This window comes from Spea bombifrons, chromosome 1, assembly GCF_027358695.1.
Source record: "Spea bombifrons isolate aSpeBom1 chromosome 1, aSpeBom1.2.pri, whole genome shotgun sequence".
Lineage (NCBI taxonomy): Eukaryota > Metazoa > Chordata > Amphibia > Anura > Pelobatidae > Spea > Spea bombifrons.
In genome coordinates this window covers 106,511,208-106,655,386 of record NC_071087.1, presented here as the reverse complement: position 1 = coordinate 106,655,386, position 144,179 = coordinate 106,511,208, and the positions used below count along the sequence as shown (strand labels likewise).

The following is a 144,179-nucleotide window of genomic DNA, read 5'->3' as shown; positions in this document are numbered from 1 at the left end:
CTCCAGACCCTAACAGAATACCAGAGTCCATCATGGAGTCTGTAGGTATGGCTGAGGCTATGACCAGGCAACTGTCCAAGACTTAAAAAGCAGGTCAAGCTGATCTACAATTGCAAGAAATGCAGGCTTGCCAAACTGTCCCTGAACCAAGCTAGCCGTTTCAACAACCAACCCCTTTCATATAGTGAAGCATGGCTCCTGAACTAGGATCCCCCTACCTGAAAAATTCTCTGGGGACAGGTCCCAATATCAAAATTTCTTCATGGCCTCCCAAGTAATGTTTGCCCTAAAACCAAGATTGTATGCAACTGGCCATATACAGTTTCATACATTAATCATCTTGCTTTCTGGAGAACAGAGCTCATCATTTGCTGCATATAAACAGGATTGTATTGTGGAGTCCTGTTCTTCGTCCCAACAAGAACACTGGCCCTCCACTGCACAAAATAAAGCAAAAGACCCGTGGAGGAATACGTGACAGGATTTCATCAATCAGCTATCAATATATCCTGGAACGAAGCTGCTCTTCTGGATCAGTTCTGTTTGGGTTTATCAGAGACTTGAAAAGATGAACTAGCTTGTGTAGGGGTTCCTTCCTCCCTAGAGGCATTAAGTAAACTTTCTATACAGATAGACAAACAGCTTATGAGAGCGCCAGCAAGTGAGTACTATAGGATACAGTCCACCACAAACCGCCCAGCTTTCTCTTCCTCTTTAACCTCTACAGGGAATACTCAGAATACAGAAGAATCCATGCAGATCGGTCTCTTTATGCTGAAGAACGTAGCAGGAGAGGCAACTCAACATCTATGACTCTATTGTGGCAAAGCCAGTCATTTGCATCAGAACTGCCCAGAGAAACCCTAGAAGTAAGCTATGCTTTGCACGCCCAGTAGGTTTACTTAGCACTTCCTGTACTACTCCTACCCTATCTCTCTTTTGCCACAGTGGAATGAACGTTCTTTCACTACCACCGCTTTGATAGAAGCCAGCGGTAATTTTATGAACTTCTCCTTAGCCACACATAATCTAATTCCATTCAAAAACAAAGAGACACCGCTACTTATCCACCTTGTGGATGGTAATCCTCTGGCATCTGGTCCCATCACACACAAAACCAATCCATTAAAAGTACATCTGGGAACAGGACATAAGGAACTGTTACAATTTGACTTGGTCTAGTCTCTCCGGCTTCCTGTTATTTTAGGCCTTCCGTGGCTGAACTGCATCAATTGGGAAACTGGTTCCTTGTCTTTTTCATCCTGTCATACTTACTGTCTTTACCATTCTGCTCAATTACTTACAATGAAGACCTCCACTGTTCTTGATACCACTCATCTTCCCCTGGTGTGCCGTTCCTACTCTGACGTACGTAAAGAAAGTAGCTGATAAACTCCCTCCACATCGCAAATACGAAGAAGGTTCCATTGATCTTCTTCCTGTGTCCCAATTGCATATGGATGCATTTCCAGAATTACTCTAATAAAAGGAATACATTGATGATGCGATACAGAAAGGCTTTATTCATCTTTCCCCGTCACCGGCTGGTGCTGGAATATTCTTTGTAAACAAAAAAGTCTGTGTCACGTGTTGACTATCAGGCTTTTGATACCATCACTATAAAAAACATATACCCACTGTTGTATACCAATGTTTTTAACATTTTTTGGACATGTTTTGAACTGGATGATTCTCTTAACGGTGTCATGGTGACATCACTGGGGCCTCTTATTTTTAAATGTTATTACATTTTTATTTATTTATATATTTATAAATTTTATTTCACTGATCACTTAGTTTAGTCAGCGCTGCAGGGGACCTGGATCCTCTTCTCCGGCAGCTGCTGGAGGTCTGTGCGATGCGTGCAGACAACCTCCGCTTCTGACGGCACGTCTGCTGGGGCTTCTATGATGTGACCTTCCAGTGCTCATTCATAGAAGCCCCAGAGGAAGTGCATAGAGCCTTTCATTATGGTGAATACGACCACTCCAAAGAGCGATCATATGAGGCCCCTACATTTATTTTGGTGTTGCTGGATGCCTTGATGTCAAGGCATTTCAACAACACCAGCTGAGTGAAGAAAGTAATCATTGATTGCTTTCTAGGCTCGCTTAACCCCAATTGTCGTTAAGGGAATGCATTTCCATGACGTTTCCACTTAACTTGATATATAATTCCTCATCAACAGAAATCAGTTGGATACTAGCTAAAAGGAGAGGTAAATATAATTCTATTATTTTAAATAGAGGTGACGTTTGGCTTCTTCAACATTTAAAAAAAATGTATCCCTTTTGGGAAAACAGTCTTTTGATTGCAAATAATGGTTTAACCCAGAAATATGGCAATAACGCATAATGCTTAAATCCTGTAATTGTAGGATATCCACTTGTTGGTACCGGCATTATTTCCATCTATTAAAAAGCTCACTGCTAATATGTAGAACTGCCAAATTACAGCTACAGAATTTTATGAGAAGCATACCATCTTAGCTGCTAGAACTTCCTTGTCATCGATACAACCACCACAATACCTCTCACCCATTCTCTATGCCTTATGTTTGTCACCCCATTTCCCTCTAGATTGTAAGCTTGCGAGCAGGGCTCTCTCCACCAAATGTATCGGTTTGTCTTAGTCTGTCAATTCTTGTCTTGTCATATCCCTTGAATTTATGAATTGTATTAAGCGCTGCGTAAACTGTTGGCGCTATATAAATAAAGGATAATAATAATAATAATAAATTATCTTAACCCCTTTCGCTACCATATGAATTTACCAGTACGCCCTAAAAAAAGCATCAAATAAAGCCCTTTAGGGTGTACCAGTACATCCTGACTTTCATTCAGTAGCAGTTACATCTCCCTGCCACTGAGTGGGAGATCAGGCTGTCTTTTGTCAGCCTGGACTCCCCGTTAGCAGATGTTACCTGGCTTTGTACTGACCGCTTGTTCATAATGGCAGTCACTGCTGACGTCAGCCAGAAGGTCATTGGAAGACAGAATATCTGCTGGCTGATTGCATTCATTGCAATCACCAGTGAGACTTGCTTGGTAATTACATTGTGGTCAGTGCAGGGGGATCTCCATATTGCACTTATGTGCAACAATAACAAACTGATAAAAAGTATAAATAAAATAATAAGAAGAAAAACTTACATCCCATTGCCCTAGCACTACATGTAAAAAGTATAATATTATATACAATGAGATTTTTCAGGACAAGAAGGGCTTTCTTTAGGTGTCATTTTGATTGTATCTGTCACGCTACCGGCAGGGAGATCCGCTGGGTCCCCCGGCCGGCAACGGCAACCGCCGCGAGGTAGGGGGAGACCCCCCGCTTCGGTCCGGCAGCCGCAGCTGCCGCGAAGAAGAGGGAAACCCCCCGCTTCTGAACGGCAGCAGCAGCCGCCGCGAGGTAGGGGAAGACCCCCTGCTCCCGCACGGCAACCTCAGTCCCCGCACAGAAGGGGGAGACCCCCCGCTTCTGCACAGCAGACACGGCCGCCGCGGAGAAGGGGGAGACCCCCCGCTTCTGCACGACAGACGCAGCCGCCGCGGAGAAGGGGGAGACCCCCCGCTTCTGCACAGCGGAGGCAGCCGCTGCAGCTTGAGGGAGGACTTACCTCATCCACGTCGCGTTCCCAGCAGCTTCAGTCGGAACACAGGTCCAGCTCTGGTGTCCGGACGCGTTCTTCTTCACGCCCCCTAGTGGCGCCCGCGGAAACTACATCAACTTATATGGGAAGACTACGTAATCGCCAACCACAAGATGGCCGCGCAGGAAGTGACGTAACGGCACTTTGAATTTTGGCGGGAAATCTCCAATTAGTGCCTAACTTCCTGTGCTTACTTAAGAGACTTCAGAACTCTGAGACCTTGCCTTCTGATGGTCGTGCCTTCCCAGTACGCGTATTTCCTGCTTGTTCCTGTTATTGACCTCGGCTAGTTACTTGACCATCCTGATCTCCGGTATCCTGACCTCGGTTTGTTCCTTCACTATCCTGATCTCCGGTATCCTGACCTCGGCTTGTTCCACGATTATCCTGCTCTCCGGTATCCTGACCTCGGCTCTCTGGACCATCCTTTGCCAGTCCTACCTGACTTCGGTGTCTCCTCTGTACGCTGTGTCGTGACAGAATCAGAAGGCCATCATGAGACCCGCTTCGGTAGGACAAGGGTCCACTGAGGCTCGACTTGACGAGATGGATCACCGTCTGGATCAATTTGCTCAAGCTCTTCAGACCTTGCTTCAGCGTACTGATCCTGCGCAGCAAGCACCTCAACCTGTGGCGGCTCCTACTCCACCACCGTTACCAGTAGCCACGGTTCCTGCTCACTTGCCTCCACCCCAACGCTACAATGGTGATCCTGCAACCTGTCGAGGTTTTTTGAATCAGTGTGAGATACACTTCGAACTGTCTCCTTATGCCTTTCCCACTGAGCGTGCCAAGGTGGGATACATCATTTCACTCCTTACGGATAAAGCCGTGGCATGGGCTTCACCGCTTTGGGAGAGGAACGTCTCTATGGTGCGCTCCTATGCTGAATTTGTTTCCAGTCTACGTGCCGCATTTGATACTCCGGGTAGAAGGGCCACTGCTTCTAATTCGCTCTTCACCATCCGTCAGGGTTCCCGTCCGCTTCTGGAGTACGCTATAGAGTTCCGGACCCTGATGGGAGAGGTGAACTGGACTAATGAGGCATTAGTGGCTGCCTTCCTGAATGGACTTTCTGAGACCCTCAAGGACGAGACTGCTGCCAGAGACTTGCCCACGGACCTAGACTCCGTGATTTCGTATATTTCCCAGATTGATCTGCGTCTCCGCCAGAGGCAAGCCCAACGTGAGAGTTTGAAGTTACATGACAAGGGTGGGAGACCTACTACACGCTTCTTGCCACAGTTTTCTTCTGCCGATCCCTCGAACGAACCATCTGAGGAACCCATGCAGTTGGGAGCCACTCGGGTCTTCGAACGTGAGAGGAACAGGCGGAGACGAGAGGGATTATGCTTTTACTGCGGACTCTCGGGTCACTTCATCGGACACTGTCCTAGTAGGCCGGGAAACGCCCGCACCTAGGTAGGCCAGGGGAACCTACCATAGGTGTGGTGAACTATTCCCCGAACACGTTCACTACCCGCATGACTGTTCCGGTCCGTCTGGTCTGGGATTCTGGATCCGTTGACACTGAGGCTTTCCTGGATTCCGGCGCTGCCGGTAACTTCATTGATTCAGTGTTTTGTGAGCAGCAACACATTCCCACCCTATCCCTGCCCATACCGTTAGCTGTTGAGGCTATTGATGGCAGACCGCTTCGTCCTGATCAAATTTCTCGCTCTACAGCACCACTCAACCTCGCCGTCGGGATTGTACACAATGAACGTTTACAACTACTCGTCATCCGCTCACCCTCCATTCCCGTTATATTGGGATTTCCTTGGTTACAGGTACATAATCCTGCTATTGATTGGACTACGACTCAGATCACGGCCTGGAGTGCATCCTGTAAGACACATTGCCTCACCCCTCTAAAGCATGCCGCTGTTACAGCTTCTTCAAGGGAGACCTCTTCTCTGCCTGAACAGTACCAGGACTTCGCGGACGTATTCAATAAGAAGGAGGCTGAGAAGCTACCACCACACAGGCCGTACGATTGCCCGATTGACTTGCTTCCTGGGACCATGCCACCCCGGGGGCGGGTTTACCCACTCTCCATCCCGGAGACCCAAGCTATGGAATCGTATATAGAGGAGAATCTTCGCCGAGGATTTATCTGCCGGTCTGTATCACCCGCTGGCGCAGGCTTCTTCTTCGTGAAAAAGAAGAACGGGGAGCTTCATCCTTGCATTGATTATCGTGGTCTGAACAAGATTACCAGGCGCAACACGTACCCCATTCCTCTAATCTCTGAACTTTTCGATAGGCTACGTGGGGCCACTATTTACACCAAGCTGGATCTCCGGGGTGCGTACAATCTCGTCCGGATCCGTGCGGACGACGAATGGTAGACTGCCTTCAATACTCGTTCGGGACATTACGAATATACCGTTATGCCGTTTGGGCTGTGCAACGCCCCGGCGTCTTTCAAGAATTCATTAATGATTGCCTTCGGGACTTTCTCCAACAGTTTGTAGTGGTGTACCTGGATGATATTCTGATATACTCTTCCGATTTGCAGTCACACCGCACCCATGTTACGCGCGTTTTGTCCCGATTACGGCTCCATGGACTATACGCAAAACTCGAGAAATGCGAATTTGAGATCCAGAGGGTGACATTTCTAGGATACGTTATTACGCCCTCAGGCTTTGAGATGGACCCATCCAAAGTACAGGCCATCAGAGACTGGCCTCAACCACTGGGCCTAAAACCCCTGCAGCGTTTTTGGGGGTTTGCTAATTATTATAGACGTTTCATCCGTGACTACTCCAAGGTCGCTGCTCCCCTGACGGCCCTTACTAAAAAAGGGGCCAATACCCTGGAGTGGTCTCCTGAAGCCATTTCCGCTTTTTCCCGACTCAAGACCAAGTTTACCACCGCTCCTGTGTTACGTCATCCTGATCCTCGGTTACCGTTTGTTCTGGAGGTCGATGCATCTGAGTCTGGAGTCGGGGCTGTTCTTTCACAGAGGGCTTCCTATAGTGGTCCTCTCCATCCTTGCGGGTACTTCTCCAGGAGATTCTCCCCGGCGGAGAGGAACTATGATGTTGGAAACAAGGAACTTCTGGCTGTCATCCTTGCGCTGGAGGAGTGGCGTCATCTTCTGGAGGGTGTTCCTATTCCCACGCTGATTCTGACAGATCATAAGAATCTACAGTATATAGAGACTGCCAAGTGTAACATAGTAACATAGTTCATAAGGTTGAAAAAAGACCAAAGTCCATCAAGTTCAACCTATATACATATTGTGTCCCTACCGTGTTGATCCAGAGGAAGGCAAAAAACCCTTATGAAGCAGATGCCAATTGCCCCATACCAGGGGGAAAATTCCTTCCCGACTCCAAATATGGCAATCAGAATAAATCCCTGGATCAACGTTCTGTCCCTATTAATCTACTATCCATAACTTGTGATATTATTGCTTTCAAGAAACACGTCCAGGCTCCTTTTAAACTCTTTTATTGAGTTTACCATTACCACTTCCTCTGGCAGAGAGTTCCATAGTCTCACCGCTCTTACTGTAAAGAACCCCCGTCTGTGCTGGTGTAGAAACCTTCTTTCCTCCAGCCGTAGAGGATGTCCCCTTGTTATAGATACAGTCCTGGGTATAAATAGGTCCTGGGAGTGATCTCTGTACTGCCCCCTTATATATTTATACATAGTTATTAAGTCCCCCCTAAGCCGTCTTTTCTCCAAACTAAATAACCCTAATTCTGATAATCTTTCTGGGTACTGCAGTCCTTCCATTCCCCTTATTACTCTGGTTGCCCGTCTTTGAACCCTCTCCAGTTCCACTATATCTTTCTTGTACACTGGTGCCCAGTACTGTACACAGTATTCCATGTGTGGTCTGACTAGTGACTTGTACAATGGTAGAATTATTTCCTTGTCATGGGCATCCATGCCCCTTTTGATGCACCCCATGATTTTATTTGCCTTAGCAGCAGCTGCCCGACACTGGTCGCTACAGGTAAATTTACTGTTAAGCAATCCAGAAATAGGCGCGCATGTACATATGTGGAACAAAAAAATAAAGAATAATAGTGCAATAATGTGGGATTTAAAGTACAATATATGTGTGTAATATATGCACTCACAAAATTACAGAAGGTCAAGGCTCTTCAGAATAAAATTCTTTCTTTATTTCTTCTTATAACTAAAAAATCATAAAAAAGAGAACGGCCAATAGTGCAATATATTCCTGTAGTTCTTATAGGAGAATAAAAATGCACTTACAAGATGGTCGGTATTTTCAAGCACTTCAACTATAAGTCCGAAGATCAAAGTAATGAAGTCCAAAAGCAATAGATAGTCCTCGTGGGTAGTCCTCTTTACTGTTAACCAAGACTCCTAAGTCCTTTTCCATGTCAGTCGTCCCCAGTGTTTTCCCATTTAATACATATTCCCAGCCTGGATTTTTCTTCCCCATGTGCATAACCTTACATTTATCCGTGTTGAACCTCATCTGCCACATCCCAGCCCAAGCCTCCAACCTATGCAGATCCATTTGTAATCGTGCACTGTCCTCTATTGTGTTAACCACGCTACAGAGCTTAGTATCGTCTGCAAAGATTGATACTTTACTATACAATCCCTCTACAAGGTCATTAATAAATATATTAAAAAGAATAGGACCCAAAACTGACCCCTGTGGTACCCCACTAGTAACAGTCACCCACTCAGAGTATGTACCATTAATAACCACCCTCTGTTTCCTATCACTGAGCCAGTTACTTACCCACATACACACATTCTCCCCCAGCCCAAGCATTCTCATTTTATGTACCAGCCTTTTATGTGGCACCGTATCAAATGCTTTGGAAAAATCAAGATATACGACATCCAGCGATTCTCCCCGATCCAGTCTTGAGCTCACCTCCTCATAAAAGCTGATCAGGTTAGTTTGACAGGACCGATCCCTTGTAAACCCATGCTGATATGGAGTCATACATTTATTTTCATTGAGATACTCCAAAATAGCATCTCTTAGGAAACCCTCAAACAGTTTACATACAACAGAAGTTAAACTAACAGGCCTATAATTCCCCGGGTCACTTTTTGTCCCCTTTTTGAATATTGGCACAACATTTGCAATGCGCCAGTCCTGGGGAACAGACCCGGTCACTATAGAGTCCTTGAATATTAGAAATAGGGGTCTGTCTATTACATTACTTAACTCCCTTAGAACGCGGGGGTGAATGCCATCTGGACCTGGTGATTTGTCTATTTTGATTTTTTTTAGGCGGCACTGCACTTCTTCCTGGGTTAGACAGGCGACATGTACTGGGGCATTTATCTCATCCTGCTGTATATTACCTGGCATTTCATTTTCCTCTGTGAATACAGCAGAGAAGAATATATTTAATAGATTCGCTTTTTCCTGATCCCCGTCTATAACGTCTCCCTCATTACTTTTTAAGGGGCCGACGCTTTCATTTTTAACCTTTTTACTATTTATATAGTTAAAGAACATTTTGGGGTTTGTTTTACTCTCTTTGGCAATGAGTCTGTCGCCACTTTTGCTGCTTTTATCTGATTTTTACATATTTTATTTTTTTCCCGATAGCTTCTTAGTGCTTCCTCACTGCCTTCCTGTTTTAGTAGCTTAAATGCCTTTTTTTTGCCATTTATTGCCACCTTTACATTTTTATTTATCCACATTGGTTTTCTCTTGCTCCTGACACTTTTATTCCCATACGGTATGTACTTTTCACAGTGAGAATTTAAGATATTTTGAAAAATCTCCCATTTAGTATCTGTGCTTTTGTTTTTGAGGACATTTTCCCAATTTACAGTGTTAAGGGCTTCTCTTAGTTGATCAAACTTTGCCTTCCTAAAGTTCATAGTTCTTGCGGCTCCTCTAAGAGTTCCCTTATTGAACGACAAGTTATAATGTATTATATTGTGATCACTATTTCCTAGGTGCCCTCTGACCTGCACATTAGTTACTCTGTCAGGTCTGTTGGTTAATATTAAGTCCAGTAGAGCGCCCCCTCTGGTTGGGTCCTGTACCATTTGGGACAGATAATTATCTTTACTTATAGTCAGAAAGCGGTTTCCTTTATGAGATTCACAGGTCTCGGTTTCCCAGTTTATGTCGGGATAGTTAAAGTCCCCCATAATAACCACCTCATTGTGATTTGCTGCCTTGTTTATTTGCTTTAATAATTGATCTTCTGCTGCTTCAATTATATTTGGTGGCTTATAGCAAACCCCGATCAGTATTTTATTATTTTTCTTTCCATATATTTCTACCCATAATGCCTCCACATCATCATTTCCCTCACATATATTCTCCCGCAGTGTGGCCTTTAGGCTGGACTTTACATAAAGGCAAACTCCTCCCCCTTTTCGTTTTTTTCGATCCTTCCTGAATAGACTATAACCCTGTATGTTAACCGCCCAGTCATAGCTATCATCCAACCATGTCTCTGTTATACCCACTATGTCATAATTTTCTGCAGACATTATTAACTCCAGTTCGCCAGTTTTATTGGTCAGACTTCTGGCATTAGTAAGCATACAATTTAGAGGTGTATGGTTTTTTCTCCTATCAAGCCTATCCCTATTAACTATTCTAACCCCTCCCTCCGCTCCACCCCCAGGTACATTTATATGCCCCAGCTCTCTATCTATACTATCTTCCCCTTCTATATTGTAGTTTCCCTCCCCCCCTTTCCCTAGTTTAAACACTCCTCCACCCTTCTGGCCATCTTCTCCCCGAGTACAGCTGCACCCTCCCCATTGAGGTGCAGCCCGTCCCTACCGTAGAGCCTGTATCCGACAGAGAAGTCGGCCCAGTTCTCCACGAACCCAAACCCCTCCTTCCTACACCAGCTTCTGAGCCACTTGTTTAGCTCCCTAATCTCCCGCTGCCTCTCTGGTGTGGCACGTGGTACAGGTAATATTTCAGAAAATACTACCTTGGAGGTCCTTGCCTTGAGCTTGCTACCTAAGTCCCTGAAATCATTTTTAAGGACACTCCGCCTACCTCTTACTTTGTCATTGGTGCCAATGTGCACCATGACAGCTGGGTCTTCTCCAGCCCCTCCCAGTAATCTGTCAACCCGATCCGCGATGTGCCGAACTCGAGCGCCAGGCAGACAACACACTGTTCGGCGATCCCGGTCTTTGTGACAGATTGCCCTGTCTGTCCCCCTAATAATAGAGTCCCCTACTACCAGCACCTGTCTGGCCTGCCCTGTGCTCGTCCTTCCCTCCTTACTGGAGCAGACACCGCTCTGGAGGTCAGAGGCAGTGACTTGCTGCAGTATTGCTAACTCTGAACTAACATCCCCCTCATCTGCCAACCGGGCAAACTTGTTGGGGTGTGCTAGATCAGGACTAGCCTCCCTGGCGCTTTTCCCCCTACCCCGCCTTCTAACTGTAACCCAGCTAGCTGCCTGACTGTCCTGTACCTCCATCCCGCTATCCTCCCCCACCTCTACCCGCGAGAGAGCTTGCTCAGTGAGCAGCAGACTCCTCTCCAAGTTGTCAATAGATCTCAGTGTTGCCAGTTGCTCCTCTAGACTCAGGATTTGTGCTTCCAAATGAGCAACCTGCACACATCTCGCACAGCAATATGCACCCTCGAAGCGCTGATCAAGGATTGCATACATTGAGCAAGATGTACACCTGACCGCATTGTCAAACATGGAGGACATCTTGGCAATGGGGATAGCTCAAATAACTGGCAAAAACAGACAGTAAGGTGCAAAATATATATAAATATATATGGAATAACAAGGATGTATACTTTCCCCTCCTTTTTTGCTTTTTAACTCCTTCTTTGCTTGTAACTCCTCACTTAGAGATGTCACTTAGGAGATTCGCCCCAGCTCAGGATTCGCTTGTGTGTCCAAGCTAAATGCAACTGCAAAAAGCCAAGCAGAACTCACAGAGAAGGTTACTTAATTAGCAACACACCTGAAATAGCCCTTAACCCCTTTTTTTTGTTTTTCTTTTTTCAACAAAACTTTACACTGAACACTCCACAAACAAACACAGTGCTCCCCTTGCAATAGTAATGAATATACTCTCCTTCTTTGCTTGTAACTCCTCACTTAGAGATGTCACTTAGGAGATTCGCCCCAGCTCAGGATTCGCTTGTGTGTCCAAGCTAAATGCAACTGCAAAAAGCCAAGCAGAACTCACAGAGTGCCTGAATCCCCGGCAGGCCAGATGGGCCTTGTTTCTTTCCCGCTTCTCGTTTGTACTGACTTATCGTCCAGGCTCCAAGAACGTCAAGGCGGACGCTCTCTCCCGTATGCATGTGCCCCCCGAGGAGGAGGGTCGTGCGCCCGAGCCCATCATACCTGCTACCAAGGTCCTGGCTGCTCTACATACTTGTTGCCGAACTCCCTTGCTTGACCGGATCGCTGGTTTTCAAGCCCGAGCTCCAGCCTCCTTGCCAGCTGGGAGACTGTTTGTTCCCGCGCACCTCCGTACCCGCGTGCTTCGCCTGTCCCATGGGTCCAGAACTGCCGGCCGCCCTGGGCTAGCACGTACCAAGGACCTTGTTTCGAGGACATTTTGGTGGTCAGAATGGACTAAGGATACTGCCCTGTTCGTCCGCTCCTGTCTCAAGTGCGCCGCCAATAAGTCCTCCAGGAGACAACCTGCCGGGTTGCTTCACCTATTGCTCCGTCCTTCAAGGCCCTGGACTCACCTTGCCATGGACTTTATAGTGGACTTGCCCAACTCTAAGGGGCATACCGTGATTCTGATGATCATTGATCGTTTTTCAAAGATGGCGCACATGATACCTTTGAGGAAACTTCCCACGGCATCAGTATTGGCGGACATACTCTTGCGGGAGATAGTCCGTCTTCATGGAGTACCCACCGAGATCGTCTCCGACCGCGGCACCCAATTTATTGCACGTTTTTGGCGCGAGTTCACGAGGGCATTGGGTGTTACACTAGCGTTTTCTTCGGCCTATCACCCACAGTCTAACGGCGCTGCAGAGAGGGCTAACCAAATATCTGCGCATTTTCATCAACCAACATCAGGATGATTGGGTTGACCTGCTTCCTTTGGCGGAGTTTGCTCGGAACAATGCGGTACAAGAGTCTACGGGAGAGTCCGCCTTCTATTGTGTTTACGGTCTTCATCCGCAACCCTTCCCTGGAGCCTTTCCGAATTCTACTGATCCTGCATTGGAGGAACTACTGACTAATATCCAGTCCACCTGGGCTTTGGTGCAGAGGGCTCTGGAACTGGCTGGTAGACGACAGGAACTCCAAGCCAACAAGAGACGTTCTGGTACTCCAGCGTATTCTCCTGGGGACCGCGTTTGGTTGTCTACGAGATACCTGCGACTCCGCGTGCCCAGCATGAAGCTGGCACCGCGTTTCATCGGCCCCTTTTCGATCGTCCGTCGGGTGAATCCTGTTGCCTATGAACTTTCTCTGCCTAGGACACTCCGTATCCCTCGAGTCTTTCATGTCTCCCTATTGAAGCCACTGGTCTGCAACCGTTTTTCTACTAGACCCCCTGTCACGGGGACTTCAGGGCGTATTCCTCAAGCCATCCTGGACTGTCGCAGACAACAAGGGAGTCTTCAGTATCTTGTTCATTGGAGAGGACTTGGCCCAGAGGATCGTTCCTGGGTTCCTGAAGCTCGTTTCCACGCCCCTCATCTCGTGCGTGCATTCCATGCTAAAAGGCAGCGTGGTTCGGGCAGGGGTCGCCTTGAGGTCGTTCCTTTGAGGAGGGGTACTGTCACGCTACCGGCAGGGAGATCCGCTGGGTCCCCCGGCCGGCAACGGCAACCGCCGCGAGGTAGGGGGAGACCCCCCGCTTCGGTCCGGCAGCCGCAGCTGCCGCGAAGAAGAGGGAGACCCCCCGCTTCTGAACGGCAGCAGCAGCCGCCGCGAGGTAGGGGAAGACCCCCTGCTCCCGCACGGCAACCTCAGTCCCCGCGCAGAAGGGGGAGACCCCCCGCTTCTGCACAGCAGACGCGGCCGCCGCGGAGAAGGCGGAGACCCCCCGCTTCTGCACGACAGACGCAGCCGCGGAGAAGGGGGAGACCCCCCGCTTCTGCACAGCGGAGGCAGCCGCTGCAGCTTGAGGGAGGACTAACCTCATCCACGTCGTGTTCCCAGCAGCTTCAGCCGGAGCACAGGTCCAGCTCTGGTGCCCGGACGCGTTCTTCTTCACGCCACCTAGTGGCGCCCGCGGAAACTACATCAACTTATATGGGAAGACTACGTAATCGCCAACCACAAGATGGCCGCGCAGGAAGTGACGTAACGGCACTTTGAATTTTGGCGGGAAATCTCCAATTAGTGCCTAACTTCCTGTGCCTACTTAAGAGACTTCAGAACTCTGAGACCTTGCCTTCTGATGGTCGTGCCTATCTCGGTAGTGCCTTCCCAACTACGCGTATTTCCTGCTTGTTCCTGTTATTGACCTCGGCTAGTTCCTTGACCATCCTGATCTCCGGTATCCTGACCTCGGTTTGTTCCTTCACTATCCTGATCTCCGGTATTCTGACCTCGGCTTGTTCCACGATTATCCTGCTCTCCGGTATCCTGACCTCGGCTCTCTGGACCATCCTTTGCCAGTCCTACCTGACTTCGGTGTCTCCTCTGTACGCTGTGTCGTGACAGTATCATATCATTTACTATACATAAAGTATAAAATATGTTAGTCTTTTTGTTTTTTGCGTTTTTTTCCACACACATTTTAATTCAGGTATGAATTTACAAGTCCTGGTATATGTCACTGTCACACAATATGTGTTTAGCAACATCTCCTGAGCAGAGTAATACCCCCATGCATGGGTTTGTTGGGTTGTTTGGGGGCTAAAAGGCCACATTTGGGACGTGTGCATTTTTCATTAATTGGGACATTGTTGAACCCAGCCAATTCAATTTACCCCATCTTACAATCATTTTTTTTAAAAGTAGACACACCATGGGCATTTAATATGCCAGTATTTTAACTTTTTCTATGCAACAATTGTTTGAAGATACAGTGCCATTTTTTATACTATATATATATATATACATATATATATATATATATATATATATACATACATATATATATATATATATATATATATATATATATACATACATATATATATATATATATATATATTATATTGGCCTTTTTTTGTTTAATTTTTTTGTACATTTTTTGAGGTTCCCCTGATGGTGACATCAGTGGAGAATTATTTTTACATGTTACCATTTTTTTTTTTTTTAATTTTTTTTTTACTATTTAATGTACTAATCAGATTGTGATTAGAAAGCTAGGCTCCATTGACTTACATGGTTGAATGTATTACCTGTATTCAACCTGCAGGGGGAGCCAGAGTTCTCAGGAGGGTCTGGAGAGATGATCTTGGAAACTTTTTTAGTCTTTTTTAAAATCTTGCAAAATCTCTTGCAGTGGTGATTGTGACCGCTATCCGGATTGGTCACAGCGCGTCCTGGAGTGGGTGTTTGGTGTCGCGGAATGCCTTGCTATGCCTTGTATGGCGTACGCTGATGCCCTTGATGCCGGTAACGGTGTTGCTGAATGCCTTGACATCTACACCAATTTAAAGTCATGACAGTCCTGGCACATCAATTGTCATTAACTGACTGTTTTTGCGTGACGTGCCTGGATCGCCAATTGTCGCCAAGGGCTTAAAGCAGCAAATGTGTATTTTGGCTATATGTGAAAACAGGAAGTTCTACTTACCGAGAGCTTCTTTTCCCTGCCAATCCCTGGTGACACTAAGGATAGACTCCTCCTCCGTACCTGAGATAGGGCAGGACTCAAAACTTTAAAAGCCCCTCCCCTCCTACTAACCCCAGTGAATACCAAAGACCACACAGGAAAAGCAATCTGAGACAACAAAATTTTATTGAAAGGAAGAGAGGGAACAAAAACGTGTCACCAGGGATTGGCAGGGAAAAGAAGCTCTCGGTAAGTAGAACTTCTTGTTTCCCTGCCATCCCAGATGAAACTAAAGATAGATGTACCAGAGCAGAAGGGTGGGTAAACTCAAGGAGACAAAACAGCCTCAAGGACCTTCCGAAAAGAGAGTCCTCCTAAACCATCTGGTCGAGACGGTAATGCTGTACAAAAGCATGGACAGTTTGCCAAGTAGCCGCCTTGCAGATCTGGTCAGGCGAAATACAACATCTTTTGGCTCAGGAAGTGGAGACTGCCCTAATAGAGTGGGCACAAATCCCCACAGGAGCAGGGTGGCCGGCTGCAGAATATGCCAAGTTGATAGGCGCAACAACCCACTTAGCGATGGAAGACTTGGAGATGCTGACACCCCTGTTGGGCCCGAAAAGGCCACAAACAAACGAGAGGACTTATGCAGGGGCAGAGTCCATTCCAAATAGAGGGTGAGGCATCTCTTCAGATCGAGAGTGCGAAGAGCTTCTTCTTCAGCTGAGCCAGGAGTAGGAAAAAAGGTAGGCAGCATGATCTCCTGGTTCTTGTGGCAAGCCGACTGAACCTTGAGTGCGAACTCCGCCGTTAGAGAGAGAACCACCTTATCCAGGAAAAAAACGGAGAAATGGTTCCTTCATAGACAAAGCCTCAAGTTCACAAATCTGACGAGCAGAAGTAATGGCTATTAAAAAGGCCGTCTTAAGTGATAATAAATACAGAGAAACCGACTGAAGAGGCTCAAAAGGAGGTAAAGTGAGTCTACGAAGAACGAGATTCAGGTCCCACGGAACCATCATGATGACAGAACGAGGACACATCCGGACAATGGCCTTGGCAAAACGTCTGACCACAGGCAGAGATATAAGCTCGAACCCCAGGAGAGCACTGATGGCAGAAATATGCACCCTTATAGTAGAAGGTTGAGGTCTACTGTCGAATCCCTCCTGGAAGAAGTCCAGAATTGAGGCAGAGGAACAGGAAGACGGCAAAATTCCCCTGGAACAACACCAACCATGAAATCTCTTCCAGATCTTAATGTATCGCAGAGAGGTAACCTTCTTTCTACTCTGCAGAAGAGTCTCAGGCACAGGAAAAGAAAAACCTTGTGCTCTCAGCAGTTCGCGTTCAATCTCCTGGCAGTTCCTGGTGGAACACTGCAGGGTTTGGATGCAGGAATGAACCCTGACACAGAACGTCTCTCCAAGCCGGGAGCTTCAGAGGGGGAGAGAGACCTAGAGTGATCAAGTCCGAATACCAGACGCGCTTAGGCCAGTCTGGTGCTATCAGGATCACGGAGGCATGGTCCTTCTTGATTTTCTGTAGTACCCTGGAGATCAGAGCAAACAGAGGAAAAACATAGGCGAGACGGAAATTCCACTCCTGGGCGAAGGCATCTATCGCCAAGGGATGATCCTGAGGCTTGAGGGAAAAGAAGACAGGATTCTGAGCATTGTGTCTGGATGCCATCAGGTCGATCTCGGGTAAGCCCCACTTGGACGATGAGGTAGAAGGCTGCCAGATGCAGAGCCCACTCGCCGCTCAGCACAGGAGTTCTGCTCAGGAAATCCGCTTGAGAATTCAAAGTCCCTCTGAGGTGGACAGTGGACAGAGTCATGAGACGGGACTCTGCCCAAAAGGAAATCCTGAGCGATATACGGAGAAGTCGAGGACTTCTTGTGACCCCCTGTCTGTTGACATAGGCTACCACTGCCTGATTGTCGGAGCGAAGTAAAATGTCCTTGCCGGCTAGCAGATGTTCCCAGTGATGCAGAGCTCTTTGTACTGCAAGCAACTCCAGACAGTTCGAGGGAAGAAGTTTCGTAGCTGGAGACCAGAGACCCTGCACAAACAGGTTCTGATACGTAGCTCCCCATCCCCTGATGCTGGCGTCAGTGGGGAGACGTACCTTGGAGACAAGAGACCATCTTCTCCACGCATCAAGGATGTTCTGTTGGAGCCACCAGGAGAGGGAAGCTCTGACATGCTGTGGAAGACAGACAAGCCTGTCTAGAGCCAATGGGTTGTCCTCTAGATGGTTGAGGACAAATCTTTGAAGAACTTTCATGTGGCCCAGAGCACCACTAATTTTGAGGAGACCATCTTGCCCAGCAGGTACATGCATAACCTCAAGGAGCTTCGGTGCGCAGAGCGAACCCTGCGCACTAGGAACTGAATCCCCTTGATCCTGACGGAAGGTAGAGAAGGTGGTCTGCATCTCCTCTTTAAGCCAGGTCAAAAACTCCCTACCCCCAGACAGCTCAGAATCCACTACGGATCTCAGGCAAGCGGAGCAGAGCTTCTTCCTTGAATCCTGCAAAGCCTTGTGACACCCGGAGCATTGGGCATGCTTGGACATAGCAACAGCTTTCTTAGGCTTGTCCTCAACAGAGGGCGGCTCATAGTTATCAGGGGCCGACATAACTAAAGGTGCAACAGCACCCAGCCAAAAGCAAACAGCAGGAACATACATAGCACCAAAATCACCTACCTTACATATATACTGAAAAAAAGGGGCTGAAATCAGGCAGTGATCTGCAACAGCGGAGGTTTGGCGCCAAAAATTCAAATCCTGAGCGAGGCTTGGACCGCACTACAGGAAGTGTGAAAACCCAAACCGGAAGTCGGCCGATGCCAATATGGCTGCCGTCAGTACGCCGCAACAGCGGCGTCTAGCTGCTGAATCACTAACCGGCAAGCATCCCTGGACGTAGGAGGTGCACAGGCGTCTACCCTGAACGACGGCGCCACAGCCGCGACCACCGTCAGGACGACGGCGCCGTGATCACCGTTGCTGCGGCCAAGGTAATGGTAGTAAGCTCTGGGCAGCGCAGCACCAGCCACCGGGCTTAAGGTGCAAGGTATCCCCCAGGAAGGGGGCTTAACCCAGGGAAACACGGCTCAACCTAGAGCCGGAGAAAACGATGACGAGTCCAGGAAGGGCAGGAAAAAACACTTGGGTTAGTAGGAGGGGAGGGGCTTTTAAAGTTTTGAGTCCTGTCCTATCTCAGCTACGGAGGAGGAGTCTATCCTTAGTGTCATCTGGGATGGCAGGGAAAATAGGTTTGCTATTTGTTGATGGACAGAAGTACAGGTAAGTTTTGTTGTAACCACCAAGCTATTATATACGTAAATTGCATGTTTATTTGCTATGCATTATGCTGTAAATTAACATTTAATTTAGAGGGAATATCTCTTGGAATCACAGCACCCACTGTTCTTTTACAACACAACCAGCAATTCATGTTATTTGGAGCTGATATAGTTGTAGTTACTCATACTTTATGCCTTTTAAACTTAAGGAACACATGCTGTTTATAGAATGTTGTATAATTTTGTGGAATCTGGAATATTAATTCTATGTGCTATGTTTCACTTGTTGCATCATTGTTGGTGTTAAATGCATAAGACAGTAACTAATCAGTAGTACACTGTATGTCAAGCTATATTATGTTTTTAAGTTAATTTTTCTGTTTTACGTTTTGTATTGGACATAGATCATTTAGATGTATTATAGAGTTCTGTCTTAGCAATGAATGTTATGTTGTATGTTATCTTGTTTTGAATTATTAATTCTAATCTGATGTGCAAGAATTTACAATTTAGGGCATCTCTTGCCTTGCCGGGAAGCCAAGTACCCCTCCCTGTTGTCTCTAGGTCACAAGTTTGGGGGCACACTTGACGTCACCGACAGGGGGTGTTGCTAGATGTCGTGAACATCCGATAATTAAGACCTCCAACATTTAGAATGTTGAGGAGAGAGATAATTTGCCCAGTCAAAGGAATTTTTTTTATAAACATTGCCTTTGACCAGTATGGATCTGCCTCTCTCCCTCCCTTGTGCGACAGCAGTTATAACTTATACATTTTAATATGTAATAATATTTAATATTTTTGGAGAGAAGTGGAGTTTAAATGATACCTTTATTGGCTAACTGAGTAAATATAAATTGCAAGCTTTCAAGACCTCTCAGGTCTCTTCATCAGGCATGTTATACAACAATGTGAAAGACCTCTCTTTAAGTATCAGTCAACTAACATGGTTAAGAGTGGGAAGCAGATAACATCAAAAAGTCTAAGGCAAGGTTCTTTGATCAGTCAATAGTGTTAAAATCCGATGTGTGCCTGTCTGGGTTGTTAATCCACGAAGTGATACAAATTCCCTATCCGGGTTGAGGCCAGCATTGAAAGAGTTAAATTTTAGTATTAATTTAATCTCCCATATTTTTCTCTCCCTCTGAGTTTTGACCACCAGAGGCTGGGTGTTTGTTGTACTAGTGGTTGCAGGGTGTTTTCTATCCAGCCGATATATTCTCTGTCAGTGTACCAATTCCTGGGATGATGGGTCTCCCTGTGTTACCGTCTTTGTGTATTTTGGAGAGCATGTAAAAAGAGCCCAATTTGGGATCTTCGGGTATTAGTGGTTTCAGCTGGTCTTTAATGGTGTATGGCAGTTTTTGTATTATCCTATTGAGTTGTTTTGTAAATTCTTCAGTACAAGTCCTTTAGGGATTAGATTTTCCTTTTTGTATGTAGTAAGGAACAATATGTCGCTGTCCAGGTGTGCAAGTTTTTTCAAGAGGTCTTTCACATTTCGTTTGGTGCGGAGTTATTTTTAAGGGAACAACAAATTTACACTGTTATACAGGCTGCACACTCACTACTTTACATTGTAGCAGAGTGTCATTTCTTCAGTGTTGTCACATGAAAAGATATAATAAAATATTTACAAAAATGTGAGGGGGTGTACTCACTTTTGTGAGATACTGTATGTATATATATCTATATATCTATATATCTATATATATATATACACACACACACACACACAGTATATAATAAATGTTTAGAGTTAGGTTACTTTGGTGGGTTGTTAGAGGGAATTAGGGATAGGGTAGAGGGGAAACTATATATTCTTGTGTATAGTGTTAGGGTAGTTTGGCGGGTAGCTAGAGGGAACTGTGTAGGCCGTGTAGGTTGGGGAGCTTCTACAACGCAGAAGCGTATAACTATTCTAGTGGATGTATCTGACGAAGAAACTCAGAAAGCATCAGATATTGAGCCAATATCTGATGTATCAGACGACACTGATGCCCAGGTTCCACCTCCTAAAATGAGCTGTATAGAACCTGTCAATGACCACTGTTGGCGTAAAGGATTTGAATTATGCGACTCCTGGGCTCGGCCACAACAGGGTTAATTAGTTAAGGATAGTTATATAACTTGTGACTTAGGCGTCAACACGTACAGATCACTGTGACGGATAGATAAGGAACTGTCCTAGCACATAAGAACGACATTGCTAAGTACCTCTGTTTAAAGCGCCTGGCCAGCACCATAAGATAGAGGGCCAGCCTATGTCACAGAGCAGAAGCCACCTACAGATAACACCATGACATAGAGACACTCGCCCCTGGGAAGTTTTGGAAAGTCCCTGAAACAGCTATAAGAACCTAAGTCAGGGACCAAGAACTTTGAAGCCTAACCCGCGGTGTCAGGGATCCGTGTGTCCGAGACAAGAGGCTCTTCAATAAGACTGTTCTGAAGAATTTCCCAGTAATTGCTGAGTTGCGAGTTGATCAGGTAGGAGAGGGATAAATACTTGGCTTGGTGATGTATTATTGTACTTTATAGAAATGCGTGCTGTCATATAGCTCTTTAGTTCACATTAGTCTTCTGTAGTAGGGATCTCATTAAAGTTTTGCTTGATCAAATTACTGTGTGTGTTGTACTGTCATTTCGTATCCTCATTGACCGGGCAAAACAGTTGGGTACCCACAAATACACTATATAGACAAAAGAACAGGAATTCTAATGACATTGCACTCTTCTGGGAGGGCTTTCGACAAAATTCTGAAGTTTCTGTGGAAAATTTTGCCTATTCCCCCAGTAGAGCATCCACTGATGTAAGACAAAAAGGCCTGGCTCATAATTTCCGTTCCAATTCATCCCAAAGCTGTTTAGCGGGTAGGGGTCCAGGCCCTGCATGAGCCAGTCAAGTTCTTACACACCAAACTCATCCAACCATGTCTTTATGGACCATGCTTTGTGCACTGGGGCACAGTAATGCTGGAATAGAAAAGGTCCTTCCCCAAACTGCTCCCACAAAGTTGGAAGTATATAACGGCCCAGAATTTTTTGTTGTTGTAAGAGTGATGTGCTGGTGCTTCTATGACAAAGCGAAGAAAATAGAACGTCAAAAAAAACATGCTCCAGCTAGAGGCACAATGGATCACTCCCTAAAGATACATGCAGCCACTTAATTCCCTCCATGGCCACAATCTACAGGAGGGCTGGATCTTCTTGGTCCACCGTAGTGAAGGACCGACCAGGGACCTCAGGTTGTCCCTCTCCGCCAAGAGCGACTTCTCCCTTCAGGACAATAATTCTCCGCAATCCGTAGGCAATATCCCCAAGCAAAGTAAAGGGATTTCACTATCCAGTACCCAAATAACCAAGCAAGATTAGTCTTTAGGTACAACAAGAGGAGAACTAATTTATTTTAGACACGGACGGCTGGATATATCCAGCAAAACACACATTAACATAAAACAAGATATTGGGATACAAACCGCCCTCTTAATCTGCCTCCCAGAGACAACAGGGGCAGTAAAGGGATTAACAATACAAAAGGATACAGAAACTACTAAAATAAGGAATACACCTTGTCTTGATTAGATTATCTCCCAGACCTTAGTGTGCTGTGTGTAAACAGTTAGGAAATAATAAAATATATTTTTATTAATAACACACAAAAGGATAACATTAACTGAGGGTTAAGGTGACTCTAGGAACCGTCACAGTCCCAAAATGCAGGAACCCCAAATCTGTTTCCAAGCTCCACAGTCTTCAGAGCCCCTTATGATTTGGATAACGTGGCACTCCTTCCCAGGGCCCATAGTCTGTAGTAAGGAGGCTGGCACTCAGTCCCTGTAACGTCCACCGTTTGTGCTGCTCGTTTCCCGTTTCCAACCTCTAGTGGCCGCTCTTGTCACTCTGAAGCACTCAGAGTGATTATCAAGTCCAGCTGCACTCAGACCTGATTGCCATAACCAGGAAACAAGGTGCACCTGGACATCACAGCCTTTATAAACCTGCCCAGCCCTTCAGTCTGGGTCTTGACATTGACGTTTTAGGACTGCCTGTTTGGTTCCTGATCTGCTCCTGTTTGGTTCCTGAGTTACGGCCAGCGACCCACAAGTGGACTCCAAAGCCGTGTGCCCTGCAAGTGGGTTTACCTGTCGTGTGCGCCCCATCCAGAGGGCTTCTAGTCGTGTGTGCCTCATCCAGAGGGCTTCCTGCCGTGTGTTCCCCATCCAGAGGGCTTCCTGTCAAGAGACTTTCCTTGTTTATATGTTGTTGTACCATCATCTGCAATACAACTATTATCAGCATCCTCTGTCTGTGATTTATTTCCTGCGCCTGTCTGTACCAACCCCAAGCCATCATGCATTGTGGGGTACAGACAGAGCCCCTCGTATCCCCTGCACCTGGGCTCCTTTCAGACCTGATAACCCGGTCCGTGACAGTCTCCTCCAGGAGCCCATGGCACGGAGGCTTCTGTGACAACCGTAGAGGGAAATGGCTGATAAAGGTTTAGTCAGTTTTCCAGTGACAGTATGGAATAAAAATACTTTGACAGGGGATAGTGGTAGAATTAGTGCATGTAAAGAGTAAAAATACTAGCATTTTAAATAATCTGAGGTGTCTAGTTTTCAAAAATATACTATACTATACTATATATAGTTTGATGGGGATAAATTGTATCGGCCATCTTCAAATATATCACAAATAGGACATGGGCACAGTATGACCATATTAGCAAAAAGAAAAAATGTTTTTGAAATTGCAATACGCTACTTGTACTTATTGCCCTATAACAAAAAAACATTGGGTATTTCTAAGCTCAGGACAAATATTAGAATCTACTTAGTAAGTTTTTTTGAATGAGATTTTCTTTCTTCAATTTTTTCATATTTTTTAATGGTAAATAAAATTATTTTGATATAATCAAAATAATGGTATCTAACAAAAGCCCTACATAACCTGTAAAAAACCAATATGTAATGTGTGTGAATACAGTAAATGAGAAATTACTGCTAAACACAAACACTGCAGAAACGCCAAAACTGTCATGAAAAGGTATAAAAACAAAATTATGCACCATACAGGACCAGCTCAGCCTTCCCTGATAGAGAAACTTGCCAATGTTGGCACGCCATAATAAATACTGAAGTGCAACACTCGCTGTTTAGTGAATAAACACCGAAGGTTGGAGCCATAGGGCACCAGTCCTTGTAACTCAGCAAGTGATGGGTGTATAGTAGCAGCCAATAATATTATTACCTTTTGTCACACCAACTTGTGTAAGGCATACATGGACCTGCTACCTGGTAGAGATGGTATGGCAACTTTCAGCATGAGAGGGGTTAATTCGATTGTATTGGCATGTGGTGCCAAAAGGTCTTATAAGATAAATGTCTTTTGAAGCTGGGACTCCAACCAGGGGCCTCTGCAAGGCGTGAAATGCTACAGCGGAGGTGCCTCTACGTCTACTTGCTGAATAATCCACCATATGCCTGTATCCCCTCATAGATACTGGATTCGTTTGATATGCTAAGTGACCACTAGCAGTCAGGAAAACAGGGTCATATCTAACACATACATCAAAAGTAGCCCACAGATTCATAATCATACCTCCTTTTGTGCATATCTAGAATGGGGAAAGCACACCCTAACAAAAAGAATACAAATATGGCTAGTGCAACTTAAGCTGTTTGGAAGATATTGTGACGTCCATGGTATTCAATCATAAGTGGCAAGTGTGACATATCTATGGACTTAATAATTTACAAGGAATTATTGCAGTGGTGAGCACAGGAGGAAGAATAAAATGAAAATGAGTTATTTGGACTGATATGGTTCCACCACACAACGGGGAGGTCACTTAATGGTTCCTATAGGTACACCTTCCCTCTACTTATACCACCTCTGGGCCGGCTTGGAAGCGCAAGATGAACGGAAAAAAGTATAAATTTAAAGAGAGGAAGTGTGCTTACCAGGGCCAAAGATCTAATTTTGAGTAAGTTGCCATCTTTTCTTGCCAGAGCCCTACGGACAGAAAAACTGTTACTTTTATTTAGATTTAAACAGTGAATTTTAACCACCAGAACCAAGTCACGCGCACGCTTGGAGTAAGGTGCGTTCGAGACACCTTTTATTTACTAACCCCTTCAGTCCCCTATGGACGTACCGGTACATCCCAAAAACGCATCCCAAGAACCCCCCCTATGGGTGTACCAGTACATCCTGCCCTTCTTGCAGCGGCAGGGACACTGCTAAACGTGAGATCAGGCTGACAGCAGAAGACAGCATCAGATGCTGCCCGATCTCATGTAACTGCTTCCGGCACGAATGCCAGAAAACTGTTATATTTTGACGTCACCTGGAAGGTCATCGGAGGACAGGATATCTCCTGCAGACCCTGCTGGGACATCTGATCGCTCCGATGAGGCCCAGACACTGCGATCTACACAGACTTGCATAGAGATCACAGTGTGATTGGTGCAGGGGGAAATTGCAGGGAAGAGAGTGAGAAACCATGTTTCTCACTCTCCTCCCTCGCTGAAAAACAAAACGAAGAAAAAAATAAAAATCACTAAAATACAATAAATTAGAAAAAAATAAAGTGAGCTAAGTGATATTGTGACATCACTGGCATTAATAACACGTTCAAGAGGTCCCTAAAAAGGACCTCTAACCATACTGCACGGATAAAAAATAAAAATAAAACGTGCTGCCCACGGGCCAAATGCGGCCTGCCGGACTTCGTGGTGCGGTCCGTGAGAGTGAGCAGGACCGGACTGGCCTGCCGCCCGGCTGCGAAGTTCAAAGCCGCCGTTCGAGGGGGCGGGCCCACAGAAGGTGTTCCTCGTGGCAAGGAGAGGATCATCACATCGGAGGACAGCAGGGAAAAAAAAAACAAAACAAAAAAAACTTAAGTATAAACAATGGACTAGGGCTGCAACAACTAATTGATAAAATCAATAATAATCCAACGATTATTGCCAACGAATTTCATTATCGATTAGTTGAATCGATTATTATCGATTATAAAATGAGGCTTTTTTTCAGAGCAAACGCTCTGAAAAATACCCCTCATCATATAATCCGTTTGAGTGACTCACAGCAGCAGCTTCTACTTACCAGTCCCTCCCTGTAATCACTGTGACAACTGGCCCCGCCCCCTTCCTTCTCCCAGAAGGCCAGAACCACATGGCTGTGACACTCATCTAACTGTAAGTATAAAATTAATATTTGGGCTACTGAAAGTTAGGGGAGGTGGGGGTTAATTTAGGGGCAGTTATGGTTAATGGGGTGTTTAGGGGCAGCTATGGTTAATGGGGTGTTTAGGGGCAGTTATGGTTAATAGGTTGGTTAGGGTTAATTTAGGGGCAGCTGTGGTTAATGGGATGTTTAGGGTTAATTTAGGAGCAGCTGTGGTTAATGGGGTGTTTGGGGTTAATTTGAGGCAGTTGTGGTTAATGGTGTGTTTAGGGTTAATTTAGGGGCTGTTGTGGTTGACAGGGTCTTTAGGGTTAATTTAGGGGATGCTGTGGTTAAAGGGGTGTTTAGGGTTAATTTAGGGTAGTTGTTTTGATGGGGTATTTAGAGTTAATTTAAGGGTAGTTATGGTTAATGGGGTGTTTAGGGTTAATTTAATGATGAGGACTGAGGGTTAGTTTAATAAAGTTAACTTAAGGTGCAGTTAGAGATAAAGGGGGGCAGACTAAAGGGAATCTAAATCCTGGGGGCAGTGAAGATTAACCCAGTACTTATTTATAAAAGTATGGTGTCAGTGTGCTGTGAACGGGTCTGTGACTCTATGAGGGGACTATGAGATATCTGGGGGTATAAGGCATATCTGGGGAGGACGGAGTGACATATCTGGGGGTATAAGGCATATACATTATATAAGGCATATGTGGGGAGGGCAGTGTGGCATGTCTGGGGAGGACGGAGTGGTGTATCAGGGTGTATAAGGCATATCTGGGGCCACAGTGGCATATCTGGGGGTAGAGTGGAGTGGCATATGTGGGGAGGGCAGCGTGGCATGTCTGGGAGGCATTGTGGCATGTCTGGGGAGGACAGAGTGGTGTATCAGGGGGTATAAGGCGTATCAGGCACAGTGGCATATGTGGGGGTGGAGTGGTATATGTGGGAGGCAGCGTGGAGTGGTATATGTGGGAGGCAGCGTGGAGTGGCATATGTGGGAGGCAGCGTGGAGTGGCATTTGTGGGAGGCAGCGTGGAGTGGCATTTGTGGGAGGCAGCGTGGAGTGGCATTTGTGGGAGGCAGCGTGGCATGTCTGGGAGGCAGCGTGGAGTGGCATATGTGGGAGGCAGCGTGGAGTGGCATATGTGGGAGGCAGCGTGGCATATGTGGGAGGCAGCGTGGCATATGTGGGAGGCAGCGTGGCATATGTGGGAGGCAGCGTGGCATGTCTGGGAGGCAGCGTGGCAAGCCTGGGCTCAAATGTGCATAAATTGGGGGCGCTGGTTGGGAAATAAAGACAAGAAATGCATTTTATCAAAGTTTTTTTTTATTCTGCTGTTTGTATTTAACATCATTTGTTTATTAAATTATTTTAAATAAATGAAATATTTACATTCATTTTTTGATCTGGTTAATCGACAAAACAATCGGCCAACTAATCGATTATGAAAATAATCGTTAGTTGCAGCCCTACAATGGACGTGATTTAAATGTCGTTTTTGCTACTGTGGCTGCTTGTGCATGATAGGAGAGTCATTGCTATATTAAATATATATGATTACTTACAGCAATCACACTGCTATCATGCCCAGGCTGCCAGTACATGCTGGAATCTGGGTATGCCTGGGCATGATAGGAGTTGCTTTTAGTAATCATATATATTTAACATAGCAGTGAGACTCCTATCATGCACAGGCAGCCAATACATGCACATAACCTACAGCCTCCCTGTGCCCTGCCCCCCCACTTACACATCCATGCTATCACATGTATATTAATTCATCACAAACATTCATTCACGTATACTCATTCATACACCCTCCCCACCCTCCCTGAACTGCAGATCTTCCGGTGCCGCTCGGAGACTTACGCAGGGGTGCAGTCTCCATCTGCGTTGCGCGCAGTCTGTTTGAACTTCTCTTGACCTGCCCAGGGTTCCTGCGTGCCCTCGACTGAGCAAGAAACGCTACTGTGTAACACAGAGGGAAGCGCCAGGGCCCTGCAGATGATTATTTTCGGTGGATTTTTGTTTGTTTGGGCATTTTGCCAAATTAACCCTGTATTAATATGCATTATAAAGCTAAAAGTCCATATTTTTTCTCAATGAAAAATGAGTGCGGCCCACGCACACATACATTTCTGATGAAGTGGCCGACTGCAGAAAAAACGTAGACACCCCTGCCCTAACACAACATCTAAAAAGTATAACCCTCCTGCTGTCCCTGTTCACAACCCCCAAACCTGTTAAGCAATAAGCATAAAAATTCTACGAATAATGTTCACCTTATAGTATGTTCCCTATAAGTATGAAAAATCTATATAAATTAGTTATTTCTGAAACCAGGACATCAGAATTGACAAACTTGAAGGGGATTTTCCATCACTTTACCTAATTTTGTGGGGATTCAGAGGGAAAAATATAAAAATAAAATTAGTTTTTTTTTTCTAATTTTCTCATCCAAAAATTTCAGCTTATTGTCTTTATCGAAAGAAAGCTCTATGTCCCCTTGAAAAAACAACGTATAGTTTACATGGGTACACTATTCACAGGAAAGGAGAACAATCGCTGAACCGACATACCGCAAAAGTGGCAAAATCGCTCCGGGCTTTGAGGTACCAAAAACCCCTGCAACTGAGGGGGTTAAGCGCCAACAAATAACACAACGCTGTTCAATGTAACCCCTTAACGACCTTTGGCCGTCATGCAAAACCGATCTGTTAACAACCTTGTACGGTCCTGAACCTAAGCACTCAGAGTGGTTCAGAGTGACAAGGGCGGCCACTAGTGGTTGGTAATTAAACTTTGTGCTGCTCATTTTCAACAAGTCCAGACAGCGAAGGGTGAAACGTTACAGACTGTCACGGTCAGGACTACTTGCTAAGCCGTGACTGTGTGGAGGGCGTGGGCATGAGGGGGTTAATAGCACCAGGCCTCTGGATTTACTAACTTCACCCCTTAACAAGGCATAAATTACACCAAATTAACGCCCAAATCCTGCCTGTATCCCCCCAGGTAGTCTGCCACCACTCACTCACCCACCCCCGGGCAACCAACATATATATATCCTGTAGAACTTAATAACAATATGGTAACATGTTTTCCTCTCTTAGGGTTTGTGGATATCAATACTAGAGCCCAAAGACAGACTTAGATTATGAATATTTTAATAACAAAAAGACAAAGATTACACAGTGCCACAATAACAAGAAACAAGACATACAAAATAAAAATAAAACAGCAAACAGTTCTTAAAAACAAAGGGACTTAACCCCTTCAGGACCGGGATTTTGATACTAACGTGTCGCTAAAGGACCGGAGCCGTTTTTGTGTTTTTGTCATGTCTTTCTTCAACTGTAATTTCTCTCTTCTCAATTGGTGCACCCACACAAATCATATATTGTTTTTTTCAGCACAAGTAGGGCTTTCATTTGAAACCATATTAAGCTGTGTAGTACATTGTTTTGTTTGAAATAAACTGGAAAAAGTGGGGGGAAAATGAAAAAAACGCATTTTTTTACTGTTTTGTATACATACAAATTGTACACACATTGAACCAATGGGAAAAAATTATCCCAAATATATTCATTAAGTTGTCCTGATTTGGAAACCACCCAACATGGCCAGGATTTTTATCTATTTTGACCAGTATAGGGCAAATATTGCAAGGCATGCATCACGTTTTTGAAATGTAATTTTTTTCGAATTTGGCATGGTAGTCTAATAACTGCAATAGTTGTCACAGATACTGATTATCCCCCCAAAATTATATGTTTATGAACAGTAGATAAGTCAAGGTGTACAACTAGGGTCATTTTGACACTTTTCAAACAGGGATTTTATCGCCAATTGCTGCCAAATTTTGAGGTATTTTTATATTTTTTGCATATGTTGCAATGTTGCTTTAGATTTTATATTATATTTTGTATAGAATATGTGCAACTGCAGAAAAAAACACCAAATTGTGTTCACCAACATCCCCCGGTTCCAACAAGGCCTCACATGCATGGTTCATGCATTTTTTGAGGAAGCTATGAGGGCAAAACTGGAACATGCGTATTTTAGTTTTCAAATTTGGAATTTTCAGAAATTGGTTTGCTGAGCCCATATCCCATTTGGGACATTTTGAAAGCCCCCCACTGTAAATTACCCCATAAAAGTATATATTTATGAACAGTAGACGAGTCAAGGTGTTCAACTAGGGTAGTTTTGACAGTTTTCAGCCAGCCATTTCTTCACTGATGTCTGCCAAACTTCACAGGGAAATTATTTTATTGCATTTTTAACGCATACATTTCAATGTTGCACTGAATTTCTTGCACAGCATAAGTGCAACAGTGGAAGAAAACACCACATTTTGTTCACCAACATCCCATGAGTCCAACAAGGCCTCACATGCATGGTTCATGCATTTTTTGAGGAAGTCATGAGGCCATAACTGGAACATGCGCAAGTTTTCAGGAATTGGTTTTACTGGGCCCATATCCCATATATTTATGAACAGTAGACAAGTCAAGGTGTTCAACTAGGGTAGTTTTGACAGTTTTCAGCCAGCCATTTCTTCACTGAAGTCTGCCAAACTTCACAGGGAAATTATTTTATTGCGTTTTTAACGCATAAATTTCAATCTTGCAATTTATTTCTTGCACAGGTTTAGGCCGCTGACATCAATCAGGGAGACCGATCAATAATCAGCGACTTAAAATGTCCCAGTGTAATAATGTATGTATGTAATAATTATGATTTTTTTATTTATTAATAATTTGTGTTTTTTCATAATTAACCTAGATGCCCCTCTCTCTTTGTAGAGCAGGGTCATCCGTGGGCTGCCATAATGATCCGATCACTCCTATTGGCCAGGAGCGATCTGATCAGCCCAGCCCAGCCCAGCATTTGACCTGGAAGCACCCTGGACTTTCAGGTCAGTGCTGTTATTTTTTTTTTATTATTATTATTTTATTAATTTTTTTTAATTTATTTATATTTTAATTTTTTTATTATTATTTTTTACATTTTTTTTAACTCTTTTAATGCTGATGCTCCATTGAAGCACAGCATTGACTGATATTTAGTCCCCACAAGCTTGTGTGGACTAATATTAACCCCTGCAATGCTGCGATGGGGGGGTCATACACAATCGCAATTGAAGGGGTTAATTGAGGAAGAGGGGGGTAGGGGTTAACTGAGCAAGGGAGGGGGTGGTCTCCACACTCATGTGGAGACCAAAGAACCCTGTCTCCCTGTCCCTGAAGCTGCCTCTGGCAGCTGGGACACAATCTCCCATAGACTGGAGATTGTAGGGGAGGAGTCTCTTTGATCAGTCCTACAGGACTGATGAAAGGACTTCTGGGGGTTCGTTTTTGCTGTTGCTGGTCTGCCTGGGCTTCCAGGCAGACCACCAGCAGCAGAGCCCCCTACAAAACGGGAATTAACCCCTTCAATGCCGCGATTGCGGCATTGAATGCCACGATCGCGGCATTGAAGGGGTTAACGCTGCACTGACGCTCTGATGGAGCGATCAGGCAGCAGGGGGGTGTTGGGTCAGGTCCCCACACTTGTGTGGGGAACCATTCAACACACCACCCGCTTCCCTGAAGCTGCCTGTGGTTTCTGCCTAGAGAATCACTCCGTGGGAGTGATCGTAGGCTTGGGGGCGGGTTTAGAGAGGCTGTGCTGTCTGCCCAGACTCCTGGGCAGACAGCAGCAGCGCCCCCACGATCGCGGCGATGTGGGGCGGTTTTTGGAGGAGACGTACCTGGTACGTCCCGGTCTACCGGTGACTGTTAACCAGGAAGTACCAGGTATGTCCCGGTCCTGAAGGGGTTAAACACAGGACCCTCACTCACAAGTTTCTGCAATAAGTAGGCCTGTGGGAACTCCTTAAGTCCAGATGGTTTCTTATGATGTTGTTCCGATCAGAGCATATCATGGAGTTCTGCTTTGAGGTCGCTGCATTGCCCCTAAATCAGATTCAGTTTCAAGAAAACACCCCTCTGACCACATGGCCAATTATATGACACTTTCCCCAAGAATTGGTTCCCATCTTTGATGTGCCAATAAGTTATGGTGGGGTAAAGGTAATGGAAACCCCTCCACTTAAGATAGGAATGGAATTCCTATAACTAAGGATCCTTATCAGTTAGGCCATGAATCACCACAGGGGTCCTTTGGGAAGATGACACCTCTTGCCAGAACAGATACAGAGGGCATGCGCAAAGAAACACATTTAAATCAACCTCAGATTAACTAATTGAATGCTTAAACCAATAAACTAACCACCTCTGCTAGGTTACCCTTCCGTGCATCCACTACATTATATGAGTTAATCATGACAGTGACGCATACCAGGAGCTGTGAATTCATTCCTGAAGTACAATTTGTGTGAAAAAAATACTACCACAAACTTTGGCAAAGGCAGGTGGTAGAATATCATGCATAAAAGGGTTAAAATACCAGCATTTGAAATACTTTGTGCTGTCTAGTTTTCAAAAATATATGGTTTGATGGGGTAAATTGAAGTAGCCGGCTTCAAAGATGTTCCAAAGAGGAGATTGAGGCAGAATAACCAAATGACCGCCTGAATTACGCATGTCCCAGCCAAACAATCTGACAAACCTATACATGTAGGGTATCACCATACTCAGGAGATGTTGCTGAACACATATGGGGGTGTTTGACAGTGACATATACCAGGACCTTTATAACTAAACTACAATTTGTGAGAAAAAAAATAACAAAAAATACTATTACAAAGTTTGACAAAGGTTGGTAGTAGAATTAGTGCATGAAATGGTTAAAATACCAGCACTTGAAATACCCTGGGGTGTCTAGTTTTCAAAAATATATGGGCTGATATGGATAAATCGAATTAACTGGCTTCAAAGATGTTCCAAAGAGGAGATGGAGGCAGACTGACCAGATTTGGGAAAAAATGGTTTCGAAATCATAAAATGCTACTTGTACTTATTGCCCTATAACTTACAAAAAAAACATAAAAACATTAGATATTTCTAAACTCAGGACAAATAGTAGAATCTATTAAGCTAGTTTTTTTTTTTTTTTTTTTTACTTCCTTTGGTAGGTAAGAGATTTTTCAAAGAAAAGTCATAAAAGGTGGTTTTGTTTCAAATTTTCACCATGTTTTTTTTTTTTATAGTAAATAAGATATCAAAATAATGGTATCTGAAGAAAACCCATCTTGCCCTGAAAAAAAACAATATATAACTTGTGTGGGTACACTAAATGGGTGAGGAGAAAATTACAGCTGAACACAAGCACCGCAAAAGTGTTAAAACAGCCTCGGTCCCAAAAAGAAAAAATAAGCCCAGTCCTTAAGGGGGTTAATTGGGGCAGTTCACACATACCTATACAAAAATACATACAAGCACACGATGAGCAGAGAACCCTGCCTGTGAGCGGCCATTAATATGGTACTTTATAAAAATATTCGTCAGGAATGGCTTCTGAGGTCCCCACTCGTGAGCTTACAATCTAAGGGAGCAGTAGTGATAAAACAAAAGGAGGGGGGAAAAGAGAGAGAGAGTATTAGCTCTTTCCCAGAGCATCTGGGTATGTGGTCAGGTAGGAGAATCTCAGACAGGCCGACAGTAATTAAAAGGCGGGTAACGCACCAAAGAAAACCTCCAAAAAAAAAAAAAAAAGTATCTCAAATAATCAGTCTAAAACCGATTCTGCTAAATCCCAATTGTAAGAATGTCAAGCTAACCGTTATTTTACCAATACCACAGACTAAGTTGCACGTTTCCAAAGAACCGCATGAGAACGAGAAACACGGCGTAAACTGGGGGAAATGCGTCAAAACAATTAAACGAAGTGCGATTAAGCGCAGCATTTCCAGACAGTCGGCTAATACGTCAGAGAATCTCGCCTACGATACAAATCATAAGCGAAAGTTGTTGCTCCGCATGCGCAGTTCGCTAGCACCGCGGCGGCGATAGACGACATTATACGCATGTGCAGCAGCTGAATTCTGCACCAGTGTTGGGAGGAGGACACAAATCCTGGAAAGGCTCACTATTTGGCAGGAAGGAGAGGCCTAGACCTGGCAGAAAAGCGGAGGCTCGCCGTGAACATAGCGAAGGGGGGTGAGCGCCAATTTTGGCCGCAAGGGGGAGGGGGGGAATGAAAGACGAGTCGGAAAACGAGAACTGGAGTAACGGTGTGGAGCGGCCGTGCTTTGGATGTTCAGGGGAGGGGGAGACACCAAGGCGGGAGCGGCTCTGGCGACACTCGCTGTGACGGAGCTGAGAAAGTGGGAGGGGGGGAAATTCGGGCACAAAACATAAGAAAACAGCAGGAGAATAACGCGACAAGCCCCCTGAACGAACATTGGATTTATAAATCGTATCCAGAAAAGGGTCTTAAAAAAAAAAACAAAACACTGCGTTATGCTGCAGGTCTCCCTCAGGTAAGGAGCTAGTTACATACAGATTGCTAACTTGTGGATAGGAGATGGGAAGAAGTATTTAGCTGCTCTTTGTTCTCGTTCAGTAACTGAATCGTTGCTAATGGGAGTGCAGCTGTGCAGGATCTGTTCCATCTCCATGCCGTCCTGATATCAGAGCAGCCAACACTCCGAGCTTCTTTACCCACTCGCAGCCAAGTCCTCCTGTTGCTTCTCATAACACAACAAACTCCCCTCCCCCGGCTCGCTCTTGCGCCCTCTTGTGTTTCCCCTTGAACCTCTGATGTCAGAGCTTTAGCACTCATGACGTAACAGCATTCCTTTATTGTTCAACAATGCCCAGGTCCTGGGAGCTGTTGGCAGTGTCTTTTCAATGCTTTTTGGTCGCTTGTTGATGTGTCAAACCCTGTCCTTGACGGGCAACATCTCCGATTGCAGACTTTTTGCTGTCAGCGTTCCTTTGAAGCGCTGCGATGGGGGCTCGTGGATAGTTACAAAGTGGGTGAGAAGAGCACCCAAAAGGTTGGGGGGGCTGCTGCGTGGCTTTTCTGTCCGAGATACCTAGTGAATAAAGCAGACATTTTTAGCTGTCTTGTCTGTCTTTAGCCTTGGGTTCCTTTGTCTGCAGCTTTCCGTCCCCTCCCCCTTCTCGTCTCTTTCTCTGAGACTCAATCGCTTACTGCTGCTGCAGGTTTGTAAATACTGGACCAACACACAACATGGCTGACACTCGCCCCGCTTGCTAGGTCTCCGGTATCATCAGGCGGCTTGGCTTTGCTACACAGCTCCTGCATGACCATCTCTGTGTGTTAACCCAGATCCCTTGTATCATCCAAGGGCGGTAAGCCCAGCGGACGCTGCGCCCCACTCTCATCATTGTAGGGTGGCACTCCAAGGGTAAGGAACCCCGCGGCACCGTGCACGTTCGCTTCTATTTCACACCGGAACGTTTGGCCATCCGCGATCAGTGTATGAAAAGACAAAAGTTTTTAGGGTGTGAGCTATGTCAGGCCTTGGTGCTGAGCCAAAGGTCTATAGATTCTTGCTCGCGGTAACGTTCTGCCATTCGGGGGGGAGGGGAGTGATGCACCAAAATTGTTGGCACAGCCTGTCTACTCCAGGTTTTTCAGCGATAAGGTGTGTTGATGCATATGAGAGGCCTTTCGTTTAACTTGTACTCAGTGAAATCGAGCATTTCAAATCTCAGGAAGCATGTAACTTCTATGATGTGTAATTTGCATGTTTTTTTCCTAATGTAAACCTTCCTTTGGATCGGTGATATGTCCAGGTGTTTTGGTCCTAGAGTGATTCCAACCACATAAGGCTGTTGGTGCTACTCTTTTGATCGCCCCCCTCCCCGAACACCTTTGAACTCTAATTGCTTTTGTTGGTCAATAGATGTCTGCTGGAGAAGGTCGAAGATCCCTGTGAATAGTATAGGTGGGATTGATGGCAGCTCTTTGTAACTTTGACCTTCTTACTGTCTGTTGTAAGCACATGTATCATCTTGGTATGAATGTTCTCAACACCATGGCAAAGTAAATGAACAAAAGCAAGGTTCATTTTTTTTAGCCTTTCGCTGGTTAAGTGCCATGTATCACGGTTTGTAAGCTCATTTTGCTACATACTGTTTGGCAATGGATGACCACTAGTGTCTTAAGGACACATTGGGATTGTAGTGACATATTGGGATTTATTGATTTCAATAGCGTTTGGTTTTGGAAATACATCTTTAGGTTTTTGGTTTGCTTAATGCATCGTTGCGTTATGTATTCTCATGACTCCTTTTGTGAGTAATTATTCTACCTCAATATTGTTTCAGGGCATAGTCTTATTTTGACAGAAGACACCTCGGTGTTAATTCAAGCCACGAGTATGTAAGCGATTTACAGTCACAATGCCTTCCTTTTTTACAGCCTGTGCCTACAGAAGTTTAAAACTGTTTTCTGCTTACCAGTACTCAATGAACTGGTGCTTTAAAAAATGAGGTTGAGCTTTTCATTACAAGTCTTTTTAATGATATGATGAATCTGTTAGTTGCTCTGTTCCTGTATCACTTTGTTAAATCACTTAAAAAAAATATAAATGTACCTCGGCTGTCTAGATCTATATATATGTATGTATATATATAATATGTCAATTGATTCTGTGGGAGAGTGGCATCGTAAAGTGTATATAACGCAAAAGTTGGAGCGTTATACTAGCTTATGAGAGGTTTGCGGGTTCGAGAAGTTCAATATAATTACTGTTATAGACTGTATTATCTGACCAAGAGATCAAATTTTCTTTACTGGGCTGTAAATAGTAAACAGGCATTATACAGGCCTCAAGTCAGCAAGTCTTTGGACGGGAACTTCACTGATGCCCGCCTTTAGTAATTAACACTTTACTGAATGAATCCCTAAATGTGGATTATTATATAGATATGTTTTGGTACACCCATTTCCATGATTACTACTTTCTGTCTCTGACTTTGAAGTTTGAGTATGCAACCTGAAAATGATTTGTTGTCCATTTTATATTCAAACAGTGTTATAGCTACACTTAGTCCTCCGCTTTGGTGATCAAGGACTGTAGTTTAGAGAGCGCGGTGGAGCGCGTTGAGCCGATTTCTTCTTCCATATGCTTTCATTAGTCTGTGTCAGGTATGGTGATTAAGACTGAGCTATTCCATTGTTTACAACTGGCAGAATGGAAGTGAGCCGGCTTTAGTAGATTGAGATAGCAGACCCTGAACACATACAGCTGCATAATACCCATTTGTATGAAAAATTATATTAAATTAACTGTTTTTTAGGGATAAATGTTAAAATATTTTTGAAAACTGTTAAGTGCAAGTTCTCCTTCTAAGGAGTCTCCACAGACGCTAGGGTGTGCTCTGGCAGGTGTGTCCTTCCAAGTATCTAAACTGCATGTGGTGTAGGTGCCTTGAGGACAGTAGTTGATGGGGAAAAAAACATGGCCTGCGTGAGATTTGTGTGCTGACATTGCTATGGACAGTTGCTGCTAGCACTGGAATGGGGCAATTTCAGCGCCTAACAGCACTTTGATTTTCTACAAACCGCTAAGTATTTGGGCTAAGCTTGTGTTAACCCATAGATAATGAAAAGTACAGATTTTTTTTTTAAAGGTAGTTCCCAGATTAGTTAAGACATTTTCTCATTTTCTGGATTGTAACACCTAGTGGTGATAACTGGTTTTTCATTTACAGTTTAACTGTAGTCACTGATGTGACTGCCCTACACTGAAAATATCACTTGTCATATTGATTATTGCTCTTGCTGGACTTGATTGAACGTACAAAAAGTATGAGTGCCGGTGTCTTTATTTTACTATAATTCCCAATTGCAACTTCAATTGTGAAGTCATTGGGGCGATGTCCAGCTGATTATTGAATACAGCTGTAACACGTACAAATAAATAAGACCCTGGGTATCTTAGAAAACACCTTTATTGTCTAGAATTGTCATTATAAAGTAGGCAACTAGTGGTAACTTCAAGTGATCCCTTCAATATATTTTTTTTATTTAAATTTTAACTAGCCCATCGTTAAAATCCAGATAGATTATTAGTATTTGTACAGGCAGTAAGTGAGACCAAAAGAGCCGAAGATCGTGGATTATAAAGTTACAGACACATTTACATAGCTTCTACATAATTGACAGAAGCTGGAGCGATCAGAAATAAAATAGCCCAACTCCTTTATGGAAGTTCACTCACTTGGTTTGAAGCAGTGGATATACTGTTCAATATATACATATACGATAATTAGGAATGGAGGCAAACATGGGATCATAAAATCTTCTCAGCTCTGATACGTCTCTCCACCTTTTCATTTGATTTAGATGCTTGCTTTTATATGTATATAAAAGCGAAGTGAAGAAGAACAAAAACGGCACACTGGTTTGCAAGTTTATTAACGTAAAGATTAAAGAGGCTTACAATTTCTGGTGGTGAGAACTCTGTTTTAACTCTCCCAAAATAGTGTGACATCACCAAGCGTTCTGCACCTCCTTGGTCTTCATCAAGTGATATCTACAGTACATCAGTACTCCATAGGTTGTATGTATATCGGGAAATATATTTTCAATGTCAGTTTTTTTATTTTTTATGTATATCCACATACATAATAAAACTATAACATTTTGCACTAGGCTCATATTTAAGACTTATTTTCTGATTTCCGAGTGGTTTTGAACGAAGCTTGACCAGGTTCCTATGGTTTCGAACCTGTTGTTTTTTGTTTTTTTAGGCTAGGTTTCCACTTGGTTTTTTGTCCGGCGTTTTTTTCTTGATGAAAAACGCCAGGAAAACTGCCAAGAAAACTGCCACTGCATTTACCTGCGTTTTGGCGTTTTTTCTGCAGTTTTTTCTGGCGTTTTAGCCTTTCTGTGGAAATTGCTTTTTTTGACCTTAGGCAGTTTTTCCAGCCTTTACAAGTTAGAAGTTTTACCCAGCTAAAAGGGATTAGGATAAATGGCAAGTATCTGCCCTCTCCTGATGTCATTTACTTGGTAGACCCTTTTGTCTCTTTTCTGTGTTTTGTAAGGCATGCTTTATTTCGAATGTCTGCTCCTCTAGGAAGATTGGCCCCAAATGATGGTGCAAATTGTTTGCTGTTGCTTTTGGCACACAGGATCCGGTTGCGTATGTTTGTTTGTAATGGCATGTTTGTTCCAAATGGTGTAAAATTCAATATGAACCAGTCCAGGACTTTGTTTTGTGTGAAACTGTTTGTTTTCAGCCTATTTCTCGTAGGACACACAGATACTGGGTCCATCCTCTGCATTGTAACTGTGGAAAAAACGCCATAAAAAACGCCAAGGCAATAAACCCACATGGCTTTTTCATGGCGTTTTTTCTCTCCCATAGACTTCTATTGGAGAAAAAAAGCCAAGATTTCTTGCAAAAAACGCCAGAGTGTCAACATGCTGCAGTTTTGAAAAACTGCCACAGAGCCCAAAAAAGCAGAAAAACGCCAAAGAGGACTGAAAAAACGCCAAACAGAAAAACGCCAAGTGGAAATGGCATTTTGCGATTTCCTATTGAATTACAGCTAACATCTGGCTGCAGCCGTTTTTCACAAAAAAACGCCAGGTGGCGCTATTGGCGTTTTTGTAGGCGTTTTTAGCAAAAAAAACCCAAATGGAAACCAAGCCTTATGGGATTTAATTTGGGTTTGCAACACTTCTATTTACGGATTTTTGTTTTTCCTATGTGATCTACAGGTGTAGCAATTTGTTGGTTTTTGTTTTTCCCAAGGGGAAATACATCCTCTCTGGGAGTGGATGTCCACATGGGAGCATCTCTGAATGAGGCACAGCGGTAACCAGGAGCCTCTATATGTGTAACGCTCCGAAAAAAGTGTGACAATACTACGTGTTTTGTCTGCCTTGGGCTTCATCTTGTGGCCTCTACATTCAGATTCTATAGGTTGTGCATATATGGGGAAACTTCTATGGATGTTCAGCCTGTATCAATTAAGTTCTTGTTACCTTCAAAGACATTGTTATACACCTCTTCATTATATACATACTATAATATAAAATGATTAAAAAAAAAAAGCTGACGCTAAAAAACTTGCTAAATGGACAGATTGATGTATTCCTACATAAGAAAAATGGTTTTTTTATGTTCCAAAAATCTGTCATATACCAAATTAATAGATATAAACTTTGATTCCACTCAATTGATAAAATACAGATAAACTGTAGATGTGCCTTCGATATACAGAATGGTTTTAAAACTGTTTAGTTAATATAATACATATGATATATGTATCCTTTTATAAACATAAAATAATAAATGGCTCATACATACACAGTTATTTGAATAAGGAATATATTCAGCCAGCGACTTAAAAACCATTGCAAACCTCCTTCTGCATTCAATATGTGGTTGGAATTAGAGCTGAAACAACGAATCGATAAAATCGATAATAATCGATAACGGAAATCATCGATAACGATTTCCGTTATCGATTAATCGAGTGATCAATTCGTTGTTGGAGCACTCGGCTCCTTTTACTTACCTCCGCGAGCGTTCCCCGCTTCTGCTACACGCTCTGCAGTCTCCGCCTTCTAGCTACGTGACGGATGTGACGCGTTCCGGAGGTAAGTATTCTTCATGTCTATGTGCACGGATCGCACAGAGCCACTCGCACAGAGCGAATCGCTCTGTGCGAATGGAGCCACTCGCACAGAGCGGTTCGCTCTGTGCGAGTGGCTCCACTCGCACAGAGCGGTTCGCTCTGTGCGAGTGGCTCCATTCGCACAGAGCGGTTCGCTCTGTGCGAGTGGCTCCATTCGCACAGAGCGGTTCGCTCTGTGCGAGTGGCTCCATTCGCACAGAGCGGTTCGCTCTGTGCGAGTGGCTCCATTCGCACAGAGCGGTTCGCTCTGTGCGAGTGGCTCCATTCGCACAGAGCGGTTCGCTCTGTGCGAGTGGCTCCATTCGCACAGAGCGGTTCGCTCTGTGCGAGTGGCTCCATTCGCACAGAGCGGTTCGCTCTGTGCGAGTGGCTCCATTCGCACAGAGCGGTTCGTGAGTGTGGGTGCAGGGCAGAGTGGGGGTGGGGGTGCAGGGCAGAGTGGGGGTGGGGGTGCAGGGCAGAGTGGGGGTGGGGGGTGCAGGGCAGGAGACTGGGTGCAGGGCAGAGTGGGGGTGGGGATGCAGGGTGTGAGTGTGGGTGCAGAGCAGAGTGGGAGACTGGGTGCAGGGCAGAGTGGGGGTGGGGATGCAGGGCAGGGTGTGAGTGTGGGTGCAGGGCAGAGTGGGTGCAGGGCAGAGTGTGAGTGTGGGGGCAGGGCAGAATGTGGGGGCAGGGCTGGGTGCAGGGCAGAGTTAGAGACTGGGTGCAGGGGCACAGTGCAAAGTGCTGGGTGCAAAGTGCCAGTGCTGGGTGCAAAGTGCCAGGGCTGGGTGCAAAGTGCTGGGTGCAAAGTGCCAGGGCTGGGTGCAAAGTGCAAAGTGCTGGTGCAAAGTGCTGAATGCTGGGTGCAAAGTGCTGGATGCAAAGTGCCAGTGCTGGGTGCAAAGTGCTGGGTGCAAAGTGCCAGGGCTGGGTGCAAAGTGCTGAATGCTGGGTGCAAAGTGCTGGATGCAAAGTGCCAGTGCTGGGTGCAAAGTGCTGGGTGCAAAGTGCCAGGGCTGGGTGCAAAGTGCTGGGTGCAAAGTGCTGGGTGCAAAGTGCTGGGTGCAAAGTGCTGGGTGCAAAGTGCAAAGTGCTGGGGCAAAGTTTCTTGAACAGTAATAGTCCACCTCTTTTCAGAATGTTTGGGGTTATTTTGTTTCATAAATATTGTGTTTGGGTTCTTGTACTTTGAAAATATTGTTTTTTATTACATCATAACAAAATAAGAATGTTAATGTAAATTTTAAGTTGTTTTTTAACATCCAGTTCATTAAATTCTTTTAAATAAACGAAAAATTTGCATATTGTTTTTTTTTATCCGATTAATCGATTAATCGAAAAAATAATCGGCCGATTAATCGATTATTAAAATAATCGTTAGTTGCAGCCCTAGTTGGAATGTAAAACTGCAGCAACGCAACAATTGAAAGAGGAATGATTAGCTTTGGCAATGTAAACATTGTATAGTGCTCATGTCGAATCTATCTCATCTTAAATCTTTTCTGACAGCTATGAATAGAATTTGTGCATATCATAATATTTACTGCCAGCTAAGAAGCTGAACGCATCTCTGGCACAAAAAATAGCTGAGAGTGAGCAAAGAGGCAAACGGATGTGGAGGATTCTGCCGGATCCCCCCCATGCCTTTGCAAGGGGAACATGACATACATTTAAAGGCACCTCTCAGCTATCGTTAATTAAAGTGCATGTCATGGCTGGTGTGTACTAAGATGCAAACCAACATTTTGGACTGGAACCTATTTAAACCACAATGCTATGAGAGTGTGCAGGTGCAAGGTCATTTGCTTGAGGCATCTTTCCAGTTATAGCTCTGTTATAGACTTTAGTTATATGGCATTGATAAATGTATTGTTGACCAATATTAGTCATATATTAAGTGTTGCCTTTTTTTTTTTTTTTTTTTTTTTTTTTTTTTTTTTACTGATTGGAGCCATCAACTTGCTTATGATGTATACATGCTTATCACTATTTTGGGGCAGTCTAGCCATTTGTATCTTTTCTACCCATGATCACTTTTAGGGATAGTTTATTTTCCCTGAAAGAGTTGTAAAAGGAGAATTCATATTTACGTACTGTGATATGCATTGTTGAAAAAGAAAAAATGTCCCCGCCTCCTCCATGGTCTGGCGATTTTCTCCTGTGACAGGAAAACATTCCCATTGAAATTCTAGGGAGCATGCATGGAAAGCCCAGGAAGCCATGTTTCTGAGATGGTAGAAAATCCATATCTGCCACCAATCACAATACCATACACAAAGGAACAGAGATCATGTGACATTCCATTCTAATGCTTGATCCAACAGCCCTAAAACATCTTGACCTTGTCGTTGTGCATCATACATTGAGTTGGAGCCACACAATTAGCTTCAGCAAGGATGCCCACGTAGGAGCCACCTCCACTACCTGCCAGCTCTCACAGTGATGTGAGGGGTACCTTGGGCGTGAAAGGGTTAACATAAAAACCAGGCTGCATGCTATTTTTGGCTACAAAATATGCATATGATATTTTAGCATATTAATCTTGCGCAGAAACAAAATTGAGGCAAAGCTAACTTGTTGTTCTTTGTTTTAAATCATATAAAGATTTTTTTTCTCTATACATTGAGAACAAAGAAATAGCTGTCTAAGTATGTATGTCCCTATTCGAATTTATAGTCAAAAGAAATTTATGGCTATGAGAAAAAGGGGGTATGGGTTGCTTATCAGTGGAATGTACCACAGAATGGTTCAAGTGCTAATATATCAAACTAATTAGTAACTAAGTTAGTATTATATGTTAAGCATGTTATAATGCTTGTTTCACATTATATTTGGTTTTATTAAGATTGGTATTTTATATAGGAGAATACTATATTGTGTCTTGTCTATACAAGAACCCTCAAACTCCCAGACCCAAGGTTGAGGAAGATATATAAATTAATTTATTTTATATATAAATGATTATTTGCCTAGCATGTAATCTGAGTTCAAATATAATGTTGTAAAGTATACCAGGTATTGGAGAACTAATTGTAATGGTACATTTTAACAAATATCATGTAACCTGAATGGAATGTTTACTAAGACTGTTGGACATTAAATCAGTTTAATTGATAAGAAAACCATTAATTGGTACATACGTGTAACAGACATTTGCTTTCTTTCTGTTAAATCATTTCTTTGACAAGAACACTCCTTATTTTTATGTAATGGTAGCAAACTTGTGAAAGTATGTTACATACATGATTAACGTACTGATTATCTTGCGTAGAACTTGGAAATCCGATTGGTGGGTTCTAATAAACAGGAGGGCTTTATGCTGATACACGTTGTCCAAGTTATATTAAGGATAAATTTTCAACCAAAGACCTCTCTCTCTTTGTCTCTCAATATTTTACATTGTCACCTGGCTAATTGGACATTCTATGAACCTGGAGTATCCCAACAAGGACCAGTTGGATACCAGCAACAAGAGGCGGTATATATAATGAGATTTTATATATATATATATATATATATTAGTGAATTTTGTCATCTTCAACATAGAGGAGCTTTATGCAGTTTTGGGATGTAGAGTATATTTCAGTGTTGCATGTTTGGCTTACGAGAATCCCTGCATGTAAGGAGGGATCAGACAATTGTTCCTGCATGCTGACAAGTCGAATCTGCAATAGAAATTGTAACCTGTTGCCGTAGTGACAGGCTGATTCAGCTAAGCTGCTGGCTCCATGTTGGAAATGACACTTTAATGTTTCTTTAGAGAGATGCTGGAGATCGATCACCAAGTGATTAACAGTAGCCTCTTTTCCTTGATTGGCGCTGTCACACTGACTTGTGGCATACATGGACTTGCTACCTCGTAGAGATGGTACGGCCAATTTCAGCATGAGGGGTTAATTCAGTTGTGTAGGCATGTAAGGTCTTATAAGATAAATTTGTCTTTTGAAGCTGGGACTCCAACAAGGGCCCTCTGCAAGGTGTGAAATCTTTGTCTACTTGATGTGTAATCCACCATAAATGCCTGAATCCTTCAGTGGATTCTTTTGATATGCTAAGTGACCACTAGCAGTCAGGAAAACCATTTCTTCCAAGGTCATATCCAACACATACATCCATAATAACCCATAGATTCATAATCATACCTCCTTCTGTACGCACCCTACAAAAAGAATACAAATATGGCTAGTGCAACTTAAGCTGTTTGGAAGAAATTGTGAGGTCCGTGGTATTCAGTCATAAGTAGCAAGTGTGACATATCTATGGACTTCATAATCTACAAGAAATTAATAAATGCAGGATGTGGAGACAAGTATTGTTGTCAATGTTTTTGCCAGTTGAACTCTTCCTGTATTACATGTCTTTTGATATGTTAACGAGGGCACACCTACAGTGATTCAGTATGCCTGTTGAATCCAAAATCTTAGTTCAGTCTCTCTTTGTCCACCAACCTGCATGGATGGTGCCGTCTGTGGTGTGCTGGGTTATGTTGGACCTTTAGGTTGCAGGTTAGTCTTGGAAAGTGTTGCATTGTATGTTGGGCTGTCACTCATTTATTGTATGTTACTGTGTTTTTTTTGTCTCTTATTAAATATCTGTTAAAGTAGACGAACCTTTGAGATATTTTTATATTTGGTTGAACACCACACAGGAATTATTGCTGCGGCGAGCACAGGAGGAAGAATAAAATGAAAACGAGTTATTTTGACTGATATGGTTCCACCACACAAGGGGGAGGTCACTTATGGTTCCTATAGGTACACCTTCCCTCCACTTATACCACCTCTGGGCCGGCTTCTAAATGCGAGATGAACAGAAAAAAGTATACATTTAATGAGAGGAAACTGGTCAGTGTGCTTACTAGGGGCCTTCTTTACTTGCCGGAGCCCTACGGACGGGAAAAAATGTTATTTATCATTCATGTGAGTAGTTAGGTTTTCTGTGATTTCTCCTTTTTATTTTTATCTGGTGTAAATAATCTCTTTATCATCTGTTTTTTTGTTTGCACTGTGACTATTTTTTGTTCATACTAGATATTCCATTATTAAGTTCTGCTTTTGCCTGGTAAAGACTCGCGTTACCTGGTTATACCATTTTATTGGTAATTTGAAATCACATAATCATTGTGTTAAAGTATAATGTGTGGGTTTTTAGTCTAATTGTTGGGGGGAGGCAAGGCACCCCATTTATAAATTGTCTTGGTGGTGGCAGCGTTATGATATTAGTTATATCATTATAGTTAATTGTGCGTGGTATTAAGGGTGGATATTTTTATCACAATTTTCGGTCTAGGGCAGACAGTGAATTTTAAAACTTTTACTACCAAGTCACACGCATGCTTGCGTGTTCGTGACAGGTGCATCCACATTTAAATTTAAAACTATAAGCCTTAACATAAGCCTTATGTGTACATTAAGTACACAAGAGTTGGTGCAAAGAAGAGGCATGCAGAAGCTGAGCTACAGTACCACTACATATGTTTTTCATGTCACTTTTAGCACTCAGTGAGAGGGTCTGCTAAGCGTGCCATCATTTGTGAAATCTGGGCTATTACCCTACCCGTAATTTTTTTTTTCTTTGTTTAATTGGCACAAGGCAATGGCCTTGTCTAACCATATGCCTGTCTTAATGATCTTGGTGTTGCCCGGATACCCCAGTCCAGCTTCAATGATGTAGGAAGCACAATCTGTAAAACCCCACTGATGTGATTGCTACATTTGTCGTGGCAGGAGAGTAAATAATGGAATGTAACTTTGTAAAGACATCACTGATCAGATGCTGTCTCTGCATTGTATGTATTGACGGAGGGTAAAAAATACAGTACTTTATTAAATGCTTATTCTGTACATTTTAGTATTGTATAAAGTGACACTGTGATTATATGTATGTTTTTAATATTATCTAAGGTGTCATTATTTTTGATACGCCCACCCCATCTTTACATTGTATTTTGCTGCGTAATATGTTAGCGCTTAATAAATAAGGGCTAATAAATCTGGTGATTCCACCCTTGTGCATGTGTGGGTCATTCTACAGTATGCAGTAATTGCTTCTCTGTAGGTGACCCATCCTGTTATCCTTGGGCGAAAGGAATGAGGGAAAAGGCTTGTATTTGCATTCCTGCGTTTTGCTTTGAGTGCATTTTGTTGTTTTTTTTTCTCTGCTTTGTGCATCTGGTCTATATTGATCATTTTTCTTTATGTGATAAATGCGCCGTTGATGGATACGGTCTCTTCGTTCAGCTCAGCTTCGTTCTTGTGCATCATTTATATGCTGGAAACGCTGAGCGGAGTCAGTGCTTCTGTGGATACAGGGTGGTTTTAAAAGCTTGAATAATCAGATATGGCTATTTCTTACAAAATGAGCAGGGGCCAGTAGCATGTCCCATATTCTACTATTACCCTTTAAAATATTATCCTGAGATAACACTGAGGACCATTCTGTTTCATAGGATTAATCGTGGATATGCCCTAGTTAATAGTGAAGTGTGTTTTATTTTGCAGACTATATATTGTGTAGGAGTTCCTCAGTCATCTTTAGTATTTGATCAAATAACAGATAACCATGCATTTTACAACAAATTGTTTTATGTTGGCTACAACACTTAATTGGAATCTAACTACGGAGCTTAAAAGTGGTATACCAGCCTGTTAATCCGCATGCTTGTGCCTGTTTAGAATACGTGCCAGATACTACTTGTTTTCTGATGAGTTTTTCACGTCTGTATTCTCTTTAGTGTACTGGACTGGCTTTATATAGGGTAGGCAAGGTGTTTGTTGAAATGCCAACATTTTCAGACCAACTCATTTACACATCTTGATACTCCCTGTGGACAAAGAATTCCAGCCCTTTGGTGCCACAGTTTATTTTTTTCATAATAACTGTGAAATTTGATGCCAAACACACTAGGTATTCCCTTTACACAAAGGTATTTTTATGTTTTTATTCTTCCTGTACTATGGTGTACCATCTATGAATTGACAATTGCTGTTGATAAGGAATACATTGGGTATGAATGCTCTTTTAAGTCGGATTATTTTGCTTGTAAGTGTTTTATTTCTAAATGTATTGCATGTACTTAGAATTATTTTGTCATGGTATCAATATTATATAGATTGTTATGATCATAATCATAGAATTTTGCTTTGCCCAAAATGGTGTTTCTAGTGAATGTTTGTGTGCACATTCAGCGATGTCTGATTTTACACTATATGGATAAAGCTGTTTTGAAGGTGGTTTGGTGATTGGGAACTACAAACTCTCAGAAAATGTTGGCTGCGTAGTACGTAGATGATGATCTTTTTAAAGGCACACTCCAGCCATCATACATACGTTAATGCATGAGATTACCGAGTGAACCCTTTAAATTACTGTTTTGGCCTTTTGCCAATGCATTGACTGATTCTGCAGAATCCTGCCCTTCATGCATTCGCTTGTTTCCAGCTCCTAAGTTTGCAGGCTGAGCACATATGCAGCTTGCCGTATTGCATGTGGACACTGGTCCGCTCCAACGCTTAGTATTTACAAAAGTTAATTATGTCATTTTGATTTTGCCCCAAAAGACACATTTAGCTGAAGGCATAAAATGTCTAGCTTAAAAATAAATGGTAATTTGCTATCTCTGAAAGCCGTGAATTTAAAAGTTAGAGCAATAAGACATGATTCATTTATATTTGACATGAGTAGAATGGTCACAGTGCTTAGAAAACATACAAAAAAAAACAAGGATAGAACACAGAAGGTTTACACTATACCAAAGTAAAATAACCTGTTGGACTCTCTAGCTGTTTGTCAAAAAGAAATTCAGGAAATTGTTTCCCTCAGATTCCCACTTTATGGGAATCCTATTTTTATCTCTAGGAGACCACCTATTTGGCGTCACATGAGAGGGGAGTGTGCATCCCAAGCACTTTATGACACTCATTGATCTGATATACATATTTGTATATATACAATGGTTGTAATCGTACATCCCCATGGTATTACAAACATAGAGGTACCAAATATCTACTTGTCAGCGAACCCCTCGTGCCATGATTATCATCATTCTGGTGTCTGCATCTATTGTATAACCTAACCGTATTTCTGATAGGCTATCTGGCATCATTTGAGGATACCTTGCTTGAATGCTGGATCTGTTTTTTGGACAACTTTATGATAAAATCTGACCTAGTTAGGTTTTCTGGTCTCCATGCTATATTGCCCTATACCCTGAATACATACATTTGCATGGTAGATGCCCTGGCCTTGCTCATGAATGATATCATAGTATGATGCCACCCTTCTAGACTGGAAAGATGGTATATGGTCCGTGTAATGTTTGTGCCAAACAATGCTTTGAATTTGGGCCAAAAAGCTAACATGAAAGTACCTTAGCTGCTTTTTCTCAATATCCAGATGTGCTGTTTGGTTCCTTTCAAGTAGTGGTTTCTTCTTTGCTACCCGTTCATATAGTTGATATGCGGAGCATTACTCTACTTCCAGCCACTGACTGTTGGCCTCCTTGTTTAATCACTGCGCTTTGAGGAATGTCCTTTTGTTCCCAGTGCCTAGGTGATGTGATATTAGAACGTGAACAAAGTGTGAAGACCAGTATAGGAAGAAATACATAAATTATAGAAAATTTATATGACTTTCCTTTAACGTGTACCGGAAACACTGCTGCAGCCCTTAGAAAACACTCTCCGGGTGATGTGATACAGCTTCTATTGGCTAATTGTTTATCAGACTGTATTTATTTATGTATCCAAACACTTGAATATCTTTGTACCTTTTTGTTTATCTGTGCTTTTGTATCATGTTAAATATCTATGTATTCTGTAGAATGCTCTTTGGTCTTCATTTTCCCTTAGGTCTACAGCCTGATCAATGATCTTTCAATTCTTTAGGGTTTTTATCCTGAGGTTTGAAAGTAACATGGGTGCAGTTATATATGGGGTTTGTATGCCCATTCTTCAGTTCAGGCATTCCCCTCTGACGTTGTCAATGCGAACCCCGCAGGAAGCATCAGTCTGAAGTTAACACTCCTCAGGGTCTGTAGAGAACATACTGGGCTCTTTGATGTCTCTGCAACTTATTACACATGCTATGTACAGCTCAAATTGAGGTCATGGCGAGAAGGAGGAACAGAGATTCCCCTTCTTGAAAAAAAGAGGAACATGTACTTCTAAAAATATAATTAAAAACATTTTGAAGAATGCACTGATGTTACCGTGCCATTGGGTGCTGTCTGGTTACAATAAACTTCCATGAGGTGTATAAAGACCCCAAAGGGATCTCTAGTCAAAGTGCTCTGCCCTCCTGATGAGAGCACTGCGAAAAATAAACATGGCATTTTGTTATGGTGTGATATAGTAAGGCATTCCAAGCAAGGAGAAATGGTGTGCTCTCTCTAGAATAAATTACATGTTATTATATGTTCTAGGGTGTAGAGTTCTCATTAGTATGAAATTTGAGACTGGATTTGTAATTGCATGATGAGGCTTGGGATTCAATAACGAGGCACATATGCTTGGGGTGATGCATAAGGGATCTTTGCAATTTGTTTGCTCTTGCATTTATAGGGAGGAAAGTGCAAATATCATTTATTTGGCTGTATATTCCTGTATATGTATGTACTTACAATTTCATATATACACTCGGCCCTTAGCAACATGTAGACTGTTCCTAGGTACAGCACATTTATCATATGCGTAATGTTGCAGAATGTTAATGGTAGTTTATTTTCCCTGCCAGTACTTGGAAAGTATAATTGTATAAACTGTAAGTATCGCACTAACATTCCACTTTTTGTTGTAATGATATCCATGGTTTCCAGAATTTTCCAGCGTGTTCCTTTTTAATATTTTACCGATAAACATGCCTTTCTAAAACATTGCATCTATATTGTCATGTGCAATAATTTATTCAGCTGCAAAAGAGTCCCCAACAGAGATAGAAGGTGCAGGTTGTCTTGCTCTCTGCAGTTAACAGGCATATGCTATTAGTTGATTGGTGAACGGACAAGATATGTTGAGTATTATTTAGCATTTTAATGATTTTTATTTTGCTTTTCAGATTAGAGTAACGCGATATTTGAGTGGAAAAGAGGCGAGTCTTTGGGGATCGTGTTTTGATGGTGGAAAAAAATTGGTCCATTTCTTTGTATAGATTGGAGCTACCCCAGCAACATTGGAGAGAATAGGATTTTCACCCTAGTCTGGCAGCTTTGCTGCCCGCATATACACAGATGAATGAAGACCCCATTTGGCAAGACCGCAGTTCATCGACCCAGAGCTGATGCAGGTACGATCTATAGATAGTTGGATATGTATCATTACTTTTAGTCACCCATTTAATTTTACATTAAATGCTGAACGTTAAATTCGCATAGATAATTTTACCATTTACCGTTTTGTTGACCAGTGCCTCCTACATCTTATATCAGTGCCCCAATGGAGCCCTTTTTATACAATGTGCCTACAAAGACATAGATGCTTTGTGGAAGTTTGAGATACTACTCTGGTTCTCAACACTTATAACAGACAGGAATACGTGTCTTTACTCTAGCAAAGCCTCAGGGAATTTGTAGGGATGCACCGAAATGAAAATTTTGGACTGAAAATTCAGGATTCACTTGGCCGAAACCCAAAATGACCCCCCCCCCCATAAAAAACACACTCTGATTAACCCATTAACATCCATGGATGGGTCAGGCACGTCACGTAAAAACAGTCACTTAACGACCAATGACATGCCTTGCACATCATTTCATTAAACAAGCTTAGAAAGTGATCTATGATCACTTTCTTCTCTTAAACTGTGTTGCTGTAATGCCTCGATATCGAGGTATTCAGCAACACCGAGATCGGCATTAGGGGCCAAAAAGAGTTTAGGAGGCGATCAACGATCGCTTCCTAAACTTCAATGGCGTCGCTGAAATGCCTCGATCACCAGGCTTTCTTCAACAACGAACACTCACCCCAGGACACGCTGTGACCGCGTGTCACAACAGCCACTACGAGTGATTTTGCCACTCGCAAGATGATGATGATGATGATAATAATAATAATAATAATAATAATAGACCCTCTAGAGAACTCTGGCTCCACTAGCAGGTTGAATACAGGTACTGCATTCAACCATGCAAGTCAATGGAGCCCAGCTTTCCAATCACAATGTGATTAGTAAAATATTTAATAAAATAATTTAAAAATAAAGCTTAAAAAAAAAGTGGTAACATTTAAAAAAAATTATGCATCAGGAACCATCCAGTTCCAGCAAAAAGAATAAAATAAATAAAATAAAGTTTATTATTATGAGCAAGTGCTAAAATAAGCGCTGTATCTTCCCAAAAATCTTGCCATGGAAAGAGTTAAAGTAAAAGCATTTCAAATACCGAAGGGCTGTCTAATGTAAAAAAAAAAAAAATGGTTTGATGGGGTAAATTGGAGTGGCCAGGCTCAAAGATAGGGCATAGGCACAGACTGACCAAAATGGTGGCGGTGGGGGGAGCGCACTTCCCAAATGTGGCCTTTTAACCCCAAACACCAGACAAACTCATGCATGGGGGAGATGTTGCTATACACACAATGGGGTGTTGTTTGATAGTGACGTATACCTGGAGCTATAGATTTATACCCGAAAAAATACAAAAAAAATTACTACCACAAACTTTGGCAAAGACTGGTGGTAGAATTAGCATGGAAAGGGTTAAAATACCAGCATTTGAAATACCTAGTTTTCAAAATATACGGTTTGATGGAGTAAATCCACAGTGTTGGATTCTGAATTACATGTTTTGTTTTGCCTAGTAATTTAGCTGTTGGAATTGGTACAGATACACAGATATGTGATTTGCATACATGTCCTTGATGACTTTTATTGTTTTACGCTTGTTAACCACAATTCCTCTCTATTTTTTTTCCTTTTTCTAAAACTTCACACTTATGACAGATAGGGCTTTCTTGTAATATGTGCAGTGCAACAAACTGTGTTTATACCATCACATGATGTGATGCACACATAAGCGAAAAAATGTTTCGCTGTATATACCATATGCTATAAAAATAACGGTAAGGGATGCAGTTGGTATGGCACAATGTCTGATCCCTTCGTGTTAGTGGAATGAGATAACTTTTCCTGTATACTGGTTCTAACATCAGATCGAAAAAGGTTTAAAGTCGACCAGTCTCATGACAGCGTTATATTCTTTTAAAAGCTTTTTGAGGATTAAACATGCATTTTCTTTATTATATATCAGATTTTCTGGGTTAGAATAGAAGAGATACTTACCATCTTCATGTAAGGAGTAATTGCAGAGTAACATGCTTGGCAGCAAAGCTCCTAAAAGGATATACCGGTATCTACTTACAGTGTATGTTTCCAAAAATTTTTAAGAGCTGCAGTAAAATGTTGATTGCTCTGGTTCTCTGGAATTTGTCCACCGTTGGCCCTGAGTAAAGTGGAAGCTATAAAATAGTATGAGTTGCTGAGTTTCTTGAAAAAGTCTGCCACCCAGCAGTCTCCAGCACCCCCATTTAATAAATGTTTCCTGTATTATTATTCTACTATTCACGTACATACAGTATAAGGGTACACTGCCAGTAAAATGAGTTAAACCTGTGAACAATACAAAATGAGTTACCGTACTATAAAAAGTAGTTACATTAATACTTTAAAGTTCTATCTTTAGGATTCTAATATTCTGTGTATATTAAGAAAGAGGCTTGCTTGTTTTATGTAGGAAGTATTGTAAAACATGCTTTAAAAAAAAAGTTTATTTGAAACCTTTACTAATGTTCGTTGTGTGTTCTTTCATTTACTTAGCACATGCAGGTGTATCAGCAAACATGATGAAGAAAAGGACCTCTCACAAGTAAGACTACCTGCATTAATTTAGATAAAATTATTTATGTATCGACTCTATATGAGGTTGATGGAAATTTAGTCTTGAAAATAACTTACTGCTTTCAAATATTGAACGTTTGTTTTGCAAGTATGAATTTGCTATTTCTTAATGCAGAAAATACACCGTATTTCCCCATGTATGAGACGCACCTTTTTAAAGAAAATTTTGGGGTCTAAAAACTGGGTGCGTCTTATACAGTGGTGGTAGATTTATTTTTTTATTTTACCGGAAAGGGGACCTGCTGCTTACCTCTGTGTTGCTCAGCAGCGTCTCTTGATCCGTTGAGGCGACACAGGAACCCAGTGGAGTCACGTGACTGTACATCATATCACATGACTCCGTTCCTGTTCCTGTTCGAGCAGCGCAGAGGGAAACGGCGGCCCCCACGGAAGTCTGCAAGCGGGAACAGAAGATCTGCAGTTCAGTAATGAATGAATATTTGTGTGTGTGTGAGATAGCATGGATACGTGTGTAGGGGGCGCAGGGAGGCTGAAAGTGATGTGCATGTACTGTGGCTGCCTGAGCATGATATGAGTGTGATTGCTAACAATTGCTAGCAGCTAACTTCAATCACACTCATATCATACCCAGGCAACCAGTTCAATAACTTTATGAAATATATATTTTTTGGGCCCCAAAATTAAGATTCGTCTCATACATGGGAGCATCTTATACATGGGGAAATACGGCATTTGTTCTTTTGAATTATTAACCATCATTTAGTTAATAAAAAGTTAGTATTGCATGTCAGAATGTAAATTGATTAAAGTGTGAGTTAAAAAAACCAAAAAACAAGATTATGCATTTAGCCTGATAGTTTTTTTATTTTTTTATATGGTTGTTAGAAAACATCGGAGCAATATGGGACCAAGTAAACCTATTTCACAGCCGCGAAGAAATATAGTTGGCTGTAGAATACAACATGGTTGGAAAGAAGGCAGTGGGCCCATAACTCAGTGGAAAGGAACTGTTTTGGATCAAGTGCCAGTGAACCCCTCACTATATCTTATAAAATATGATGGCTTTGATTGCGTCTATGGACTAGAACTTCATAAGGATGAAAGAGTGTCAGCTCTTGAAGTTCTTCCAGACAGAGTTGGTAGGTAGAAAGAAGAACATGTCCTAAATACTGTAATCTTCAATGTGTTTATGATATGAATGTTGTATGTATATATATACACTATATCAGTAGTCGACAAATTTGGTTTGGTTCTAGGGGCCAGCCAACAAATTAGACAGCTTTTTTTTCTCCGATTGTGTTTTTGCACACTCTAACACCATACAGTAACAGACACATGCTAACATCTTATGCTCATAAACTGTAACATCTTGCAGTAACACTCACGCTAACATTCTATGCTCATGTACACATATGCTCACACCATACACTAATACATACACTATATGCTGACATACACATACTCATGCTAATGACATACTGTAAGATAAACACCACCATACACATGTGCACACACTGACTAACATATGAAAGCATAGGTGTGCTGGATTCATGATGGAAGCCCTGCAAAACCCTGGTCTCCATGAAGTGGTTTCTAATCGCAATGGCGACCTGGCGCCAGGAGTTTGTCGAGCCCTACACTATATGATCAAAAATATGTGGGCACTGACTATCACGACTATATGAGCTTGTTGGACATCCCTTTCCAAGACCATGGGCTTTCATTTGGAGTTGAAACCAACCCACTTCTTTGCTGCTATAAGACCCTCCACTCTTCTGGCTTTCCACAAGATTTTGGAGTGTGTCTGGGAATTCGTGCTTATTCAGCCAAAAGAACGTTTGTGAGATCCCCTAGGTGCTCAGTAGGGTTAAGGTCAGAGCTCCTTGTAGGACACTCAAACCAAACATGTCAAGCCATGTCTTTATGGACCTTGCGTTGTGCTCTGGGGACATAGTCAAACTGATGTTGCAAAGTTAAGAGTATATACTTGTCAAATGGAGATTGCATGCCTATAATCTTGATTTTATAGACCTGGTAGTAATTAGAAATGTGTGGGCAAAACACCTAAACACAATAATTAGGTGTATGTAATATATATAAATATAACATTCCGTATTTGCCCGAATATAGGCCACACTTCTTTCCCCCACTTTTGTCATATGGAGATTGCATGCCTATAATCTTGATTTTATAGACGTGGTAGTAATTAGTAATTTGTGGTCAAAACACCTAAACACAATAATTAGGTGTTTTTTTTTTCTCATTTAGCTGCGGGCAAGCAGCATGGTTATGTCAGATATTTTATCATCGAAAACATGTATTTCTATATTCTGTATTTTACACAAAATGGAGTCAGAGCCATTTTATTTTACTTAATCATATAGTGATTATTTCCTTTTTGTCCTTGTTCCCTCTATAATTGAGAACAAAGGAGTATTCATGTATATAGATGTTTCAGTATATATATGATAACATTAATTGGATCTTCCATGAGAAAGCTAAGGAGTAGACACTGCATATCCTTAGGAATGTAAATTGGAATGGGGGATACATGGGAAGACTACCAAGACCTGAGTTGCTATCTAGGAAGTAACATTTGGCGATTAGGGTGACCAAGGATAAATTCCAAACACATATGTAATGGTTTTAAGTTAATTCTTAGACCAGAGCGTCTCTCACAGGTAAATTAAGAAATTACAACGGTGTAAATATGAGTAGAAATCCTAATTATAATGGGTAAAACCCACCGTTATGATTGGAGAATTCCAATTAAAAGGTGGAGGCTATGATAATAAGCCCTGTCTTTAAAAGCTTATGTCTTTAATAAATAATAATAAAGAAAAACGCACCCTGAAATAGACAGACCCTGACGGACTTATTCACCAAATTTACCCCAGAGAATTGGAATCTTCAGATCCTGGCACCATATTTCACTCTTAGAGTTACTTTGCGTTCTAACCTATATAACTTGTAGAAAGTTATATTTTTTCCCACTTAATTTCTTGCCACTGAACCTGGATTAACTTCTACAAGGACCAGTTGGACAACAGCAACAAGTGGTGGTAATTATAATTGTTTTATTATTCTGAATAGAAATGAATTTTCTCTTCCCTGTTTCTGGGAAATAGTATATTGCATTATTGTATATGACGGCTCGTGAGACTGCAGCTTATAACCCGTGATAATAACAATAATGAAAAGGTATTTTTACCTATAGATGAAGTTTGACATTATTTGCATCTATTAGGAACTTCACTAATACTCACTAATACTCTTATACATTAGTATACAATATTAGTTGAACTAATATTAGAGAGATAGTGATATCTTTATTACTGCCCTGATTTATTATAAATTTTTGGTTGCTGAGTGGACTGGAAATTAATTGTGTGTTAGACTCATAAAATACCAATTCATATTGATAACTATCGATAATATACTGTATTTGAATTGATTCATTTATTTTTGACATGTTTTAAGAATTTTGTGTTTTATATTATGCACTGTGTGACTCGTAAATTGTATTCACAATAAATAATATTTTTGATTGACTATCGTGACGATATATATCTAATTTGAATTATAATTTTCGGCGATCTGAAAGAATTTAGGATCGGAGATAAAATATAGGGTATCTCCTTAAATTAATATTGTGGATGTGGTACTACAACATTTGGTAGCGTCGTTATTTTGTGTGTGTGATAAAATATTGGTTTTGTCTATTTTGTCTCATTAATATCCCTAACAGTTAGCATCCAGATCCCCCGCAGCACTGCTTCTGTGACGGAGAGGCCACAGCCGGTGGACGTCTGCACAGTGTGCGTAGACAACCTCCGCTGTTGGCACTTCCGCTGGGGCGTATGGAAAACCTCTGCTGCCGGGGCTTCTCCGTCACAGAAGCGCTGGCGGAAGTGCTGGCAGCGGAGGTTGTCTGTGCGCATCACAGATTGGCATTTCTACATATTGTGTATATTTGTATATATATTACACATTACTGTTCAGACATATTTCTGATTCATTTAATGCTATTTTAATATTTTATGATGGGAGGTTCAGGGAAAATGTATTTAAGTACATTATCCTCTGCTAGTATCGGCTGCAGATCCTTGATAATTTTGCAAATTTCTTTCAAGGGCAGGGTTGTACTTTGTGTATTGCAGCAGGTGTTCACATGATGTTTGTAGAGTTTATTTTCTTCCTGATGGGCCATGATTTGTATCCCTTTTGTCTGAATGCTTCAGACTGTTTTGAAATGCATGTCTCTGTCCCCAGTGATGGAGCAGATGCAATGGCCCACCAGGAAGAAAAAAACCCTATGCTCCTTGTGAACACCTGCTGCAATAAACAGAGAAACAAACTCCCACGCATACCATTGGTGGCCATGTACAAGTCTGCCCTTGGAAAAAATACCTAAATTATCAAGGATCTACAGCCAATACTAGCAGTGGATTAAGTACTAAAGGAAATTTCCCTAAACCTCCCATCTTGACCTTGAGGCAATGACCTAAACGAAACAAAAGCTGGTTGATAGGAAATTAACTACTGTAATAACACACAAAGATGACCGGACCAAACCATGCAACCAACCTGGCTGCAAACTTTGCCAACACATTTGTTTTAAATAATACAACCATTCACAACATTAAATGATTATACTCTAGCACATCGCAAAATGTTTTATACATGATACAATGCACCCTGCAAAGTAGGGTGTTTCATTTATTTTCTGGAAAGTTTTACCAATGTAAGGCTAAACCTGCACAGATATTCCATCAACCACCATAAAGAAAATAACTATTGCAAACCGATCACTCCGTACATGAACTCAAATTCAAAATACTGAAAAGAAAAATGTCAAAGGCCAACCAAGAAAGAAAGACATTTGAAGCCAAAGTGATACATTTTTTATGACTGCAAAAATAGAGGGCTTTATGTAAATTTAAGTTTCATTATTATTTATTATCTTTTATTTATATAGCGCCAATAATTTATGCAGCGCTTAATACAATACATATATTCAAGGGGTATAACAAGACGAGAATTGACAGACTAAGACAAACCGATACATTAGGTGGAGAGAGCCCTGCTCGCAAGCTTACAATCTTGGCACATTATCAAAGCTTTCCATAACCTGCCCCGAATCATGACTGTCAAATTGACATGCTCACCCTTACTCTCTCACCCTTCTCGCTCTCCCCTATCTTTGCAGTCTATATGACTGAAGCCTGCCCATTTATCACTCTTAAGTGTTTGGTCTCTCTATTATCTGCCCTGTTGTTTTAACTCCTGTTTTCAACACCCCCAGTATTCAGACATGTACTTGCAACATTTGAAGAAATCCCAAGTCACACATTAGTGGCAATGGATGGGTCAGATAAGACTGATGAGGTACAGATCACAATAATCAAAGGGAGCCATAAATGATTTAGGTCAGTGGAGGGGAAAGGAGAGAAGAAAGAAATAATCAAAATATTGAATTTGATAAACTGGGCTTCTTTAGCACTGTATTGGAAAAAATAAAAATAAGTTTTGTCAATGCATGTGTACAGCACTGTATTTTATTGCTTGTGGGGGAAACCCTAGGACTTTCCATTTAAATGACAAGATGTTTAAACCTTAACCCCTTCAGTCCCAGGTGTTTTTGGTACCTCAAAGCTTGTAGCAATTTGCGTCTATATCCATGTCCCAAATGTGGCCTTTTCCCTCCCAAAAACCTGACAAATCCATGCCTGTGGGGTATCGCTGTACTCAGGAGATGTTGCTATTGGGGTGTTTTATGACAGTGGCATATATCAGGAGCTGTTAATTCATACCTAAAGTACGTGTGGCGAAAATTACACACCACAAAATTAAACTGTAAACTGTAAAAAATGCTGGTGGTAAAATGTATGCAAAGAGTTAAAATACCTGGGGTGTCTAGTTTTCAAAAATATATGGTTTTATAGGGCACACTGAAATGGCCAAGCTCAAGCATGTACCAAATACAGCATGGGCAGTGGATCACCAAATGAGTTCTTTTGTCAGGGAAGCTATAAATAATAGTTAATGTGTTTTTTTTTGTTTGTTTGTTTAATGTGACCTACTACTATTATAGATTTATTACATAGCCTACTAATCTATTGTAAGGCCTGCTCAATTCTAAACAAACACAACTAGTTTTTGAAACTCTTCATATTAACATAATTTCACTGTACTTGTACACATTCTTATGTGTAAAGAATAACATATACATTTGTAAAATGTAATGCAATTTTTAAACAAACCAAAAATACCCACAAAAGTATATATTTCTATAAAGCAGACAATCCAGACTATCGTATCAGGGGTATTTGGGCATTCTTCATGCAACTATTTGGCCACCAATCACTGTCAAAGGTGGCCGCAGAAATTATATCATGCACTTTTTTCACTAACGCTTCTGTGTTGCTTAGATTGTTTTGCACAGGGTATGTGTTACGGCGGAGGAATCCGGCCACAATGACATCACTTAGCTTACTTTTTTGTTTTGTTTTTTTAACTTTTTGTATTATTTTAGTGATTTTTTTTTGGCTGATTTTGTGTTTCAGCATGGGAGAAGAGTGTCTGTGATCAGTGCCCTCACTTTTTTTTTTTTTTTTTTTTTTTTTTTACTTTATAAAACACAGCATCATGTTTAAATATTGTGTGCGTGAAAGCGTAATTATTTGCGAATAATAAGAATGGGGAGTGGTCTTCTTACGTAAAAACTTTTATAGAAGTAGACTTTAACTTATCTTTTTCTTCTGATTTTAGCCTCCACTCGAATCAGTGATGCCCACTTGGCAGATACAATGATTGGTAAAGCAGTGGAGCATATGTTTGAAACAGAGGACGGCTCCAAGGATGAGTGGCGAGGAATGGTTTTAGCACGAGCTCCCATTATGAATACATGGTTTTATATAACCTATGAAAAGGACCCCGTCTTATACATGTACCAACTTTTAGACGACTACAAAGAGGGAGATCTCCGCATCATGCCAGACTCTAGTAAGCCATTGCAGATTCTTAACATGGTTAAGCGTTTTGTTTAGACTGGTATATTTGATTCGTATATGCTTCTTCAGCATAGGGGAGCCTATTTTTTTTTTTTTTGTGCTCCATCAGTCTTGCATACAGGTAATCAGAAGTTGAACGTTTTCACTCTAATTCTAGTAAAATCCAAAACAAAAAAACACATGAATACATTGGCATTTAAATACAGTAAAAAAAAGCTGAATGTTAATTACATCAGAATTCTTTCGTGCATTCATTTGTTTCTGGGTATTCCTTGATGCTATGTATCTGATGTATCTATACATCCGATGCCAATTGTTTGTGTGTGAATGTATGTGATTATAGATGCCAGTGCTTTATGAATAAATGTAATTTAAATGTACATACAAAAAGCTTCAATCTGTTACACACACACAGTTTTTGCAGCTAATGGAAAAATGGTCAGTTGAAATCGCCAAATACATTGATTTGGCCCCTAGACCGGTTGTACCTTTGGCTAAATCTCTAAAGCAATCATAAAACCAAATATGTGTTAAATGCCTACATATCATACAGCGAATCACGAGCACAGAATTTAAATATTTTTTAAAAAAACTGCGATCTTCAAGGGAAGACACAGTTTGCCAACGCCGGTCCTAAAGGGGTTAATAGAGATCTCATTGGTGTGATTGTTGATCTCTCTTGTAAATAGTGGACACTTTTTTTTATTATTATTATATAGTAGATCATATAGAGAACATATTGAATATTAAATGACTTTATCATTAGCCCTCTGTAAGCAGAACAAAACACATTAATTGGCCCTTAAATTTAGAAATTCTATAAAGCTCTAGATTCAGTTTGTTATACACAATAAACAGTGTACATAATAATTTGGATTTCTCTTTTGTGTACCTAGTAAGCTGTGTGTAGTTCTGAAACATTCATGTAATTTTTTCTTCTTGAAAATAGATGATTCTCCTCCAGCTGAAAGGGAGCCTGGAGAAGTTGTGGACAGCCTTGTAGGAAAGCAAGTGGAATATGCCAAAGAAGATGGCTCGAAAAGGACTGGAATGGTTATTCATCAAGTGGAAGCCAAGCCTTCCGTTTATTTCATAAAATTTGATGACGATTTCCATATTTATGTCTACGATTTGGTGAAGACATCCTAGATAAGGTCATGGACCCATTGCCAAACTTAAGGATCTAATAAATGTAAAAATTTGTACACTAATAATTTCACTGCTTTCTGATTATATGAAAGTTCTAATATTCCTGCGATCCTGCAAATCCCTTCCTGGAAAAACAGGTGGTATGGTGAAAAAACAAAGAGCTCTCCCATTTTGTCCTGATCTCGATCTCTTGCTTGCTATCTCGCTTTCTCATGCCTTCAATATTTAGCACTGTCTCTCCTACAAAAGGGACAAACCACTTTTCTCTAAATGATGCATTTTCCTAAAGGGGACATTACCTTAAAAGGAATCTGGATGGTAGGGGCGACGGCAAGCAATGGAGAGGCTCTGAAAGACCAGCTTTGTAAAGTTTCACACCTAAAATTAAAAACTCAGCGTTCATCCCTTATGTCTACCTGCCCTGGCACATCTATTGGTAAATTATTTTATATTCCAGCATCTTTGTTGAAGGCACTTAAAGTGCATGATCCTTTTGGTCTTAGAGGCCCAACTGGACTCTGCTGTGGGACATTTGAATGTGCAAACTTTGCCCAGTGAGTTTTCTGCCTTTTGTAAATCATCAAGCACAATTAATTTGAATCTGTGTGTTTGGACCATCGCTTGGTACATTGCTCTTAATGACCATAACTTTCGAGTTTGTCTGGGCAAAAACCTAGGCTGAATGATACAGGTAATGATGTATGGTATGTGGGTTATTTGGGATTACTTGGCTTGATGTCTTAGTTTGCAGGGCAATTGTGCACCAAACCAGACTGTCTTTGAAAGTATTTTTTCCAGTGTTACTTCTGTCTTATAATGTTGCCACTGGTGTTTATCAAGCTGCCCATCAGCGTAGGGTCAGTTTAATTTTTGTTTTTCCTCCCATGACAGCTGCCCAAGTTGTACCTTTTTTTTTAACTTTGCATATCTGTCAGTTTGTTAAAAAAAGAAAAAAAAAAGAAAAAAAGTAAAACTAGTGTTGCAAGAACTATGATGGAAAACTGGTTACTTATTTTTTACAATTCAGTATACTGAAATGATTGTTTAACTAAAATGTGAGTGGTTGAGTGTAGCCATGTATTTGTTGTCATGTTGGGGGTGCAGCTATAGTGTGGAGACTACGCCGATATTGATTAATTTTTTTTTCTCATAAGATTTGTTCTAATTCTAGATTTTACTCTGACTTAAATGAGTGCCAAAGGACTGTTCTAAACCAGTACTCTTTTTGACTATCTGGCACTCAAATGGTTAAAAGATTTCCCCTCAAGTGGAAATGTAAAAAAAAGTTATCACTAAATCAATGTATGTTTTCCTGCTACTACTGGTTTCATTTTCATTCCTACATTGTTCTTTAAAATTCTGTTAATTCTGCTTGAAAAAACGATCATTCATGCATTTTCAATCTTCAGATGATGTGGTAGTAAACTAAACACATTCTCCACTTATGCTGTCAGTGTGGGTATAATACATAAGTTTTTCATATGTATTATATGTATAATGTAAAATACCTATCAAGTCAGATTGTGGCTGTGCTTTGTGGCAAAATAAAACAAATCTTCAAAAGATGTTTAAAAAAGGGATTTATGCAACCATCAAGTTTTGTTTTTTGTCCCCCCCCTTTAAAAAAAATAAATCTCCAAACACCACAATACGCTGTAATGAAAATGCTTATTTGCATCATTTATGAGGTGCTGTTCATTTGCTGTGTGTATATCGTTATTTATTATTCAATCCTGAGATCTGCATGAATTAAAACACAAATGGCAGGTTGTATTTTGACTTTTTCCCCTATAATCTGGCTAATTTGACAGGACGGAGTACTTAATCAGTAGCTGTAATTTCCAGAGTCAAGACTGTATTAAATGGCCACGTGTATATTTGTCGATTTAATAAAGCAGAATTCTAAATGTTGGCTATCTGCTGTACATAAAACTTTTGATGCAAATTTGCACTGGATTCAAAGGAGAAGCATGTTGCCTAGTTTACTTATACATGTACAGATATGTGAACGGTCCAAACCCTAGGAAAGGTTTCTAATTCTTATTTTTTTATTTTATTTAGGCACATCGCATCTCATTTTTAACAGTGCTAAACATTGGCCTTTTCAAATACCCCATTTCCATGACATTTCAGGTTTTAAGCCTTGTGGCTTGTGCCTCGTTGAATAGTGCTCAAAATAAATGCATCGCTGTAATTGTCCTTTGCTGCTATTGCAGTATGTGTGATATGGACTACCAAAGGCTTTAGTAAATTGCTACTGGAGACATGTCTTATGGTTTCATTATTATTATATTTCTAAAGCGTATTTTTTGTTTGTTTTCTTCTTTTCCACAATCTGACTCTTCTCTATCTAACCAAGAATCCTGCAAAATCTCAAAACAGAGCCTGTCTCAGACACTTAATTTTATATGTATGTTCTAGTGGGCTGCAGTATAGTTTCATTTCATTCACTTTATATCTGATGTTGATGCTGCTTAATTTGTTGTGCAGACCCAATTCTATCATATATATATATATATATATATATATATATATATATATATATATATATATATATGTGTTTTATATCACCCATTGTGTCTAATTTGGGTGTCAGTGAAGGCTCCTGTTTTAGATCTTCGTTCAGTGCGTTATGTTTGTCTTAACTTATATGTTGGTTCCTTTTATAATTTTCTGTCCAGAAATTTCACAGGGCTTACCTGCTGTAGAATTGTGTTGTGTGCGTGATGTCAGGCTGCCATGTATTTCCTTTTGAGAGAAGAATAATAGCAAAAGGCAAAAAAATGCAGACCACTCTTTATGCATGCGTAGATAGTATGTTAAATGTAACAAATAAAGTTGCATGTTAAACAATTTGTTATATCTTTTTTTACCCCCCATCCTGTCAATGTTTTTTTTCTTTTCATGCTTATTATTACTCACCAGTTGTTGGGTATTACCAGTGTTGCTTACCAGTTAGGCATTTTATCCAGTACGAGTACGAGTAAAATAAACCTAGTGTTAATAGGTGACAATGCTACATTATCTTATGGCATTTAAAGGAACCACACATTCTGATACTAAATGTTTCTAAATAAATTTAGTCTGTTCTGTATGTTCAGTTTCTAGTGTCAAAATAATTTTTAAAACTGAGTATAGATGTTAATATCCAAGACTAACTGAAAGTACTGATTCTATACGCTAACGGATTATGAAGTCAGCTTCTTGAACTTCATGATACTTAAGTAGCATAATAGTGCCCTTTATTGTGGGGCTGTTAAAGCATTTGTCACATCTGATGTATTGTGATGGAATGTGATTAAAATAGATATTATTGGATATAAATTCAAAAAATCATAAAACTAAAAGGCGTCCTTTTCCTCCAATGTGCAGTTATAATCATGTGAAAAAGAAATGTGAATTCGATGGTTTTATCAGGGCATAAAGACAATCGTGTTCCTTAGCAGGTCTTAAAATTTGGTTACTACAGATGAACAACATATGACATATTACACTGTGATTTATTCAATAAAAATAAAGGCAACCTGGAGAAGCTATGTGTGAAAAAGTGCACCTTATGATTCAATAGCTTGTAGCAGCAATAACTTCAAGTAACAGTTTTATGTATGACTTTATCAGTCTCTTACATCGTTGTGGAGGAATTTAGGCCCACTTTTGCTATGTTGCTTCAGTTAATTGAGATTTCCGGGCATTTGTTTATGCGCAGCTCTCTTGAGCCATACTGCTGTAAATTTGCTGGTGTCCTTGGGATAATTGTCCTGTTGCATGACATAATTTTGGTCAAGCTTTAGCTGCTGGACAGATGACATCACGTTTGACTATAGAATACATTGGTATACAGAGGAGTTAATGGTCAATCCATGACTGTGAGGTTCCGAGGTCTTTGATAAGCATCTTATTTCCTATGGAAGCAGTAAGTGTGTACTTAGTTTTTCACACATGGCTTCTCCATTTTGGCATTGTTTTTGTTGAATAAAAATAATTGCAATATGTAATATCTAAAGTGTTGTCATTCATCTGAGGTTGTATTTACCTAATCTTTAGACCTGCTAAGGAACAGATGATTGTTAATGTCCTAATGTGTAAAACCATAGAATTCAAAGAGGGTGAATGCTTTTTCACAAGACTGTATAAATTCCAAAACCAAGAGTTGAGAGGCTACCTGTTTCAAACAAAACGCAAACAGCTTCTGTTATATCAGCACTTCATAATGTGTCAGAATAGTTTTCATCTAGACACTGGTTGCTAGAGCTTTGGATAAAGCAAAGCACAGATGATTTTTAATAAGATGATGTAGCAGTGACTTCAACACCTTGCCTTATTATATTGCCTTAATCGCGTTATATTGTTCTTCTTTCTTAATTTTTATGTTCATCGATGCTGTATTATTGCTATACTTAGGGTCAAAACCATTATCTGCAATCGGAAAGTCACCAGGTTAATTTCTGTGGATTTTGCTCCCTTTTGTTCCCTAAAATGGCCAAATAGATTGAAATATTAGTACTATGTTACTAAAATGATTGATCCTCGTCAAGACAAAAAAAAAATTCTAGAGTCTAGAACATTTTGAATACATTCCTCGTTCTGTAAGCTGCCATCGACATGTGAGACTTGATTTATTGTTCTAGTTCAGCAATCTGTGTGAAGACAAAGAAAGGTACGAAGCTTTGGGGAAATACCTGATTCTTGGCTTGATGAAGACTGTTTTATAGTGTTGACACAGCGTTTTTGACCATATTCAATACATTAAGCAATCTCTTACACGATCAATTTTGACAATTCTACCCATTTGTTATCCAATTACTTGGAAAGCAGTAGCTAATTTGAATGAAACTGACTTGACATTGTTAGGGTTTTTGATAGTGGGCCACCAAACATTGAGGTATGGTCACTAAAGGTGAGAGATGTCAGTTGTAGTTAGTTGAAACCATCCCTGACAAGAAAGATGAAAGAAGAAAGTTGAAATCTACTGGGACTTTAGGTTAAAATGTCAGCTGCAACACAGAATCCATAATCCCAACCAATTGATTTTTAGTTCTTTTGGCCTTGTTTAAGATATGGTTTTATTTAAATAGGAGGGAGTCCTGTTAAACAAAAAAAAAAAAAGTGGTTCCATTTTGAATGCTGTTTTGATTTTTTGTGTTTGCATTAGTGAATACATACTGGTATGTGTACAGTCTTTTTGTGTATGCTAATGTTCATCCTTTTTTGGCCCATTCAACAGTGTCAACACTTGGTTCTCTGCCTTTAAAAGTACAAATAATCTTAATATGCTAATGCTGTAAGTATTTTTTATAAGTATCATGTATCTTTCTTTCCTTAACATTAAAAAATAAACCCTTTATGTGGAGTCTGTTTGCTTGACAACTTTCTTTAACCGCAACCGGCCATAGTATTGAAATCTATATATGAACAGTAAAATACTACAAACAACTAGCTACTGACTACAGACTAAAGTAACATTTTCCATTTCAGTGGTTGTCAGAAAAGGATTTATTTAATGGTAAATGTATTTTGCATATTGAATAACAAAAAGTTTATTCCTTTCACTTGAAGATAAGCAAGGTTCAACAAATGTATTCAATTTCAAATAAAGAAGCTTATGTATAATATAAAATCTAGTAACATTCCTTTCAATGTAAGACTAATTAATGTTTACCAGGTCTTATTTTCTACAATTTTAGATATCCTTTATAATCTTAATGTATGTAGATTATAGCCTTATTTGCTTTGGTAGTCTAGGTGATTTACCCTTTTTTGTGGAAATGTGTTTATCAAATATACTCAATGGGACTTGTAACAAAGGTAAAAATTACCATTACAAAGTTGTTTCCTTTCAGTAGTAACTTAAATATGCAGTTGTATTTTCTTTATGTTGGTGATAATGTTCTACATATTTTTTTTTTTTTTATATATACAGTTGTGATCAAAGGGTTGCATACCGTTAGAGAAGTGATAATATATGTGTACCATTTTTAAAGAAAAGAGTGAGCAGTTAAAAACATTTATTTCTTATGGGATTCATATTCAACTGTAGGTTGTAACAGAATGGCACAATCATAAAACAAAACATGGCAACAAAGAAAACAATGAAATGACCCCTGTTCAAAAGTCTGCATACCCTTAGTTCTTAATATTGTGTATTGGTACCTTTGGCATCAATGACGGTGCGCAGTCTTTTGTAATAGTTATTTATGAGGCTCCAAATTCATGCCAATGGTATACCTGCCAATTTGTCGTGGTAAAATGCCTCCAGGTCATGTAAAGTCTTTGGTCGTCTTGCATGAACCACATGTTTGAGATCTCCCCAGACTCCAAGAGCTTGCGACCATAAAGCTGTATTTTGGTCTCGTCACTGCAAATTGCAGCTGTGAGGCTGTCGGGCATATTGTAACTGGGCTTTTTGGTGGCATTTGCGCAGTTAAGGCTTCTTTCTTGCAACTGGCCAGTAGTGTACCTAAAGGGGGCGGTCCGCACTGGGTGCCACTCAACAGGGGGGTGCCGTGATGGCCTCCTAACTCAGGCCTGCAGTTCACTGCAGTGGCGCCACTCACTGTAAGGAAACTGCCTGCCCAGGGGGAAAAGGAATCTGGGCAGGGAAAGCGTTTCCTCACACAGTGCCCAGGCGCCACAGCAGTGAGCTGCAGGCTCGCATTTGGCGGCTGTCGGGCTGTATAGACATCCGCCTGGCCCCAGTGATGATCGGCCGGCCCGGACCAGTGATCTGCAAGAGAGGTAAGAGGGTGCAGGAGATGGAATGGATGAGTGAGTGAATGAAGTGATTAGCTGTTTGGGGGGGGCAGAAATGGGACAGGCAGGCTGTTTCAGGGCCAGAGTTGGGTGCCAAATACTCTAGGTACGTTCCTGCATGTAGCTCCCCCCCCCCCCAAGTATCATTGTATTGAGCTCCTTGAAACAACCACACTGTCTTTTTCCAGAGCAGCCTGTATTTCTCCTTAGGTTACCTGTGGGTTTTTCTTTGTGTCCTTTTTGGAAGTTGTGGTTGAAATCTTTCTTGGTCTACCTGACCTTGGATTGGTATCAAGAGATCCCCCACTTCTTAATAAGTGATTGAAAAATACTTACTGACAATTTCAAGGCTTTGGATATCTGTTTATATCCTTTTCCATCTTTACAAAGTTCCATTACCTTGTCATACAGGACTTTTGACAGTTCTTTTCTGCTCCACGTGGTTCAGTATCTAGCCTCCTCAGTGCATCCACACGAGGGCTAACAAACTCATTGACTATTTATACACAGGGTATGGAAACATTTGAGCACAACTGTGTATATATAGCATAATAGTAATTACACAAAAATATTATTACCTGGACACACGCACAATGTAAAGGATGACCTTATCAAGTGTATAGAAAATGATGGTAGAATACAAAACGCAAGTGGCGTTGTGTTTGTAATCTTCCATGCTTTTGTTTCTAGTGTTAGATTAAAATAAGTTTTAAAAAAAAGTTTTCTTTTATAAAAATGCATATATTAGCCATGTGCATGTGTTCTAGATTTTATCTTAGTCCAATCTGCCATGCAAAGCCCAAAATTCCTAATCATACTGCCTATGGGTGGATACAATGATTTAAGCATAATAACCTAGTCAAGACTCCCTGACTAATAAAAGTCTGTTAATGTACAGGCTGCAATAGCATTGCTATCAAGAATTGGCTCAGTGTGGTGTTTGGGGAAAAAATGGCAAACTGGTACATAAGGAGAATAGGGTCTTGCTTGTGGCCGGTTACAATCTAGTCGGTAGTTGAAGGGAGGTGAAACGGTAGGAGAGCAATGTTTGGATGCGGACGAGGTTGGAGCTATAGAGGGGTGCGGAGTTGTTAAGGGCTCTGTAGGTCAGGTTCAGAAGTTTGAATTTGATTCCGGAGGGTATGGGGAGCCAATATAGTGAATGGCATAGAGGAGCAGCAGATGAGGAACAGTTACAGAGAAAGATCTAGTTGCAGTGTTGAGGATGGATTGGAGTGGTGAAAGGCAGAAGAGAGGGAGGCCAGTTAGTAGCAGTTGCTCTCTCACAAGGGAGTGGATTAGTAGTTTTGGTAGTTTCTTGTGTGAGGAATGGTTGAGCTCGGGAGATGTTTTTCAGGTGAAGGGGGCAGGTTTTGGGAAGGATGAAGGAGAGAGCAAAGTCAAGTGTGATACCAAGGCAGTTACGTGGATGGTGAAGTTGTCAACAGTGATAGAGATGTCAAGAGTTGTCGATGGAGAGGATGGGCAGAATAACTTAAGTCTTCAGAAATAAGTTTATTGAAACAAAAGGTGTTGACAACTCCTATGCTGAAGGAGAAAAAACAAAAGACGGAAATTTTTTTACTTACCGTAAATTAATTTTTCCTTAATACAGTGGCAGTACGAGTGGGTAGTGTCCTTTTCTTAGGGACAAGTAGAATCTAAAGAAACAGAAATGGTTAACTGCCCCGGAGCCCCTCCTCCTTACCCATAAAACCAGAGCCGACTGTAGGAAATCAGTAAGTAACAAGAACACAGAAATGCTTGCCAAAAAATAAATTTATTCCACCAAAACTGGGGAGGGAAACCTGTACTGCCACTGTATTAAGGAAAAAGGAATTTACGGTAAGTAAAAAAAATTCTGTTTTTCCTGGCATACAGTGGCAGTACGAGTGGGATGTAACAAGATCCAGGTAATTTAGGAGGGAAAAAAACACATCAGGAGACCCACCGCCTAGAGCACCTTACGCCCAAAATCCGCCGCAGAGGAGGAGAAGACGACGTCTAGCCGATAATGTTGAATGAAGGTGGAGAATGAGGACCAGGTAGCAGCCTTACAAATGTCTTCAGGTGAAGCCGCAGCCTTTTCTGCACAGGAGGCTGCTATGGCCCTTGTGGAATGGGCCTTGATTGGCCATTGCAGAGTGAGGTCATTGGACTGGTAAGCCATACGGATGGTGTCCACAAGCCATCTGGAAATGGAAGCCGATTTCCCGGCTGAACGCCCGAAAAAATTTACAAACAGATGGTCCGAGGTACGAGGTACGTGCAATATAAATCTCCAAAGCCCTTTTGACGTCCAACGTGTGCCATGCGGATTCCTCTGGAGAGGAAGGACACGGAAAAAAGGATGGAAGAACTAAGGGCTGATTGATACTCGACTTGGAGATGACCTTAGGGAGAAACGAGGGTTTGACATGCAGAACAAACTTATCACTATGAAAAAATGGTGAAATCCGGAGAGGAGCAAAGAGCTTGGATTTCTCCTACTCTCCTGCCTGAGGTAATAGCCACCAGAAAAACCGTCTTGAGTGATAGAAGTTTCATGGATACTTCCTCCAAAGGTTCGAAGGGTGCCGAACATAGAGCCTACAGAACAATGGTAAGATCCCATGATGGAAAATGAGACCTCCTAGGAGGACGTCGGGTAGTGGTGGCTTTAAAGAAACGCCTTAGTAGAAGGTGAGAGGCCAAATCAGAAAAAAATGACTAAGGACCGAAATCTGCCCTTTAAGGGTTGAGACACTAAGGCCCAAAGCCAGACCCTCCTGTAAAAACTGAAGGATTGAAGTGATGGACGGAGGAAAAATCGTTAGATTCCTGGCGGAGCACCACAGGAGGAACTTGGTCCAAACTCGGAAATAAATTCTGGATGTCGAACTCCTCACTGATGTTAACAGAAAATCAGAGATATCTTTGTCAAGACCCTGGTTATGCAAAATCCGGGCGAAGGTCGGTGTTCTCCAATAACTGTGCTGAAATCGGCAGTTCCCAACAGGTCACGGTCAACTGTTTGAGGAGGACAAACCAACTCCTGTTGGGCCAGTAAGGCAGAATGGCCAAGACCATGGCCTCGTCGTAGCGGATTTTCTGCAGGACGCACGGAATCAAAGCCACCGGAGGGAAGATGTAGGCCAACCGGAAATTCCACACCATGGAAAGACCGTCTAGAAAATGAGGTGAGTCCCACCTGTTGAGTGACGCAAATACCGGAACCTTACGGTTTCATCGAGTCGCCATCAAATCCACTTCCGGGAGACCGAATCATGCCACCAAGATGTAGAAGGTTGGTGAGGTCAAAGACCATTCTGTCTGAGACCACTTTGCCCTGCTTAGATCGTCCGCAATTAGATTGTAGTGGCCTCTGATATAAGTTGCCGAAATATCTTCCAAACGATGTTGGGCCCACGTCATAATTACCGCACAAAGGACCTGAAGACCCCGTATCCGCGTCCCACCTTGTTTGTTGAGATAGGCGACAGTCGTGGCGTTGTTCGATTGGATCTTTACCGCCTGACCCTCTATGTAGGCCCCGAAAACCAGGAGGGCCTGAAGAACTGCCTTCAGCTCCCGGAAATTTGAAGAGCGGACAACATCTTCCGGAGCCCAATTTCCCCTTCGAAAAAGGGAACCCATATGGGCACCCCAGCCCAGACCGGATACCGCAACCTTGCACTGTGAACCTGCAGCCTGAAAAATACGCCTACACGATGTCTCTGCTCTTCTGTCCATGGGGTCTTTAAGCCCGGACACCTCACCAATAGGAAGAGTAGTCTTTTTGGAGAGTTGGGCGACCAGTACATCCACTTTGGGGGGCTCGTCCCAAGAGTATTCCCCCTGAAGCCTGAACAACTGTTTGAATTGCTTGGAAATGAAGGCTTGTTTCCCCGGGTGCTTCCACTCCCTGGCAATAAGGTCATTAACCTTAGGCAAAACAGGGAAACCTTTGATTCTTCCCACATCATCCTCCAGAAGCAGACGCGTCACCTCCATGGTGAACTTACGGAGGTCGTGGGGAGGAAAAAACATCTCGTCCTCCGAACTGTCACTTGATGAAGAAACTGAGGAACGGGAGATCTCACCAGAGGAAAAGTCTGACTGAGAAAGTCTGACTTTTCCTCACCAGAGGAAAAGTCTGACTGAGAAACAGACCTGGACCTCTTGCGCTTCCATGTAGAACCAACCTTGACTTTCTCCTTGGTTTGAGCTGCCGAGAATTGAAAAGCCTCAAACGTCTGGGCCAAATTTTCCTGGAACCAACCAAGGAATGATTGCAGGTCTTTACGCTTCTCAGAAGCCAGTTGCTCTGCAGATCAGGAGTTACACAATTTTTTCCTGCAGCCAAAAGGAAGTGGAGTAGCACACTCAGAACAAGTTAAATGTTTGGCTTTAGAAGTGGACTTTTTGGGAGCTGGAACAGGTCTTTTATCCTTATCTGGATTCTCTGTATGTACCGGACTAGACATCTGATAAGAAAGAAAAAAGCGTAAATTTATTTGTAAAACAAATTTTTTTTTTTTTTTTTTTGGAGGGAAGAGGAGCAGAAAGAGCCAAGATAAAAAAAATATCTTACCCTAACCTCCTCTGAATCGTGTGTGGGGGCTGGTGACACGGTTGTCCTGTACTGACGAATGCTCCAGCAGTCAGACAGGCAAAGCGCATTTATAAGCAATTTTAAAATTGCCGCCCTCCAGAAGATCCGAATCCTGCATGCTCAGTAGCGCGATCGGATCTTCGGTGGAACGCAACAACACCCGGGCGTGCGCTCCACCAAACCGCGCATGCTCCCACTTCCTTGGCAACAAAAAGGAAGAAATGCAGACCTCCTCCGTAACGCGAACCGTTACGGAGGGAAGACCTCTCTCTGCTCACCACCGGGGGAGCAATCAGAAGCTGCCAGACCCCCAGGCAGCAACCCGTGCGCCTCACCAGCTGAAGAAAAAAAACAGACTCCCTGTCCGGACTGAAGATTCCACTGTCCGTCCCTGAAAGGCACAAGAAAAAAACTTATTTCCTACGGTCGGCTCTGGTTTTATGGGTAAGGAGGAGGGGCTCCGGGGCAGTTTACAATTTCTGTTTCTTTAGATTCTACTTGTCCCTGAGAAAAGGACACTACCCGCTCGTACTGCCACTGTATGCCAGGAAAAAAAAATCTGTAGGACTTCACTTATGTAGTTTGAGAATGTCTTATGTAGTGATCCTTGCGAATTAGACAAAACCTAAAGTGTCTGACTTCAATAGGATCTACAAGCAAGGATTTCCCAGAAAGAGGTGATTCTCTCTCCTATCATGTTTCTCATTTTACTGGCTTTTACATCTGCATATACACAGGTTGTCAGTTTTTTTTTTTGTTCTAGACTGTAACAGTGCTTAAGTTTTGTAATTTCCCCAGCAGCAAATTATTTACAGAATAATAACCAGCAAGTATTCTAACCAAACAGTATGTCTGCATCCTTGAATCTGATATGTATTTTGTGTTTTTACTTTAAGTATTGTTTGGAAATTTTGCATGGTCCCTTATCCCTGAGGGTCTTCAAAACATTGTTCAGTTTTGGCTTATTGAAAAATATATCTGGAAATATGGACAGCTACTACAGTTTTTGCCACCAATACTTTTTGTGGTTGTGTTTTCAATGTGTATTTAATTTCAACTTTAACAAACACAAATTATAACTTTTCTGTAATTCTACAACTGAGGGTAACTTGGTTTTTATACATGTAAAAAATGTTTTTTTTAGCAAATTCTTATGAACCCCAATATTGCATTTTAACAGATAACTAGTGTTTGCTATGTTTGCATTGTGGTAAATAGTTTTAAAAAGGACAATCTCATTCCTGAAATAGGGTCTATTTTAGATGAGTGCCAATGCATTTTACTGATCAATTCAATCAACATTGTAAATACAAAAAAGTTTTAACAGTACAATAAATCTAACAGCAGAAAACAAACTATAATATGTTTTCCAGGTTATAATTCTACCATAACCCTGAGGCTTGCCTTTATTAATAAATAGCACCAGCAATTAACACTTGTACAAGTCAGTGCATTAGTTCTTTTGTTATTGGAGTTGGAGAAAATTATATTTCTGCCTCTACTGTAAAGTCACCCATTGTAGCACTCTTGTTGATATCAACTTGCGCGGTGTATATATTTTAGTTGAACGCCGCTAATGGCTGCTGCTTTTAGGGGAAGCTCTCCTTGACTTAAGTAAAATGCTATAGTGCATGTCTGAGATGTGTACGTATGCTTGCTTTCTGATTTACAGTAAAGGCAGCTAGGGGAGTGGTAAATAAAGAATTAATGCCCAGATTCACATGCATAATGTATAATATATTGCACTCAAAAATGCACTTTGTGAAAGTAGGTCGTGTAGCCCTTTAATTAGTGTAGCCTCTCAACATTCACATAGATCAGGGGCGTCCAACATGCGGCCCTCAAGGTGCGGCCCGCGTGAGATCGGCAGCCAGGATCACAAGAGCCCTGCTGCTTACTTGTGGGAGGGTCTATTCTCTGCTCCAGTCCTGCTTCCTCTGTGGGTAGAACGAGGGAGGCCGCGCTCCCTGCTGAAGTCTGTGATCGGCATCGAGAGCTGTAGAGCAGGTAAGGGGGTGGGGGAGTGTGTGTGAATGAGTATGTCAGATTGAGGGAATGAATCTGTGAATGAATGAATTTGTGTGTGTGTGTAAGTGCTGGAACCTAGGCATAATGGGACTGTGATTGCTGTTAGCAATCACACTCCTATCATGCCAAGTTAGCCAGTACATGCTGAAACCTGGCTAGCTGCCCCCGTTGTGAATTGATGCTGCCAGCAGTATGGGGTCTGCACTTACAGCCACCCTGTACCAGCATGTATTGGCTGACTTGGGATGATAGGAGCGTGATTGGTAACGGCAATCTGCTAAAAGCAATCACAATCCCATCATGCCTAGGTTCCAGCATTCACTGGTTGCCTTGGTATAAAAAGAGTGTGTTTGCTGTTAGCAATCACACTCCCATCATGCCAAGTCAGCCAGTACATGCTGAAACCTGGCTAGTTGCCCCCCTTGTGTATTGATGCTGCCAGCAGTAAGGGGTCTGCACTAACAGCCACCCTGTACCAGCATGTACTGGCTGACTTGGGATGATAGGAGTGTGATTGCTAACAGCTAACAGCAATCTGCTAACAGCAATCACAGTCCCATCATGCCTAGGTTCCAGCATTCACTGGTTGCCTGGGTATAAAAAGAGTGTGTTTGCTGTTAGCAATCACACTCCTATCATGCCAAGTCATATTGTTGATTTTTTTTGTTTTTGTTTTTACTAAGTGTGTGTGGGGGGTCACTTTCAGTTTCGGCTAAGTGAACCCTGAATTTTCAGTTTTGGTCCAGAATTTTCATTTTAGTGCATCCCTAAAATAAATAGAACTATTTTATTTTTACTTATCCAGAATTCTGAATTTGAAGGCCCTGAAATCAGTGAGAGGAAAAGTAAAGGTTTTGTGTCATTTACTTTATTTTAATCTGCATATCTTATTAAAGGCCATATCTTCTCTCAGTGAAAAATGAGTGCGGCCCTCGCACGTATACAATTCTGATGAAGTGGCCCACTGCAGAAAAAACTTGGACACCCCTGACATAGATAATTACGAGCGCAAGTGTCCACAAAACACTAGTTTAGATTTCGAGTTCACTCTGTAGGTGGCCCCTTTTCAAAATAACACAAACCTTTCTCTAGGGCTGAAAAACTGAAATGGTCAGTGCAACCCCACAAAAGATGACAACTAGTCCCGGTTTCATAAGAATAAGTGGTTCTTTTAAAATAAACTTATTGGCCCAAGTCAGTTTTTGCTAGGCTGATATACTGCAGATAGATAGTGAATCTGGAAACCTATTGGTATAAAGTTTGTATTTGCAAGTAAATTGGGTTCTTTGCTGCACATTATATATAAATAAATACATTGTTTAACTCTTCACACTATCCTGAAATTCTGCATCTTTTATGTTTTATAAGGGAATTTGCAAATCTAGCCTGACACAAGTGGTGGCTATGACAGGTTCACTCAATGTTACTATACTAGTAACACCAAATATACTAGGAACAGATATGCTTACTACTAAAGAGTGTATTATCACGAGAGAAAGGGCCTATTGAGAGAGCTGCGATGGACTAATAACAAATTACATTTTGGGAAACATGGCTGGTGTTTTGGGGTTATAATTCTACCATAGCCCTTAGCATTTGTGTTTATTAACAAAGAGCACCATTAATTAACAAATGTGCAAGTACATGATCTAGCCTTTTACCATGTGTTTTCAGAATTTTTTAGTGTTGGTAAACAAGTAGTAATATATGAATATAAAAGTATAAGAATATTTTTTTTGTGGCTTAAAGTTTAATTTTCCTATTTGCTCAATTAATTATAAGATGACCCCCCCCCCAAATTTGAATATTAATTTAGGGAAAAAGCCTGAATATAAGACTACCCTATAGGAAAAGTTTTAACTGTAAATATTCACATGTAAACTATTTTTTCATATTTAATAAAAACTATGATTGAGAAAAATGTTTTGTTTTTATTTTTATTTGCCAATCTGCCCCAGTTATACACGGAGTGCCAGCATCACATGACTTTCCGGCGCTCCACCATTGAAGCCCCGATAGAAGGTGCCGGCAGCAGCAGAGGCTGCCAGAGAGGAGGATGCAGATCCTCTGCAGTGCTGCGGGGGATCTGGATCTTAATCTTTTAATCAGACCTTGCTCTGGAAAAAAAAAAAAAGACTTGTCTTATAATTGAGCAAATATGGTAATGCTTCGCTAACTGCTTGGAGCAATAGGTGGGCAACACACTCAATTTCAAGATTCTGTTAGAATGAATCACGCTAACTTACAAGTACTTTTTTCTCCCCATGCTTTATTAATATTTCTTGATTTATATAGCCTTATCATATTCCACAGTGCGTGATTTAAACTTTTTCAAAGGTTTTATTGTTTTAACTTTGTACAGAATACATAACACAAATATGTTGACTAAAGATCCAGGTGTCCTTAGAAAAGCCTTTAAAATTTTATTTGCACCATTTGCAGTCCATCACTAGGTGGAGACCTTGTCTCCACAAGTCACTACACTAGGCTTATGCTATTGCAAGCATTTTGATTTGCCCCCTCTTATGGCCGTTATGTGGAAAGGCAAGTTAGCATTAAAAATGGCAATCCTAAAAGGATTTCAGTTCATTATGACTTTTAGTGTATGTACTAGAAAAGGCTTGATCATAAAGCAGCGTACTTAATGTATTAGTGCATAGTACAATGAAATTGGAATTATTTAATTAAAATAATGGTAATTAGTTTGAAACCTGATTGTCAGTAGCTTAGCATCGATTCCAAATCCTAAATTTGATTATCAGTCTTCTTATGTGTTTACATTTTTATATTGCAAATATAATTAAACCAGTAATATAACTTTTTCAAATGCTGACTCATCTTACATGTTGGAAAGTATTTCATATTGTCTGTAATTGATACTTGTGGCCTCCCAGGTGAAAATCTTTCTTCTACATGTATTTACATTACTATATTGTGGGTCACATTTTATTGAGAACCCTACCTGGTCTTGCATTATTTACAGGAATAATAATAAAAAAAAATGTTTTAAACATGCAATAATAAGTAACAAGAGCTGCCACCAGATGTACATGACAAACATAAACATTGTCTGGGACCCCGATTTTAGAAATGCGTAGTAGTGATGTCCGGATCATGAACGAATCGTTCATTTGATCCGGTTCTTTTTAGTGATCCGGATGAGTCGGTTCACTAGACTGAACGATTCGTTTGTAGCGGTTCAGTCTGTGAATCATCATGCAGCTGTAACCTGATCCTAGAGCTGTGAGTCATCTGCAGAGCACTCTGGGGTCAGGTTACAGCTCATTAATTCTCATAGGAACGATGACTCATAGAGTCAGAGAGTCGTTCAAAGAGTCGAATGAACCGAAGAGTCGAATGAACCGAAGAGTCGAATGAACCGAAGAGTCGAATGATTCGAATCTTACAGGGATCCGGATCTTACAAGGATCCGAATCTTACAGAGATTCGAATCATTCAGAGAATATTACTGATACCATACTTTTATAAATAAATACATTAATAATGTTCACACTGCCCCCAGGATTTAGATTCCCCTGAGTTTGCCCCCCTTTACCTATAACTGCACCTACAGTTAACTTTATTAAATTAATTAAATTAACCCTCAGTCATCAGCATAAAATTAACCCTTATACCCCATCAACCATAACTGCCCCTGAAATTAACCGTAAAGATCCCATTAACCATAACGGCCCCTGAAATTAACCCTAAAGACCCCATTAACCATAACGGCCCCTGAAATTAACCCTAAATACTCCATTAACCATAACTACCCCTAAATTAATTGCATGTACTCCAGATAAATTACCTAATAAATTGGTATGGTTGATGGGATCTTTAGTGTTAATTTGGGGGCAGTTATGCTTAATGGGGTGTTCAGGGTTAATTTGGGGCAGTTATGCTTAATGGGGTGTTAAGGGTTAATTTTAGGGGCAGTCATGGTTGATGGTGTGTTAAGGGTTAATTTTAGGGCAGTCATGGTTGATGGGGTGTTTAGGGTTAATTTAATGGTGAGGGTTAATTTAATTAATTTAATAAAGTTAGCTTAAGGTGCAGTTGCAGGTAAAGGGGAATGTAAATCCTGGGGGCAGTGATTATTAATGTATTATTTATAACAGTATGGTAATATTCTCTTAATGATTAGAATGCCAATGAAGGCAGAGAGTCGTTCAAAGATCCGGATCTTACAATGATCCGGATCTTACAATGATCCGGATCTTACAATGATCCGGATCTTACAGTGATCCGGATCTTACAGTGATCCGGATCACTGTAAGATTCGGATCCCTGTAAGATCCGAATCTTTGAACGACTCTCTGCCTTCATTGACATCACTGGAGGCAGGGGGGAGGATTCATAATAAAAGGGGCGGGGCCAATCGTTAGTGTGCCTGCACGGAGTTACTAGAAAACAGTAACTCCGTGCAGACACACTGAGTGATCCGAAGATCCGGATCATGAATCGGATCATTTCAGTGAACGAATCGAAATGATCCGATTCACTTTAATGATCCGAACTTCCCATCACTAATGCGTAGGGAAAGAGTGAGTGTTATCTCTGGCTACATTGTGTTCTGTACCCAGAAAACCTAGTTTAAACTGCACATATTCCAACAGTGTTTTATACAGGCTTGGTGGAATGTTTGTTATATAAAAAAAAGTGTTCCAATACAGCATGTTTTCAATTATGTAAAAAAAAAAAAAAAAGTCTGAGACAAAAGACCCAAACATTTATTATGGTAGAAGCCAGAGGAAATCAATAGGCTTTACTCTGAACAAACAGAAAATATATTTGAATACCTGAGCTTTTTTTTTATTTATAATTTCTTTAAAAAAAAATCACTTGATCTTTTGCTGCACTCTCATTCTAGTAAATGAATCACTGCATGGTTCAAGTTTATTTTTCTATGCTTATTGATTTAAAATTCTCCATCACAAAGCATATATGTATGGACTGCTTGGGAGACATATTATATAAGCCAGAAATGTAGAATTAAAGCAAGCATAATCCACACCATTATTTAAACTGATGCTGTACAGTTTTAAGAAAGAATATTAATATTTGCTTTGCTAGTTCCTGTACAGAAGAAAAGCGGCGAAGCAATCACATTCCTTTGAACTGCTGCATGATAGAAATCAGCTGCTGATTGCGCTTTTCAATTATTTGTTGTTCTTCTTTCAACTTTTTCTGTTCTAAGAAGATTTCCTCCTGAAATATAATTGAAGGAACGTTATTGGACATGACATATAATGACTAAAATCCAGCCTACAAATGAAAGCATTTACATTTTGTTTTATCTACTCCACATAAACCTTCACCTAAACTTCCTACAGTATACCTGAACTTTCTTTGTATGGAGTCCTGTTACCTACAGTAAATATAATAGTTTAGAACTGAATTTTTTTTAAGCAAGGAGCACTATTGAAGTAAAAGATTGAATGCTACTTTCTTTTTCTGGGCACAACTTTTTTATTTCAGCAAAATCAAAGGGCCATGATTATCATCTATTGTTAATCTCACATTTAAACATATCCATCACTTTCCTTAACCTCTGAATGGGAACTTGATTATAATGCTAGTTGTGTGACCTTCTGACACAGACCTCGGCTTCCCTAAAACAAAATAATCCCTCATTTGTACACCAACAACCGTTTTACATACACAGACTGAAAAACAAAAGAAACAATCATAACCAGCTTTGAAAAATATATTGAATCATGCTAAAACATGTTATTTGTCAAGCAGATCGTAAATAACTTAACCCTATCCAACTGGACTGGTAGTGCAATCCTGGGACCTAAGTCTTCGGAAGCACGCTGGCGTTCAAAAATTTGGGGTCATTTAAAGATGTCTGTTTTTGAAAGAAACGCAAATTATGTTCATTAAAATAACAGCAAATGTATTAGAGAGGAGATTTTAATGTTGTAACTGACTTGTAGCTGGAAATGACTGATTTCTAATGGAATATCTTCATAGGAGTACAGAGGCCCTTTATCAATAACATAATTCCTGTGTTCAAGTGGCACGTTGTGTTCACTAATTCAAGTTTATGTTTAAAAGGCTACTTAATCGTTATAAAACCCATTTTTATGTTAGCACAGCAACAAATGTCCTTGTTTTCCACAAAAACAGCTAAGTGACCCCAGACTATGGTATTGTACAGTATATTCAACTGTATAGATTCTTTAAAAGGGTGTATAGTCATTATCCCGTTTTAAAACTAGTTTCCAAGACATTTGAAAAAGCTCCTGATAATTAAACCTCCTGGTTCTTTTCTAGAATTTATTTAATTCAAGGCAACTACACTGATTTACTTTGATGTATGTAGAAAATGTTGTTACCCTTAGTTTGCAAATTTCTTTTCTTTCTTTGTCATTTTCCTCTGCTCTTGCTTTCAGCCATGCTTCGTTTTGCAACCTATGTTTTTCCAACATTTCTTGAATCTCCTAACACATAAACAATACATTATGATATCGACTATTGAGAAAAAATATTTTTGTTTTGCAATGAATTAAGATATATCTCAGTGTGCTATATTTTGGAATGTTCGGTTATTCAAGGCTCTTACTATACCACATTAAAAGTATGAACTACATGTATCATGTTAAAGTAGAAATAGCAGAGTTATTGTTGTGATATTGTATTGTTGTACCGTCAGTATTTCGTAAGAGAATAGGCAAAATCATACCTGTTTCTGGGCTTTGTAGTGCCTGTGAAATGCTTCTTTCTCCTGCTGAAATGCAGATTTTGCCTCGGCAAACCTTGCTCTTTCACTGAATACAATAACCAGATAAAGTTTACCTTTATTACATTTTTTTCTTAAGTAGACTATATTGTTTTAAACAGTTTTCTAATTTTGCTTAGTTATGAAACAAATATCATTATGAAACATGCCTATACTATATGATCAAACAAAACAAAGGGCCATTGTCAGGGGGCTGAAGTGTTTTGGTGGCCAGCCCTGAACGGGGTCACCCATGCTTAAGTATACTCTGGTATACTGAGTCTCTGGAGCTGTCCAGCTGGTTCTTCCTTCAGCTCACATCTGAGCAGGTCGAAATACTCACTCAAGGCTACAGTATGCTTCAGCCTAAGAGTCCCAAAAATATCCCTGAGTAGCATGAGGGAGAACTGAGAGGTGGGTTTAAGTGCATGTATGTGTTTGTTAAGGTGAGTGTGTATGGTGTTAGAGTGTGTATGTGTGTTAGTTTGCATGAGAGTGTATGCTGTTAGCGTGTGTGTGTGTGTGCGCGCTAAACGAGTACCAGACCAGAAGCAGAGCCCCAGAACCAGAAAACCATGCCATCATGAAGCAGAAGCAGAGAGGACAAGCCAGGTCAAAGCCAATCAGGAATGTCCAAGCCAAATTGAAGAGCAAAAACATAGAAGAAAGCCATGTCAGGTCAAACCAAACTGGATGAGCAACCATGAAAAGTCAAAGGAAACGCTGGTTCAAAATACCAAAAATCACTGGAGCAAGAACACAGGAGTGCAATTCCAGCTTCATCTGAGGTCAGACTGTATAAAATTGGGTCCGTGACGACACACACACACGCACACACACACGTCCACTATGTGTGCGCTTAAGGATTAAGAGGTAGATTACATGTTTTGAAGTCTAGCAAAGCACCTGCTCTTAACTCATATTATATATGTATATAATAATATATATTGTTCTTAAAAGTGTGATAGCTATAACTGAGGAACACTCAAAAAAAAAAAAAAGTATTTTCCAAACCTAGAACATAAACGAAGAGATGGAACACTTCATCAAACAGCCTCAATTGCTAGAGCTGGAAGTCATCTTGATCATCAGGTTACTTCTAGAAATACCACTGCAATAGCTCTGACCTCAGAGGGTCCTTTTCCAGACTTCTGTTTTTACTGGTTATTTATTTATGTACCTATTTGCATGGCTAAGCAGTGACAAAGGTAAAAGTTGTGACTTACTCAGTAATCTTGAATTAAATCAGTCAGACCAGTTAAACATAGATACATAGAATTTGGCAGAACCATTTGGGTTTTCTAGGCTTCCCATGTTTTCCTGTTGTAAAAAAAACCCCTTAAACCATAAGGCTGTAGTGGGCTGAATAAATGTTAATAAATTCCTTAACATGATGATGAAGCTAGCACTTGTTTTAATGAAGTTAATTATATGAACCCCCTGACATTTTTACTGTCTTTGGTAGCTTATGTAAGTTCTAAACTGTAAAATCACATTATTATAAAATACCACTTTAATTAAACCAATACTCACAGGTCAAATTGTTCAAATTCTGTGTCCAGCAAGAGAAAGGCAGCTGTGATTTTTTCCATTGCTTGCTTACGTACAGAAATAAAACTGTGGTCTTGTACATCCTGTATGAATAAATAATTTTACTATTTAATACAGAGAAAAAAGGAATTAACGATTTTAGTTTTCTGTATTTTTCCTCTCCAGTGTGCACCAGTGGTCACTGTGCTAATAATTTATAGCATTATTATTAATTGTATATCAACAGCTGACATTAAGTTTATTTATGTAGCGCGTCTCCAATAGGGGACAGTGATATACAACAAAGACAATTTAAAATGACAACTACATTATCGCATGTTAAAACATACTAGTTCAGAAGGAGAAGAGGGCCCTGCTCTTGTAAAATTTACAGATATAGCTTTGTGTAGGTTACGACAGACTTAAATCAATACACTATATGACCAAAATCAATACACTATGTGACCAAACGTATGTGGACACCTGACCATAAAACCTATATGAGCTCGTTGGACGTAACATTCCAAAGCCATGTATGTATTATTTTGTATATTGAAAAAAGATTGATTGCAATACCTGGGATCTCATGGTGGAAGGGCAAAATGTCAGGTTCATAAAGTCTGCAGGTGGCTCATTCATACACTATATGGACAAAAGTATTGGAACACCTGAACATTACACCAACAGGGACTTTTATGACATTGCATTCTAAGTAAAAAGACACATAGTAGCACATACCAAGACATTTTGGGCAATTCTATGCAGTTTCAGGAACGGCCTTTTCTATTCCAGCATTACTGTGCCCCCGTGCAAAATGCAAGTTTGATAAAGACGTGGTTCGATGAGTTTGGTGTGGAAGGACTGGACTGGCCTGCACGGAGCCCTGAGCTCAACCCAATTGAACACTTTTGAGATGAACTTGAACAGAGATTGCCTTACCTCACAAATGCTCTACTGTATGAATGGGCAAAAATTCCCACAGAAACACTCCAAAATCTTGTCGAAAGCCTTCCCAGAAGAGTGGGGAACCAATTACATATTAATGTCAATGTATTTAGAATGTGATGGTCAGTTTTCCCAATACTTTTGTCCATATAGTGTGCTTTGCTCTGATTGTAATGTCCACTAGTATGTCATGGTTCTTATCCCTGTTTCAATGTCACTCAATTAAGTGTACCTTTAAATAATGACAAGGTTTTCATGAGAACTGGTATTAAAGTCATTTGGTTAGCACATTTGACGAATCGCTCTAAAGAACGATGGGCCAATAAATATTAAGTTATATTAAGTCATGATGAGCATTTAGGAATTTCCTAGGTATGTGAAAAGCATTAAAAATGCAAATTCTGATATCATATTTTAGCCCTTATTGTACCTATATAATTGTTCTCCTGTATGTGACTATAAAAAAGTGAAATCAAGTAGAGACTTACAGGAAGTGGAGAACCAATCCTAGGAAGCTGTAGAGCAGGAAGCTGATATTTCACTTTTGGGATTTTTGTTGGAGTGAATCTAAACAAGTGAAAAGCATTTTTATATTTAAAAAAAAATCTGTAATGAAAAATTAACGTATTTTATTATCTTTTTATATAGCACCAACAATTTACACAGTGCTTCTTACAATACATATATTCAAGTGGTATGACAGGACTAGAATTGACAGACTAAGACAAACCAATACATTAGGTGCAGAGAGCGCTTGAGGGAATGTGGTGAGATGGTTTCGAAATGTTTCTTGAATGTTGGGAGGGTGAAAGCTGAAGGTTCGGTATGGGGTTTGGCAGCACAAATGAAGTCTTGTAGATGGGAAAAGGAAGAGATTAGTGAGAAGAGCCTTAGCCCATGGAAAGAAGATTGAGTAGGAGAGTATTTTTTGTATGAGGGCAGAAATATATATACCTGAGCAGTTTTATGGAGGGCCTTATATGTTAGTACAAGGATTTAAAATTTAATACTTAAGGTAATAGGGATCCAGTGGAGGATTTTAAAGAAAACATAAGCCTAGCAGCAGCACTTATGATAGACTGCAGAGGAGAGAGTGGAGACAATTGTCAAGGCTGGAAATTGATTTTTGGGTGAGGAATGAGCGGATGCAAGAGATGTTTTTTAGGTGCAAGCTGCAGGATCTGGCGAGGGACTGAATGTGGGGAATGAGGGAGAGGTTTGAGTCAAGGATGACCCCAAGTCATCAGGCCTGGCTAGTGGGAATTGTGTTGTTCATGGTGATACAGAATTCAGGTACAGGGGTGGAGATGGAAGAAGGGAAGATAATGAGTTCAGACAATGACAGAGTTGGTATCGTCTGTAACATATCTCAAACGCCTTGGTCTCATCAGAGTGGGGTACTTCTGTGATATACTAGAGCAGGAACATGCCAGTATATATATATATATATATAGAATTTAATATTGATATGATATTGAGTAAAATAATACTTATGTAATTCATATAACTCTGCCAATACTTTAAAAATAAAAGCATACCCATTGCTTACACCTTGAATTCCGCATTCTAACAAAATGTCCTTCATAACTGCAAACAAGGGGAAAAAAGGGATGTCTTCCATCAATATGGAATCACATACTAATGGAAACACATTCATAATCAACATAAAATGTATTGTTACAGACAGATGTAAATACAACAAGTATTTATTTCTGCACAGTGCAAGACTCAGTAGACTGAACTATCACAATGAGCAGTATTAACTATTAGAAAATGAAACATTTATCTGGATATGTGTCAAAATGTACTTATAAATTACATAATAGAAAGAAGGTCATGTAAAAAAAATGTATATCCCGTGCAAGGTTGACAACACAAATGGGGTATAAACTGATCATAATGCTGTAATGCTTACATGTATACTCTGTGAGTATATTGCATCCCTGGTTTATTAGCCATCATCCATGTTCTCAAAGCAGGGAAAACCCCAGATTGGCATATGAACTATACCTGTATAATTGCCATTTGATTGGCAATTGGTTTGGTTGTGAATCAAGTCAGGAAATGCATACCCTAAACTAACAGCTTGTCTGTAACAGGACTTGGTCTTGTTACTTCTTTGATCTTCGTTTTAGTGTTCTACACTAAGCCTATGACCAGCAGTCACATTGAAAATGTAGGTTCTTTCACAATTGGTCGCTCCCCCAGTATCTTCCCTCAACTATCTATTTATTATTTTGCTTAAATGTCTCTGCCCCCCTCTGCTTGGTTATTGTTCTCAAATTGTTTGTTCAATCTTATTGTTTACGATGCCCTAGGTACTCAACAGATTTTTGCTAAAGGAACTGGCAGGCAAATAAATGTACTTTCTGTGATCCTTCCACAAAGTCAAATACTTGCTTGGACTAACAAGCAACTTGGACTACCTGATTCTTTTTATTTTTTTCTTCATTGCTAACTTCTAGTTTAATCTCCAAATCCTCAATATTTGTAAAGTTTGTAAAGATGCTCTATTACATGTAAAATAAATAACAAGCTTTTTTTTTTTATTGGTGTAAAACAAATGTTGCTAATGTACAAATTTTTAACAAGCCTTGTTTTTATGTGTGAGAAACTAGGGAAATGTAGAATAAAATGGAGCACACTTCCCAAATGGAGAAAGTATTAAATTGGTAGTTTCACTCACTTGGCTGTCTTTCTGAAGGGTTTATCAGTTTCATCCTCATAAGGTCATTTAAGTCATTTTCTTCATTCTTTCCCCCAAAAACATATAACTGATAAAAGATTAAATATATTAATGACAAGAAGGGATCTGTTGAATGTTCTGATACTGAAAGAGAATGTTGAAGAAATTAATGATGTTATCTGAGGCTAGTGCATTTGTAAAGGCATGAGAAGTTCGATTTATGATGAACTAAACTCCATTTCATTGCATTGTTTCCCTTTACATTAGTTGTCCATCTCAACAATCACATCTTCATAGATAGTATACTCATTTCTAACCCATGCAATACATGTGTTTTCTATTGGCTTGTCTGAAAATAATAACTGAGCTTTTAGACTTCTGATATGCATGCAATAATGTCCATGCGAAATAGGTTCTGATATGCATTTAAAAAGAAATTAGGGCCAAAATGTTCATTTAATATGGGTGGGAAAGGGAAGGCTGAGCAGGAGTATTCAGGCATAGTTAATGAATATTACCATAATGTTATATGTACTTGTAATTTTTTCCCAAAAACCTACAGTTTATTATTATATACACTATATAATCAAAATAAATAAATAAAACAATAAAACCCCATCTTATGTTTACACAATGGACATAGTATGTTTGCCTCCTGTTGTCTGTAATAATTAGACCTACCTTCTCCGCGGGATGCACCTTGGCTCCACCTTTTTGAAGAAGTACTCTGAGGGGCCAGTATAATGCAGCTTTGTGGAGAAAGAGAGGTGCAGAAACGGTTATCTTTCTGTCCTCTTGGGAGTACTTCTGCAAAACAGTGGAGCCACCACGCATCCCATGGGGACAGCCTGTACCCCATCCTCCAATCGTGGCAAGGCTGTGTATGGAGGCTCGGCCCCTTTATGGAACCTCTCCGAGAAAAGATTACCAGAGCATATAGAGGAGAGAAGAGGACCAAGAAAGAAGACAGAAAATAGAGGAACAAGAAGAGGCAAGACAAGAAACAGAGCTGCGGAAAGGAGACTGGGACACTCAAGGGCTTGGTGGAGGAAGTTGGGAGTCGGTGTAAGAGAGAGCAAATGAGGATGAGCGTCAACGTCTTTCATTTCCAAATGGAAAAAGGCCTCCATATTTTGTTCAAACAGAAAGGGCAAGAAACAAAATTTGTTTCCGAAAACGAATGGACTAAAAACGAAATTAAATATTTCTCTGAACCGTTTTTAGTCCATTTGCACAAGTCTAGTAATGATTATTGCTCTTCTTAAGGTTCTGAATGCTCTTTCAATTTACATATCTTCAAAACAATTACACCAATTGACACAAAAAGCACACGCCCAGGCAGTTTCAATAAATTCATTAGCTTATGTTACAGCATCAATTTTCCTTTAAGGGGCTAAAACTGCATGCTCAACAAATACTCACTTGGCTGTGGAGTATAAAGGTTGTATGTTTATATCTGCATTCTGGAGGTATGCCAAAATACAGTGGCACTTTCCATTTCATCTTTGCTGTAAAGTCAACAAGGTTTGTTTTAAAATAGAGGATCAAATTCAGTTCAAAATCTTTCAAAACCAAGAATGTTTATCTTAAATATATAATATAAGACACATATAGGAAGCATATTTACTGTACTCTTGTAGCACCACTATAAAATTATTAATGTATTCCATACAGGGACACCATCCAAAATCTTGGGGCCCAGTACATGCTGAACCCTTGGGCCACTAAGCCCCTCCATGCCCATCCCATTGGTTCTCCCATCACTAAGCCTTAACGGGGCAAGACTAGGGCCATCTGGGTGTAGTATTTATTTAAGGTCCTCGAAAACACGCATACATACTAACACGTAAACTTGCTTTCACACGCGCTCACTCTACCACCTTATAATTACTTACACACACATTCTTTCTTCTGCTTCTCTTCTCCCCTTCCCAGACAGCACTAACCCTCACCCCTGACACTCCAATATGCTAACACACAAACGATCATCATACCCTGATGCCCACAACAAATACTAATATACATACAATCACACTAACACCATTCACTGTCTAACACCATAACATGACAGACACACACACTCGCTTTGCAAGGGGTTACAAATTTAGACACTTGACTCTCCTCATCTCTCTCCTTGACCAAGAGGACAAATCACACCATAAAACAATACCTTCACTGTTACATAACCCATCTGTAAGACAAGTAAACTTACAACAACCAGTTAAATAGATTTATAGGAATGCCACACATCCATGCCAATTCCTGGTTCCATCTTTCTGCTATTCCTCAAACTGGCTATATTCCCCAAGCTACAGACTACAGCTTCTCAAGCAAGGATTTACCATTCTCCAAGCTACATTAAAGAAAGCACAAGAAGCCTAATAAGAACAAGGTGACTGCCATAATGCTTTTTCTGGAATCTTTTTCCCATCTCCGCAATCATAAACCCCATGGCCATTCACCTTCAGTTAGCAGATTTGTGGTGCATTTACCCAGTATTAATTGTTTCCTTTCTCTGATTCAATCACCCCAGCTCCTGTCCTGGTTCATGACACTGAGGAGTGTGTGTCTGGTAACAACCGCATCTGTGTTTTCACCATAGTCATTGTAATTAACTCCCACAGCACCAATAAGTTACATTTCCCTGAACATAGTATGGCTGTAACTCAAACTGACAGAGGTAAAAACATACAGTGAGTAATAAAGGCTTCTCTCATTATCATAATACCACTAAAAAGTAGGGGGTAAAGTCAAAACATTTTTATAAACATAAACCTCAACTAATTTATCCTTTATATGGTTTCATTACATTTTACAAGAAATACTTATTTTTCTATTCAGTATTTTTTGCTCACCGAGGCTTAATTTCATGACATCTGCATTCAAGATTTTTGCTTCATATCCTGATTCTTGAACTCCTCCAAACAGATAGATGTCCTTTTATTGTAGAAATATGCATGAATTAAATGGCATAACATGATGATTAATTTATGGCTTCTCAAATAGAAATCCAACATCCATACCATTACATTACCATACATTTGTGTCCAGACTTGCACAATAATATTAACATAACTAACAATAGTTTGTACTTGTAGTAGATTTAGAACCTTCAATTTACATGGCTATATACTAAAACTAAATTCCATTTAAAAAGACCCAAACGATAACTTCATGACTTATAACTGATTACAGCTACCCATTGCATTACGTATAATGTCAAGTATTGATGAACAGAGGGGATCCATCCAGATAGTTCTAGGAAACAGAAACTAATTAGGGATTGAAATTTCCCCAGGTGTTTTAAGGCCAGTGGCCAACAAATAATGTGCATGTGGCTGTCTGCTGTATACACATGGCTGCAAAATTTTGCAGTGTGCAGTCGTGTGTATCCAGCGTCTGGCAACACACTAAAGCATGGGATTGGCTACAAGAGTAAAGGTAAGTGGGAGGCTCTATTGGGCACTGGCCCACTAGACTTTTACCCCGGTTTGCCCATGGCCCATCTTGGCCTGATAAGAACCGATTAATCTGCCATTTAAAATTCAGAGCCTATTGCAAAAAGTCTGCATTCTGATACCAAGAAGCCAATGATGAAGCAAATTAGATCACAGAAAATTTGAACTTGAGAAAAAAATAATAGTGGTCTGAAACCTCAAACATTAATATAAATATGGATACCTGGGAACTCATTGGATTTTCCCTGCTCCCCACACAGTCCTGCCCCAACCCACTATGACACTATGACATTGTTAGATTAGCTCTAAGACATATATTACCTTATCATGGTGTGCTGTAAATGAATGATGTTTGCGTCCACTTGGCTTCTCCCCCTTTACCTCACAGCATTTCCATTCCAATGAAGCTAAAAGGGGGCAGAACAATGTAAGACTAGATGGTTTGTTTGTCAACACAAATAATACAGTTCTTAATTCTCAAACATAAAATGCCTGTGTAAGATGACTAAATGGAGAAAATACCAAATATGGGAGCCATACAAATGAATGCTGACTTTTCGGAATGATGGAGGAAACAGTATTACAAACTGTACAAGACAAACGTGAAAAATAAAGGTTCTGAGTTTAAAGCCATTAAAGAGGCAATGTATAGTATAGTGCAGATTGTCAGTTGTGAGTTTACTTCCAACATTTAAAGCACACATACAATTTATTAAAAAAAAGAAGGAAAGCATTGATTTTAAAGCCGTAGAATGCACTAGATTCCATGGAAAATGGAAAGGTGTGCCAATTCCACATAAAATAAAATGTGTCTCATTGCAGTATGCTATATCTGATCATATTATTGATATCAGCTACACATGTGCCTGCTCAAAATGTTTTTGTTTTTTTTAACTCTTGAATTTACCTGTGTCCAGCACATACACATCAGTGTAGTAAACAGATTTTGCAGAGCAGCCCCCAAACATGTATATTTGCTCTCCAACTGCAGCAAACACATGACCTGTCCTAGTGTAATCAAGACAATAGAAGATAAGTTACAAAATAAGGAATACTTTAGGGGTACATACTTAGACAACCACTAAATATCTTATATTTAACTTCTATGCCCTAAATCTCCAAAAAATGGCTCTGGGATTGCATTCATCAGTTTTAACTTCAATCCAGGTTTTGGCAACACGTTTTGTCCTTTTGGACCTCAAAAAGTTGAGAAGGCTGAAATACGTTGAAACCTGGAATTAAATTATTATTATTATTTTTACATGTGCTTTATTTAAATTTTATTGTAGCTGGCTGTCTTTTATTAAAAGTTGTTTGGGCACAAAGATGACACTGTTTAGCCGTTGGGGACAAAGTCGGCACTGTTATGCAGTTTGAGGACAAAGATGGCAATGTTAAGCTGTTTGTGCACAGAAATAAAACTTTTAAGCTGTTTGGGGACTAAGTTGGTACCGTTAAGCTGTTTGGAGGCAAAAGATGGCACTGTTAAGCTGTTTGGTGGACAAACATGACTGAAACAAAATGCTTGGTGACTACATATTGCACTGTTAAGTTTTTTTGGGGACAATGGTGGCAGAGACAAACTGGTTGGGCACAAAGATGACACTGTTTAGTTTTTAAGGCACAATGATAGCACTTTTAAGTTGTTTGGAGACATAAAATGGCGCGGTTAAGCCGTTTGGGGACAAAGATAGCAGAGACGACCTGTTTGGTCACAAAGATGGCACCGTTAAGCTGTTTGGGGACAAACATGGCAGAGACAAGCACTTTGTTACAAAGCTGGTACTGTTAAGGAGGCTGAAGCTCAATCCTTAAGTGCTAAAAGGGGGAACTGAATATCAATTGAGTCCCCTGCTGCCCTTAATGGCTCCACCTCAGTGGACTGCTCATGACCCGCAACTATCGCCAATATTTTTTTTAAGAAAAGGTGACTGACAGAATGACCTGTCATACAGGGCCCCAAGGTAGTTAGAGATGGCTCCAGCCCGGCTGCCAAAAAAAGGTAGAACAGGCAGGAACTCCATTGTGTAAACAAATCCCATTAACAGCCTTGATCCGTCGAGGCATGTAAGTTACAATACATCCTAGTGACGTGTGTTCTCCAGTTGAGCGAGGCCACCCTTTTCCATTGCTCTGTGGTCAAGTTCTTATGTTCACGTGAACATTAAAGGTGCTTTTGGCAGTGGACAGAGGCCAGCATGGGCACTCTGACTGGTTTGCGGCTACGCAGCCCCATATGCAACAGACCACCATGCACTGTGTTTTGTCACCTTTCTAGAACCAGCATTAATTTTTTCAGATATTTAATGTGCAACAATGAGCCTTGGGTGCCCACTGACCACTGCAGACCAGGAACACCCCACAAGAGCTGCAGTTTTGACACTCTGGCCCAGTCATCTAGCCATCACAATCTGGCCCTTGTCATTTGTCAGTGGTCATAATGTTATGGCTGATCGGTGTATACAGTTGGCTGCTTTTGCTTAAGCTGTTTTTATTTGCTTTTGTAAACATTAAGATTGTTAGTTGTTTTTTTTATACTATGTTATCATTTATTTTATTCTGTACATTGCATTTGTTATGTATCAGTATTGTTAGCGCTGCTGAGGGAATTCTACTAATTAACTATTACTGATTAAGGCAGATTTAGGAAACATTTGTACAAAAAGTCAAAATAGCTAACATAACAGGACATTATTAGAGAGGAGCAGCTCTGGGACAAATTTCTAAATGTGGAGGAATTCCCATGGAAGCCAGTGGAATCTCCAAATTTAGTATTCCTTATGAGCATGTGCCATTTTCCGTATCTTTAGAAGGAGTTATTGGTCTCTTTTTGATAAAGACCTCAGAGAATTTACTATCCTATAATCTGTTTTCAGTAATCTACAAAACACACATTTGTGGACAGATTTATTGTAAAAATGATTGTCAGGTCTTAATATTGTGAAAAAATTAGCATAGTTACTAGCAACGGGAGATCCATTGACAGTTTGAAATATGTTGATGAGCCAAGAGAAACATTTATTGTATGCATAATAAAATTATTAAAAATGTTTCAAACGTACAGACATACCTTGCATCAGGCAGAGAGCCAGAGGCTTTAACTGGCACCCAGCTCTCAGACACTAAAATGAATCAGAAAATATACAGAATATTGCGTGCCACAATACATCATATTATATTTTATTGAAACTCATAAAGCACTTGAGCTAATATTTGTTTCATGTAAAAGTGCAATGTATTTCTGAGAGTACATAATGTCACATTTGGTCAATATTAGATAATTAGTATTTTCCCCCTTCTTTACCTTCTGAATACATAAACATGTGCTTTTATTTATAATATGTCCAAATATTGAATGTTGATAATGAACATACCTGAAAATATATATGTACACATCCAACCATTATTCTACACTGAATTCTATTTAAAACGATAGCAAGGTCACCTTGGCGACTCTGCATTGGCTCCTCTGACCATGCATGTTATAAAAGGTTAAAAATGGTCATGATATTTTTTAATAAGAAGAAACTGTACGATAATTATAAAGTTAATGCATACCTGTGTTGAACATGAACAAGTCATCCACAACTTTTCCATGACAATGTCCACCGAACACAAATATATTTTCTCCTACAACTGCAACACTGTGATCCAAGGTTTGAGGGGCTGTTCCATTTGTTTTTAATTTTTCCCATGTTAAAGTACCTAAAATACAGTATACAGCTTTACAGGTAATTATACAAGTATGATATGATATTAAACAGGTCAGTGCTGATTTTTGCATGGTTTTAGCCAGGGTAACAAGTTACACCTATCCATGTGTCTACTCATAGGTTTTAATCACAGTTTAAGGGATTTACAGTAAGCATGCCTCCTTAACTGTGCTTGCTGTTGCCCGGACAGGCTGCTCTACTCTGCCATCTCTGACAAGCTAGGTAGTTTGCCTTGTGGGGTAATGCAATGCAATGTGGTTAAAGTCGATACTTGTAAGGCAACAAGAACATTGTCTGTGGAATTATTGTAACGTTTCATTAACTAAATTGTCTAATGATTATTATACTTCTAGTGGATACGACATGTGACCTTTCTTATTTGTTCCATCTTCTACTCAAAGGGTTTCATGACCCTGGATTGTGTTCTTTATCATTTCCTTTTTGTAGAATACTTGATGTTATTGTATTTTTTGAGCATAGTAGTAGACTAGAACTAGCAATAGTTTAAAACATTCTATAATAAACCTTCTTTTACAAGGTCTAGTAATTGTTACAAGCATGTATTTTGTCATAAATAGGTTTGTTGGATAATTGCTTTTTGCACAGTGTTTTATTAGACTTATACCACTTGGTAAACAAGTTTGTCCAAATAATATAAATATGTGTCTGTATATGTAGTATTTAATTGTGAATCAATTTATGTACAGCTACTTTCATACCTTGTAATGACAAAATAAGATACAGTAAAACTAGAAATATACTAATATGGTAATAGCTTTGAGAAGAAAATAATATTGATCATTTTGAAAAAATTACCAAATGTATATATAGCTCTTTTGAGGACTTACCTGTTTCTGTTGTTGAGACATACTACATTTTATGTCCTGTTTACTCATTGTACAGCGCTGCTGCAAATGATGTCACTATAAAAAACAATAACGACAACAAAAAGTTTCTCCTTACCTACATCAAATGAATATATTCCTGGGAGACATTCATCTGCATTTTCATCAGAACGGCCTCCAAATAAGTAGATTTTTCTTTTCACAAGACTGATAATATACAGGACGAAACAATCTCAGTGGATGTATGCTTTTAACATGATTTTCACTCCAGAGACAAAAGCCATAACTAAAGACAAGTTGTCCAGGAAGAAAACTACTTTGAAAATTACAACTGTTTAACACCAGACAGCTGCCCAACATTATCTATGACCTACCTTCCTGGTATGGAAAATGATTCAAAGTTTTCTCTGTTGAAATCATTGAGCTGGACACAATTACCAGGGGCAGAATAGCAATAGGGCGAACTGGGTACAAATTTATACAAATTTTAAAAATATTAATACAAAATGTCTCTGTTTTTCCATTTCCATTCACTGAAACCTACATAAAGCAAATTGCCACAGTGTATTTTACAGGAATTTGTGGAAACAGAAATACAAAGCACTTAAAAATTTGTAGTATCATATATTTTATAAAACACAGTCAGATTTGGAAGGGAGACAATGAGCTTAAATGTAAAGGGAAAGCATGGACAAAAGCAGGAGCAATGAAGATACAGTGAAAAAAAAGTTAATCGATACATAAAGCCTAAAATGATTTATCGTTACTACTTACCAAATGCAATGTCCTTCTCTAGGACTTGGTATATGGCCAGTTTGTGGGATTACTTCCCATGTTGAATCTTCTATGTTTACTATTCAAAAACATACCATTAAGAACACACACTTACAAACTATGCATATTGAACAAAAGATCAGAACAGACACAGTGGAAATCAGCTAAACACCATTATGAGAAAAGAATAAAAATGTCGGTGCGCTAAGCTAGTCTCAGGCTCAAATAATACAAATGTGTAATACGAGGCCTACCAAACAGGTGTAAGCATGCTGCAAATACAGTGTATTGGCTGTACAATGTATACAAAAAACAAAAACTGTCTGCGCTTCTTACCCTAATAAAGTTGGCAACAAATATATAAACATAATATAAATGAGAGGTTTTGGTTATATGAATTGGCCAAAGCATAATTAAGCTCACCCGCCACGTCAAGGCACACTCTCAATAGGGTGAGAACCTACTCTCACCTCCTACATAGTGGGCACACAAAGCAGTTTATACTGCTACCAAAACCTCATCAATGTGTTGGGGAGGTGCAATTAAACCTCCTCCCCATTAACCCCTGGACAGCAAGCTGCAACCAGACTGATGAGGAGCCAACAACCTCAAATATGTGCAAACAGGGAAAAGAAAAAATGCCGGTGCGCTAAGCTAGTCTCAGGCTCAAATAATACAAATGTATAATATGAGGCCTACCAAACATGCTTACACCTGTTTGGTAGGCCTTGTATTTGAGGTTGTTGGCTCCTCATCAGTCTGGTTGCAGCTTGCTGTAGACATGGCTAAAAAAATATGACCCTCCATTAGTTTATTTGTAACACGATAATTGTTTCCTTAAAACATTTATAGATGTGGATAATTTGCATCCTAAGCTGGTCTTAGAGTACATGTTTAACACATTTAACATCAAAACTAAACAACTAATTCCTACTTGTGCAAGCTATTTAAATGGCAAATGCACATTCTAGTCTAATGGTATATAAGCAGCAAAACCGTTGGACCCTGTTTTTGGAATTTTCACAAGATGCATTGCAGAAATCAGGGGTGGATGATGGATAGAGAAAACTGGGGGAAGGGGATACACAATCCTACATAGAGCAGTTAAGGCCTCAGGTTTTCATGGCAGCCCAACAGTCTGACCCTATGTCAGCACATCATGTTGCGGAGGAGGGAAATGATGACAGGTTCCCACATGTTGGGATATTTTACCAGGAAGAATACATTGATATTTCTCTTATTTTCAGGGAATGTCCTGGAGTGCACTTATAATATGCAGCAATAGAGTTATAAAGCTTACACGTGAAAGCAAATATTTACAATGTAATAAAGTAGAATTAAACATTAAAAGTAGAATGTGTCATGCATGGTATATTTGATAATATGTTTCACGCTAGGATATGATGTAGCATTACTGGAGTAGCTGTATCGGCATGTGGATAAGCGGGGTTGGTTTGGCTCCCTGTCCAAGTAATATATATGTTGTGTATTGATGTGCAATACTTGGGGGTATTGAGGGAACTAGTTGTGATGCTGTCTATATACTTTTTTTTGTATGTTTCTTTTGCAAATTTCATTTGTTCCATATGCTTTTGTTTCATGTTTTAGTTGGCTACATCTTCAAAATTGGAGATAGGTCTAAACTAATTTTATTCACCATAGAAAATCTAAAGCAAAGACCCAGCACAGAGTAGTCCAAATACAGTTTACAAAGGGCAATTTAACCACTTCATTTGTTTGATTATTCTTAGACTCTTAATCGACTTTAGGGATTTCTGACAGAAAAGCATCAATTGAACTAGCCACTTCAACAGATATTTTATTGCCCAGCCTGCTACACTGTATCAATATTAAATGAAAAGGATTTTCACCAATGAAGACTGACAGATTTCTGGCATGAAGCCAAGACATGTGAATTTTTCATAAGAGAAAATATATGGTACGCCTGATGGTTCTGCTTTTTTGTTTAATTTTGTGTTATTGTTGCTGTTGATTAAGATCAAGAGGATAGCTGCAGATTTGTATGGCTTGTTTAACTTAATTAAACATATTTTTTTTATGTACTTTGATCTTAAATGGCTTCCCAGAAGATTGCTTTGATCTGCTTAGATGTGATGCTTGCTAAATGTGTATGTGGATTCGAGCAGTTAGGGCTCACGATTCTGGTATGTGTGGTCCTAGGACATTATTGTGTGATTTTTTTGTTAATCAAAACTCTAGTTGAAACAAGGTTATAGGATTGACATTATATATGTATTTATCTTTCTGTTATGACTCGTAAATAAGAGTAAAGACTTGGAAATAATGGGACCAAACTGGAAACAATTATAGGCCTTTGAGAAAATATAAATTTAAGTTAAGAACATAACCTTACTTGTAAGCATGTAAAAGTCATTCAAATATATTGGTTTCACATCCTGTAAAAAAGAAAAAGAATTTATTTAAAGTGTAATAATGCTATTACATTAGCAGTTGTTATTTCAAATGGAAATAATGTGTTAAACATAGGGCACCCGGTGCAACCCCTGCGACCCCGTCTTCCTGTCTCCTCCTAGACTCCCTGTAGGGAGATAAGAATGTATCGGGCCATGTGACGTCACTTGACCCCGTGGTGAAACTGAGGCTAGTCACGTGACTGAGCAGCCAGAGGGAAAGCTGCAGGAACGGTGAGAGGTAAGCAGGGATGGGAGGTGGCATATATGTATATTTCTTAGGAAGTGTACTTCTGTGTGTGTGTGAGCATGGATGTGTGCTTGTGTGTGTGAGCATGGATGTGTACTTGTGTGTGAGCATGGATGTGTACTTGTGTGTGAGCATGAATGTGTAAGTGGGGTAAGATGGAGTGTGTTAGTGAGTATAAGTAAGTGTGTGCAATTTGTATTTTGTGTATTTTGCGTATGTTGTATGTTGGAAGGGGGGCAAGGGGCAAAGAGGGCACAGACCAGTTGTGTGGGGGCAATGATGGCACAGACCAGCTGTTGAAGTGCAATTTTTCGCACTAGGGCCATGTGGTTTCTAGGTACACCCCTGTATAGCACATCCTTTAACCTTCCTTTCCTGAAGTGGTTAAAGGGTTTATTGTATGATGAGTGCATGTTGGTGTGAGGGTTCATTGTTAAAGAAAGGGTTAATATTATGGTTTGTGGTTTTACAGATAGCTTTTTGCAAAAAATAACATCTCTCCACACATTCTTATACTTGGTGCAAGGACAAGTTTCTAGATAAAAGCACATGGTGGTGAAAGCAACCTTTTGCTTTTGGAAACAATTATTCATAGACTTTCATGTATTACTAAAAATGTAAAAGTAGGCCCCTTCCAGAAACTCTGTCATGGATCAGTGTACTCCATGCACACCATCCTCTAGAAATAAAAACCCATAGCTGCCCTCAACCCAAATTTGTTTTCTTTTTATTAGTGGCACCTTATCTGCAAACTCATAAGTATAATCCTAAGTATAAGTACTTAGCCAATAAACAAACAATAAGTAACATGGGTGGGTACACTAAACACGAAAAAGGAAACTGTGGCCAAACACACGTATTGCTGAAATAACAAAACTCTGTTACTAGGGAAGCTGATACCATTTCCATGAAGAGGTTAAGGCCAGAAGGGTGACAAATATGTTTTGGTTGGAATGTTGGCAGTTCTCATGCTATGGTTAAAGGATCCCTGAATTCCTGGCACAAGTGAATTCATTTTATTATACAGAGTGAAAACGTATTATGCGGCACATACCATGCAATGTGTTAATTTTCTAACAATACCCACTTACCACATAGGAATGGCTGGTACTTACTCTGGAACTGCTTCTGGTACATCCTCCAAAAATGAATGCAATATTTCCTGCAACTGCTAATGCATGTCCATGCCTATAATAATGTAAACAGAAGTAAACAATATCTAAATACTTAAATTACTAACGAAACACATAAAAAATTCCATGCTGATAGCTTTAAATACCATTAAATGTATATTTTATCCTGAATTGCAATATAAATGCTATGCTTATTAAATGCTATGCTTAACCCTTTGAGCACCTGGTCCAAGACTAAATTTTCCCTTGTGAAGCTGAGCCCCTTTGCATATTTCCGAGGTTAAAGCAAAGCATGCATCCTATCATATGATATAATGGAAAAAATATGTCCCATTATTTCCCCATATATGCCTAACTTGAAATGAAAACTTTGTCTCTCCCCTTTCTTTCTCAGCCAAATCGCCCATGAGTAAAACAACAGTTGTTTATTATAAACAAATTGAAATATATAATAAACAGTCACTAGAATGCAAACTATACGTAGCTTGTTGTGCAAGCTTCGATGGCTATAAGAATTTTAATCTGTTTGTTCCACATAAGTCTACTCATCTTAAGTAGCTATATTTACATATGAGTTCTTGTAAACTTCTGTGTTCTCTTCCCCTGAATAGTGCTCTACACTCTACCACACACTGTAAAAACAGAGGAATCATAAGACACCTGTTCACAAGAAACTATACCATGCATGGAGCTATGCCCATGGTATGCAGCATCTCACCTGATTGTTGTAAAATTTGGCTATTAGATAACATAAACAGTAAATGTCTAAACATCATAGCTATTTTGTCAGATTAGGGTAAATTCAATTGTTATTTTAGTCTCAAACAAGTATTTATCCAACATAAAATATTATGTAATTTACGACCAAAAAAAAGACATACCTAGGTCTTGGTGGGTCCCCAAGAGCATTGATTTCCAGCCAGTGTCCGCTTGCTAGAGCCATTTCTTTTCAATAAAAATATAGAAATAACAAACTAAGTCATAATGGATTAAGAAATCCAATAGATGAAGGTAGTACTAACACTTAAACCAGTCTGAAAAGAAAAATATTAAGCGGTATTCTTTATATACAGAACTACATAACCATATAGTGATGTTATTCATGAAGTTATACAGTGTGTACTGAATTCCAGTGTTGGCAAGGAAAGTCAATATCAATTTTGCGTGTATGTAGGAAGTTTCTTACCTAAAAAAGTACTCTGCTTACCTGAGCAGAAAAGATGATCCACCCAATCCACTACCTTTTTCTTCCTCGGATTAAAGAAATACACACAACAAACAGAGGAGTTATTAATAATTGAAGCAAGAAACACAGAGCTCTGACGGATGTTTTATTTTACTTGACAGCTGTTACCATGGATTAGTGTACACAGACACCAAGCAAAGGATGAAATTTGCATGAATCGTTTTCCGGTGCAGAAGGGGAATACATGGCAGGTTATACTGATACGTTATACTCTTTGTTTCTGTGTGTTTAGGAGATCAGATCACCTCCATGCAATGTGCTAGCTGAAGATGGCTATAAAAAACTGCTCTGACACTCTTATAATTCTGTGAGTGCTGGGTAGCTCTTCTAAGTGAGAATTATCAAATGTTCATATATTAAGGAAATATTCTAGAAGAATAAAACAAATGCACAGCCCATACTGAAAGGTACATTGTTTGAAATCTATTACTAAACAGCTTCAAGTTGAATTTTATGACTGTATATAGTCTGTGACATTTTATGTACTCACTGATGAAGACAAACATTTAACAATATGAACTTAATGGATATGATAGCTGAGTGGTCAATTTAAAGTACTGTACCCGTTCCAAATGCAACAAAAAGAATCCTGCAGAATCCTCCCCATATGCATTTGCCCCTTTCCTCATCCCTCAGCTATTTAGCTGGCAGGTAAAGTGTTAACTTTAACACATGCCCTGCTGTCAGGGGACTGTTTTCCTCTGACTGACTACTTCCAGCAGCCAACAAGTGAAAGTGGTAGAAATGGGTCCATGGGGGAGATTAGTCTCACCACCAGGGCAAACAGTAAGGACTAATCTACTCTGCATATTGTCAATCCCCCTCAGTGTTGCCAGATGCCTCCTTAGATCCAGAATTTTAGATTGCAGGCAGGTAACTTGCTCACATTTGCCATAATAATACATCCCTAGGCACCTTCTCCTGGAGTGCATACATGTGGCAAGATGTGCACAGAATTACATTTCCCAATGTGCTACAACTGGTGCTAAAGGGCAAATCTAGCAAAAGTTAAAATGTACAATATATTCTTACCCTCCTTCCTGTTTTTCCAAGTCCTTTACCACCTGGGTGTGGTATCAAATGCTACATGTTGAGAATCATGCCAATGAAGGGAGGATAGGGAGAGGGAATTATTCCCAAGTTGCCAATATGCTGGCCTTCACATTGCATGCTAGCAGTTGTATAGCTGGCCTTGAGTGCTGTTACTGGTAACTCAATTTATACTGTATCTTCCCAAAAATCCTAGCATGAAAAGAGTTAAAACACCAGTATTTTAATTACCCATGGGGTGTGTACTTTTCAAAAATATATGTTTTGATGGGGTAAATTAAATTGGCTGGTTTCAAAGATGTCACAAATTGGACATAGGCTCAAACAGGCCAGATATCACAATTAAATTAAAAATGTGCCCCCCAAGTGTGATCTTCTAGCCCCCATACAACTAAACAAGCCTATGAACCAATGCATGGTTATATCACTGTACTCAGCTTCAAAGATTTCCCAAATAAGGCATGTGGGCCGAATGACCACATTTCAAAATTCCATGTAGCAATGTGCTACTAATTATTGCCCTATTACTTGTAAAACTTGTATTACTTGTAAAAAACATCAGCTATTTCTCAGGACAAATAGTAGAAGCTATTTAGCAGGTTTTTTCATGAGCTTTTGTAGATAACTAAAATATTTTTCAAATAAAAGTAGGAGAAAAAAAAGTATTGCTTTTCTTCAATTTGTCACCATATTTTACATATTGTTTTTAAAATACTGTAATAAATTAGATCATATGCTCAAAGTAATAGTATCTAAAGAAAAAGCAATTCTTGTCCTGAATATATACCTTGTTTGGGTACAGCAAATGAGAAAGAAGAAAATGAAAGCACTGCAGAAATACAGCCAGTATCGAGAAAGGTACAAAAAATAAAAACCTGGTGTCACCTCTGCATAGTCATTACAGAGCGGATGCACTGTAGTGATCCACTAAGCTACGGACAGTTATCACATTGCGGCGCTCACTATGTTTGCCATATGGGGAGCTCCGCCTGCTGGCTATTTCTTGAACTACACCAAGAAGAAGCTGGCCGGCGGTGACGCGGTTGTCGGTGCTGGTGACGCGCATCCGCTCTGTGTGTGCAAGGGGGCAGTGCGCAGAAAGGGAGAAGAAGGCCGGAGCTGCCGGTGTAGTGTGCGAGTGTACGTGGGTTTGGTCCGTCCGGACCCGGTTTGGATTCTGGATCCGTCAAAGGACGAGAGGAGGCCGGTAGAAGGCACCGGAGCTCAGCAGCCCGAGCCTTCCTCCGGTATAACGGATCAGCCTACGTTTGAGGCATCAAGACAAACCGAGGAGGTAACAGCGCCGAGACCTGTGCACAGTGTAGAGTCGCATCGTGGACCCGAGTACTCCCACAACCACTCTGCACCCGCTAACTCCCTGACTGTGTGCACACCCTCTGAACATCTGGCACCTCCGGGTCCTGCCTCCACATCTGGAGCAGCGGCGCGTACATGCGCCCCCAGTGCACCCGGTTATAACTTATCTGCACCCATTTACCCAGTGCTGCTGGAGCCCGCGTCACTGTTGGCAGCAGAGCTTGCAGTCACCCATAGGGAAGCTAATTGCACTCACCTATACCCAGTGTACACTGTGCCTGAGCACATAGGTGCAGAGGGTGCACCCGCCACACTCCTGCCTTCCTTAATCCTCTATCCTACCCAGCTCAGCCAGGCTGACCCTCCCCCAACAGACCCACACTGGGAGCCAGCCCTGGAATCCCCGGAGGGAGCACCTGGAGGTCCCCTGATTGTGACCCGAGCATCAGTGGTGACAGCATCCAGTGGGCAGGATGACGACAGCAAGATGAGCCAGGACAAGAAAAAGAAGGCCAACTATATTATGTTCGTTAAGAGGATCCTCATGAAAGATGGCAATACGGTGAGTGAGTATAAATAATAAGGGTGATTACTAGCACATTAATGGAAATCAGCAAGATCTAAGACTAGGTGCATTGCCCCCCCCCAAACAAAAGAAATGGCCAATAACATGATTGAAATACAGAATATGGCCTTGCATAACATATATAACATACTATCATTATTGAAATAATCAAACGACTGATCTTCTAGACAGATTCAACTACAGTAGTAGATTCTGTTAGTGTGCAATGCTTAAATATGAACCACGTACAGCAAAAATAAATGGGGACTGGAGTGAAATCTGCTCCAATGGGGTCTATTCACTAAGAGAGTTGCGTTTCAGCTCATTGATGTCACAGGGCCGACCCCACTGAGCTTCTTTTACGTCAAGAGCTTTGTTGGCCCTGTGTAATAGACAGTATGGGTGGATCAATGGGATTTCCCCAGTCTCCACACAATTTGAACTATGCATATGCAGGGCCAGCCGTTGCTGGTGAAACCTGCCAGTGTTGGTCCTTCATAGTGAATAGTAATGTTAAAACTGCAACTCACCTGCACACTCTCCCTTTGGTGAATAGGCCCTAAGGTTTCTTCGTGTAGATCATTTTCCAAAGGAAGTGGAACTCTTCTACTAATGGGGGAAAAAGGGGTTTTAGCTAATTCTTCTGTAAGCACTCTTTACTACTTATTTGGGAAATTTGAGGATTAAAAAATAATCAGCTTGAAGAAACTTAATTTTTGTTTTGGTACAGAAGCGTTTTTTCAGGTTTAGTGGGCATCCTAACAGAAACATGTTTCAGCCCCTCTGTGGGCTTTCATCAAGAGAGAATAAGTTCCCTGAACCAAAAGCTAAAATCCTCGTGCTCTTTTACTTTTGTGTGTGTGTGTGTGTGTGTGTGTATATATATATATATATATATATATTATTGAGCTTCTCGATTAAAAAAGAGGAACTATATGAGCTCTACATCTTTGGATGCAAAGTCCACTTTTTTGCGTTTGGGAATCTTTGAAGCTCTGATCATTTACTAAAGACACAGTGCCTCAATTTGTATACTCTTTAACAGGGATCCTGCATTTTTGAAGGACAGAACATAATCATTAATGAGTTTTTTGCATGTCTCACATTTGCTGCGGTCTAAAGGTTTGGCAGCCAGGAAAAGGAAGTCAAACGCTCAGTCCTAGTTCTGCTAAAATGAAAAGACGTTAAACTTATAGCGGTTATTTCCGATCCTCCCTTAGTGTTCTGATGTACTTACAGGAGCAGAGCCTTATATTTAAGTGAGGGTGATTTTGATCTATATAGTTAAACCAGCCATACAAAGCGTTTAAACGAAGCACAGGATATCACACAATGCTCATAAAACTCATTGAACTGCTTCAATTTCTGGAAGTTCCACCCTGGGGCTAAATCCTAATGTTCTAAATTTATCACTGGCTCCGTCTTCTCTATATAACTCCAATTTACCATACTGACGAACTTCTAAAGACAACATTAAAATGTATCAATTCTATAATCTTTAGCCACAGCCATTGTTTTAGTCTACAGATCATCTTCGCCTTACGTATCAAAAAGTGGCTATATGTTTAGTTTCTTTATGATTATTCATGTAATTGGGAGTGAAGCGCCTTCACAACAGATCCACTACAATTGAGGAGTGGTCTAATATCCATTTGGCTTCAGTGTGTCTTTAAACAGTCTGTTGCAGACTATTTACACAAAATGATTTTTCCCTTGATCAGCTTTTCTAATTTAGATATCGAGCAAAGAAAAATAATTAACTGTTTTTAGAATTTTTTTTTTCAAGCCAAATAATAAAAATACAATAATCTTTTTTAGTGGATTTGGCCTTCGTGCCGCGTCCCTATTAAACGGAGAGCAGGTTTTGGTATCATGTTAAGAGAATTTCATAGTTGGGAGAAAAAAAAAACCTGTCATCTCTTATTTTCCAAAGAAAACGCTTATAAACATTCTGTCTGGGTAGTACGAGCCTGTAGGTGGTCCTCGGAAAGTAGGGATTTGCACCCCCATCTCAACACAGCTTTGAGAAATTACACTTTTCCTTTGGGTGTTTTGCTCAACTGCTATAGTTTTTGCATTTTGCAGATCTTCAGTAAACGGATAAACTCCATTTACGCAAAAGGGTATGTTGTTGATAATTTAGGTAGACGCCATTTGCCAGCAGAAAATTCTTACAATTCTTTCCTTGCAAAGTCTGGCCAAGCACTGACATTTTAGCACTGCCTAAATATTAACACTACCGTGGCACATTTCTAACATGCTTCTCATTTAATGTCTGATTTGGCCATATTACTTGCAAAAAACCCCCCAAAACAAAAAAAAAACAACTAATGTATGTTAATGTGGGAGACTGGAGAAATCCTCAGTGCTTTCCTTTTTTTGTCACTAATTTCAGCAGATCTTCTATCCTAGAAAACCAGTTCTAATCTGGAGCCTGTTGGTATTGATGCTTAATCCCCAATTAAAAATAGAACTGGAAGAGATTTCGTTGGAACAAATTAAGCCTAGGCAATCCCAGCTAATACCTCTTTCTTTAGAAGTGATGAGATTAAATTGCTAACAAAATATGTTTTCCTGCACTGCGTTGTCTATGGTTCAGATAAAGGTTTTTTTTCTTTATTTTTGCAAGATTAAACTGCTTTATTTGTGAATAAAATTAACTTTTTGTAATTTATACCGCTACAGTGTTCGCTTTTTTAAAGTATCAAAAAAGTCGCCAGTTATAAGAATGTTTTTGATTTTAAGGTAAAAGTAATTTTTAAGTGTTATAGTTTAACTGCTTGCATTTAATACTTTTCCCTGAGAAAGAGTAGGAATCATTGCCACAAAGTTCCAATATGCTTGTGAAGAACAAACCTATAGCTATTTTTATTTTGATTTATTATTTTTTTTCTTAAATAATGAGCTTTTAAAATAATAAACATGCAGATTTTTCCTATTAACGTACCCTACTGATGTTTAGGGGCCAAAGGGAGGGCTCCTTAATTTTCTAACGCATATACTACTACAGTCTTAATGCATTGTAATGCCTCTGACGTTGCAGGTTGCGATTTAGGATTTAACAGAAAAAAGTTATGGATGACATTTCAAAAATATCAGCCTAATCCCGCAAAATCTAGAAATACTGGTTAGAAGAGTTGTGCTCACGTCAGTTACTCAGATATTCTAGTTTCCCAGGGACTTTTATCAGAATTGACTGTATATATAAATATACAGTATACACATCTTTATTAATAATATAATAATTATTATAATTATAATATAATAATGAGATATACATAAAATCTGTAATATAATTTGGGTAGCAAAAATATATGTTTAACAGTGTCAGCCCCTCACCTGCTCTTAAACCATTGGACAACTTCATTTGCACTGCCTGTGTGATAAGCAAAAAGTATCTCAAATCGCAGGAAAAAAAAAAAGTGGCGCTGATATTTAGCACACAGGCTATCATTATTACAGTGTAGATTTTTGAATGGGACATGGAAACCAGAAAACGCTTGGGCCCTTTTTGATTTTGTCCTGGCTTTCTGATTTGTTTCCATACACAGCATATGCTTCTTGGTGCAATACGGGGTATAGTACATGAGATGCATAAAGTCATCCGTAGGCAGCCATTTCGCTAGTTTTTAGATGAGCTACAAAATATTATTCTTAAATGTTTTTTTTTTTCCTCTTTAATCACTGCATTTTGAGTGTCCTTCCATACTCCCTTGAAGCAGAACTACGGGTATGGAGTTTTGTTGAGAAATTGTTTTCCGTGCCATTTCCTCTCATGTCTTCATTTGTTTATAATGATTGCCTGAACCGTTGCTGTGCTTTTTTTAATCTATAGAAGCTAAAAAGGTAGACACCCTCCAAAATTTGGAAACACGTGGTCTCAAGTGAGTGTCAGTGAATGTGAGCAATTAAAGTGCAGGAAGTGGTTGTACCCCTTTCTATAAGACAGAGGTGGGGTGCACCGAGACAAAAGGGAAGACAGACTTCTGTTATTAAAATGTGTCTGTAGCTTTAAGAAATATAAAACATTAAGAATAGCCCTATTGTGCTCAGAATTGCCAGATTTGCTGGGGGATTTGCGTTTTCTTCCATATAACTTATGTTCTTGCTACTTTTTAATACTAGTTCAGTGGTAGCATTTTATTAAAACCATAAAATTTGATAGCACATAAGGATCATTCTGCCCATCGAGTCTATATTTCTTGCTGTAAAGACACAAACCTTAACCGGTTCTTGGTCTTGTTTTAAATTCGGCCGTATACCGATCCCATGCATGTTTTAATGCCTTCACTGTATTCACTTCTAATAGTGTGGTAATACCGATATTATTTTAAGCATTTTGATTAGACTAAAATAATATAAAAATATTTCCACTCATCAGCCATTTACACGTTTAACAGCATGTACAGGGCTGAATTATATATTTAATAAATATTAAATATAATAATACCAAATTAAAAATAATAATAATAAAAAAAAAAAAATAAAATAAGATCCTTAGCATGCTTGAAATATATAAGTAGTAGGGTAAGTCCTCTCCAGTTACGAGATATCAGGGATTTTAAAAAATGTGAAGACTTGGACTGCTGAAGCTGCCAATGTACATGTGCCATGTCCATTGCCATCTGTTTTTCAAGATGTTCAATGTTGTCTGCATTATAATGCCACTGCCTTCTTTATTAAGCATCTATTGCATTGTTTAATTGTCAAGGTAAAAACGCCCGCAGGAATAATGAAGCACTATGCAGGAACGCTGATGCACCTCGGCAATTAATGACTGCAGTGGGTGCTTATTGAGCTGCTGTCACTGTTCCAGCAGCCTGGAGTCAGGTTAATAAATGAGATGCTATCACGTCGAGTTAATTCCTGGCTCAGTTTACTGCTCCTATATTTCAAAATTTACCTTACAGTGATATATCACGGTCGGATTCTTAAGAATGCTGAGAACGTAAAAACATTTTTTGATTTTCTGGGCTTTTACTTAAATACAAACTGGGATTGTCATATAGTTTGGACTAAAATACGTTAGCTGGCTGGCAACACAAGTTTAAATTCAGTTCTTCTTGTTGATCCTGGGAACCTCTGCAGGCAGGCTTGAAATCCATATGATTTTCACATTTGTTCTATATGCATTTGTCCACGGCACATGTGGAGATATGGCAGGCAGATGAAGGCATGGTAATATACAGTAACACCTAATTACCTAGTTACCTCATTACAGTATATAATATAATGCCATACAGACAATTTGAGTTTGGGTTTTGAGTTCTGTTTCTCAGCCTAGAGAAATTGCCAGATCTTTTAGAAATGAAAGAGGAACCAAGCAGAGTGATTCTGCGGATGTTCATAGCTTTATAGTGAGTCATGATGACCATACCTGTGTTACAGCTTTTATTATTGCAGTTTTAGTGAGGAAATGACGTGTATGAGTCCCCTTTTTAGAAGTCTGAGAGCAGGCGTAGCAAACAACCCACTATTGTGGAAGTGAAAGACATATTAAAGTTATACAGAAAGGATTAAACATAAGCAAAGCCAATAATAGTGTATTTCTAATGATACTTGCCACAGGGAAAAGCTATATGCATGTACGTTTCTTAGTATAGAAACCCAAGTTAGAGAGCCTCGTGGCAGTACCATCACTCTTGTACGTATTTTATACAGTGACAGGTGAAACATATTATATGTAACATGACCTCTTGTGTCAGAAGAGCATTTAACATTTTACTTTTTGGACATATGGTTAACAATATTAAATAATGGATTACCAGGTTGCTATTTGGCAGAATTTCTGAACGCCAATCCTCAATTTGTGGGTTAATTAACCCAGATTAAAGACAGACCAGTCATCTAAAGAGATCCTAGGGTACATGTGCTGTTGGAACCTGATGTGGTGTGTGAGATGGGTATATGATCCTATTACACACCTAATAGAGGGATATTTTGTTACACTTTTAGTAGATATACAGCAGCATGTGTAACTGTTATCTTTTTGTATCCACACTGAATACTCACGGAAAATGTATATCAGGTGACTAATTGGCACCGCTACACCGAAAAATACAAAAAGTAAAAAATATATGTAAAATATCTTCAATCCAGCTTTACTCTTCCACAGATTTAGTTAAATAGCTGATGATGTTCAGTCGCATGTGGGCACATTCACTCTTCTAAAAGATGAGGAGATACAAGCATAGTGCAGGTTTATGTAAAAAGCGCACTTCTGCGCAAACCTTTTAATAAACACTCAAAGGATTTAAAAACAGAGCCATGTACTGTTTGGTCTCAGACAGCATTGCTTAGTCTTAATAACATTCACTTACATCAAGGTACGTTCATTAGGAGAGTATATGATATAATCATTTAATTCTCTTTGCTTCTTGTTACCAGATACTTTTACTTTTAGAATTTCTCATAAGATTGGTTCACACGTAACAATTCTGCAATCTGCTTCAGAGCATAAATGTATGTCAAATAATTTAAAATGGCAAATTTGTCCATCTTGCTAAATATTTGACTAATGGACACATACGCATTACTGTGTTATTTATGTTTCACTGAATTTTATTATTTTCCTATTGTGTTCTCTCTGTTGAGACCCAGGGTTTGGTGGGGAGTTCTGAAGTTTAAAGTGAACAATAAGTGGCATGCATGTACTGTGTATCTCACACATCATCAGTGTTGACACAATCCTACAGAGTAAACACAGCCTGGTAGTTTTGTAGGTCAGAAGTTGCTGCTTAGCAACAGACTGCGTCACTTGTACATGGGCTTCTTAATGATCAAGCATACCTTGTTGATTTCACTCTTGATTGTGTCTCGATTTGATTTATATATTGGACTGGCTTAACGCAGCTCATAAATTCAGCGTACAGCATCAATAATATTATGGAAATGAATAGTCGCTTAGCTTGAACTGATTCACTAAGAATGTGTACATTCTTGTCTTATGTGATTATATATAGTGACAAACCCTTTTAGCTGAGGACCTAAAAAGTCACCTTTAGCAATAAGGTTCAGAAAGACCATATTGTGCACAAAGCAAACACTCCAAAACAAAATCATAAAATAAAATCCTAGCTCCCAATCGGAGCCCTCTCTGGCTATACTTTGCTGGTCCAGACTGGCCAGCCTAAACACCCACTAACTATATCTCCATGCCAGACCCAGCTAAGTCAGGCTCTGGAAACCTCGGCCAGACAGCACACACAAGTCCAGACAGGTAATAATCAAGGGTTGTCTTCAGGGCTTCTCCTTGCCCAGGGGATTTCTCAACCTTTCCCCTCCACCGTCTCCCCGATTGCCCGGCACCTGTACCTGATGCACGCTTTTATAGGAACCCCGGACTGCATCCTACAGACATCTGTTGTAATAGGTGGCATGTGAATAGAGCACTGGTCCACACTGCTCTCCACTTGGTCCACCCCAAGGACCCATATACCTGAATTGTATTTTTATTTTGGGACAGAAAAGCTCCACTAGTATTAGACCTACTAATTTTAACACTGTAAGCCTTTTTAACTAGCAGCCATCGATCTTTTAAAGCACTAGCACTTAGGCTGGAGACAGAAAGTCCTTCTACCTCTTTTCTTGACCTTTTATCTAGTTTAGTAACACTATTTCAGTTAGGACAGCCTCTCATGGGATGGTCAGGTTCCATCACAGCTGACACCCATCCCTTTCTGCCAGGGATCAGGTTTAAGAAGATAACAGCTTCGGTTATAATGCTGCATAATTTTTTTTCTGGTTTCATTTGTCAAGTTTTTGGTGGCTCTCTGAGTAGCTGCAAGTAAGTCTTTAATACTCCCAACAGTATGGAACATTTATCATAGCGCTTGTAAACTACTCGTATACATAAAAGCAATAACATAATAGTAGTGCTACCCGAGAGCACAATATCTTGAAAACAGCATGGAAGGCTGGATGGGAAAATTAGTTTTGAATATAGTGTAGTAAAACCAGTCATGCAGTGCGTTCCACTAGCTCCAAACACTAAAACCATTTTCGGAGAACATAAAACATTTGCATGCAGACAGATTTACGCCTTTATCAGACAGATTTATAAATAGTAGGGATGCCTTCAGACATTTATCTTGAATAAAGGCCTGGGAACCTTGCTGCAGGCTGACAGAAAGGAAATGTAACCATTTGCTTAAAATACTTTTCATTTCCTGTATAACTAACAGCAGGCTGGTATTAATATTAACATAGAATGTTCAGCTGCCCCTTCCTGATTCTCTTTGTATATACACTTTAACAGAAAGGAAGTGGCTTGAGAATAAAGAAAATCATTCCTCATTGTAGTATCCTTTTATGAAAAAGGAAGTAAAGCTGCAGGTTAAATTTTAGACAATATAAGCAATGTAATATAACATAATATAATATGTAATACAACACAGAACTGACACAATGTCACGTGTATGCCATCATTACAACAAAGAAATCTGCTTTCTGTATACCAGCTGAATATTAGTACACATGTATTTATAGTCACCCCTAATTAATGCTTCAGGTATCTACATGTTAACCATCTCATATTTAATTTTTACAGTGCTGCACAGTATATTAGGGCATAATAAATAAAAACTAAAAATAATTGTGTTAGGCTGGTTGTTTAATACAATTGAATTAATTAAGGTTACAATAATATGAGATGGGATTTTAGAATACTCATTCTTCTCTTTTTCTCCATTAGCAACAAGGCATTGGAAAGCCGAGCGTGTATCATGCTGTTGTTGTCATATTCCTTGAATTTTTCGCCTGGGGCCTGTTGACAACGCCAATGCTAGTTGTGAGTATGGACATTGCTATTACTGTTTTGTTAATGCTCTGTTTTGTCTGTGTTATAATGCTGTTCTCCCATTCTAATGCTGCAAATGTATTTCTAATACAGAAGATTGCCCACCATAATAATTAAGAGTTGTTTTTTCTTATAATGAAATGACGAAGTTAAACTTTAGCAAATAGTAACATAGGAAAAACAGATATATCCCAGCGGCTCACTGTGCACGTAGCAGCAATAAATGTCTCCGTATAACCACACAAGTCTGCAAGAACAAAAAATAAACCAAAGTGTGCTTAGGTGGAACAAACCTGAGCATCTAAGAGATAACGTAATCTCTAGATATTCCTTTAAAAAAATATCTATATTCCTTCTAAGTTAAATGATCGTGTCACCAGTGTGGATAGTTAAATGTTAGCGATAGGGATTTTAAGGAGGATGCCCTAGCATCAGCTTTACCAAATGTGCATATCTTCTAAAATACAGACAGATCTTTTTCATTAATATAATAAATCCAAAGGAAATTCACAAAGCATTGAGAAAAATGATATCATTTCAATGCTGGATACTTTTTCTATTGATTTGAGCTATAAATTCTGATGTTTTGAAACATGCTAGAGCTGACAATCACTATGGATGTTTGAAGAGGAGATAAGGAATCCTAATAAAGTGTTTATACAGTTTATTTTAACTATGTGTAACCAATAGAGACCAGTGTTATTACATCTATGGCTTTTTATTATTAGTCGTAAAGTAGTGAAGTTGGAACTGTGCCCAGAACTCTATTCATATTGTTGTCACATATACATAGATTTTTCTTTTGTTCTTTGTGTTTTTCTTACATCCTTTTTAAGTTGTGTAAATATATGTACTGCTTGTAATATTTTTTATGTTTTAATGCAATAAATATCAGATTGCATCTCATGGAATAACATTGCAGTGCAGATCACCATTTGTTGAATTATTGGAAAAGCCTAGAACTTGGTCCTGGGGAAAGCCAGTAGGTAACAGCTAAACAACATTTCTGCATTGACATAAATATCACTTCTTTGGTGATATTTGGCATTCTAGTCTAAGACTAGTTACTTTACAAATTCGATACAGATACACACATGCTTAACCGATTCAGTTCGATCTAAATCTGTGATGTCTGCTTCCTGCCAGTGAGCTCAGTTAACAAGCAAGCATGGACAGGCATCCATGAGTCGGTGATTCCTAAAACGAATAAGCCATGACTACACCTTTAGGCTGCAGACATCTTAAACGTGTTTTTAGCATTCCTTGAGTAATGGAATCTCACCCCGGATTCCACCTATGATATGACCCAAGGCTCCTTACTGTCTGCACATGTCAAAATAAATCTTAGCAATCACTTGTGCACGTTTGTGTAAGTTTGTAAACATTTGAAGGCAATTCCAATTGTCTAGGCAATGCCAACACTCATGAGCCTAACATTTCCAACACATTTCCAACCCTCATGAGCTTCTCCTGCAAATAAGGCACAGCCGTCGTTACTATACCATACCTTATGGCGGTAATTCATTTTTTTATTTTTTCTGCATATGACCTAAAATGTTCTTCCTAGAGTTTCGGTCTGTAAGTTTATTTAGTAGTGATGAGGAACAACACCCTCTTTATGAAAGTGAAAGTCGTATGTGCCTATGCAGACATATATTTTGGATAAAGTTGCCTCAATCGGTTCCCCTTTAAATAAATGTAAATTGTGTCTGTTCTTTTCTAGGTGCTACATGAAACATTTCCACAACATACATTTCTAATGAATGGCTTAATTCAAGGAGTAAAGGTATAGTAGATACTGAATGTGTTTATATATCCACACATATAATCTCTATATGACCATATCACATATGTGAACTTGATGCTCGACTTAAAATGCTAAACCTTATCTATATCTATACCATGTTTTTGTGCAATAAATTAAAGTTCTCATTGCCAAACACTGTCTGACTAATATATAGTGTATGTTGTCATCTCCTATTGTTTAAAGTAATAAAGCATGTGTAATTTATCTTTAATGAGGTCACTGGTTCTAAGGTTTAAGTGCATCTTTTAAAAAGCATTTGTTACAGCAAGTGAATAAATCCAAAACATCTGCTGTGGAATTCTTGGCCTAAAAAGAGCAACTCCCTGCCGAAATGTATTAACCCTTTGACAGCAGAATAGCCAGTGGCAGTGCACATTATTGAGATACCAATAATGTGATTTGTAAATTATGGGAATAGTGTTTTTGGACAAAAATTCAATTGTTGACTTGTATGTAACAAGCAAGTGAATGTTTGGTGTGATGGAGTCCTCTCTTTCCCTGCAATCCTATAAGCACTGGTTTAATGGTCTGTTTTTTTCATTCCACATTCCAAGTCAGCCACGAGTGATCCATGTGATCTGTCACATGATGACTTCATGATTGTGTTTAGTTGTGGTCATTGTTGCTCATAATCCATCCTGTGCATTTGTCAAATATATTCTGGTATCATAAGGTTGCATAAAGGCAATCTGTCATGTGACTGATGCATTTGAGTTAATGAATTCTTTCCCTGATCAGCTTAATAGGGCAAACCAGTTATAATGAATAGCTAAACTACATGCTTATTGGCAACACAAAACATTTCAACTGACCAACTCAGTCATACATAAAAAAGTATTGGCCCAGACTGTTGTCTCCGAAGAAGAGCTTAGTTATTCGACCCTTCTGTCTGGTTCCCCCTTACCTCCTAATATATTGTTACCTACTAGAGGAGCACCCTCTACTCTTTTCGGTCTTTCTTAACCTGCTATTGTCCATTTTGTAAATTATACCGTTTAATGTTCTTAGTTTTCACTTACCTTTTGTAACAGCACTTCTAATTCTCCTTGCTTTTCGATGAATAAAATATAATGTAATAAAGAATGATCACTTTTATATTCTTTTATCAGCCTAATAAGTTTTTATTTTCTGGATTGCCCTTTCGGCAAAAAAAACCGAACAATGCCTTAGGAATTATTTATGATCTTTAAAGATTTAGCAACTCATTTTCTTTGAAAGGAATATAAAAACATTTTAATAAAGGCAGTGTTTTATGCTACTTTAATACACAGAATTAACATGGAATTCTTTTTAATTGAAAACAACAGACGTTCAGTTGTATGCTGATCTTCAGAAGGATGACTCACTGTTTGACAGTTATCTGGATTTTCCATACGAACAAGTTAACATTTATTTTTAAAAAAATCAAGTGTAACACATAAAATGTGATACAGCTGTTCAGGCCCCTTTAGGCTGCACCTGTTCCAATTCCACATGAATGTATTACTAGTTGCTAGTGGAAATTATAGAATTTAAAAGTAGAGAATTGGCTCGTTTAGCACATTTTTGTTCCATCCGAATTCCCTTTTAACAACCATTAAATGTTATCTTTTTGGCAGATATACAGCATGTGTACGGTTGTGCATTGGCATTAGATATATACCATACAGTTCCAGTAATACATATTAAATGAAGTAGGGAAAAACAGTCTGCTGCATATTCCGCAGTTTAGCTGCTTTCGGAGGAGTGAATCACACCCAAATGGGTGTAAGCTAATCGTTGCAGTGATTTGTCTAAGCATGTCGGCTATTCTTCTCCACTTCCATCTCATTATCTGAACGTCTGATTTATTGATTTAACCTGCAAGGTTACCAGGAAAATGTCCATAGGCCCAGCAGGTGTTCCTGGAATACCGGTAAATAGGGAGTGTCTATTTGATCCTCGGACAAGTCTTTACCCATCTCTCAATGTTTTCGCAGTGTGACTTTGTAATATGTTTGTATTTCTTTGTTTTAAATGTATCACTGTGTGTGTATATGTAGCACAAGCTTCTATAACATGAAGCTTACAAATGTGGCAGATTCTCTGTAAAGAATGAGAAAAACGAGGGGGCAAGTGCAGAAAGAATGTGAGATTGGCAGCAGTCCAATAGGAGCCAGTTTTTCTTTTATTAAGCCCCGAAGAACTCCTTCACCGCCATTAGTTCTCTAGCCTGCTGGACAGGCTAACGAGCCAAATCGGGCATAGCAGCTCTGTAGGAGCTTCACAGAATTTTGGCATGACGTCTTTAAGACCATTATTTAACCAGAAAAATTTATATAATAATGGCAATCATGTATTATTGCTACCATGTGTCTAATATCAAGAGGTTCTACAAAGCCTTTAGCACAGTACTGTAGACCATGGAAAGCTATGTTTGTACCTAGTGTTCTTTGGCACTCCAGCTGTTGTTGAACACCCACTGCCTTTAACTGCTAATTAAAAAGAGTTTTATATGTTGTTTTGCATATGGCAAATTAATATAGTTCAACGTTGGCAAATCTATAAATTAAGAATGAAAGTAGTTATAAGCTTGGTTGTTTGGAGTAGTTTGTCATTGCTGTAAACTGGAACCTATTTGTTTACCTTTGAATTGGGAAAATGGGGAAATACCTGGTTAAGTCTATTTAATCTGCCATTATGATACTTTGTTTCATTAGTTATTCAGCCTCATTTAGCTAGCTACCTACCTACCTCTGTTATGGCTGGTGCTTTAAAAGCAAGATCTGGCTTGTAGATGGCAAATTCATGTAAAGCTTTTTGTAAGAATTTGTGTTTCCTTTCCCCGCAGGGCTTCTTATCATTTATGAGTGCGCCGCTGATTGGTGCTTTATCAGATGTCTACGGAAGAAAGTCTTTCCTCCTTGTCACAGTTTTTTTTACATGTTTTCCAATCCCATTAATGAGGATAAGCCCATGGTGAGTTATGAGAAAAAGCACTTGTCTGAAATACTAGCTATTATCACTGATACTGGTAAACTGCTCCTTCTGGAAATTTATTGTAATCTTGCGAGCCGAGCCCTATTTAGCAAGTCTATCAGTTTGTCTTGGTCTATCAGTTCTAGTTTAACCTTTGAGTTTATGTAAATAAATAGCGCTACATAAATTATCAGCGCTATATAAGCAGAGGATAATAGAAAAGAAACAAACACTTTAATGATTCCATGAACCACCAGGCAGTAGCCATATATATTCAATTCAAAATATTTTGTAGCTTGAAGCATATACTAAGAGGGTTGTAAAGCGATGTTTCCATGTTTTCTTCCCCCAAAAATGTGGGTGGTCTGTGCTGGAATGGTGCAGACCTTTCCCTCGCAGTTGTGCCACAAACCAGCCCTGCCACAGATATATTAATTGAATGTGTTCTAATAACGTTCCATTTAATCAAACTAATGTAGATTCATATTCCATTTAAAACATTTATAGCACTTTATATTTCCATGTGTTTCACTCCGTAGGTGGTATTTTGCTATGATTTCTGTATCTGGGGCTTTCTCTGTTACATTTTCTGTGATATTTGCCTATGTTGCTGACATCACACAAGAACACGAAAGAAGTACAGCTTACGGGCTGGTAAGTTGTCGTTGCTAAACAGCGATGCTATTAAAAATATGCAGATGGTTATATTGCCACATGTTCTGTGTGATGGGAATCTAGACCGTAGCTATTGGCACCTGATAAATTAAAAATCTGTATGCCATTTATATGGGATTCATTGGAAAGTTTATTAACTCAGTATTCAACTATGCAATGTAATAGTGAAACATGCAGTTAACAAGACACAACCCACTTAGATTACAATACATAGAGAATGCAGATGACTTGTAAATAATTGAAAATTGGGTACTTATTAACCATTTCTAGATTGAAAGCTCTTTTAAATAGGGCCATCCTCTTTTTGTAAGTCAGAACGGTTATGTCCTCTTTACCCATTGTACAGCGCTGCAGAATATATAATTCAATAAATAATAATAATAACGCCGTTAAATTATGCATAGTATGTAAAACTCAACTTTTGGTTCAACTTATGTGATCAGTAGGATAACAGTTCATTGATACTGCACACTAAAACTGAGCACCGCAGTAGCATCATATGAGAAACAATCTAAGAATATAAACACAAAATATTGGTTTTGAGTAATTGTAAAAATATATCTTTTTTTTTTTTTTTATATGCTTCTTTCAGGTATCAGCCACATTTGCAGCTAGTTTGGTGACCAGTCCGGCTATTGGTGCTTACATATCTGCTTATTATGGGGATAACCTAGTTGTTCTCCTGGCAACGGTTGTAGCCCTCTTGGATATCTGTTTCATCTTGTTGGTTGTTCCAGAATCTCTCAGAGAGAAAATGAGATCAACTTCTTGGGGAGTTCCTATTTCTTGGGAGCAAGCGGACCCATTTGCTGTAAGAATCTGATTGTTTTTTTCTGTTGCAAAATATATTTGAACCAGTTTAGGCTTCCGTAAGGCTAAATGATTTTGAGGATGATGAGGGGACATGTTTTGCTTGAGCAATAATAGGAGCTGCTGTTCCTTTTACTATTTCCCACATAAAAGTTTGTAATGATTTTATTGTCTCTTTCAGTCACTGAAAAAGGTCGGGAAAGATTCAACAGTGCTTCTGATTTGTATCACGGTCTTCTTTTCCTATTTACCAGAAGCAGGACAGTATTCCAGTTTTTTCCTTTATTTAAGACAGGTAGGTGTTTTGGACAGCTTGGAAAGTTTCGTTGCTTAAAACAATTTGAACAATTAATCCTGATTATATCTTGTGGCCCCAATCTTAATTTGGTTTAAAGGAAGTTATATATTACTAATAATTCTCTAACACTGGTCAAAGAATTATGGGTTTATGTGGTTCTTTTTCTGCAGTTGCCCAACAGTATTCGGCAGAAATATCTGTAACATGTAAAACAGGCCTCATGTGAGTGAGAAGAGGTGCTTAAAGAGGCAGGCTTCTTGTGGATGGCCACAGCATGAATAGAAATCTCTTCATTGACTAATGTCACAAAGCAGCTGTTGGCTCAATAGCAGAGCAATTTGTGAAATGCTTGTTAAAAGGGCAGCTTATAGCTAAGACCACCAATCCCTGGAAGAAAATGAACATGACATTTAAGATTCCGTGTGTCCCATCCACATTACTACCAGATGATATAATTTCCCCAATAAAAAAGAACATATTTAGCAAGCTACGCAACTTACATTGCAAATACTTTTTGTGTGTGTGTATATATATATATATATATATATATATATAATATATATAATTTGTTTACATTTTCCATTCCAACATTGTGACATAAAGATACTGTGCTAGTGTCCCATATATTACATGTATAATACATGGCCAATCATTTTGCATAACTGAACAGAAACTGTGGTAATGAGATCAGAATTGGGTGCACAACCAGCAGTCCATGCAATGGAAATAAAATAATAGAGCAAGAAGAAAAGCAGCAACTTATTACCCTGTATAAACTCATTGGATTTCTTTTTAACGTGTGAAATACAAAACAGTAAATGGACGTCTGAAGTGGTTGGATGTAACAGGGACCTTTGTTTGAGCCAAGTGTATCCTAACATGTTTTTTTGTTTTCTTTTCAGATCATAGGTTTTAATCCAGGCAGCATCGCAGCATTTATAGCTGTAGTAGGAATCCTGTCTATTGTAGCTCAGGTAAGCTTATTTCTCTGGTGCTTTGTTATATTGAGTTGAATTGCATCTTGTCGCTTAATGTACTTTATGCTAAGATAAGTGTATTAAAAAAGTATTACGCCATTACCAAGGATTGCATTGTGTGTATAAATTATATATTTAGTGGAGAAACACTTGCTTACTGATCCCTAACTGCAGATATCTGTATACGTGTTGCTCGGCCCTTCTTTTCTTATTAAGCTTATTGTCTTTTCCCCAGACTGTATTGCTCAGCATCCTAATGCGCTCTATTGGAAACAAAAACACAGTTCTTCTTGGCCTTGGCTTTCAAATGTTCCAGCTGGCCTGGTATGGTTTTGGCTCCCAACCCTGGTAAGCATCCGGACATTTTTTGGCAGGGTAACGAGTTTATTAAACACGTTCTTGATTTTTTTACACTGAAATATGCGTGTAAAAACATCTAGACCAATTTCTGTGCCGTATTATATAAATGTGCCTTCCCTATTATTAACTGATTTCTTTTATTTTCTATACTAATTTTTGTAAAATATTCTTTCAAATAGAGCTGCCTTTATTTTAAACTTCTGCCTCCCTGTTTTCTGGTAACAGAGTGATAACTATGACTCTTCTCTTTTCTCTTGACTATCAGTGATGCCAGCAAGCTGCAAGCAACTGCATTCTGCTTTGTGAGCATGCCTTCACAACAGAGTAATGGTTTGGTGCTTGTGACGAGCAAGAACATGGCACATATTAGTGTATTAAAAAACACCTCATCTGAAATGGCAGTTTCCAAATTATTCCTAACGTAGAACTTCTTTTGCAAGATGGGTTGTTCTGTTATACCTCCTTAATAATGTTTCTTGATGTTTTAATACACTAGCACAGTTTTTGCATACAAAGACTATTGGTGATCAACAGATATGTAAGTTCAGTAATAGAAGCAGAAGTATGTTGGTAGAAGCTTCTAAAAAGTCAAGAGGTCCTTACAGAAGCTGTAATGTAGATTGAATGAGTCTCCAAACTGGTTCCAGCAGGGGTCTTGCACAGATTGGAACTGGCGCATAATGCAGTAGACAGGTGTAGAAAGTGAAATTGCATTTGGATATACAGTTTGCATACAGTAAAGTAGCTGTGGAGAGCTGTCGCGCAATAAATAAGGATCAGAGGGAATATTGTTAAAAAGGGAGCGGTGAAGTCTGTTGAGCAATATGTTATGTGCCCCTGAAGTGCATTTTCTACATTTTCAGGGAACACTTAAAGGATAGGAGGCTAATGGAAAGTCTGGTGGAGCAAGGTATGGAGTGCACAGAAGAGTACAGTATGAGCAGTGCAGTTGTACTGGGAGGAAATAAAGAGAGAAGGATCTATGATGGATAAATCAGCTGATGGTACAAGACAGTGAAGGAAGTTGTCATGATAGGTTATGTCAAGACTGGACTGTGTGGCTGAAGTGGTGAGGCTAGGCATGGAGTACAGTGGACCTATTTAGAGTTGGACAGAAGACTAAAAGAAATAAAGATGGCTTACTTTGTATTAGAAAGAACTGTATGTTTGCTAGAGATCAGAAATCTCAGATTTCTGTGCACCTACCCAGTGAAGTTGTAACCACATTAGCCGATTCCCTCTTTTGATGTTAATGGAAGTGAAGTCAATTGATTTTGTACCTTGTATACCTAATTTGAAAGTGTTAGTGACTTTGACATTTTTAGTTGCTTCTTTGCCCATCCACCCGTGCTTTATAGTCTAGGTGTATTACTTTTAGATCTGACTGAAGTTCAGCCAAGGTAACCAATTGCAAGGACTAGCTACCAATAATAAGCTCCAGTCATTTATGGTTTAGAATCACAGTCCTTCACTCTGAATGCCAAGTGGGAGAAGTTGTATTAAAAAATCTTTGGGCTTATATTTGTTCTGCTTTTGGTCAAACCATTGTTACTCAATGCATTTTAATAAATGTCAGGTTCTCTGCTCTGCTATGACTGTCATAACAGTATAAAATGCGTGTGAATAAAGTGTACACTTTATTAATCATTTTAGAGGTTTATTCCCACTTGTGATTTGAAAGTTGTCTGCTTTTCAGTTAAATACTTTATCTTTCCTTGAAGGATGATGTGGGCAGCTGGGGCTGTTGCAGCCATGTCTAGTATTACGTTCCCTGCAGTGAGTGCCCTAATTTCACGTAATGCTGAACCAGACCAGCAAGGTGAGTTGGACTAGGGGACAAATGTATCATTTATTAACGCTCCTCGTAACTCTGTAACATCTATTGATGCCTGCTGTGTTAATACATACTAAAATACAGACTGTTTAACTACGTATGCAACAGATCTGTTTGACATTGTTATTACTAAAATTGGTGAAATGGTTATTCATGAAGTCTGTTTGCCTGGGTGTAGTTGGCCAATTAAACAGCAAAAAAAAGAGAAAACCCTTAGGTTTGCCTGAAATGGGGAAAAGTTGCAGGAAAACCTCAGTGGAAATAACCATGTAAAGCCAAGTAGTATTCTCCTTGTAATTCTAAGAAAAAAAAATAGCATTTCAATATCAAGTAATATTGAGGTATTTATTTTTTCCGGATATTATTGGAAAAATATTTTTTTCAGGAAACTTGGCATACATGGTGATGTCATTGGGCTGAAAATGGCTGCCTATTTTTGCAATTATCATTGTTTCATTGGGAGTTGCCCGCAAAGTGGGAAAAAGAGCCATCTTTTCAAAGCAACTCCCACAGAAACGTTTCCCCCGGTTCTACACTTGGTTGTAATTATTCTTTTTGTCTAATAACTCCCAGATAAGTAGAAACCTGTTGCTTGCTATAACCAAAACTTTATTTGATTTAATCCTTACTTCCATATTCAGTAATATCCTACAGTGTGTTTACCATTTGTATTTCTAGAGGACAAGGAAGATTAGCTATTGAGAAGTCCTTAAAACCCCTAATACGTAGGCGCTGAGAGGCTCCTGCTTTTCAATTTTAGGCTACTGTATTAACAATGCAAGAAAAGACACTCATATATTTTGTTGTTCATACAGGTGTGGCACAAGGAATGGTGACTGGTATACGAGGATTATGCAATGGGCTGGGACCTGCACTGTATGGATTTGTCTTCTTTCTCTTTCACGTGGAGCTCAGTGGATTGGTACCAGTGCCGAGTTCAGAGAAAACTACTATGAAAGATCCAGTTTATGAAGTAAGCAGTGGGTTTACACACCAAAATTCTGAATTGGGCATCTAAATTTCCTAATACAGAAAGTTGTGATCACAAATTTAGCTGTCAGCACTATATTGAAGATGCCTCTTATCATCTGATTATATATATATATATATATATATATATATATATATATATATATATATATATATATATATATATATATTGCTTACAGAATGCTCTTTTGTTCCAGAATGCATAACATATTTTAAATTCAAATGTATTTTCTTTCTTTAAAGGGATCGATCATCCCAGGGCCACCATTTTTATTTGGTGCATGTGCTGTACTTCTTGCCTTCTTGGTTGCCTTATTCATTCCTGAACACAGCAGCCATTCGGCCAAAAACAACGGTGTTGGGAAGCACAGCAGCGTTATTAGCAGCACTCAGACAAACCCTGATCGTGGTAGCGATGAAGATATAGAACCACTTTTGCAAGACAGCAGCGTATGAGTGCTTTCCAGAGCATCTATTGGCATTGCATAAAAGCAGAAGCAGAGAATAAATAAGGTTCAATAAAATAAAGAACTGATCATGTATATAATATATATTTTTTCTCTTTTCTACATTGGATCCTTCATACAGACTTGAGAGACTTGCCATTAATATTCTCATGTTCTTTTGTATAAAATATTTGTTTGTTATATAGTCGCTGCATGGGAGGTTGCATGCATTGCAAAAATCTCCAGCAGTACAGCAGCTAAAGGTTTGAGCTCTCCATCCCGTATTTGCTACCTCAAACCTTGTTATCGCATTGCATACTGACTGTTGTAAATCTTAGATACTGCAGTGATGGCAAATTGATCTTACAAGGGTACCCTTTGCAAAGTTGAGCCGGTGTTTTAACACACCTAACAGTGCCTGCCAGTACATTATGTTTTCTTAATGGGACCAGACACATTTTAGTATGTCTTGTAGTTCATTCCGAGGAGATATATCTTCTGCACCAGAGTTAACTTTGGTACGAGAGAGACATTTCCAGGGAGGGAAGATCCCCAGGAGTTTCCAAACATTTTTAACTCCTTGAAAACATTATATGACTTATCATTTACTCATAGGGAGAGAGAGACATTATTTGTTTAAAGCTTATACTGTTCATGAACAGCGAATCAATTTCTACCATACTTTTCTACCACATGCTCACTTTTTATTTGCACCAGCTCCCAAAATATATTCAAACTATATGAGCAATTAAACTAAATTAAGATAAAAGGAAACGATACACAATAAAAAAAACAGGTCAGAGTTTAATTATAACTGCTCCTGAATAGTCCTTCATTGCCGCTCTAATCTATTATGTCTGTAGTCTTCAACTAAATGTTCATGATCAATGGATGTTGGAAAACTGATGCTTTGTTTGATACTTTAATTTTACTGTATTGTATCATGACAACATTCCTAATTGAAATTAAGTATCAACATAGGTATTTATTCACTAAACTATTTATTGAATTTATTGCAGTGAGCTAAAACGGCATCACATCATTAACGTTATGAGGGGCCACCTTGGTCAGATAAACATGATGGCATTGACCCTTAATAAAAGCCTAGTTAATGTAGTGAGATGAGAGGCTTCATATCACTGTACACTCCGACTCACACTGTTTACTGAATTCACTCCTTTATGCAGGTGTCTATTGTTTTTCTATCAAATTTAAAAATTTTATTTGATACATCTGTGAAAAAATCTCCAAATTCTGTAACCTCATCGACTACCCTTTCGCCTTAAATGTTATGTACAGTGTATTAGTCACAATCCATTGCATTCATGTCAGATACACTTCATATGCTACTTTGCTTATGTGTGTGTCATTTATATATATATATATATATATATATATATATATATATAATGACATACACATGTATGTATGTATGTAATCTCAAACACAGTCAAGCTGCTTTTGTAAAGTCACTTTTTTTCCCAAAGCATTTGCATAGGTTGAGTAAATCTATAAGAATATATGAATGTATGTGTATTTTTCTTATACATGATCCATTAAAGGAAAAGAATGATCATTAACTGGGCGCTGCTGTTCATGTTTTATATGTAGATATTTGTAAGAATCTTTCCCTAACAAAGGCTATGTATATCTTGTATTTATAAATGTATCAAGATTCATGACAGAAAATATACTGATTTTATATAAATAATTATCTGTACCTGAAATGTTTTTTTTTCTTAATATATATATATACATAGAAAATATATATTTTGAAATGTTAAACCCTCAACAGTGATAACTTGCATTTTGTAATACACCTTTGGTTTTTATGTTAACAAACTTCATAACACACAATAAACAAGCAAAAGTATATTCCAGTGTAAAATTCAAGCGTGGTTAGTGTATAAATGTTTCTTACAACTTAAAATCAGTTTTCAGACTAGACATAAATTGAATTGCGTATATTCCATGGCAGGGTTATTCATTGTTGTTGTTGTTCGTTTTTTTTTTTTGACCACATCAAATTCTGCCTTGGTTGTAATAACAGGCTCTGACACCCCCAAACACACACACACACACACACACACACCCACCAGGACAGGCTCTGCTACACCGACACCCAAACACACACACACACACACACACACACACACACACACCAGGACAGGCTCTGCCACGCTGACACCCAGACACACACCAGGACAGGCTCTGCCACACTGACACACACACACACACACACACACACACACACACACACACACACACACACACACACACCAGGACAGGCTCTGCCACGCTGACACCCAGACACACACCAGGACAGGCTCTGCCACACTGACACACACACACACACACACACACACACACACACACACACACACAAAAACACACACACCTGGACAAACTCTGCTATACTAATAACCAAAAACACACAAACAGCAGGACACTATCTACGAAACAGACGTCTACAACAGGATGGATGTTAGTGTTTTTGCCCCTTGTGTATTGATGCCTCAGCCAGCATCCTTTTAGGATTAATGTGGTGCCCCCACACCCTTGTATGATCGCCTCCAGCCATCACAATTTGTATAAATGCCACCAGCAAGCCCCTTTATTATTGATTTTTGTGATGGCCCCATCACATATACGCGTTAGAAGTGCATTTTTAACTACATAATAAGTACTTCTCGTTGAAGTAAAGACTGTGATTGAAATATAATTTGAAAATAACAGCTGAACTGGCAGTTTCTTTAATATTAGATCCTGCTGCCGATATATTAGACCCTGCTGGTGATAGCAGGTATAGATCAACACATTAACATACAAACCCAGCATTGCATGTATATATCAACTGAAATTCACTTGTGAACTCCGCACTGAAGGTATAGATCAAATCAGAATCAGACATACAAATCCTGTATTTGCAGGTATACGATAGTAATGTATGGAAACATGGCAGGTATAGATCAACTGGAAAGCACATGTAAACTCAGCACTGAGGGTACAGATCAAATACATGGAAACAGCATTGCAGGTATTGATCAACTGAATAAGACATACAAACCCTGTATTTGTAGGTATACATAAATGTTGTATGGAAACATAGCATAGCAGATATGGATCTACAGAAAAACACAAAAACCCAGCTTTGCAGGTATAGATCAATTGGAATTCACGTAAAAACATGGCAGCCCAGCACAAGTCAACTTTGTCCCCAAACAGCCCGGCCTGTGCCATCTTTGTCCCATAAATACCCCACCTGTGCCAACTTGGTTCCGAAGGCTCAAACACCCTGCTAGTGCCATCTTTGCCTTTCCACTATTATACATCTGATACACACAAACATTTTTACAGTCGCTCACTAAGTCACACTTTCATTCAGACAATTCATCTACACATGAATTCATACTCCTTCACACTCTTATTTCAATATTCTTACTACCCCCTTTCTCGCTATCTACCCCATCTTCCCCTTTCTCACTATCTACCCCCTCTCCCTCTCTTATAACTTTTAAACCCCTCTCCCTCCCTTTTCCCTACTCACTATTTACCTTCTCCCCCTTTGTTGTTCACTTACCTTTAAGGCCTGCGGCAGCAGCACGAGGCTTCTGTCTTCCTGCTCTGCCGTGGCACGTGCTGCTTCACTGCTGAGTGCCAGTATATGATGTCATGTTCCGGCGCTCAGCATGAAATGGCACGGCAACAAAGGTAGAGGCCTCACGTAGGAGAATGAGGGGCACGGAGAGGTTGCTAGGTGACCCTCTCCTCCGCCTAAAGAAAAAAAAAATAAAATATATATATAAAAATAAAAAAAGACAGTGCTTTCAATGAGGCTGTCCGGGATTTAAAGTTCCATTGCTGGACATAGTGTCTTTTGGGTGGTTCCAAATTTGGCAGGGGGCAACAGGGGGGCAAGGAATAACCTAGGGGGGCAATTGCCCCACTGTAGCGACGCCACTGCCTCTGTAGCATCACTCACTACAAAGTTTAAACAGCCTCTGGAACTAACATCATCATAAGCACTGTGTGTCAGGAGCTTCATAAAATGGATTTATATGGCTGAGCAGCTGCACACAAGCCAATGATCACCAAGCACAATGCCCAGCGTTGGCTGAAGTGTAATACCAGAGGACTCTGGAAAAGTGGAAATGAATCATAGTTCACTATCTGGGAATCTTATCCATGAATCTTGGTTTGGGCAGTCTACCTACTGAAATACATAGTGCTTATAGTAAAGTTTGGTGGAGGAGGGATAATGGTCTAGGGCAGGGGTGTCCAAGTTTTTTCTGCAGTGGGCTACTTCATCAGTGGGCCACACTCATTTTTCAGTGAGAGAAAATATGACCTTTAATGAGATATGCATATGAAATAAAGTAAATGACACAAAACCTTTACTTTTCCTCTCACTGATTTCTGGGCCTAGAAAGTTTTGTCCTCTTAAGTGACTACCTTTAAAAATAAAATATTAAAAATAACCACACTTTTAATAAAAGTAAGTAACACACCAAAATTGTACAAAAAATTCAATAACAATGTTTATATATATATATATAATTGTTAACAGCAATCACACTCCTATCATGCTAAGTCAGCTAGTACATGCTGAAACCTGGCTAGCTGCCCCCCTTGTGTATTGATGCTGTCAGCAGTATGGGGCCTGCACATCATTTACAGCCTCCCTGGGCGAGCGGCATTTTAAACTTCGCTGACGCCATTATTTCCCCCCCCCGGTACTTACCTTTAAAGAGTCCTGCCGACGAGTCTCCCTGCTCTGCCACGGTGCCGGTTTGTAATGCTGAGCGCCGGAAATTGACGCCACTTCCGGCGCTCATCATTACAAGCCGGCACTGAGACTGAACAGGGAGACTCGCCGCAGAGGAGAGAGAGAGGGGCGCCGAGCGGGTAAGTGAAAACTACTCGGCGCCCCTCTCTCTCTCCTCCGCTTCAAAACAAACAACCAAAAAAAACGCTTGGGGCGGCAAAGTGCCGCCCCTTCTAAAGTGCCGCCTGGGGCAATTGCCCCAGTCGGCTCCATTGTAGGGCCGGCCCTGCCCACAGACACAATCAAATCTTTTGGAAACTCTATATTAATGGCTATGGTTTTGGAATGGAATGTCCAACATGCTCATATAGGTGTGATGGTCAGGTGGCCAAATAATTTTGGTCATATACTGTATTTAGGATTTTTGCATTTTTTTAACCAGCAGTCATGCAGCTAGCTTCCAATATTACTGATAGCAACATGTTAATACAAAATGTGCTTCTTACTGAGGGTTGGGATCACTGACCAAACCCCAGCAACGGAGTCTGCCTCTGCACCTAGAGGGCAAATACATAACTTGTAGTGCACTATTTATGTTGTCTTATGCTGCATTTTGGGGAGTACAAGTAAAATAATCTAAATTTGAAAGCGATATCTAGTATGAGGGTATGGCACCTTCTACACGTAGGAATTCTTCTCCATATCAGGACTTTTTGTACCATTTGCAGCAGAGGGACTCTGTAGATTTCGGGCTCGTTTTTGCACGTTGTGCCTTTTGTATGTAAGTGCAATACACTAAGTCCCTTTATGAAATTATGGATAATTGGTTTTATTTATATTTTAGATAATAAAGAGGATTTTCTACTTATGATTGATTGAGTCACTGTAGATGTTTTTTGACCAATCTGGACTGAAACTGATGTCCACTAAAAGGCCTGATTATCATCCACGTTTGTGAGTGGAATTCATTCTATATACACCACATATTGCTCCATACTATATTACACTATCTTTGTTTCGTTTTATTTTTCCCCTTATGTATTTGCGCCCAATGTGGAGGAGTATGGATTAAAGTGGTACCAGAGGAGTACTTTTGGGAGCAGCAGTGCAGTAGGGGTGTAATATTATATTTTGTATCTATTTGCACATTTATATTCAGTTTGTGGTTTTGTTTATTTTGTAGTTGTTAGTATGAGGGTTATACTGCATTTTGTTTGTAGCACTTCTGACATCTTCTGGTATACTTAGTGAATTAAATACACTTTTCCATTAGAATTCTATTCTTATAATTAGTATTATTATTCTTTCTCTGGTTTAGTTTTCTTAATCCCATTTTTATTGACAAACATACAATGTGAGCAGACCTCTCTGTGAGCCATGATCAATAAAAAACTATTCCTAAATATTGCCATTTTTAATTTTATTATTTTTGTGTATCTCCTACTTGCCTGCTTATCTTTATTTAAAGCACACTACGGCTTGTGCGTGGGGTGGACTGCACCGAGGCACCACAAGGGCTGATTTTGGTAGCAGGCGCCCCTTGGCATGAACAGGACGGGTAGGCCAAACATTAAGGGAATATGAGGTTTATCACTTCAGACTTCGGTACTCCCTAGCACTATGCGCCGGCAATTGATTCCAAGCCCTGGGATATGACATCATATGCCGGCACTCAGCATCAATTTTTGCACTGCCAGGGTGCATCAAAGCAAAGATCTGAAGTGACAGACCTTGTGTTCCCACTACTGAATGTAAGGAGGGGAGAGGAAAAGCAGAATGGTAAGAGATGGGGAGAAAGGTGGGTATGAGCAATGTTCCCTCTAATTTTTCTTAGGTGGTGTGTGCAGAAAATTTCTCTTGTGCAAAAATTTTTCCAGAGCCAAAATTTTGTGCGCACAATATGCTTCTGCAAATGTTACATTTAAATTGTTAGTCTATGTATTTGGTACAGCTCGCTCATGCACTACATTATAGTGTGATAATATAGTATTAGTTACACAACAGTATTACTTACTGTAATGTCAACCTGTCGGACAGACAAGCCTCTCTCCTAATGTCCACTTTGCTTTGTCACACAGTCCATATAAAGCGAAGTTGGTGGAGCTGAAAAAATTCACATTGCAAGGGAGTGGAGCTATATCTTTCCACCCCTTTTGACTCCACTTCCATGGTCTATTTTAAAGGTGAAATTCTCGCTGCATAAGTAAATTATGAGCAAATCACGAGCGGAGGATCAAAAAAAAAACTGTTGCACGCAGGGGTGTACCTAGAGTATTTGGCACGTGGGGCGGATCCTGTATGTGGCACCACCCCACACACTCACACACACTTTAAAACTGCTTCTATCGTTGATAGGGGTACAGCATAACTGTTATCATTATATACTAAGGCAGACATTGACGGTGGTACAGAATAACGCCTATCACTATATACTGAGGCATACATTGACTGGGATACAGCATAACACCCATCACTATATACTGAGGCAAACATTGACGGTGGTACAGCATAACTATCATTATATACTGAGGCAAACATTGACGGTGGTACAGCATAACACCCATCACTATATACTGAGGCAAACATTGACGGTGGTACAGCATAACACCTATCACTATATATTGAGATACACACTGACAGTGGTAGAGCATAACACCTATCACTATATACTGAGGCACACGTTGACGGTGGTACAGCATAACACCTATCGCTATACATTGAGCTAGGCATTGACAACAATGCAGCATAACCCCTATCACTATATACTAAGCCAAACATTGATGTGGTGTAGGCCTACCACTTCAGTGTCTGGCCTAGTATATAGTAGGGATGCACTGAAATGAAAATTCTGGACCGAAATGGAAATTCAGCATTTATTTGACAAAAAACAAAAATGATCCCCCCACCTTTAAAAACAAAACAAAGTAACACACCAAAATTAGACACAAAAAATCAATAACAATATTAATAAAGGGCTAGACAAATCCCAGGCGCCAGGTCGCCATGGCGACAGAGAATTTTGTCCTGGCGCCTAGGTGTTTGTCAGCCTCTTACATCCACAAAAAATTGCCCCGTGTCAGCACAGTCACTCCGCCCCCACCGCCTGTAGGCTGAAAATGCGGTTGCAGGAAAACCAGCAATCGTGTTTTCAGCTGCCACAGGCAGCTTCAGGGAAGGGGGTTGTGTGTTGATTAGGTCCCCACACAAGTGTGGGGACCTGACCCAACACCTCCCAGCTGCCTGATCGCTCCCTTTTATTTGCCAACCTACCCCCCCTAGTTATGCACATCTGCCCCAGGCTTGCCACTCTGCCCCCTGATATGCCTTTTAACCCCTATTTGCCCCTCTGCCTCCAGAAATGCCTTATACCCCTATACGCCACTCTGGCATATAGGGGGTTAAAAGGCATATCATGGGACAGAGTGGCATATAAGGGGGTATAAGGCATTTCTGGAGGCAGAGTGGAATATAGGGGGTTAAAAGGCATTTATAGAGACAGAGTAGTATGTAGGGGTTAAAAGGCATTTATAGAGGCAGAGTGGCATATAGGGGTTAAAATGCATATCATGGGGCACTCTGCCTCCTGAATGGGGACAGAGGTGACACTGGGGAGCTGAATGGGGACAGGGGTGACACTGGGAGGGGCTCATTTGGGACAGAGATTACATGGGGGGGGCTGAATTGGGACAGCAATGACATAATAACTTAAAAAAGCACACTTACATACACACACATACCGATTTTTTTTAAAAAAAATACAAAAAAATATTTTACAGTTTGTACAAAAAATACATCAGTTTACTGACCTTCTACTTATTCCACTTCTTGGGGCTTTTCCTTCTTGTCCTCCATCCTCTGGTAGCTGCAGACTGCCGTTTTCTATGGTAACAGGACGTCAGTGACCCGACATCTGGTGCTCCAGCAGTCTGAGTGCGAGGGGGCGGAGCTTTCACCCCCTCACACTGCTCTCAGTCTCATCATCACTAGGCGGCCATCAGATTGCTGGAAATGTAATCTAAACGGCCGATTAGCGTTCTGATCCCGCTGGCCAGGGCTACTTTAATCCTTTTTTTCATTTATTTAATATGCCGGATCGGCTTGTCATATTAAAAATAAATAAAGTATTAAAGTAGCCCCGACCAGCGGCATCAGAACGCAGCAGCCGTTTAGATTAGATTTCCAACAATCTGATTGCCGCATAGTGATGGGAGCAGCGTGAGGGGTGAAAGGTTCAATGCGAGGGGGCGGAGCTTTCACCCCTCACTCTGCTCCCATCACAAGACGGCCATCGCACACGGCCGCTGGGTGCTGATGTGGCCGGCCGGCGCTAATTTAATACTTTTTTTTTTTTAAATAATAAAAAAAAAAGAATTAAAGTAGCGCCGGCCGGCCGGCCGCATCAGCACGCTGTGGCCGTTTAGATTAGATTTCGGCCGGCCTGGGGGACAATTGTCCCCCTGCCCAGCCCGCCCCTGGCGCCGGAGGCGGCTTCCAATCCCGCTCCGCCAGCCGCCGGGCCCACGAATCTGCGGGCCCACCGGGAAATTTCCCGGTATCCCGGTGGGCCAGTCCGGCCCTGCTTGGGCCCCCCTGAGTGGCAGAACTCCAGGGCCCGATCACAGTCGCGACCCCTGCGACCCTGGTAGTTCCGCCACTGCCTACTAGGTATGCTACTCGTTGTGCGCACAATTTTTTGATGTGTGCGCTCTCTCTAAAAGCTATGTGAGCGCGCACAAGCGCACAGCTTAGAGGGAACACTGGGTAAGAGACGTAGATACATATACATTCAAGACCTTGTTGAAGATATTTATGAAAAAATTTATAGGCATTTCTGTTAATCTGTATCTCATTTGATCTATACGTGTAATTCAGGGTTCGGACTTGATATTTAGTTGATCTTTTTGTTTCCATGTGGTTCTTATTTTAGCTATACTCACAATGTAAGGTTTGCACATGGTTTCCTCACCTGTTGTCTCTGTTAGTCAATTTGTTATGTTACATACTACTTGTTATGTCCAGTCTACCCATTGTACAGTGCTACGGAATTTGAAGGCGCTATATAAAACAATAAATAATAATAATACTATTTTGCACATTAAAGGGTTAGTAGGACTGTTATAAAATGAATTATTGGTTAACAAATGTTTTGCATATGTTTACCTCTAAAAGTAATTTGCAGTGTTTTTTGCAGACTGTTCAGCAAATAATTTTTTTATCTCTCATTTTTTTAGGAGAGCTACAAGTTTATTTGCGTGTTTATTTCCTACTGTGAAAGTGATTTATTTGAAGAACTTTTTTTGCAGTAGTTTATTTAAGAAGACCTGAACATGGTTAATTTCATACTTAAAATATTATTTAGGATTATTTGAATTATGCTGTTGCTCTCCCAGATAGTCCCAAATAGTTGCCTGATACTATGGGCCACATTGATATTAAAAACTATGGGATTTCATATGTATCTTATTTATGGCCAATTTGTTCTTCACATATACTTTATAAATGCATAGTTTGTCCCTATTCTGAACGTATGCCCAATTATGCCACCAAGTATGGGGCTAGTATTCAGTTATTCCCAGGGCTGAATTTATATGGTTTAATATGTGAAAAAAACACACAAAAATGCTACTGCAAAGTTTGACAGAGACTTGTGGTAAAATGGGTGCATAGAAAGAGTTTAAATACAAGCATTTGAAATACCATAGGGTGTCTAGTTTGCAAAAATATATGATTTGATGTTAAATTGATAAATTGAATTGGTCCACTTCAAAGATGCCCGAAATTACACATCAGGACAGGAGGACCAGATGCCAAAATTCCAAATGTGGCTATTTTGCCCCCAAACAACCAGGCAAATATGTGCAAGGTTAGTAGTACTGTACTCAGGAGATGTTAAACACCTATTGGGGTGTTGTTTGACTGTGACCTATACCAGGAGCTGTATGGTCATATTTGAAGCGCAATGTGTGTGAAAAAACACACACACAAAAAATACTACCACAACGTTTGACAAAGGACTGGTAGTATATATGGTTTGATGTGGGTAAATTTAACTGATTGGCTTCAAAGATGTTCCAAATAAGACTTGGGGCAGAATGACCACACGCCCTTTTTCCAAGTTAGAAAACTGAATTGCCCATGTCCCAAATGTGGCTCTTTACCAGCCAAACAACCACACAAACTCATGCATGGGTAGTATTACTGTACTGAGGAGATGTTGCTAAACAAATATTGGGATGTTGTTTGACAGTGACATTTAACAAGAGCTGTAAATTTGGTCTAGTTTTCAAAAATCTATGGTTTGATAAGGTAAATTGAACTGATGATTGGAAAATATAACTTGCAGAAACAACATAAACACATTAGGTATTTCTAAACTCAAGACAAAAAGTAGAATCTATTTAGTATTTTTTCATTAGCTGTTTTAGATGAGCAAAAGATTTTTTAAATGAAAAAGTAAGGAGAAAATTTTGTTTTCAACTTTTTGCCATATTTGTTTTTTTGGTAGTAAATTTGATGATATGACCAGAATAATAGCATCTCAAGAAAGCCCTTCTTGTAACAGTGAGTGCTGTGATTTAAACAGATAATCCTTGTAAATGAAATGTTAATTCACAGTAATATGCATTGCAAATTAACACGCAATTTATGTACAGTATATAATAGTTTGCTAGTTAAAACAATAGTCTACTTGTGAGCATCAACAAATAGCCAAACTATTTTTCATAGATAACCAAAATACACATTTTTTTTTTTTTAATAAAGTATTAATTACTTGTACGTTACACAATTTCTAGTAGCAGCATACAAACCAGTTTAAATTTTCCAATCCACTCAACAACAACAAAACAATCTAAGGTTGGTATAGCAAACTGACAAAAGGCAAAACACATTAGCGCGGTAAGAAAAATCACTCACTGTACTAGTGTGTTGCAATGTTATTAATAACAAAGTATTTCAAAAGAAACCAACAAGTACTCAAATAATGATTTGTAAAATTTGGCAACTTCTATAGGTTATGAGTGAGATTTTTAATAGATGAAAATAATATCATTCCTCCAATAAGTAAATGATTAAACCTTATGCATTATTGCCATATTTTTAGGTTCTAAGCTACAGTTCTCATAAACCATTATATGCAATAAAAAAATATTCTTCCACCAAGGGATACATTTATTATAAATGTTGAAGAATATACAATTCAGCTCTATTTAAAAAGATATAAAATACAATTATATTAACCACCTCTTGTTGCTGGTGTCCAATTGCTCTCTGCTGATGAGGAATTATTGAACTGTTTTTTGTGGAAAAAGTAAAGTGGAGATAATTTTCTTGAATTTAGGCAACTGCCATAAAGTTTCAATTAGCCAGATGAAAGTTGTAAATATGAAAAATATTAAAGATTAGAAAGTTGAATGGAAGTCCTTAGAGTCCTGTGATGTTGTTTCTTTGTCTTTACATTAACTTAAACAACCTTTAACCCTATAATTCACTTCTGTGTCCCTCTCCCCTTGCTGCAATGCTCCACTTCTTCTCTGGCATCTTTTTGTTTCCTCTCTCCTCTCTGTTCGTCTGCGGTTCAGTGAAAAACTGGACTTGGCCTCACGATGATCTTCCACAATTTGTGGAATGGGGGAGAGGCTGTCCCAATGGCTCCCCTTTTGCGGAAGTCCACAGAAGGATTAGCTGAGAAAGAGACGTGTTTCTGCACTTCTCTTTCTTTATTATTCTGGCCTCCAGGGGAACTTTGGAATAAGGGTGGAGCTTCTGGGCACAACCACTCTTCAATCCTTCAATCGTGCAAAGGGTGTGTCCTGAGGTCAAGTCATTTTTCTGAAGTGTGCGGAGGTTACTTTGGCAAAATGGCAACCCTGACAGATCTACCTAATGACTTGATGACAGTGCCTCACTGTATGCTGAAAGAGCGAAGTCCCTATTTAGTTGATCACTCAAGCCTCTGTCTTTTTTTAAATGAAAAAGAATCCTGCTCCAGCTGGGGATGTGGATTTATGAATGAATCCTCTCTTTAGATTATCTTCCACCAAGGCAAGTGATTCTGCCTCTGCGAGTGACAATACCTGGGAGCAACTTAATAAGGCAATCATGAGGGTGGTAGAGTGGAAGTTCTTTGGCCTGTTTTTTTATAGAAAGCATCTTGATAGTCCTTATAAGGACTAGGTAACGTGGAGGATATGACAGAAGAAATGGATGTAGACTTGAGGAAGATTTTCAATAGACAGTTTGAGAGACACAATTTTTTCCAGGACTTAATATCACCCATCTGGAAGTCGATTGAAGAATGTTGGGAATGCAGCAAGGGAAGGCCCAGAATGAGGCCATGAAATGACATGGGTTCTTGATAGAGCAGACTCATACTGAGGAGTAGAGGTGTGGTTCTCTGGGTAATAGTAGCAGGGTGTAACGGATATTTGTCAACAACAGAAACAGTATTAGGTGGGAACACGATAGTGAGAGGAACTGTATTCTTTATGACAAATGACAAATCAATGGAGAAACCTGCAGCATGGTCGAGAATGGATGATGCAGATACCTTAATGTCATTCCATTTCAGAGTAACTGGGACTTGAAGACAATTTTTATTAATAGAGGAAGCAGACAAAACTCCCTTTCTAGATCTAGGTGCGGGAGTTTTCCACCTTATTGGCAAAGGACCTGGTAAAATGATCCTTCTGGAAAAGGCCCTAAGACCTTCTGCAGGACTTCTCTTCTAAGTATAGCTTGGCAGTCCTCACTTGCATAGGCTCATAGGAAGACAGGGTAGAGACAGGAACTGCTGTGAATTGAGGAGTCTGAGAGTATGCTCTTCTGAACCTTTTAGAGTTCTGTGACTGTTTTTCCTCTAATGAGATTGTTGAGTTTGAGAGCCATAGATACAAACTCCTCAAGATCATTTCTCTGGTAGGCATTTCATCTTTTAGACGCTCTGACAGAGAACATCACAGAAGGCCTCACTAGACCAGTTTACCTTGGCTGCAATAGCCTTTTGAGTCAAGTAGTAACAACAAGGAAGCTGTAGTGGTATTTCCAGGGACACCAAATGTCTTACTGAAGGCCAGTATGAAGAGGAACTGTTAAAGACCAAAGGTGAATAATTCTACCACATAGGAGAGGCCCATGACAGGGCCTTGCTGTTCAGAAGGGATAACATCTTTAGCTATTCCAGAAGGGAACATCTGAGGAGTAAGTTTGAATTAAACGGAACATTGATGTATGATTAAGAGTTAGACAGCAATGGGGAATAGACGGCTACAAAAGTTACACTTGGAGCAAAGCATAACCACACTAGGGTACCTCAGAAGAGTAGTTCTTTAAATCCAGCACTGAGACTGGCACACTCCTAGCCTTGCATCACAGGTCTCCCTGCTTCCTGCCAGGGCTGTGCAGAAGACAGCCATCGAGCCATCGAGCCAGTTCATGCCGCTAGTGGTGGATGGGCTCAGCAGCGTGACAGCATCCTCTGCGGAGAGGCTGAGAAAGAATACATCTGACATGACACACAGTTTACTCTAGTTAAAGTAAATAGATAATACTCGTAGCATATCTTGTATATTTTCTGTATACTGCTTAAAGTTAATCCTGTAAGGATTAAAGTGCCTTTATTAAATGCACTTTGCATGTAGATGCAAGTTTAACATTGGGGAAAGTTTTAGAGGAGATAAGTATTAAAGGGCTTTCTATTAGCAAATATTTAATTTCAATACCCCATTTACAAGGAAAAATGGCAAGTCATAAAAAGTCACAACTTTCATTGTTTAAAAAAAGAAAAATGTATTCTAAGTTAGAGGTGAAATACTAGCTAATTTTCCAGGTAGAACTTTCATAACCCTTGTCTGCCAGTGGCACTAACAACAGCTCACAAGACGAGCGTTATATCTATCATAGCATTATTTTCACAACTGATTTTGACAACCAATATATATTTCGCATAGGTGGCAAAACAGCAAACTGCTCTGAGAGTGCAACTGCAGCTAATTAATGTTATGAAGCCAGGTTGTTTAATGTTTCATTTGAAGAATAGCTGAAATGGCTATTGAAATTAGCATCATGCAATCAATACGATTGTACACTTTCTGGCAGAATAAAAAAAAAACATGCATTCTCAAAATTGGCCTTAGATATGTCAGCAAGATAGCACTGACATTGTAGTACCAATTTAGCGAGGCACTTTTTTCAATAACAGTTCTTTATTCAGTATGAAAAATGAGCAATGTTGTAGGCATATCACATTTAATAGCTTAGAAGAAAGTGTGTAATCTGTAAAAGAGCGAAATGTAGAATGTAAAGGGATGAATTTAAATACCTACAATAAAATTATAGTTGATTTTCATGTAATAAAAAATTATACTATTACCCACCGTAAAAAGGATAATCCTAGGGATACATTTATCATAATCATATTCAGTTGTTAGTTAAAAATATGTCTGCTTAATAGGGGAAGACAATCCTTTTTGTTGCTACATCATGTTCTATAGGTCTGTAAAGTGGTTATTTTTGAAGAGCAATAGGCAGTGGAATAAAAGACATTTCACCCAATTTCTACCTTTTATTGGTGTTAACTGGGGTCCTAGAATCCTACTCTTTGGGCGGGACCACTTGCACATTAAACATATGCAGTCAAGTGATTCATTTGGGTGATTTATTAATATTTCCAGAGGCAAAAACAGGAACAAAAAAACATAATAATCGAATATATATATATATATATATATATATATATATATATATACATATACACTATATACAGATATCTGATATCTGACCTGATCACACCTACAGTACTGTGCAAAAGTTTTAGACAGGTTCGATAAAACACTGCAAAGTAAGAATGCTTTCATAAATAGACATCTTATTTTTATCATTTCACAAAATACAAAGGGAGTGAACAGAAGAGGGATGGCATTTTGGCTGCAAATCATCTTCCTGGACATCTTCCGATTGCGAAGGGAAGTAAGCAGGGTGTATCTTTCATCTGCTGCACTATGGTTCCTTGGCTGACCACTGTTCCTAAGGTCTTCAACATTGCCATATCTTGGTGCTTCTTCAAAGGAGCTTGTACAGAACATCTAGAAACCCTGTCTGCCTTGAAATTTCTGCCTGGGAGAGATCTTGCTCACAAGTACCATGTGTCTTGTTGCTGTGGTCGGTCTTGTCATAGTGCATGACGTTTGACATTAAACTGTCTTTGGCAACCTCACCTTCTTGTGAGTTTGGCTGTTCCTCAGCCAGTTTTATTCCTTCTACACAGCTGTTATAGTTAATGATTGTGATTAAACGTGCATATTAAATTGACAATCATTAGCACCTGTTTGTTGAATCATGTACCTAACTGTATGCCTTCAAAATCCCTGAGTTTATGCAACTTTACCAGAAGAATTTATGCTGTTTTGAGGGGTGGTCACATCAAATATTGATTTGATTTAGATTTTAATTCTGTTCACTCACTTTGCATTTTGTTAAATGATAAAAATAAACCATAACATTTCTATTTTTGAAAGCATATTTCATATCTGTGGATATTTGAGCCTATTCAGCCAAAAGAGTGAGGTCAGTCACTGATGTTGGACAGGAAGGCTTGACTTGCAATTGGTTTTCCAATTCATCCCAAAGGTGTTCAGTAGGGTTAAGGTCAGGGTTCTGTACTTGTCACTCATGTTCCGCCACACCAAACTCATCAAACCATGTCTTTATGGACCTTGTTTTGTGCATCAGGGACACAGTCATGCTTGAACAGGAAAGGTGCCACAAAGGAAGCGTGCAGTTGTCTAAAATGTATTTTTTATGTTGTATTATTAACCTTACCCTTTCCTAACTAAGGGGCCTAGTCCAAACCCTGAAAAAAGCTCCAGATCATTATCCCTCCTCCACCAAACTTTACAGCAGGCACTATGCACTCTGGTAGGTAGCATTCTCCTGCCACATCTCCATTGCACCAGAGTCCAAAGGCTGTGTGCTTTACACCACTCCAGCTGAAGTTTGGTAATGGACATAATGATCATTGGCTTGTGTGCAGCTGCTTAGCGATAGAAACCCACTTAATGAAGCTCAGTGCTGATTTCTCCTCCAGAGGCAGTTCGAAACTCTGTAATGCGTGATTCCAGAGAGGACAGGCTATTTTCATGTGCTATGTACTTCCATACTTGGTAGTCCAAATCTTCAGAATAATAGCACAGTCAGGGCTGGCCCAAGACATAGTGCCACCTGGGGCGAAGTTTGAAATGCCGCCCCCTCCCCTGCCGACGCCACTGCTCATTATCTACCCTCCCCCTCCCTATTATCTGCCCTATCCCCCCCCCTTTGTACTTCACTTACCTTCCAGCAGTCCTGCGGCGAGTCTAGAGGGCTTACAGAGGAAAGAGAGGGGCGCCGAGCGGGTACTGACAACGTGATAAGCGAAAACCACTCGGCGTCCCTCTCTCTCCTCCGGTTAAAAAAAATAAAAAAATATAAAAAAGGTGCTTGGGGCGGCAAAGTGTCACCTCTTCAAAAGTGCCGCCTGGGGCAATTGCCCCACTCTGCTCCATGGCAAGGCCGGCCTTGAGCACAGTGGACTGGGGCAGATATTTCATGAACTGACTTGTGGCAAAGGTAGCATCCTATGACAGTGCCAAGTCACTGAGCTCTTTAGTGCAAACCATTCTACTGCTATTGTTTGTATATGGTGATAGGATGCCTGTATGCTTGATTTTTTACACCTGTTAGCAATGGGTGTAGCTGAAGCACCTAAATTCAATAATAAGAAGAGGATGTCTACATAAACTACATAAATAGAGACATTCTTCCATTCTTCTCTATATAGATACATTTATGTTAAATATATATATTGCGTATGGGGGCAAAGGGATATTGCCATGTTAGTCCAAGAGAAAATCGAGTTTTTTTTATTGGGCCAGCATAGAAAACCATGTAAAGCTACTTAAGCTTTTGGGACCTCAAAAAAGAGAAAAAGAAACCTTTGAGGTTCCAAAGGTTTTTGTAATTGTACATCTTTTTATTTGGTCATTAAAACATCGACTTAAGACACCATAGGCGACTGTAGGAGCTAATAAAGTTAAACTTAATTTTAGGTTATAGGCATCCTAAGTCACGGAAAGTACTGGGCAATGTTCATACAAGGACATCACTACTAATCAGAATGTCTTTAATATTAAAGGGGAAGTAATTTAGTTACCCAGATCTTTAACAAGAAAACTCACCTACCCATGATCCTCTAATACACTTTGGTGTCTTCAGAACACTGTAGCTATGACATTGCCCACAGTATAGCATGTAACGTCATTGCAAAAGTACTGAGGCCTCATTTTTTGCCAATACATGGCTTCCTAGATGCGCGTCTGATGTCATCAGCTCTAACATCCCATACGGAAGCTATTGCCAAAAAGGTTGCAAATAGTAGCCTTATTTTTGGCGATATGCAGCTTCAGGCAGTAGGCTTCTGACATAATTGGAGGATGTAACTGCCCCACTTTTCTATGGTAAAAGCTGGGAGATGTGATGTAGGAGTGCTGTGAATACTGAAGACACTGACCACACTGAGGGAAACAAGAAGCAATGACACCCAACTTCAGGTAAGTTTCCCAGCATACTGCTTCAACTAACACAAGCTAGATAAGCACCCAACGCTATTAGCTGGATGTACACCATTTTTGAGTACTGCTGCCTATCCTTATCCAAAGCAAGAGTATTTAAATAGTTCCTGTTTTAATAAAATAGAGGCATAGGACACTGATGTCCAATTTTGTTGCTGCAATTATGAAACTAGACACTAGATGGCAGCCTTATCTCAGAAATTATTTTAAGATTTATTAAATCACCAGAGTTTGGATCTTATGCCACAGCCTTACCAGTCAGGGCAGAAACTTTAATAACTGTCAAAAAACTAATGCACTAACCCACAGACCACTCTCAGCCAAAAAGAAGTGCATGCACACACACACACCACTATATATTAATTAATCAATGAGCTGAATTTATAGATTTATTATTGGTAGTACTTATTATATATATATTTTGCATTTATTTATTTTATATGTATTTTTCAGTAAAAAAAGGTTTCTTATATTCAAGCAAATACAGTAGTTTTACTGCCAGTGACAGATCCAGTAATTCAGTGTTTCACCACTGACTGAATACATAATATAAAAGCTTAGTGTGCAGCCACACATAAGTCATTTACTGCATGCTGGAAGTTCCAGGGCCCCTTGGCATCCCCAGTCCAGCCCTGTGTAGAACTAAGGGGTTTGAATACAAACAGATATGAGTTTTTTGTTAATGTCTGTGACAGCACTTACTTAGAGCTATAAAGTAACAATTTATTTAGAAGTATCAGTTCCCCAGGTCAGCTAATTATGTTTAGATCTTAACTCAGGCTCTGCATAAATGCTGCATTATAGACTATTGAAAAGGAACTTAGAACAGTGTGCGAGACATCCTGCTAGTCCACTCATTTTGCTTACTCTTCAGACGAGTGGATCTTCCCTTCTTGCACATGGTGATTTTATTAACTACTGACAGTGCAAACAAATGTAAATTGTTCTCATTATCCAGACATCTGATACATAGAACATATTTCTTTAGCAGGCTGCTGTTATATGCTTTTGCTGTAATGAGATCAAATGTGTTCTAATTATAACAACAGATTTGCCAAACACAATGTTATGAATCAAGGAAGCAAATGTAAAATGTTATTGATATAAGTGGAAATTCTAGTACAGCAGAACGGTATTAGGTGGTTTGGAATAGTTGTAGCATATAATTCAAAACAGCTTTTCAAAATGAGACTTTGAGAGAGTGTGACAGAGCATGAGAGTGTCAGAGAAAATACATGAGAGTGTAAGAGTGAGAATGAAAAAAACAACAAAATTAAAACTTAAATACTGAAGTTTTTGCTTAATTATATAAACCGATCAGCCATAATATTATGACCACTGACAGGCAAAGTGAATAACACTGATTATCTTGTTATCATCTGTCAGTGGGTGGAATATAATAGGCAGCAAGTGAACATTTTGTCCTCAAAGTTGATGATGTCAAAGTTTAAGGATCTGAGTGACTTTGACAAAGGCCAAATTGTGATGGCTAGATGACTGGGCCAGAGCATCTCCAAAACTGCAGCTCTTGTGGTGTGTTCTTGGTCTGCAGTGGTCAGTACCTCAAAAATGGTCCAAGGAAGAAGAAGTGGTGAACCAGCGACAGGGTCATGGACAGTCAAGGCTCATTGATGCACATGAGGGGGGGGGGTGATGGCTGGCCCTTGTGGTCAAATCCAACAGATGAGCTACTGTAGCTCAAATAACTGCAAAAAGCACCTATAATGGCCACGTGAGCATAAGAACTGGACCATGGTGCAATAGAAGAAGGTGGCCTGGTCTTGTGAATCACTTTTACATCACTGGAAAGCCGGATGAGTGTGCATCGCTTACCTGGAGGACACATGGCAGCAGGATGCACTGTGAGAAGAAGGCAAGCTGGGTAACCTTGGGTCCTGCCATTCATGTGGATGTTACTTTGACATGTACCGCCTACCTAAGCATTGTTGCAGACCATGTTCACCTTTTCATGGACACGGTCTTCCACGATGGCATTGGCCTCTTTCAGCAGGATAACATTTTTGCTAAATTATACATTTTCTATAGGATATTTTTGACCAACTCAGCTACCAGTCACATGAGTAATTGATCAATAGATATTTAAATCCGACAATCACATTTTATATAGCTATTAACGTACATGATATTGGTTATATAATAATATGTGTTTGGTGGTGTTCTACATTCCACATCCCTGAAATCCTAACAGGTTGAAGCATTAAATGGAAGAGGCAAACACATTTTAAAATGAACTAGTCTATGATTTTAACTGTATTTGGTTTTTAGTGAATCCTTCTACAGAGTCTAATTGCCACATGTATTGGTTCATAGAATATTGGTAGATTTTGTTTGTTGATCTACTAGAGCATAAATAGGAAACCTTGAAAATAATTGTGACAAAAGGTCAGTGCATCCATCATTGTTAATTAGACCACGGAGTATTC

General features: G+C 39.9%; 3 protein-coding genes across 4 annotated transcripts; 2 read left to right on the top strand and 1 right to left on the bottom strand.

Annotated features, from left to right (window-relative positions):
• Window positions 1-33,631: 33,631 nt before the first annotated feature.
• Window positions 33,632-63,042, top strand: SPIN1 (spindlin 1). Of its 2 annotated transcripts, none has more exons than XM_053467699.1 (6): window positions 33,632-34,257; window positions 50,441-50,668; window positions 53,192-53,240; window positions 54,119-54,372; window positions 60,005-60,238; window positions 61,196-63,042. In XM_053467699.1, exons 2-6 carry the CDS (start codon window positions 50,617-50,619, stop codon window positions 61,393-61,395), a joined length of 789 nt encoding a protein of 262 aa, XP_053323674.1. In that variant the 5' UTR covers window positions 33,632-34,257; window positions 50,441-50,616; the 3' UTR covers window positions 61,396-63,042. The 2 variants fall into 2 exon arrangements, with proteins under 2 accessions (XP_053323674.1, XP_053323681.1); XM_053467706.1 differs by lacking the exon at window positions 33,632-34,257 and adding an exon at window positions 34,793-35,151.
• Window positions 63,043-79,828: 16,786 nt separating this feature from the next.
• On the bottom strand, window positions 79,829-100,588 carry LOC128474437 (RING finger protein B-like). The gene is made up of 19 exons (XM_053456778.1): window positions 100,465-100,588; window positions 100,139-100,202; window positions 99,216-99,312; window positions 97,817-97,859; window positions 95,443-95,521; window positions 94,787-94,875; window positions 93,669-93,815; window positions 93,181-93,232; window positions 91,018-91,118; window positions 90,432-90,517; window positions 89,508-89,589; window positions 88,075-88,160; window positions 86,653-86,740; window positions 85,505-85,553; window positions 84,455-84,533; window positions 83,025-83,125; window positions 81,456-81,540; window positions 81,109-81,213; window positions 79,829-79,975 (listed from the first exon to the last, which is right to left on the bottom strand). Exons 2-19 carry the CDS (start codon window positions 100,198-100,200, stop codon window positions 79,871-79,873), a joined length of 1,536 nt encoding a protein of 511 aa, XP_053312753.1. The 5' UTR covers window positions 100,201-100,202; window positions 100,465-100,588; the 3' UTR covers window positions 79,829-79,870.
• A 2,032-nt stretch (window positions 100,589-102,620) lies between these two features.
• On the top strand, window positions 102,621-124,124 carry LOC128497566 (hippocampus abundant transcript-like protein 1). The gene is made up of 12 exons (XM_053467692.1): window positions 102,621-103,432; window positions 112,128-112,223; window positions 113,956-114,018; window positions 116,849-116,976; window positions 117,516-117,630; window positions 118,244-118,462; window positions 118,643-118,756; window positions 119,662-119,733; window positions 119,972-120,084; window positions 121,818-121,915; window positions 122,746-122,903; window positions 123,164-124,124. Exons 1-12 carry the CDS (start codon window positions 103,358-103,360, stop codon window positions 123,374-123,376), a joined length of 1,464 nt encoding a protein of 487 aa, XP_053323667.1. The 5' UTR covers window positions 102,621-103,357; the 3' UTR covers window positions 123,377-124,124.
• Window positions 124,125-144,179: the final 20,055 nt, after the last annotated feature.

Coding starts and splice junctions, on each gene's coding strand:
- SPIN1 (XM_053467699.1), top strand. CDS start 50,617: ATGAAGACCCCATTTGGCAAGACCGCAGTTCATCGACCCAGAGCTGAT. Junction 54,373..60,004: donor AGTTCTTCCAGACAGAGTTG/GTAGGTAGAAAG, acceptor TTCTGATTTTAG/CCTCCACTCGAATCAGTGAT. Junction 60,239..61,195: donor CCGCATCATGCCAGACTCTA/GTAAGCCATTGC, acceptor TCTTGAAAATAG/ATGATTCTCCTCCAGCTGAA.
- LOC128497566 (XM_053467692.1), top strand. CDS start 103,358: ATGAGCCAGGACAAGAAAAAGAAGGCCAACTATATTATGTTCGTTAAG. Junction 114,019..116,848: donor GCTTAATTCAAGGAGTAAAG/GTATAGTAGATA, acceptor CTTTCCCCGCAG/GGCTTCTTATCATTTATGAG. Junction 119,734..119,971: donor TCCTGTCTATTGTAGCTCAG/GTAAGCTTATTT, acceptor TCTTTTCCCCAG/ACTGTATTGCTCAGCATCCT.
- LOC128474437 (XM_053456778.1), bottom strand. CDS start 100,200: ATGGCTCTAGCAAGCGGACACTGGCTGGAAATCAATGCTCTTGGGGAC. Junction 93,816..94,786: donor AATATATTCATTTGATGTAG/GTAAGGAGAAAC, acceptor ACTGTATTTTAG/GTACTTTAACATGGGAAAAA. Junction 79,976..81,108: donor AAGAAATTTGCAAACTAAGG/GTAACAACATTT, acceptor ATTATATTTCAG/GAGGAAATCTTCTTAGAACA.